We start from the raw sequence: 144,179 nt of genomic DNA, 5'->3' as shown, positions 1-144,179 counted from the left end.
TCCAGAAAACATTGACTGCTGTTCTAATTGCGTCATTGATACTTTGACATTGACTTAAAACTCTGCAGCAAGGCTGGGCATGACATGCATCTGGAATCCCTGCACAGGATCCCAAGTTTGAAATATAGCTTGTAATACATAGAACTTGCCCCAGAGAGACAATAAACTCCATCACACCAGATCACCTGGGCCCTTATATACGCTTTTTTCTTTTCTTATCGTTCTAATGAGGTATTTTCATATCTACAGAAGAAATACAAGTAATTTGTTGTCAGCTTATGCTATTCCAAATTTTTAAGAATTTCATACTAGTAATGAAAAAATTTCCCAGTATTTGCAAATCTTTGTAATTTCCAGGCTAACTACATCAATTCTTTTATATGAGATAATTTATATAAAATTTTACATTATCCTCACACCTTTTATATGGTGCCTTCTTTTATATGGAAATAATACATCCTTAAGTAACTATTTCAAGTGGCTGCAGGGAAGAGATTTGGGGACACTGTTTATTGAAACGGCCTCACTCAGTACTCAGCCTGTGTGTGTAAGCCATGAGGCCTCAGCCTCCCAGGTGCAGATCACACCCGCACCTGACTTGAGGAGTATTTTCAGGGAATTCCTTTTAACACTGTGGTCATGGTGCAGAGAAACACTGAGTATGTAATCATTGGCTTGTTGTGAGCTGAGGCTTCATACACCATCATTGTTAGTAACTAGCTGGTGCCACATCAGGGTCCTGAGCTTTGAATATCAGGTAGCTTTGAAAATCATTGGATATGCATTTGCCATCTTTTTTTGACCATTTCAGGGGACATTGTTTGAACTAATTTCTTCAGACAGCCCTGTGCCTCACACCTTCATGACTTACCTGTCATTATTTAAATTTAAAAAGTGTGTGTGCGTGTGTTTTTTCATGTGTATATGTGTGCATGTATGTGTGTGTGTGCATGTGTGCTTCTGTGCATGTATGTGTATATGGGTGTATCTGTGTGTGCCTGTGTGAGTGTGTATGTACATGTGTATGTGTACATGTATATGAGTGTGTATGTGTATGTTTTTGTGTGAGTATATGTATATATGGGTGAATGTGTGTGGGGGTGTGTACAGTGACTTTTCTGAAAGACACTTGTAGAAAAAATTTTCTAGTTTTCAGTTTCCCCTTTTCTTCATTGCATTTGATCTTATTTTTTTCTTTTCCAAATTACGGCTTTATAATTAACCAAGGACTTGAAAATTTACAAATGCAAAAGGGCACAATAGGATGAATTTGACATTTAAGAGTGTCTGTCTGTCGGTAGGCATGGCATCATTACGCTACAGGCATTCTCTGAAGCTAACCGGAAGCTCTGGCTGGAGGCCATGGATGGAAAAGAGCCGGTAAGAGCGACATCATCTCTAACTTGTGTTTTACTCTGAAGCTCACAGAGCACCTCTGCGTGTGCCTTCTCTGTGTATATAGCGTAGCTGGGAACGTTAAAGTGACGAGTCAGATGGCAGTCGCCCGTCCTGCTCTCCTGTGTCAGCTCAGCCACAGGCATGCAATCCCACTTGTCATTTGTTTTCCGGGAGATTTCCAAGACTGATGTACAACCCTAAAATTACTTTAAAATATTTATAATCATTAATTTGGCTGCATATCTTGCATCATTTTATTGAGTTACTATTAAGATTATGTGTGGAGTCATCCTCTGGTCCAGGCCATTTTAAAGTACAACGGCTTAACAAAACTGTGGGGGGAGACATCCGCTTTGGTTCACATCCTGTTTGTAATAGTCATTTTGATGTCTGTGTTGTAATTTACTCACAGACGCCAGGGGCGAAAGAGAGAGGTCATTAGTTGCTCTTTGCTTTCTTACTGACCACTGTTCCTGGGTCTGTTGAGTGACAGCACACAGAATAAACAGGAGGTGCTGTCACATCACTAGAGAAGGTTCCATTCATGGCAGAGAACACAAGAACAGATCAAGCTAAATGCCTGAGCAATGGTGCCAGGGTAGTGTGCTCTGAGACCATCCCTTTAACCCTGTTCCAGTCCACAATCAGATGAGCCCAGACACTGTGAGTAGAATTTAGAGGATCATGTGAGCACACAAGGATGTGATTTTAAGTCCATCAAATTAAATAATGAGAAGATCTGGCTCTCTGTTTATTATTTTCCATTTCTACTCTATTGTATTTTACAATGTCAGTCAATCAAAAATCAAGAATGTCAATCAGAGGTAGATTTTTAAAAATAGTTAAACTTTTCACCAATGGTTAAGAAGTCTTGACTGGGCTGGAGAGGTGGCTCAGAGGTTAAGAACACTGGCTGTTCTTCCAGAGGTCCTGAGTTCAATTCCCAGCAATCACATGGTGGCTCACAACCATCTGTAATGAGATCTGGTGCCCTCTTCTGGAGTGCAGGAAAAATAAATTATAAAAAAAAAAGTCTTGACCTAGAGCAGATGCAGGAATGGGTTGTTATCTCAGCAATGTGGTCAAGACCGTGCCCATGGAAACCAAAACCCATACAGCTCCTGTGAGGAAGGAGCAAAGTCAGATGAATTCCACTGTGAGAGACACTTCCAGAGGAAGGTGCCTTAAGCACAAATCAGAAAAGAGAGTGAAATACATAAGTCAGATGGTGAAAGGCAAACTTAGCCCAGGCTGGACCATTAATAATGGAACCATATTAGGGGGTTGGTGGATCAGCTAGACAGATGGCTGTACCCTGGAAATAGTTGCTGGACCTCGAGCCCTCATCCATGGTTTTGTTTCAATGTAAGCATCACCTTGCCAATGTTCTGTATGGACCATTAACTGCAGTAACTAACTGACATCCTTTGTTTTCTAGATTTACACGCTGCCTGCCATAATTAGCAAGAAAGAAGAAAGTAAGTTCTTTTTCTCCTTTTTCATTAAAGGTTTTACATGAACACTTCTTAGATTTTGACTTAACTATGATTTTTAAAGGGACAGAAACTTAATCAGAAATAAGCTTTTCTACATTCTGACTTGCCTGCAGAGTAAGCCACAAATAAAACCAGTTACATTTCCTAGGAGAGAAATGAGAAAGCCACAGAAAGATCATGTGGAATCTGAACCTTCTGACCCTTACTGGTGCCTTCCCCCTTGGCTTGGTCCTTCCTCAGACACAACCAGAGGGAAACCTCTTAACTCCTGATTCCATGGGAATCGTGGAAACAAAACAGTAAGAACTAGAGTGGCCCTACACAAGGCTGCAGCAGAGGTGTTCAGAGCACATGCCGTAAAGTGGAGAGTGAGGCTGTGGTGTGCTCATGGGTCCAGCAGACCTTCTGTAGCCTGGGCAAGGAGTCCCTTGCTTTGCAGTCATACTCGATTCAACACTCCCTCCATGCTATAAATGAAGCTGTGTAATTCATTAGAAAAGGAAAGTTAGATCATTCTTAAGACAAAGCTCCACGTGAAAAACAAAACGCCAGAAACCCCACAAAGAACTGGTCCAGGATACTGAACCTGTAAATACTGTTGTGGTTATATGACACACTGTATTCTTCTTGAGATGATAAGATGCTGTTGATTAATTCATTTTAAGGTTAAGGGTAGTAGCTGTCATCCATATAAAACAGATGCTGTCCAGTTGAAATGAGAACGAAACTCTTCCTCAAACAGGTCCATTGGGACAGAACCTCACTCATAGTTCTTCGTAACCTTGCCATCTGTACATATTTTTCAGGAAAACAGGTTCTATTTCTCGATACACTGCCCTGTCTCAACATCTTCATCTTTGTCTTTAATAAAGAAAAGTTCAATTCATGGGTCGTGGGTTTTCTCTGATGCTGCCTTGAGCCATGTCTCTACTCAGATGACATAGTTTCTGTGGTGGCTTTCTAGCAGGCCCTTCTCCCCTGGATCTAGATGGAGTAGCAATTCTGAAAACAGAGGTATTTAGTTCATATCCTCCTGTCTAGTCTGTTCTGTATTATTCTATTTTATTCCTATTTATATCTATTTATTCCTGGGATAGATAAAAGGGGTCCATTTCAATAGATGTTTCTACTAGCTACAGTCACATCTTAGCTGTGTGGGTTATATAATCTTAAGGTTTCTGAACAGCTTTAACATTTGACCATTGTCTGGGTGATTTTTTCCATGTATGCCTTGGGATGTAATCTTCCTAGTGTGAAACACCTTTCTTTCATACTCTAAATAGTTGCCCTCTGTGAACAATATTCCTCTTGAGCTTTGCATTGCATGAGTAATTTATCACTAGAACTCCCCAGGTGTCTAAGTAAATTGGTCCATCCTTACATCCTCCCATGAGAACAGAACTATGTTTGATCAAGGGTCAAAGTTTTATTGACAAATACTAGGTAGCCTGCATCTCAACTTGATGCACCTGGTATGTAAAAGCCCTTTTGTTCTGAGTTCCTTGTTAAAGGGGGAATCCTTTAGAACTAGGGATATCACTTGGGCTATGGGAGAAAGGAGAGTCTAAGCTTAATTTGCATGAGAAACGTAGCTTTGTACCTAACACCTTCCTGGCCTTGGTAGTTGTCTCAGTATGGATATTTACCTTATTTCAGGAAATTAACAGGTAGTCTGAATGCTTATCTATCTGAAGTCTGTCCTTGGATATTTGAGAAGTATCTCAGATAAATGTTTTGTCCAGAGATGGCCCTGGCCAGATACTTGCTAATGGAGAAATTACATTACAGAGCTAATTACAAAAAGGCAGACTTCTGAGTCTAATGCTAAAAAAGTAACAAAGGTCTGAAAAAAAGAGGTCTTGATTGTGTGACTGTTGTCAACACAGTTGGGGGATGTTATCCCAATACCCCAATAGCATAGGGGAAATTGTGCCCAATGAGTGATCAACCACAATGTTAGAAGTTCTTGAGAAAAGCATCAAATGGGAAAGCTACAGCAGCTTACAAGAGATTCACTGCAGGAAACAGCTAATACATTCAAAAGCCAGTGTCCCCTGGAAGAGTTCTTGTCTCTTCCAGATACTTTTGCCATTGTCAGCTGAATTCCTACTTCATACATCTGCAGCTCACAGCAAGGGGAAGGGGCAACTCTTCATCCTTCAGGAAGATGAGAAAGGTCCTGAGGGCATCCTGAGTACCAACAAATGTGCTCCCATCTTTTTCCCCTCTGAAAACTCTTATGGTATGATGTTGGATATCTGTATCTTTTTAATCAGAAATGCCAGATTAGAAATATAAATGGATGAGGAAAGACAAGCATTGCTTTGTCCTAGAAGCCCTGAGGAGGTACAGGTTACATCGGGAAGGGTCTGGGGTGTTTTGAAACAGGAGGAAGTTGAAAGAACAAGGACTTTTGCTTTGTTAGCTGCAGAAGGCTGTTCTTTTCCCCATTGCTGTTGGAATATCTGTTAAGATTAATAGCTTTTGTACTGCTAAACAGCCAAATGGAAACTTCAGTTGGATTTCAATAAAAGCTTTAGCCCTGAACACTTTCCAACAGGGAGAAAATGCTTACACTTAACTTTTGATTGAATAAATTAGCTTTATTAAGTTAGTCTGTTTTCAGGCCAAATAACATTAGTACTACAGGGTTTCAATGTCTGGGAATTTGGTGACAGTTTGATTATGAGTACTCTTCTGGTCTTCTCTAAAACAGGGAAAAGTAGGTGTGGGGCACAGGGTGGGTCTTGGGGAGAGTTCACAGATTGTGGGAGAAGTGGGAGTGAGGCACAGGGAGGTCTCAGGGGAGAAGCCACCAAAGAGGGTGCTCACTCAGATATGGTGGAGAAGCGGGAGGAAACATTTGGTTGCTCATCTTGGTTGCCTGTTCTGAAGAAGACATAGCATCCCTCTAGAACTCCATGTTTCTACCATGTAGGATGAGTTCCCTTTCTTTCTATCCTACACCAAGAATACTTTGTCTTTCACTGAAGGAGAGTTAGGAGAAACACTCACTATCTGTGTGTCTAAGTGTAGATACCCACGTGCACAGCGTGCAGGTCAGAATGCAACCTTGGTGTTGTCTCACTTTCTGCTTTAATAGAGAGAAGGCCTCCTGTTTGTAGCCAAGCACACCAGGCTACGGGGCTTCCAGGGGATCTCCTTTCTGTGGCTCCCATCTTTCTGTTTAGTGCTAGGGTTACAGGTGCATGCTACCAAGTCTAACCCCGTGTAGGTTCCAGGGGCCCAAACTTCAAGCTTGTATGGCAGTGCTTTGCTTGCTGCTGAATCTCCAGCTCATACACACCCTTTTTAATGGTATCATTTGACTTATTAATAAACCTTTCCACAGCCGTCTCTTGTGAAATTAAGGAGTAAATGGTTTTTATTTTTCAGCTATTAAAATCAACAACACTGCTTTAGTTGAATTTTTCTTGGCATGAAGGAAAGCAATATAATAACCCTCTCACAGCTTTAGAAAATAGCTCATTTTTTTATCACATGAATTTCTTAAAAATTGACGCTTCCTGGCTGTCAATGTAACTATATCTTACATCAAGTCAACTGGAGGCAAACTGTGTAAACCATACCACAGCGAGAATGCTGGGCACTCTAGTGGAGGCATTGTTGTACAGAACTGTGTGAAAATTAACTGACAAGAGCTGGTTCTAACAGGACTTATTTTTCTCTTTAAGGATACTAATTTTGTTCAGTTGAATATATTTCTTGAGTCTGTGTTGCCACAGCAAAAATTGCTTAAATTACACATAATTAAATAAGCCCTGGACAGGTCTCGGTGTGATGAAACTGATACTCGGATCTCAGAGGCTTGCTGCAGCAAAGGATCTTGCTGGTTTATAGTACATGTCCACACAGGTCCTCCATGGTTTGCTTCTACTCTGAAACTCAAGTTCACAGAGTAGCCTCCTTTTGTACCATGCTGATCTTATGCCAGTGACAAGAGAAAACGGCAAACCTTGATCTTGATCTGCTGGGAAGTAACATAGGATCATTTCCATTCCATCTCATTGATCACATGACCATAACCAATCTTCAAGATGCTAAAACATTCTGTCTTCCTTTGTGAAGAACAGGGCAGTAAATATATGTGAAGAGCAGTCACAGTGTACACAGTCTGTTCAGCTCAGTGACACATTGCATTTGATCATTGTGATTTACTAAAGTATAATAAACCCATAGGGACATTTCTTAAAGTCCAATTTATCTTTTCAGCAACCTCCTAGATTCATGAGGCTTTATCACTGTATGCTCGAGCTATGTCTGTTTAAAGAAACAAATCATTGCTCTGGCCCCAAATTGTTTTTTTATTAAGTAATATGATATGCCTTTTTGAAAAATAGCACTACTGGTTGATAGTCCTTCAAGCAATCGTTGCTTCAGACATACCCAAAGAATAAAGAGGACTTGGTCCATGAAGGTTTACGTTATACTCCAGTCAATGACAGGCGTGAGCACAGAGCCAACACCACACAGCACCTACTCCATTTCAAACACTACGTGTAACTTTCCAAATCACTTTAACTCATTCTTTAGTAGTCCTATAAGGAAGAGATTGCTATACTTAGTTTTTAAAAGAGAAAACAACGAGATAAAACCATGCCAAGTAACAAACATTTTCATCTCTTTTTCTATTTTCATATACGTGTGATGTATGGGCAACTGAGTGTTTTTGAGTGTGAATGCTCGTGCACTTTTGTGCCAATGGTGGGGCCTAAGGCTGATGTCTGGAAGCATCCTCCATTGCTCTTCCACATTATTCACTGAATCGGGGTCTCTTGGTCAAATCTAGAGCTCACCGGTATGGTTAGTCTCACTAGCCAGCTTAGTCTGGGGATCCTATGTGTCAGTCATCTGAGGTTGCAATTACAGGTGGGCCACAAGGTCTATCCAGTATTTTTTCTTTTTTCTTTTGCCTTCTGTTGATCTGAACTACAGTTGTTATGCTTACATGGCAAACACTGTAACTGCTGAGTCATCTCCCCAACTCCTAGTAACATAAGTTTTATGTGGAAGAGTAAGCACCACCTTCTTCATCTGCTTAGAAACTGGTTTCCTTGACCTGTCTTCTGTTTTCTGTCCATAACACTGACTTAAGAGGTGGGTGCTTGTTGCTCTTTTGTTCACATCTCCCTGGGCTCTCTTGTTTCTGTTTTGTCTTGTTGTTGCTGCTTGTTTCTGCTCTAACACAGTCTCACTATGTAACCCAAGATGTCCTTCAACTTCACATCCTCCACCCTCAGCCTCTTCAGTGCTGGGATGACAGGTGTGTCTACTGAGTGCCACATCTCACATTTTATAGGTAGAGAGTCTCATTCATAAAAGTCAGTGGACATGCTCCAGGTCATACTGCATCATACCAGAGCTTAGAGGAACCTACGGTTTTTCCTGGCTTCAATCAATGCTGGGTATCATCTCAGCTCCATGGAACCAGCTCTTTGAGGCAAAGTGCACATAGTCAAACATGATGAACAAATTCCTGGTTGTTTTCTCCACACCCTGAACTGATTAATAATCATGCATTAACCCGTGGGGAGAAAGCCAAGAGCAGGAGCCATGGAATAGTTCAGGAGCCAGAGATTGGCCTTGTAAACTTTTGCTCTACATGAGGCACCTGCTCTCAGTGTATTAGAATAGACCAGAGCATTGTTTCCAGCTATCTCAGTCTGTCTTTGAGAGATAGCCTGCCTATTGTTTATTTTACTCCAAATGAATATGTAAAAAATAATTCTGTTTTACATGATACCTTTCTCTTTTTTCTGTGTGTTAGAGGACAGTCTTATGGAAAATACTTGAAGATACTTTCTGCTTCTCACTCAGTTTTATTGACAAGCTGAACAATGTACTCAACTACTTAACCTTTAAAAATAACCATCATTTTAGAATTGGAAGGTTTTTAATTTTGTTGGTCTGAATTATTCTCATCCATTAGTATTTTGGCATATTGAAAAAATGCATACCTACCACATGATAGAAATTATTACAATGTAAAGACTTCTCAAGTGTTTCCTCTGGGTGTTACGTAGCTTTTTAAAATGTTTTCCTTTATATAATTAATCTAATTTGATTTTAACCCCACAGCTTAAAAACTAAAGCAAATTTACTTATTACATTATTGATTGAGTAGGTGCTTGGGTGGCTGTATGTTGGTGGCCATGTGCACCATAGCACTGGCGTGGAGATCAGTGGACAACCTGGAAGAGTTGACTCTGTTTCTTCCTTGTGTGTCTCAGGGGATCAAGTTCAAGTCAAGATGCTCAGCAGCAGCCTTTACACACTGAACCACCTCACCAGCCCTAAGACTAATTTAAAGAAAGTTTAGCAAAGAATGAAAATCATGTTATTTTCTACTCCAGGACCAGAAATGGGGGAGCTGCTAGCACATGGACTGAGTGTGTTTGAGTTATTCTGAACGCCAAGCATGTACTTAAAAGAACACTGGTTAAAGCAGAGCACTAGACATCACAGCAAAGAGGAGTGGAGTTTTCAGTGACCTGATGAATTATGTTAAGAGGCTCAGGATGTTGTCGTGGTCACATGGGAAAGAATGACTGCATGAAAGGCCTTACTATCACTTTCCACTCACCATAAGAATTATCCAGGGTCTATTTACAGTGTAGAGTGCTCTGTGCTCCCTAGCACACAGCTTGATGAAGTGAGTGTGAGTGTGAGTCTCCCTGCTGTATTACGGCATTTGATGAATGCAGTGGTAGAATCCATGAAGGCACAGAGCAGAGCCAGCTGAAGGGGGAAGGCGAGTTGCACATCAGATCTTAATTAGGCTGTCTCTCACTTGCAGTGTACTTAAATGAAGCAGGGTTCAACTTCGTGAGAAAATGCATTCAAGCTGTGGAAACAAGAGGTGAGTGTGCAGACGGTGCATGATTACTCCCATAAGTCTCACTCCTGCACTCCGAACATTTCACTTAAAAAGGAAAGTGAGCGTTGGGCCATGAACACAAAAACAGTTTTGAGTATGATATAAATTTAAACTATGTGGATATAAATTTAAACTATGTGAATATATAGCTAGGTATAATTTCAACTGGTTATATACTCTTTCTTTTCAAAGATTTATATATATGTGTGTGTGTGTGTGTGTGTGTGTGTGTGTGTGTCTATATGTATGTATGTGTACTGTGTGCATGCTTGGTGCCTGAAGGGGCAAGAAGAGGACATCAAATTCCCTGAAACTGAAGTTACAGATGGGTATGAGCCATTCTGTGAGTGCTGGGAACTGAACCTGGTTCCTGTAAGAACAGCTAATGCTCTTAACTGAGCCTTTTCTCCAACCCCTATACTATTTTTTTATGGCTTTTTCAAATATGTTCCCTTGTTTGCTTCTTTCTGAAAGTCATAATACTATTTATCACTTCAAGTTCTTTCTTTTTTTATTTAAGAAAATGGTTTTATTCCTTTCACATGCCAACCACAGATCCCCCTCTCATCCCTCCTCCCGCTCCCCACAGCCTGCTCCCACAACCCCCATCCCCTCCTCTGAAAGGGTAAGGTCTCCTATGGGAGTCAGCAAAGCCTGATTCATGTTCTTTCAAACACTAGAGGGGAGATCTTAGGAAGACTGTATCCGTCTTCTATCAGCCTTACACTCTTTTCCTTTGTGATTTGAATAGCTGTTCCATTCTTAGCATCCTTGAGCTTTCCCGTGGGAATGAGTCGTGACCTGTTGAGACTACCTCCACACGTAGAGGCTGCATACTTTCTCTTTCTGAGACTCTCGCTTAAAGCAAAAGTCCTGTTGTGCTTCAGAGTTCTTTGAACTTCCATTCAGAATTTTCCTATACTTGCGGGTTTTAAGGAGTGAAGCAGAATCCTTGGATTCTCTCAATCTGCTTCTCTGCCTTTGAAATGAAGATGCAGATGACATGGCACCACTGAATGCAAAGGACTCTGACTCAGAAGAAACAGAAATACTGTCTCCTATCTTTGATGCACTTTTATATTCAAAGAGTAGTAAGTAGGCAGGGTGGCTTAGGCCTTTGAAGATCTCAAAGGACTTTTAAACCGCTGTTTAGTGCCTGCTCTGAGAACTCTTTAGTGGGTGGGTGTTTCCAGGGTAGGATGGCTAAGATTCCCTGGCAAAACTGGGTAAGTAGCTGTCAAGTTCTGCATGGACACGTGCCTGGGATTTTTAGATATGTGCTTGAGAAGTCCCTTCAGCCATATTCACTTGTGATTTCCTCCCTCAGGTATCACCATTTTAGGCCTGTACCGAATAGGAGGTGTGAACTCCAAGGTCCAAAAACTTATGAACACCACATTTTGTAAGTTTTAGATTAAACAAGGGTGCCGTTGATTTGGGATATTTGTACAAGTAACCTAACATACAGGTTTCCGAGACATAGACAATTTGTTGTTGTCTTTGTTAATTTTTATATCATATTGAAAGTTAAGTTTTAAAGTTTGTTTTGGGATATAGGGGTACTGCCACCTAAACACAAGACCTTGGATGTAAGAGCCCACATCTTCCCACTCTGCTAAACCATTAGTCCCTTTGTTCAGTCTTCAGTGTTGAGCTGTAACAGATGAGGTGGCATGTTTGTGAGGTTGGGCCCTTTCAAGTGCCTTTTGTTAGCTAGTGTAACAGGAATATGCATGGGTGTATAGATGCCCTCTACAGTTCTAGACTGTTTCCTGGCTTGGAATTCCAGCTCCACCACTTAAAAGTTTTCTATGATCTTGGAGTTTGCTTAGCTTCTCTGTATCTCTGCCTCCTCCATTTTAATCTCAGGGTGATAGTGCTTCCTCAGATATGTAAATGCTGGCCCATGCCAAGCACTTAGAAGCATGGCCCTGTCCTTCCAGCCGTTAGCAAGAAATTGATTTGAGAGACAGCAATGCTACCTTTCTTACCTTTGAGAGCGAGAAATAGAGTGAGCTTCCAACCAGATCACAAAGGCAGCTTTCCTAAAGTGAACTTTAATGGAGCCCTAAGATGCAAATGGCCCTCCCTTTGACCTGCTTGACTTGGCATGCATTCTCATCGCGGCATAGGTAATACTTTGAACTATAGTTTAAACATTTCAAATTTTATTCTTTCCAGCTCCCAAGTCCCCTCCTGATATGGACATTGATATTGAGCTGTGGGACAATAAGACTATAACGAGTGGGCTGAAAAACTACCTCAGGTGAGGAAGTTTTAGTACTGGGGATTCTGGCCATGACTGCTCTCTTCTTCCTGGGAATTATCTGCCTGTTGCATGAAATCCGTATACATGGGGTTCACTCCTCAGTCACAGCCTTTACCTACAGGAAGCAACACTGGTGACAGGTACACATTCTGGAACTCATACATGCTTTTTCCAATATTAAATTTAAAAGCTGCAATTTTATGAATCCTGAGTTAGTCTTTTTGTTTCCTTATATATGTGGGGCTTTGTGTATGTTTTTAAATATATTGAAATGTTTTTTTGAAGTTATGACACCCATTTTTTTTTGTTTGTTTGTTTGTTTTTGGGATCATGTATCCCCGACAGTCCTTCGACTCACAACTTTGCTGAGAATGGCCATGAACTTCTGATCCACCTGTCTCTACCTTATGAGTGCTAGTACTGCATGTGTGCACTATCATTACTGGGTTATGTGGTGATAGCGACCCATGCAGGGTGTTGTCTGTGCTAGACAAGTGCTCTACTGTTGTGGGATATTTTGATCATATCTGACACTTCGAGACTGCCAGTAAAGTTTATTTTGAATCAGAGGGTGGAGCAAGCTAGTAGTAGGGTGGGGCTTAGGAAGATTCTTGGCCCTTTTGGATTGGGGAAGGAGAGAGAGAGAGGAGGTCCCTGCTCACTTCTCCACTGCTTCTCTGATCAGTCAGGTCCTTAGCTGATATTTGGCTCCTGAGTTTTCTTTTCTTTTCTTTTTTTGATAAAGAATAATTAAATAAACACTTCCTCTGGTACCCAGTGTGGGCCGCCATTTGCAACAAGCTTTCTCATTGGACTCTCTTTGGATTGCCAGCCCACAAATAATGACACAGAGATTTCTTATTAATTGTGAAAGCTTGGTCTTAGCTTAGGCTTGTTCTCAACTAACTCTTATAACTTAAATTAATCTGCTTCTATTAATCTACATTCTACCATGTGGCTTTTTTAATAAACCTCTTCTCCATTTCTGTACATCTGACTTATTCCAAGTCTGCTGGGAAAATCCTTGCCTCTCTTCTCAGAGTTCTCTCTCTCTCTCTCTCTCTCTCTCTCTCTCTCTCTCTCTCTCTCTCTCTCTCTCTTCTCCCTAGCTATTGGCCATTCAGCTCTTTATTAAACCAATCACAGTGACATATCTTCACACAATGTAAACAAATATTCTGCAATACTCTACCAACTGAGCTACATCCTCAATGTAGCATCCCTTTTCACACAGTTGTGGCAAGAGTGCTCAAGAACAGTGGATCTGTCCAGATCCCCCTTCCAGGACCTGTCATACTACCTAACGAACCAATTATTTTGTTAGTCATTGCTTCACCTTTAGTTGGCAAAAAACGATCACTGTTTTAAAAGAAGACCTGGAAATGTAGAGTGACAGAAAATTCGATAGTTCTAGACATTCTCTGCTTCTCTGTTGTAGGTGCCTTGCAGAGCCCCTGATGACTTACAAATTGCACAAGGATTTCATCATTGCTGTCAGTAAGTGTGCTTGCACCAAAAGCATAGGATTGATGCAGTTTTAGCATCTGTTACTTACACATGAAAGTTTAAATCTCCTCGACATTATTTCACATGTTGCTTAAAAATTTTGCCAATATATTTAATAGCTTGCACTATCGTTTGTAAGCCAATAAAACTTACAAATGAAACTAAATATTTTGTCCTTTAATAAGACAAACTCTGACCACTATCTCTATCCCCCCAAAACCCATTGTTATTGAGGTGACAGTCTGATGTGATTATAAAAAGCTGTGAGGATTTTTGATTTGAGTGACTAAACATATTTTGTATGACAGAAAACTTAAAAAAATTCATTTATGTGTATATGCCTTATTGAATTTATGTGTACCATGTGCATGCCTTTGAAGTCCAGAGGGCATTGAATCCTTTGGAACTGGAGTTACAGGCAGTTGTGAACTTTCTGATGTGGGTGCTGGTAACTAAAGCCAGGCCCTCTGCAAGAGCAGTAAGTGCCATTAACCAGTGAACCATCTTTCCAGCCCCATGACAGCAACTGTCATAAACATGTCACCAGTGTATATGGCAAGTTATGTCAGTGTTCACACTTGCATACTCTATTCCTAAACCTGGAAAACCATCAAATAGTATGAGCAAATTCTTCTGTTACTTTCCTGACCCCTGAGGTTTCTTGTTATGATCACAGATTCACATCGTTTATTTATGTCATTGGCTGCCTTAATGTTAGTTAGTGGATTTAGTTGGAAAATTGGACATTGGGGGCTGGAATACTATAATAATGTGACCTGCGAAGTTAGTAATATATACTTTACAGCTATTGGAACCAGAGTGCCAGCTTGGTGTCTGATCCATCAACATAATGTGTACTATAGTGACCTACACATGTAACAACCAGTCGGCATTTCATTGTTGGAAGTGTGTAAGATATGACTATAATTAAAGAGTATTAGTCATTCTTCACAGTCCAAGAAACAAACAAACAAAACCAGCTGCCTTCATTTATTTCCAGACATTGAAATGCCCCAGAAGTGTTGTCTGCCAGAGAAAGTGTCAGGTAACATGGGTGACCTGGTTTTAAGTTCACATGGCTGACCACAGACTAACACCACACCTTTCTAAGTTTTTTCTGGAAATCTCTCTGTTCAACATGGTCTTCATATGAGCCCATCTTTGCAAGGTGAATAGGGTGCAAGGAACATTAGCTCATTTTGTTGATGAGCCAGTCAGGACCTAGACTGGCTAGGTAAATGGCCTGTCCAAGACACTAGGGTACGGTAAGAGCCAGGACTATAAGTGAAGTGGTTTGTTGTTGCTATTCAACAAACCTTAATTTTGGACTCTTAATCCAGAGATTTGGCTTTGTATGGAGTGGCATTTGAGCCACTGTCTAAAACTGGGATGACAGAAGCTCTTGGTAGGAGGTTTTCTTTACTTCCATCTTTGGAAATCGTTATTGTGTATGGTCTCAGGGAAGGATTTACTCAGTGTTAAGTTGGTTTTTGAATGGATATAACTAGTGTCAAGTTTCTTTTAACCAGTTTCAGTAAAAAGTGAAACATTACTGGAACCCTAGGAGACAGTAGAGAATTCACCGGAAGAGAGGATTCGGCTGCATCAAGGAACTGAGAAACTGCACGATGATACTTTTCTCTTCATATTTTTTGTATTTGGTTATTGGGTTGGATGGTCGGGTTGGTAAATGGGGTTTTGTTGTTTTTGAGACAGGGCTAATACTGTAGCAACCTGACCTAGTAGCCCATTCTGGCCTTGAACTTGTGGCCATTTTCCTGCTTCTAGCTCTTAAAGGCTAAGATTACAGGTGCCACTCTGCCTCGCTTGATAAGGGGTCTCTGTCTGTTTATTGTATTTATAGCCCATTCTTTTTCCCTATCCAATCAAATTTTCTTAAGTATCTTTGCTAACCCTGGCCCTTGTCCTAAATAATCTTATCTTCACATATACAGCAGGTCGATCCGAGTCTTGGCATCTCAGAACTATCCCGGAGCTGGGTTACATCTCCACACATGTGTGTCTAGGTGACATGGCAATGTAGCATAAAGAGGTTACAAAAGGCCTTGAAATGCTGGGCTTTTGTGCCCAAACTTGTTACTGACAATGGGGGATGTCAGCTCCTTCTGAAGTGTTACAGGCGGGTTGCACCCAAGCCTTAGTCTGGACTTGCAGAGGTGATGTCTCCAATTTCAGATTTCTAAATGTCACCGTGAGTTCACTATCTTCTGTTTGCATAATGCCAATGCTTCAGAAAGGTCACACTGAATTTTTCCTTGACTGTGAACTGAGGAGAAGAATGCTGGTTCCCTCTGGTCACACAGGGTTAGGGCTCTAGCATGTTCCTCTGTAGGAATGTGAATTATACTGATTAACACACTGGGCAGTCTACACCAATGTCTACAACTCACATTTTCAATGTATGAATGTGTACACATGTGTACACATGTGCACCACATTCCTGAAGGTCCTATCTTGTCTCTGTTTGCAAAACTCAAGCAGGCAATGACTTAGGCCAGAGCAATATAGTCCAGTGATGAGGAACAAGTTGCAAAACCACCCAGTTTTGTTTCTCTACTTCCTAACCTAAAGCCATGGACAAGCTCAATCAACATTTCTTAGCCTAAAAGATATGGTTAATAAGTTGTTATTATTATGAAGCAGCACTGTAAGGCATGAATGGTAGGATTACATATGATGTTCACATGATTAATGTTTACATTATGTTTGAATACAATTATATCTGTAACCATTTTTACATAACAGAGTCAGATGACCAAAACTACAGAGTGGAGGCCGTCCATGCACTGGTGCACAAATTGCCGGAGAAAAACAGAGAGATGCTGGACATCTTGATAAAACACTTACTCAAGTAATTCTGTGACTCATCTTGTTCGTTTAGTGACTTTCCAGTCCTGTTAAGATAAGCTCATTCATGTCTTTAAAGTAGGCGATGGTGTTATGTGCTTGCTCTTGTAATCCTTGAGTGAGCATTAGAAAATGGTGTGCAGTTTGATTTTAAGATATGTATTTGTCTATGTGTCATATATTTCCAATATGCAGAAAATTGCATCCTCCATGACTGTTAAACTAGTGATAAAAACTTGGAAATGTCTGAAGGAGTGTATGGTGTTTTATAGTATTTCTAGGTCTTTTAAGTGTGTTACAGTGGTAAGTTTGAAGACTAGTACTAGATGCTACTAAGGTCAACAAGTTTCCTCAGATCACCTGACACTGCAGGTTCCACAATTTTCTCAAAGATTTTCTTCTGACTTTGGTGTTAGTTCATACATGTATTTTAAATTTCATATAGATCAATAGATAAGTAGGTAGGTAGGTAAGTGGTTTGATGGGCAAATAGATGATACATGCATACATACATACATACATACATACATATATACATAGACAGATACATAGATAGATAGATAGATAGATAGATAGATAGATAGATAGATAGATAGATAGATAGATAGATAGATAGAAAACTTTTTATTTGTGTGGTAGGGGTGACTGACTTACTGTAGTGATGCAGTTCAGTATATAGAGCTGGTGTAACTCAGCAGTAGAGTAGGGACCCCACATTTGCTTGTTTTAGCCTCCTGAGTGTCTGGGATAATGGGGTTTGTACCACTAGGCCTGGGTTCTTCTGAGTTCAATCCCTAGAATTTCCAAGTAAAGTGGAATTGTGTATGAAGCTGATTAAGAACTGGCCCAGAGTAATTTCTTTGGCTCCAAACATAGTGTCAGCTCACTTACTCTTTAATTGTCTGTTCTACAAGAAGTCCAGTACAGAAATACCAAACAGTTAAATATTTTTCTATGAACATTGCATCTAATTCAGGAAAAATAAACAGAAAACCAAGATTAATTTCCCTCACTAATTTAGTGCTTATAGTTATTAGCTTCATTTTTCCAGTGTTAGCATCTTATGTTCCTTCTTTAAATATTAAAAATATGTATTTTCATTATGGGGGATGGTGTGCGCATGCCACAATACACCTGTGGGGTCAGAGGACAACTTTTAGGAATCCATTCCCTCCATCCACCTTGGGGCCCAGGGATTAAACTCAGGTCAAGATTGCCGAGCAGAAACTTTTTGCCCTCTAAGCCATCCCTCCAGGCCCCTATTAAATCTTTAGTTGACATTGATAGACACAGCACATTATGTCTCATGATTATTCAATGTGTATTTATACATAATATATAATGATTATGTGAAGGTAATTATTTCCATCCCCTTAAGGACCTGTTTGGGGCCCAGGGAGAAGAGAAGAGGGAGGTTCAACACGAGATGTCAAAGTACAGTAGGAGACGGGGGAAAAGTCTAGTTGTACCACACAGCAATGTGACCAGCACTGGGTATTAATTGACTCTTTATCTTATAAATAATTGTCTTCCTATTTGATACAGTTTCTACTTATACCCATTAGGAATAGGCAATGCTGACCAGGGAAGCAGGCCTCCAGTGGCATATGTAGCTTACAGTTGTTGTTTTTAAACACACCATGTTTGATAGAAAAGAATGTTTCCTAGCTATTTGAAGTTTATATTAAGAGTTTATGTTCTTTATTTTCAGAGTATCATTACACAGCCAACAAAATCTCATGACCATCTCGAATCTCGGCGTTATATTTGGCCCAACCCTGATGAGAGCACAGGAGGAAACCGTGGCCGCCATGATGAACATCAAGTTTCAGAACATAGTGGTTGAAATCCTGATCGAACACTATGAAAAGGTGGCTGAGATCTCCATACACTGCCAACTTTAATTTAAGGACACTTATACTGTCTGTGAGCTTTACTTCGTGATCTGAGGTTCCTGAAAACTGCCCGTCTTGTCAGTTTCGTAAATTACTTCTCTATGGGGACTTTGATTCTCACTGTTACCTGTTCATTCTGTGTTTCAAGTCTGGTGAGTAGCCTGACTCTCCTCCAACCGTGCCTTGCTGAAGTTTCCTTCTTTCGTGGATTGTACTCAGCTTACTGCTGGGATTCAGAAGACACTGCAACATTATTTGTGTTTAAATGTGATTTAGCCTCTTCTCTTTATCCCTCTGTAATTAGACTCTTATTTGTTTAGTAACTCCAATCTTCCAAATAAAAGAAAAAAAGTGAGGTCAGATATGGTAGTACACACCTATAATCTCAGCCTTTGAGAATCAGAATCATGAAATTGAATTTGAAGCTCACTTGGGCCTCAAGTGTCTCAAAATGAGGGTAGGGGATAGTTACAAAGTAGAGTCTTGAATCATGAGGTTCTCCTAAAAGAAGTTTTCCTTAAAATTTTAAGCTCTTGGAGTAACTATGGAAATGGGAAGTTGTGAGAGTTGAGTTAGCCCATTATGCCTGATCTGGTTCTTCTGGGAGAATGACCCCATATTTCTCCCCAAAGTCCTTTCCTGGTGACCACTCAATGATGTCCTCAGTCACTGCATAAAGTTGCAAGCTCACAGTCCCATACTATGTAGACATATCTGAAGACTACTCATTCCACTTCCTCCAGCTAACCCCACCTCCTGGACAGCCCAGAGTCTCAGCATCTCAGGACAATCCCCTGCATTGCAAAGAGCTACTCTCTTGGAAGCCATAAACTTGCCCTTGGGTTACAATTTCCTGAAATGAAAGCAAAAAGGGAACACGGCAATAGGAAGAAACCGTTTCTTGGTGTAGACACTTGCTCATGGTTGACAGGTTTCTTAAGTTCTCAGACCTCACCTTCACCATAAGCTGTGGGGAACAACAAAGATGAAAACCCAGAGAAGCGGTTTTATTCAGTAGATGCAAAAGAAAGCACAGGGTAACTGTTGTATCAAGCATCTCCTATACTCCTAAGATTCTTTTCATAGCTGTTGAAGCTTCTGTCATATGGACACACAGGATGGCTTCACTCTTTAGTGACCTCGATCGATTTTTCTTCTCTGTAGATTTTTCATACCGCTCCAGACCCAAACATTCCTCTTCCTCAGCCTCAGTCTCGGTCTGGATCCCGAAGGACTCGCGCCATCTGTCTGTCCACAGGCTCTCGGAAGCCCAGAGGGAGGTACACGCCTTGCCTGGCAGAGCCCGATAGTAAGTGTGCCCCATTGTGGGGAGAGCCTGTCCTTCGGTTTATCCTGACCTCGCTTCTTTGGTAATTAGGAATAGGCAGATGTTCTTGGGTGCTTTTCCCCCACACGCCTCTTCTAGCACTGAAGCAGTCCCTGACAGCCTCATGGCAAGCAAATTCATTATTGCCACAAAGGGAAAAAGAAGTGGTTTGCTCTTCTCTTTTTCTGATGTGGTGATTAAGGATGCCGGGTGCTACTTGGGGCAGGTTTTGTTCTGTTGTTGGAGTGGCAGATAAGGAAGCTGGAGGATACCACACTGAAAAGACATTTTCTAGCTTTCTCTCACATTGTGTTCTTAAAGAATCAGCTCTTGGATGTCAGAGTGCCCCAAAGAGAGGAAAGAAATAAAAAGAGAACCAACAGTACACATGAAATCATGACCTCCTTATTCTGAGCCAAGCTCAAGCCAGGGTGGTTGACCATAGCTTGAGCCCACAACAAACGTGAAGCTGTAGTTGTTCTCACTTATGTGTTTTCCACCAGGCCCCGGTGGTTTCCCATGGTCCATATTTAATAGAAAATGGTCTAGTAAATTTTGACTTAGGTATATTTTCAAGATTTAATGCAGTTTCTCTGACTTTTGATGCGTTTGCTTTTAGAGACATTAAAAACTAAACCCAGTTAGGCAGCCATGTTTTTGTTGTTTGATTTTTTTTTTCTTCCCTGCTAGGGCTTAAACCCAGGGTCTTGTGCAGGCTAGACACGCACTCCCCTTGAGTTACACCCTAGTCCAACAGCCGGTTTCTTGTGTTACTATGTTCATAGTAGGAAAAATGAAGAAAAAAAAAAACCCTTCTTTCAAAAGCTGTCAGCAGCTTGTAATTTGCTGCTGAAATTCAAGTGCCTTTGAACAGACCTGGAGCCTGTGACTCAGAGCCAACTGTGATCAGAAAAATAAAAGAAGGCAAAAATATATCTCTAATAGAAACATGTCTCTTCCACTGATATATATATGTGTGTGTGTGTGTGTGTGTGTGTGTGTGTGTTTATTATCATGAAGGAAGCCTATTTCTCTTACTTCTGAGTCTTGTGTCACAGACAATTTTTGTCCAGCTTCAAGTCGGTCCACAAATGCTCCATAAGAGTGGTTAGTTCACAGGGCTGTGTAAAAATCATCCTAGAGGATGTGGAAAATCGCATTTACCACCATCAAAGGCGAACTTTAAAGCCCTCCCCTAGTACTGAAGATAATCCACCCTGCCAGGTCAAGGCCCACTGTGTCGGTGGGGCTGGTGGGTCGGTGGCTGTGAAAGGCACGGTGACTGAGGGCAGGAGGGCTCTGGTCATCTGTTTGGTGTTGCTGGCCCACTGCCTCTGTTGCTCTTTCTGTCTCCTCTCAGGTGATTCTTACAGCAGCAGCCCAGACAGCACACCCATGGGCAGCATAGAGTCGCTTTCTTCCCATTCCTCTGAACAAAACAGCACCACGAAGTCGACTTCCTGCCAGCTCAGGGAGAAGTCGGGTGGTATTCCCTGGATCGCGTCTCCATCATCTTCCAATGGACAGAAAAGTCTGGGTCTCTGGACAACTAGTCCAGAGTCAAGTTCTCGAGAAGATGCAACCAAAACAGATGTGGAGTCAGATTGCCAGAGTGTGGCCTCAGTCACCAGCCCAGGGGACGTTTCTCCCCCGATAGACCTCGTCAAGAAAGGACCCTACGGGCTCTCAGGACTGAAGAGAGCCTCTGCTTCCTCTCTCAGATCCATCTCTGCAGCTGAAGGTGAGCAGGCCTGGAGCCCTGGAGATAGCATTGCCCCAGTGTTCCTGGCTGGTCATTCAGGGTGACTGATCAGGGACAAGGTTAATGGAGGAGAACAGTGAAGCTTGTCTACTTTGTAGTTGAGCTTGCATTTAGAAACTTCAGAGTGCTATGACATTTTCCCCCTGAATCTTTCCATCATTGTGGGGTGATATCTTGTAATTGCTGTAGATTTTGATCTTCCTAAGTGATAGACCACTGTACCCAAAAACCTTTCTGTACCTTTCCATTTCTTGGAGGAAAATGCTGCCTTTTGTTATGCACTGTACTGTTTTTGTTATTATTTTGACTAATAGCACCCTGCATGTTTTCTTGGGCTTTCTTTTTAGGAAACAAGAGCTACAGTGGATCCATTCAAAGCTTAACTTCTGTAGGTTCCAAAGAGTCACCCAAAGCCACACCAAACCCAGAGCTACCTCCGAAAATGTGCAGGAGGCTAAGGCTGGACACTGCCTCCAGCAATGGCTACCAGCGACCGGGCTCAGTGTGAGTTAGAAGGAGTTTGTATTCACTGTGTCTCCTAAAGGTGCAGAGGGGTCGAGTCTGTCCTAAAAGAATTTGGGAGTCCTGTAGTTAAATGGTTCGTCTAGAGAGCTGGTTCCTTTAGCTTGTAGGACTCTGTCCACTTCAGTAAAGAATGTGAGAGTTGCTGTAGGCTCCAGCTGTCATCAACCTCATGAGTTCTCATGGGTTATTGCTTTAAAGGCTATCCCACAACCAGAGCTGTGGCTTAATGTAACATGTGAAAATAGATAGAGAATACAGTGGTTATGGCCTTTGGAGCTAGGAACCTTCCATTACAGCTACACATCCAGCTTTGAGCTCCCTCAGTAGGGTTGCTCCCTGCACGTGAGGGTTTTCTCCCCTCCATCTTGTGCTTCTCTGAGATCTCACTGATGGCAACAAGGTTAGAGACAAACAGGATCACAAAAGGCAATGGGAAGAGAGTCCTTCTCATCAAAACAATGACCAGAAGTCAAAAGCTTGTAGAACATAGCTATATAAATAGGTGCAGAGGGGTGAAGGGGAGTCTGAAGAAAGAAGGGATGAAGATCCAGACCGGAAGTGCCTCATCCTCGGCTTTCACGGTCCTGGCAGTTGCTAGCATTTTCCATTGTCTGTGAGCTCTCACTAGACATCTTCCCTTGCGTAGTCTCTGATAAAGGTCTGCAGTCTCATTTCAAGTTCAGCAGTATGAGCAAACCCCTCTTTAGAGACCAGAACAGATGTCTGGAAAATGTAAGAGTCCTGGGTTCCCTAACCTCCAGATTCTCTGTGCCATACCCATCTGTCATATATGAGGGTGTTTCTGCCATTTTCATTATTTGTTGAAAGTTTAGTAAGGTATCTTACTTACTAAGTCCACGTCCACAGGAAGGGGATCCCAAATCCTTCCGCCCATTACTCTCCCTCTACATCTTTAGTTGCAGAGTGTGTCTTTTTTTGTATGTCTGTCTGCTTCGTGTTCAGCTAAAGCCAATACAAGAAATTAAAGTTTAGATGGACACTCAGAGGAGATGAGAGGCTATCCTCGTGTCTTTCAGGAGACAGAAGATTTTCTGTCTTCTGCTCGTCGTCGTCGTTGTTGTTGTTGTTTTTGGTGGGGAGGCCCTCAGAATTGTCTGTTGGGACTGTATGAAGAGTTCTAACTAGAGATTGGGACCAGTGAGATGGCTCAGTGGATAAAGGTGATTGCCACCAAGTCTGAGGACCTGAGTTCCATCCCAGGACGCACATGGTAGGAGGAGAGAGCCAGCTCACAAAAGTTGTCCTGTGATTTCCCAATGCACACAAAAAATTAATTAATTAATAATTTAATTACTTAATTATAATCACTTAAAAATATGTCATTTTGAAACCAAGTTAGATGCTCATTCATATAATTTAATTTTTTTCGGTGAAATTAAGAAATAATATGATGATCAAGGACACTTCACGGCAGCTGCTCCCATTCTGTAGCTAGTAGCTTCCCGTTCTCGCCACCATCCAACACACACACACACACTGGGACTGAAGCAAGATGCAAACCAGGAAGTTCATTTAGGAGACGTATTTTCATAGTTTTTTTTCATTGTTGCTTCATAGCAAAGGCAGCACAGGAAATAATCTTAGCTCCCTGTGCTATTAGAACAAACAACAGTTCCTCCTCCATCATGTTGATGGATTCTTTGATTCTCCCCTGGTACTCCACAGGAGCCAATAACATGCTTCCTGCTGGGAGCCGTGTGGGGAGAGAATGTTCTCCCTGCTGTGACCTCTGTTTTCTGAGGTAAAAAGGAAAAGGACGGTAAGAGCCCCAGGAAGCAAACTCTAGGTTTATTACAGTCGCAGGCTCTATGAGCTGCAGGCTGCAGCACAACTCGTTCACATTAAAGCAAAAAGCAGCTCTACTCTAGCTCCAATTTGGGTGGCGGTTCCTAACTGTGTTGTCTTATTTGCACGATAATCCTGTATATCCCATTGAGCAGAATGGCTTTTCTGATTGACTTCATTTAAAAATATTAAAGAATTCTGATTCTTAAGATACTGTTTTTAAAATGTACTCAGTGCATTTAAAACTGTCTTTCAGAGTGGCGGCAAAGGCCCAACTATTTGAAAATGCTGGGTCACTTAAGCCGGTCTCTTCAGGACGGTAAGTTCTCAAGATTTAACAGTGAATAAATGGAATAGCAGGGATAGCATTGCACTGTGTTGATGTAATGTAGTTTGTGGCAGCCTCTACCTCAGCTTTTCAGAAAATGAAATAAGCCAGTGTCCAGTGACTTAGCCAGGAAGAACACATCTGCAAATAACATCGTATCAGATTGTTACCATGGTGCCTTTCTTCTAAAATGCTTGCAAAAGAATTGTAGTTGGAGCTGTAATTCAGTTGGTGGAGTGCTTGCCTGGTATACACAAGGCCCTGGTTTGATTCCCAGCCCCACATAAGCTGGATGTGGTAGTATACACCTATAGTCATAGCATGCAGGAAGTGACATCATGAGGATCAGAAGATGAGGATCATCCTTGGCTACATGACAAGTTTGAGGCCAGCCTCGGATACATGAGACCCTGCCCCTCCCCTCCAAAAGAATAAGGATTCAAAACAAATTTCCTAAGAGTGGAAGTCACTATAATTAGTTGTCTCTTTGTACACTTCTGATAATAGTCATTTTGGGGGTAATTGTCAATAATATATTCTTGACTTTTAAAAGTTATTGCTTCTCTGGAAGAATCTTCTAGAAAATACTGCACAGTACAGTGCAGGATTGCAAAGCTAACTAGCCCAGGAGCCTCTGTTCTGTGTGGACAGGACTTGGCTCTGTTTCCAGCCTTCCAGGTCTGCTCCTTGCTGCTTCCTTCTCAAGCACCTGTCTCCTCCTCCTGTGCCCATGCTGTTAATCTGCAGTGGACTTTGGGTTTTAATCTGAATAACTGAATTGCATGAAAACGACTTGTTTCCCAAGGTTTTCTTTTTAGAGGAGGTATTCAGTACAAGCACATAAGTGAGATCGCTTGCAGAGCAAATCTGCCTCACTCCTCATCCCTGCAGCTGTGCTGGAGCTTTTTTGAGCTTCCACAACTGGATAACTAAGTCTATGAAGCAAAGGAATCATGGGTAGTTTATTGCTGTATATTTCTTCTGAAAGTTACTCAACCAAAGGTTTTTGCTGTCTTTTTTTGGTTATTTTGTTGTTATATCTCTTGTTTTCTGTCATTTTTACAAAAGCATGTGAACTTTCCCAACAAGTCTGTCTTAAGCCCTTACCAACCTCAGGATATCATCAGAGCTGTTAGGGTTAAGGCTCAGGCTCTTGCAAATCATCCCATGAAGCTTTAATGAGATAAATCAGGCCTATCCACCTGTCCTAGGTAGGCTAATTAAAGAGACAGGAAATGGTAAAAAGGAGAGAGAGGAAATTTGTTTAATGTGGCCACATTTGGGGAAAGGAACAAATAAAGAGGTCTGGTGACATCCCCCAACCAGTCCATCTTTGGGGTCCTGACAAAAGTTTTTGTTTAAAGAGATATGTAATGAAGCAGTCTCAAAGAGTGCTCTGGCCTGTCATCACTGTCTTTCTTAAATGATGGTCTGATAAGTTATCGTAACTGTGTAGAATCCATTCCAAGAAGAGAAGGTCCCCCTTTGGGAATACCAGGCTTTTGCTTTTCCATCTCCCAATATAAGACTCCTGGAGGAATTCTAGTTCCTTGGGGACCATTGTTTCAATAGTCTGATAACCAAAGGGCGGAACACAGTGTTCCTTTTAGAATCCCTTCTGCCAGATGATTGTAGGCACAAACTAGTTAGTAGGGGTAACGGTGACCTTCAAACCCTTAAATTTTGTTCAAAGTCTCAAATTAGATAGTTTGCATGGTTGTTTTTTGTTTGTCTGTTCTGACTTCCGGTGAGGAATCACACTGCTGTCTCGGGAGGATAATTGCTGCACTGCTTACACCCGGAGCACTTGTACACACCAGTCCAGATCTCTGCACCTGCTTTCTTCCCGAGAAGGCACAGGGGTTTTGTGTGTGCCACAGCGAACTTCATTTCTTTGAGATTGCTGTTGCTTTTGGGTATTACTGTAAGAGCCTTGCATACCTGTCTATCCAGCTGTGGTTCTCAACCTGTGGGTCATGACCCCTTTGGAGGCTCAAATAACCCTTTCACCTAAAGATGATCACCTAAGAGCATCCTGCATATTAGATACTTACATTATGATTCATAACAGTAGCAAAATTACAGTTTAAAGTAGCAATGAAATAATTTTATGGTTGGGATCCCTACAACATGAGGAACTGTTAAAGGGTCGCAGCATTAGGAAGGTTGAGAAGCACTGTATGGTCAAATTGCTCCACTAGATGGAGCCCTTCTATTGTGAAGTGCTAAGTAGTCATCTGTAGAGTAAAAACTCAACAAGCCTCCCTCTCTATCCATAAAAGATTGGTTCTAAGACTTTCTTTCCACTGTACAAAATTCATAGTTGTTCACCCTCTCATATGCCATGCACAGCATTTACATAGTAGCTACTTATATCTGCCTTGAAGTAGTCATCACTAGAACATTTAAACTACTTAGTGTATAAGGCTATGTAAACAGATATTATGTCCATGTTGCTTTGGGAGTGCTGACAAAAAAAGATCTGTATGTGTTCAGGACAGATGCATTTTTTCCCTGCACACTTCAGTGTGATTGTTGAATATGTATTTGAGGAGGAGCCTAAAGATATGGAAGCTGGCTAGAACTATAATTACAAAGATAACCCCAGGAGACTTAGCAACACAAAATGTTAGTGAAGTGAGGGGGCTATCCTATGGTAAAGACACACTTAGATGTTTAACAAACAGCCTATGCATTTTAATAACTTTGGACATTTTAAAGCTGAAATCAACTTCTCATAGGCTTCAGCAGAGACTTCCAGGTTCCCTTTGTCAACCAGTTCAGGCACCCATGGATAGCATCCTTAATTATCACTGAATGCTATACACTATGGAATATACATCACCGTCAGGGTCAGATGGGCCCTCATTCAAACTTTTGGGCCACCATTTGTAATGCCCCATAATTATGCATTTCAGAAGTCCATGTTCCCTATCTAAAATGAAGGTCATAATTCTGCACTTACCACACTGGCTATGAATATAAACAATAATGTTTTTGAAATATCTGGCAGGTGCTTTCTACCTCAATAATAACTATTATTGTTGTGATTATAATTGAAATTATTAATTATAATCTTATGAGATATTCAAGCTTCTAATGAATATGTTTTTAAATGTGAAACACATCAAGCTCCTCTGATGCCCTTTTGTACTGTTGGATGGAACTGAATTACACATGAGGGCCTTTTCCTGGCCTCCCACATACCTGTTTGGTGTTCCTTCTAAGGCATTCACAGAGACCCCTATTATAGACATTGAAGGATGATAGAATGAGTAGAGGCAGGCGATGTCTAACCATCATTTTAGTGGATAGCCTTGAGCCAAACAAAAGCCTCACCTCAAAGAACCACATGGGCTCTGGCTGCCACTGTGCAGATGGTGGTAATCAGTGAAGTATGCACACAGATTGTTCAAGTGGCTTTTCAGAGACTGAAGAAGGGACGGGATAATCGGCCATTCTGAGTGCAAGACTCAGCAAGGCAGAAACTTGTCAGCAGGACTTTTCAGGGCTGTGGTCAGGATGGACGCATGCTTGGAGAGGGCAAGTAAGAGGTGGGCAGAGAAGGATGCCAAGTGTCTGAGGATAAGCATCGGGAAAATTGTAGTTTAGTTTCTCAATTCTGCTTATATTTATAAAAGGAGACAGGAAAGTTGTAGACTTAGAGTTCAAGGAGCCTGGGGGACAGGTGAGACTATCGGAAATGGGTGCTGGGAGAAGAGAGCATAGAGTTCTCTGTAGTAGAGAAATTTACAGACATCAGTGGTTCTGCACAGGTGAAGGGGAAGGTGCCTGGCAGCAGAACTTACGGAGTGAGGAAAAGAAAGGGCAACAGTGGCCTTGAGGAGATGCTTTCACTTCTGAACCAGGCAAAGAACATTGAAGAATGGTCAGGAGAAAGCCTGGCCTGCAGTCATTGAAGCTGTGAGGAATGGCAAGGTGGCTAGGATGCCATGAGGTTTCTGATTGGGGTGGAATTGCCCTCTGCTTGCTCTGTAGATAATAAGATGGCAGGTAACCAGAACAGGAAGCTGGAGGTTGTAGGGTGCCAGGGAAGCCATCAAATCAATAGAAACAGAAATGACACTGTCTTGGACTCTTCTCCTAGAAGAGATGGTCGATGGAGTCAGAAAGTTGCAAGTCTTTAGAACACGAGAGGAGACTGGCCTGGTGACTTCCTTCCTGGTCATTGGATGATGCAGCTTTAGTGTCAACTGCACTGTTTCTAGATCAGAACTCACAAAAAAGCCCCCAATTCTGGCTGCTCTTAGGACACCAGAGCCTCTAGCTGCATGGAGCATGTGGTGCTGAGTGTAGGTTTGCTGTTGTTGTCTTTAAGGGGTGACATAAATACCTTTCTGGGTTGCAAAGCCTCCATCTGTGTCCTTTACCATGCAGACAATGAGGTGACACTTGATGGCTATTCATGGGTAACCTCAGCTGCTATTCCAACATCACACCTACTCAATATATTTACCGTGTCTTTTGGGTCTGAGTTAACCTGAAAATTAAAGTGTGTGTGTGTGTGTGTGTGTGTGTGTGTGTGTGTGTCTGTCGCGGGGGGCGGGGGGCACACACACAAAAGCAGCCTGTTCAGCAGCTTTCTAACAAATTGCAGCATATTTAAAGTGAGTCTATGCTATTCATTTGGAGTTGTATTGTCTCTTCGAGGTGTGTTAGAAACACAAGAAGGGTTTCTAATCGGTCAGTGAAGCACAGGCTCTGGTCTGGTTACAATAGGACCACACACAGTTTGTGAAGAACACACTCATGTAGACCTATTTGCATACATCTTTATATTACGTTCTAATTAACATTAACTAAGAGTAGTTTTAACTGTATTTGAATTGAATGCTGTTTTTATAAACTGTCTTGATCTTTCAGCCAAGCCAAAGCCATGTACTCCTGCAAAGCAGAACATAGCCATGAACTGTCCTTCCCCCAGGGGGCGATCTTTTCCAACGGTGAGTACTCCTGTCATTTACTGAAGTGACTTGGGAGCACTGAGTTAGGACAGCATCAGATTCCAAACCCCGATTCTTAGGTCTTCTAGATCTCAGCCTTTCTTGTGGGAGCATTTACTCACTTGTGTTCAAAGAGAAAGAAACAAGGCAGACATGGTAGTGCACTCCTGATGTTGGGGCAGGGGGATTGCTAGCTAGACGACAGCCAGAGCTACATAATGACTCTTACAAGGCTAGTCTGACAAGTACACTTTGTTTACAAAAATAATAGAGGAGGGGGGTGGTGTTTTAGACAAATATAGTTTATCTAATTGATTATGTGAGTACAAAGAACCTTCCAACTTTAGAGGGGCTATATCTCAATAACCGGAGTGAATAGATTCTAAGGTGATCATTAGTTTACAGGAATTATTTGAAGATAGTGTCACGTGAGTAACATTTATTTGTTTCTTCCCTTGACCAGTACACCCATCAGTGGAGCCAGGGTGGCTGAAGGCGACTTATGAAGGCAGAACAGGACTAGTCCCTGAAAACTATGTTGTCTTCCTCTAATAGTATTAGTGGATGGCAGTATCTTCATGGTATCCATGGTAACACATAATAAGTGCTATGATTTTATCTGACACAGATATGGGGACCAGCCACTAAATGAAAACCATCTGTTTGTCTCAAGTTCTTCACCAGCAGACTATGTAGCTCCCACTGATGGAAAGAGAACCACAAATATTTACATCACAGCCATTCCTTTTGGCTGTTTTCTTACTTTTAAAATAATCTTGCTTTTTTATTTTTTGATAAGAAGTGATTTTTGACAGAGTCTGTTCTCTAGAGCTGCAGAATCCCAGATACTGAGCTCAGTTCTACACACTGCAAATTTGGAAGTCAGAAACCTGCGGTACCCATGCTGACGTCTGTTGTTCTGCATTGTCTGGTAGTTTCTGGAGAACCTCGAAATCATTATTTTAAAAGTATAATTTAAATTGTACACTTATTATTTTTGTTTCTTAAAAATATACTGTTTTTATGTGTGGTTGTTTTGCTGGTCCTAAACATTTCAAGAAAATCAGTTGTTGTTTTATCATAACTTTATTTTTATTTGTTTCCTAAGATGTTAGTATTTGAAAGCAATAATGTATGTGAGTCTATAAAGAAAGCTGAGTTAAGTCAAACACTGATTCCACCATAAGCAATCTACCCAGATGGCTTCTGTGGGTTCGGAGGAAAAATCTACCAAGTGTGTCTGTAAAGCCTGAGACTAAATAGTTTTGTGGCAGGCTAGATTTGACTTGTGAACCACAGATGAACAACTCCTCCTTTAGAAGTCATGGAAACCTATCTTGGGACTTTTACAAATTTTCCCATTAAAACACACGGGCTAATAAATCCCTTGTGCACATTTTCTGCTCCCTAAGCAGCATTGTGACAGTACAGGGAGAATCATGGGCAACTGTGAAGGTAAAGTGTGGCATACAACCTGCAATGCTGAGTGTGGCGTACAGCCATCACCTGCAATGCTGAGTGTGGTGTACAGCCATCACCTGCAATGCTGAGTGTGGTGTACAGCTGTCACCTGCAATGCTGAGTGTGGCGTACAGCCGTCCTCACCTGCAATGCTCAGTGTGGCGTACAGCCGTCGTCACCTGCAATGCTGAGTGTGGTGTACAGCCATTGTCACCTGCAATGCTGAGTGTGGCATACAGCCGTCACCTGCAATGCTGCAGTCTTCAGGTATTTTAATGATGGGGAAGTTTTGGCCTCTGAGATGGTCTTATACAAATGATAAGGACATTGTTTGGAAATTTGAATTGGGAAGCTGTGCCTTCTAAACCTTGTTTAATTGAAACAGAAAACAAACACCAAAGGACTAGATTCTTAGGCCACAGAGTTTGAATATTTTAAGATTTATTTATTTATATGATATTTTGTTCACAGGTATGTATGTAGTACATATGTCTTTTACCCATGAAGATCAGAAAAGGGAGTCAGAGAGCTTTGAACTGGAGTTACAAATGGTTCTGAGTTACTACGTGGGTGCTGGGACTCGAATGCTGGTCCTCTGGAAGAGCAGCGGTGCTCTTAACCACTGAGCCATCTCTCCAGCCCCAAGCCACACAGTTTGAAAGCTTCATTAGCAGGAATGAAATGTACAAAGGTTTTCTTTCTCTGAATTCCACTGAATTACAGAACTCATAGAAGAAAGAGGTGTTTACTCTCCAGTTATAGGTCATCAACAAAAGGTTACATATCAGCCATTTCTTCTATCATAATCTATTTCAACAATTCCAACATATAATTTCTATGAGTGTCTACAATAGGAAAAAGCCTTTATTCTCCATAGTCTAAAAAGTTGTCTCCCCAGACCCACTGCACTTGGCCTTGGTATTTAACAGATTCCTTCAGAGTTTTCACTAGTTCCTAGACACTCCAGTGTTTAAAGGTGTGTGTAGCTATGTTTATATGCCACAGCCTATAATCTCAATCCATTCTACATTGCATCAGTATTTCTAGAGATAATAGGCTGAACATATACACAGCACTGTGCCTCAGGACATTTATGCTGTTAAATGAAATAAAATAATGAATTAGAATGAACCAGTAACAGTAGACAGACAGATCCATCCAGAAATAGCATCAATGAACTAAAGGCAGTGAATGGAAAACAGCTCATAAAGATTATGGTGTGATGGGAAACTCTGAAGGAAGTTTGGATCTTCCTCTTTCCTCCCAGCATTGTTCCCTGTGCACTGCAGTGAGGTATTGTGAATTCCTTGGTAGGTGGGTGCCTGGTGGCTTAGTACACCAGGGTCGTTGCTGTCACTGACGACCTTTCCTGGGACAGAAGGTAGCCTTCATAACATCCTAGCAGCCTGGTCTACACCCCCTTGTCATCACCCATTTGCATCATGCTAGACCACGATCCATGAAGGGAAGCTGATTTGCTTTCAAAGACCAACTTGACAGCAAAGATCCAGTGTCTTCCTCTGCTGCTGCTGTGCAAACAAATCTCAACTTTCATTTTATTTTAACAGACCAGAACATTCCCACCTCCCTTGCCTGTAAGCTAAACCTATGATGCTCACTGAGGGCTTAGAGCTTTTTCTATGTAGGATGTGGGTATGAAATCAGCTCTCTTTTCTAATGGTGAGATTTACTCTGTGTCATTATTTGTTGAGGTTCCTTCCCTAAAACAAGACACAAACATGCTGGTTCATGTTGCACTTGTGCTTGAAGTTTTAATCTTTTAGATTTTTTTCTTTCTGTTAATTACCTGTGTAAGGAAATCGTGACAATATATTGGAAAGAGGTTAGAGCCGCTTTCCCCATGAAGTAAGTATCCTACAAATGAAGCATTCAGGAGCACTGCAAAGACAAAGACGTATGCTCTGAAGCCACAGAAGGTTGCTGTGTGGGAGAGCATTGCCAGTCAAGGAAGAGTCATGCCCAAAACTGGGATGCCATTGAAGCAGTGAAGAGCGTTACCTGTTCAGAGACAGTGGAACATGTTAGAACGGTCATATCCTCACTCTGAACCCTACACGAAACAACATGCACCCAGATAACTGCTTACAGTGTGAGGGTGGCGTTGAGGGTCTGATATAATCACCGTGGGTGATTTGTGCATTTGGAACACTGATGTATTTAACAGGTGACTCTTGGGCTAAACCATCGTTCCACTAAGTTTAGTTCACACACATTAGTCATTCAACTGAACGATTTCCTGATGTATTGTGTGTCAGTATCTGAAAAGTAAAATAATCTTTCTATTTGTACAGTGTCTGTGCAGTGTGAAGAAGCGTAATCTCCGTGTGTATTGGTTTGCTTTGCTTTGCTACAGGCATGAATGAAATATTCACCAGTAGCCCCTTTGATGACTGACTCCTCCAGGGAGAGTGGATTAAAGAAAGGACATAAAAATATACTTTATATTTCTCATAATCCCAAACTATCCAGGCCCCAAATAATGAAGATAAAAATACGTAAAACCTCCTCCATTTTCTCTTCAGTAGTTAACCTTACATGTTATGGCTGCCTACTGAACACCTGCTATGTTGGGAATAAACAAAATCTCTCTGTGCTTCTGTGACTATTCCCTGCTGCTGACCTTGTTCCTAACCACTGGCCTCACATATTTGTGTTGCACAGAGGCTAAGTTAGAAAAGCCATCAGGCGTCAACTCAGAGAACTTTAATCTGTAGTGCAGTCTGAGCACACTTTATCTACAATTCTTGGGACCCAAGTCTTTTAGATTTTGGATTATTATATATAAATGAGACATCTTATATTCTTGGAGATATTCTAAAATATGCAGTGATTATGGGAATGGGACCCAGGTCAAATCGGGAGACTTATTTCTGTTTCATATATTTTCTATACATAGTCTTAAAGTCATTTCAAGCAATATTTTTAATTCATGTACTGAAATTTCCAGTTGTAGCATCATGCAAGTGTTTGGGGTTTGGGGTTTTATGATCAGAACTCCTTGCCTTTGTACCAAGCTTGTAATGAGGGAGCCTTAGCAGCTAGAGTTCCATATGATTCACTATCCAGTGTGTTGACTAACACCAGGAGCATGCAACCTTAGGAACAGAATCTGTCCTTTAATTTACAACACATTAGTCACTTGTTGCTCTTACCATGACCTCATATCACCGGGTAAGACATGGAAATCATCTCTCAGTAAAAACAACAACAGGCTTGACTCCTGTTCAAAAATTACATTCCTGGTGACCATAGATGTTCCCCTAAGGGTTGAAATTTTACTTCTTTTGTTTTACTTTTGCTTTTCAAAATCAAAACACTTTTTAAAAATGAGATTAGTCTGTTTGAGCAGTCTACTCCAGCCGTCTGCTCTCTTTGATTCAGAGTTAATAACAGGTACTTATCAACTTGCTAAACACATTTAATGTGTTCATCCATTGTTATCATTACCTTCCCACTTCAAGTGGCAATACCTTTGGGAGAAGAGATTTATGAATGACACAGAAGATCAAGTCATTGAGTGATACTTAAAAAATGAATGGTAAGAGAGCCACACCCATCTTTTTATGAAACCATAAGTAGGAATGCTGACAGTACTCACTGGAAGATGCTTGGCAAGGAACTAACCTATATTTGTTCCATCAGTGTTTGTAAACTTCCCTATAGACTAGGGGACCAGCAGAGTATGACTTCATTCCTCATGACATGACATGACTCATGACAGATAGGCCACAATTTAGGATGGGTATTTCTTGGGGTTATAGGGAGAGGTAGAATCTTGGTGCTTACTGGACTGACAGTCAAGGAATCATTCGTAATGATTTGTGATGTTCTTGTGGAGGTCTACTTGAGGAAGTGAAGTGTGGGAGGGAGTTGGAGCTGAAGGTCCCTGGACAACCTCAGTTAGATGGTGGTGTTCTTGCCTTCACACCATTGGCCATCTCTCATGAGTACTTCCCATAGTTTGCTCTTCCATGGTTGACATGGAAGCCATGCCTGAACCCACTCACCTCTGATGGAGTTTCTGTGTGCCCCAGTATGTCCTCTTCCACCTACATTTTAAGGAAATGACTTGTACTCCGATGGGTCTGAGAGCACTGCCTGTTCATACTCTGTGCTTAAACTCCACAGTTCCAGCACACACTGCAGGATGGAGGAGTTTCAAGAGTCCTTGAACTCTGAGATGAAACCTTTATGAGTAGTCTGACAGAGAAGACACCCGAGGCTTTCATTGAAAATCTATTTATGTACTGTTCAAGTCTATTTAAAAGTCAGATATTTAGGTACTAAACCAGGAGTTTCTTTGCAGCCATTAACATGCAGAATTAAATAATAAATGTTGTGAAAACTAGTCAATAAATTATGCTGAATTTTTTTTTTGCTTATTTTATAGTATTTCTGTATTTATCGGCACTCAGTATTTCTAGACATGCATACATATGTGAACATGTAAATACCTTCATGTCATTCCTAATCCAACTTGCCACAATAGCTTTGCTGCATGTTTATACTGTGTCTCAAATGACTTTAAAAATAAACCATATAAGCACATTTCAACTTAGTCTTTGCACTTGAAGACCCACTCCATTGAAGAGTAGCTTTCTTGACTCCATGTTGAGGAAAACCAAGGTTTCCAGTCAGTTCTGTCAACTATCATTTTTTATTTAGTTAAGTGGCAAATCGTAGGAGTGCTTGGTGACCTTCTCTTGATAAGTAGGACAAGAGATTAGGAAAATATTTCTCATGATCTCAATAATGCATATATCTTAGAAGAGAGCAGAAATGGACCACAGAAGAAATGTTAACTATAACAGCTTGACTCGGAAGTTTGTTTAAGATACTTTGTGTTCACAAGCATTCACCAGGGCACTATGGAGGAAGTATCGTTGTGTAAGCATCCTTTGGGGTTGGAGAAATTTCTTGAGTTTTAGAGTGCATAATGATCTTCCAAAGAACTAAGTTCAGATCCCAAAATCCATGTCTTATAGAGGAGTAGCAAAGCATTAGACAAATGACCATCTTAGACCTTCCAGTTCAGCCCAGGGTCACATGAATTGAACTAAGCTGAATGAAGGGCCCTAGACAACTCACTTGTATATCTATCTTCTCAACCAAGCCATGCCAAGTTTGTGGCAAAGTCACAAAATAATTATTGTAAGCCACCAAAATTTAGTGTGGTTTGTTATGGAGCAATACAAATGAAAGTGGTCGTTGTGGGGCCAGGGCCTTAGAATTCCTTAAGCTCAGGCTGGGGAGATAGTTTGATGGGGAGATGGTTGTGCAAACATGAGACCCTCAGTTGAAATACCCAGGATGCACATAAAACTGGGTGCAATAGTCCAAGTGCTCTTATGAGATGGGAGGAAAAGAGAAGAATCACTGGAAGTTCATGGGCTAGCTAGCCTGGTGGTGTAATGGTGAACACTAAAGAGAATTTGCCTCAAACAAGACTGAAAGCAAGGAACTGAGGACCAGAGTTGTGTATCACATGCATACCTGCACTCACACACCCAAATCTTGAATGTGTAAATACCACACACACACACACACACACACACACACACACACACAGTACATACACAGATACACAGAAACACATATATACATCATGCACATACAAAAGATCATTTAAGATAAATTCCTTAATCTCTTCTGCTCTCTGGCTGCGTATAGTAGTGACTGATGCTTGTCTTCTCACATTCTCATTGTTTTCTTTTTCTCTTCAAGTTCTTAGTAGAAGATACAAAAGCTGAAAATAAAGTTTATATTTCCTAGCCTCTTTTGGTGCCTGACCACGTTGGTGGGGAAAAATACATGCAACATCCTTGTTAAGGACAGGAGACCTCATTCTCCAACTTGCTGCTGAGACAAGGAACAATTTTGTGTCACAAAAGTTTGTACAGTTCAGATTGGGGAAACAACAAAATAGGACTGTGCATCTTTGCATGATTCCACAGAGGAGAATGGCATGTATAAACTTTTGACATTGCAACATGATACCATTGTTTACGGAGTTTGTGCTTGAGACACTCACAATGGGGCTACAAAAAAAGAACACCCCCAAATGTCATAATATCTATATTTTATATCCTTGGGCACATGTGGTCTATTGGCTTGTTACATGAAAGAGAAAGATGTATGCTAAATCTATTTTGCTTAGAATCTGTTCTCTAATATATGTATTTGAATTGTTATGTCAACTATTATGTTAGAGTTTCTACGGTCTCATCATCAGGCATCAGTAATGAATAAGGGAAGTTGCACATGTATCATCCCACAGGCTGCTCTGATGGGGAACTGCCATGAGTGAAACTTGGAAGGAGATATGACCAGCTGCTTAGTTTGAGGAGTTAATTATGAGCAAGTATGGTCCCACAGGTGATAAGAAGCTGTGTAGTGCTGCAGGGTGTTTATGTGGCAGGATTGAGGAATACGTCTGTATCTTGTGTCCTTCTTGACTGGGCATGGCCTTCTTTACTGCAAACCCTTTCCTGTGGTTCCATTGAAGGATTTCATGCCTGGATTACATATAACCATTACCTATTTTGAGTTCACCAGGCTATGAGTGCCATATAACCACATCCAATGAGCATAGGAAGGAACGCTATATGAGTTAATTACTCACTATCTGGGCCCCGCTTCCTCTAATTAATCCTAGAACATCTATAGGTCTGTTTGAAAGCCATATCTCTTGCCTTCCTTACAATGTGGGCGTTGTTGGATACTGTTTCCACCAAAGGGACCCAAGCAAAAATTCTAAATGGCACATTTCCAGGGAAAATTTGGGTTTTAGTAGGGGCTACCCTTCTTCCTCTTGTGGTCCTTCTGCTCATCCTGCCTAGAAAACAGATGAGAGGCTGAAGATGGAGCACCCAATTTGTAGCCCTAAAATTAATGCAAGAAAGGTCATACACAGAACCCAGGCTAGTTACAAATTGCTTATTTTATGAGGAAAGACAAAATAACTCAGGTAAATACTGCAGCAGTGTTTATGTTCAGCTTGAAAATACCTTGCTTCCCTGTCAATCTATTAAATCATTCCACACAATCAGAAAAAAGAACTACATGCAACACAATTTCTGAGAACCACTTCGTTTCACCCATTTTAGGAAGAGCTAGAATTCTGATACAGGAGAGTCTGTATTTGTGAGTTATGACTCATCTATGTAACGCATTTTAGACCTTCACTTAGCTTGTGCTTCCCCTCAGAGAGGTTGAAACCATCAACGTCATGTCACAATTGTGTTTTGTTTATAGTAAGGACATTTATGCATAATGAATGAGACCATAAGCCTTTTGTTTGTTTGTTTGTTTGTTTGTTTGATTAGTTTTTCGAGACAGAGTTTCCCTATGTAGCTTTGGAGCCTGTCCTGAATCTTGCTCTGTAGACCGGGCTGGCCTCGAACTCACAGAGATCCACCAAGTTTCTGCCTCCCAAGTGCTGGGATTAAAGGCATGAGCCACTGCTGCCTGGGTATAAGTCTTTTTAAAGTGTTACTCATTGAAGCGAATGCCCATGGCATCACTATTGCCCTAGATAAAGTATGATCTACATGGTAAATGACCTCTAGGGCTAGTTTTAGACACCCACTTTCAGGAGGGCATCTGTTTCAGGTGGGCAAGGTGGACTTGTGGACAGAAAGGCAAAGGAAGATGTTGGGGCTAGGAAAGCTGGGTTTGGGGGGCAGTGGGAATGACGGAGAAAGAGGAGGGCACTTAGGGGCAGCCTCGTGTCAGATGAGGACCATTTAGGACCAGTGTGCCGTGACATGTTGAAAACAGTTGCAGAGGGAGTCTTCCCTCCCAGCTCCCATGGGCACTGCTGCGAATTCCCATGCTGGCCCTGAGAGTGAGACCAGCCCAGTGTGTGGGGGGGGGGGGCGGTTCTTAGCTGCATAGGAGGATTTGGCTCAAAACTGCATTTCACAGTATGAATTAAAAAGACCCGTGTTTCCAGGAGCATGGGGAACCTCACATGAGACTCTCACGTTCCTGCTGAGTGTGAGGAAGTAAGAGTTTCAAACACTTGGTTTCAAAGCCCCCTTGTCCCGGTGGAGGAAGGTGACACTTGTTTAAAACCTTGTTGTACTGCTAGTAAATTTCAGCATACAAAAAATTGGTTCTGTTTTCACAGTAAGCAGCCTGACTGGTAGCTAGTGTCTCAATAGGTCAGAGCGCAATATTCTCATTTCCAAACTGACCTACTCTAAGAGGGAAGAAGCAAGTCTAATCCAGAAGGAAAATGTAGATCTGCTTGTGGGAGAATGGGCCAGGAGGCAGACTGGGGCCATATCTCTCTTCTTAAGCCCATGCATGTTCCTTTTGATAGGCATAAAGTCTGCCAGTGCCTCATTTTCCACCTGGAGAGTGCAGGGGTTACAGATGCCTGCTTTTCCTCAGGACTGCTTTCTTGCATGAGTTAATGCTTGTAGGATGGTCAACACAGGAGCAGGAAGCTTGTCAGATGTTAGAAGTCAAGCTGGCCTTGATGAGTGGCATACCCTGTGATCCAGCACTAAGGAGGGAGGCAGAGGGCATAGGATCAATTGCCACATGTTCACAGGATTGAGGCCAGCCTGGGCTACACAGTGGGACTGTCTCCAGAAAAATGTTGGCCATCAATGAAAAGATAAGGAGTTATTAATAGTTCAGCTATAGTTGAAAAAAAGAGAGAAAGCATGCTAAGTTAAAATCTTATTCTCACAGTATGGGATTCCCTTGATGTTATTTAAAAACTATTTCTGGTACATTAGTTATCTAAGCCTTGACTTTCATCATTAATTTTATTGTTCTTATTTCTCTTTATCTTAAATTTAGGGATTTGGGCTAGTTTCATGTATCTTCTTTGTAGTTGCGTGGTCACATGGGAATTATCACATGTTAAAGTTGTATTTTATGGAGCAGATGTAACAAACACTGGATTTAGGTCCTTCAGAAACACTTCCTTCTTCCTGAAGCTGGCTTGGCTGCATAAAGGGAGATGGAAGGAGGCAGTAGTGTGTAGATATCAATACACACTGAACTTATGGAACTTCCAAAGAATAAAAACATACTGCTAATAAAAATGTGGCAGAGGAGAGGGTAGTGAGGAGATTAACCAAAACTAAGGCTTCATGAAAAAAAGCCTTAAGGAAAGCCAATAGACTTGAAAAAAAGGAAACTAGCTTGCATGTGTGGCAGTGTCCTTCCTAGAAGACATGAGTTATGAAATTAAAATCACAGTGTAAGGCATGGGATGCCTCCTTTATGAGTTATTGGTCATGGTGACCTCATAGGTCCCCAAAACAACTCAGGATATTGCCACTGCCCTTGGTGAGCAAACATGGCTCCTTGGTAAAACTCTATTGGTAAAGACACTTCACACTTTGGCTGAAGGACATAGAGAAATCAATCTCAAACTGACTGAGAAAGTTCTGCCTGGCTAGCTAGTGTTGGAAGGTATTAGCCAGGGTACTCAAGCAGAAAAGCCATGGTGGGTTCTTATCCAGTGCTGGCCCCTGTGTGATGCAACACTACCCTAGCAGGCAAGAAGTCCCCCTGGTGCAGGAGTGGGGTGACTGTTATGGGGTAACTAACCATTGTCTGATTAGATCTGAGGCCTCCACTGTATGGAACGCCATGCCTGGTATGGTATTTCTGGACAAAGAGCCCAAAGCTGAGGTCATAGGCCCCTGGGTAGAACCTGCTACTGTTATTTTGCTGAGTGAGCATACTGTCAAACTGCCTTCTAAATATTTAGAGCCTATACGTAAAAATACCAATCCATGATTGGACGCTTAGAAGCTTTAACTCCATCGCCTGTCCTGCTGGTAGTGGGAAGATGAGAGCTGAAGAATAAGTTAGTTGATTGTGTCTCCCTGATAAGGTTTTCATGAAACTCCCAGAAGGATGTTATTCTGAGAGCTTCTGGCTAGTGAACACATGCACTTTTTGAGAGGATGATGCAACCCAAGCCAATGGGGAGGCGTCACTCCTGAACTTGGGATACTTGAGCCTCACCCAAATGTACATCATAACCTAGCCTTTCATCTTGATGCTTTATTTTATGTCAGTCTGGAGAACATAGATGTTTCCCTGTGTTTGGTTAGCTTTAGAGCAAATTAACTCTGCTTGAAGGGAGGGTCTTGGGATCTTCTGATTTGTAGGAAAGTTGTCCGAAGTTCTGAGTAACCTGGAGCCTCACTGTGCACAGCTGGCCCCTGAGGAGACAGCAGTCTTCTGTGAAGGAACTGTAACCTGTAAGGTCTGAACAACTGCATGTAGGTAGTGTTAGAACTGACTTGGATTACAGGACAGCTCGTTTATATCTACAGTGAACTGGAAAGCTGACTGTGGAAGAGAATCTTCCACAGTTTTGTTAGAGAAGCAAAGTGACGAGCATAGCTCTACTAGAAAAGCACCTTGCTCATCCCTCATAACCTGTAAGTCAGTGCCTGTCCCCAGCTCATCCTTGTTCCACTGCCCTTACCAGAGTGACAGACACTTTGGAATCTGAGGATCTCTGTGATGTGGGCAATAGAGATGATTCTCAGTGTTGGTCTCTCTAAAAAGTTTATGGGAACAGTGGAACACAATGTCATCCAGACATTAATGAGATAGGATTTTCTTTTTCTGCTTGAAAACATGTCTGCAGATGATAAACTACATGGACCACGGGATATTTGGGTCTTGTGCCACTCTCACGTCCTGTGGGTCTCTGGTCATGTGACATTTGAAGTCTGCCTGAACAGTGTGCCGAGAGGTAAGGAACCATACAAAGGAACAGAGTGTTTATGAACAAGGTATTTCAAGCACAACACAGATTTGGGTAAGAAATGTCCATTTGGATGAAGCTTCAGAATGTGGTGAAATGGTGAATTTGGCATTCAGAAATGAACAGTCTTTAGAAGAGATATTAGAGGAAACAAACCAGCATTTGTAATTATGATTGAAATTTATTACATGACTATTTCATCATATTTTTCTCATGCCATTCAAAAGTTCATCTAGAACAACACTAATTTAAAGACTAAATTAAAACATAAGACTTCAAATTAATACAGAAGACTTTATCCATTTGAAATATGTATTTTGATTTTTCTTTTAGATAGGGTGTTATGTAGCCCAGGCTACCTTGAGCTTCCTAGGCAGTTGAGGCTGGCCTTACTCCTGATTTTTCTGCCTCTATCTCCCAAGTGCTTGGATCACAGGTGTGCATATTTTGAAATAACTACTTTATTACATTTGGCAGGCACACTGTTAAATGTTCAGTTGAAATTATTTCACAATTATTTTTAATCAACAAAGCTTCTGCATTTCTGTTTGAGTTTGTCCTTGAAGCATGGTATAAAGCCATTTACCTATTATTTCAAACAATTAATGAGATGGAAATTTCTAAATACAGGTGGGAAGAATTAAAGTGCACATTAATATTTTGAATTATAATGCCAAAATCAGTTTTAAGAACATGTAATAGAAAATGTTACCTACTTTTCAGAGCTAAGGTCTTATTAATGAAGATGGATAGAGAAAATAGAAAGACAAAAGACAAAATTGTTTTTCCCCAGATTAAACAAATGTTTTATCTAAAAAAATAGTTCAAATTTACAGAAAACAAAATTAAGAAAAATTGAAGACTATGAAAACTACATTGTGTTGGAAAACATCACAAATCAAAGTGTCAATATTTTAAGTGTTTTATGTTTTATAACAGTGAAGAAAACTATTATAAAATTGTTTGGAGGAATTATTGTTCAATACCATAAACTACTTGAAATTGTTGGTATATGTATAGGGAATTAGGAATAAATTAAATGTTTCTAGAGTTTTCCAGTAAGTAGAATTATTCAGGTTCTAACTACACAAGTTTAAACAGGAATTTACAGCACAAAATTAAATAAAATTATTAAAATTTACATTAAGTTATTATTGTGTAGATAATAATTTACACAATTATTTCAACAAAAGCATCAGGCATAAAGAATTGAAAGGAAGTAAAATTAGTCCAGTGGTTAGCAAAAACAAAATATTTTGGAATATATATCATACCACCCCATTTTTCATATAGACAATATCATGCTGTACAATATTTCAAATAGAAAAAAATAAAAATGAAGATCAGAGAAATTCAAGATTTCTGCTGGCAACTGACTCATACCAATAAAATAGGGTCTTAGTGTAGAACTCTTATGTTTCCAGACTCTTGCCTCCATATACATGTTAGCCACGTGCTAACACTATCTACACTATTCTCTAGACTGACGGTGTTCAGGAGCTCATGCACTCACACATTCAAAGGTAAGCACTCACATTCAGAAGGATTCCAAAGTAAGCCCTTGTTCAGTAGAAATTACTCGGGATATGAACATGATGGAGAAATAATTCTCCCTGATACAGGCAACTGAATTCAAAGCAAACTTTTTTTTTTTTTTTTTCAGACAGGGTTTCTTTGTGTGTAGCTTTGTGCCTTCCCTGGAATTCACTCTGTAGCCCAGGCTGGCCTCGAACTCACAGAGATCCACCTGGCTCTGCCTCCCGAGTGCTGGGATTAAAGGCGTGTGCCACCACTGCCCGGCCCAAAGCAAACTTTATAAAATGTAAAAATGATGCTAAGTATAATAAGCCCCTGAATGAAAGTCCACCATGAATTTCGCTGTAACTACATACAGCATAACTGGAACCATTAGACAAGAATCTAACAAATTCATCCCAGCTTAACCTTACCTTCCCAAGCTAGCTTCCTCCTTACAAACATGTGTTGCTCAGAAATAATTCTACTAACATACTGCTGCAAATTGCTTGTATATGAACATTAAGTATAATATAAAATTCATAAAATTTACCAAAAAAGGGGGAAACATCTTAAATAATAATGAATGTGATTCTCTATTTTGAAAGTGGGAGATAAAAGTTTCATGGGGGTGTGCATTTTCAGTTTTCTCCCTAAAAATGGCATCACATTTTCCAAAACATAGATCCTCACAGATCTGCTGTTTCAGAACACAAATTTACAGAAACATCATCCTCTTAAACCACACAGGAGAGGAGAGGTTGAAGGCCCACAGGAGGCTCCCCATCCATCCTCCATCGTGCAGTGCAAATGGCTTCTCTCATGCATTTCTTTGCCAAATCAATAATCTAATATTTTTGAAGTCTGGATATTTCACATTTTCCAATAAACATCTGTATCCATAAGCTTTGGTCTTTGGGTTCTTAAAAATCATACATTTGGTGATCCAAGATTTATTAATTTCTGAACATATTCTTATAGTATATGAAATCATGTGATAACTTGATTTTTAACACTCATTTGGAAATTATTAGGGGAAAAAGGGTATGTTCATATGGGATGTTCTAGAGTGTGAAGGGGTTTTATTGGTGATTTCCCTTGTAAATACACAGCTTCCTGCTGACATATCACCACCGTGTGTTAAGCGATAATAAGACTCGGAACTTAGGTCAGATTACTGAAATCCAGCAGTGACATACCTGTCTTCTAGAACTCTGAGCAGAATGCTGCTTTTGATTTACTGACCTGCATAGACTGCTGGCCAGATGACTCACAAGTACCTACATACTGGCACACTAGTGTCCTTAGTTTTTATTTCTATGCCATATTCAGGCTCTTTAAAGGTCTTGTAGTTTTAAAGGAAATTCTTGACAATAATTGTTCTTCCCTAAATCAATACAACAAACGCCTGCTTCAAAGTTTGGGTTGTGTCCAGGTTAAATGTTACCACTTATCTGTCTTACACAGAAACTGTTGTTACGGAACGGCCAGTGTGCAGAAAGATGGAAAAGATGAACATTCACACCGCATTTCACTGAGTACGAAGTACTTCAGTGTTAGCATTACTCCCTGATTTTGCCATGTTATAACCAGACAGGATCTCATCCTGCAACCCTGATTAGCCTCAACCAGGCCGGCCTCAAAGTAACACAGATCTACCTGCCTCTGCCTCCCAAGCACTGCAATTGAAGGCATTACAAAACCTGGTTTGGAAGGAAATTTTTTTTTGCAGTCACACAGGATTTTGTCTTGATTAATGGCATTTAAGATTATAATAATTATAGAATGCAACCTGGTTTAAAAGCCCATAAGAACTAAAAACAATGATGAAAGTAAACAATTGTTTTTTTGATGAGAAGAAATCAGAATACACAAAGCAAATAAAGAACTACACTACCCACATCACAATATACCTTTGATCAACAATAGCCATGGTTAATTGATTGATTAACAGTTGTTAATGCTGGACTTATTTTTTTCTGCTTTAAATGTATTTCATTCATATATGACTCACATTTATTAGAAAAAATTTAATGTTCAGGGTGTTTATCATATTACACAAGAAATACACAAAAGAATACTTCTCACAATAAAGATCTGAGTTTGTGATTCTCACAAGTAATTTTTGACATACAAATGATACCAAAATCCTTTAATGACAACAAAATAAAGTTTTGGATTTATAATTTAATCTTAGCTACTTAACAAGCAGATTTTCTATTATTTTTTATTAAGTACATTCAAGAAACTCAAATTCCTCCCCTGTGTTCATATCTCCTTTAAAAACACTTATTTAATGTGTTGGGGGACTAGATGTGTAAATGTGAGCTTATCTGGTTGTCCTCCAAGGTGCCCCATTTGGTGTTATTTCAAACATAGGAATCAAAAAGTATGGCTATTAATGGTTTTGTTGGATTATGTCAGGTTTAACTAACAGTGAGAAAAGATGATGCAGGCTGGGTGATCTAGGTGTCCTGTCACAGCACATTCATATGCAAATAACACAAGCCAGCATGAGAGGCTTTGCTTTCTGTGGTGTTCCTATTTAAGCATTACAAATTGCAAACTACTCACACACGATGGATTTCTGCACTTTACAAAATAACTCTCCTTAGGTCAGATCACTTTTAGAATGGGATTTGACCACTTCTGATCAAGTAAAGTAACATCATGCTATGTAGATAAAACATTGTTTAAAAAGCAGACGATTTGATCTTGCATACCAGTAGTAGAGAGAAAGTGATGCATACATGCAGGCTTAGGAAGTGACTCCAGAGAGAGGCGTACTCTGGCAGCAGGGACTGAAATCTTGCCTGTACATTCACTGGGACTTACTGCAGTTTCTTTTTTAAAATCTGAGACCGAGTATCATTCTGAAGCCCTGGATAATTTATGCTAGAATTTATGCTGTAGTCTTAGCTGGCCTCCCATTTGCAGCAATCCTTCTGCCTCTGCTTACCAAGTGTTGGGATTGGAAGCATGAGTCAGCAGCACACCAGCAGCACATTTTCCTTTTACATATTAAATAGTTAACTTAAAATAAAAATTACTTTATCCATAATGGTAATCAAGTATTTACAAAATAATTACAGCATATCACTTCATAGGTAAATAGGAAGTTTCTCAACATCATTAAAAAATTTAACTGGTAATATATTAATTAATTAATTAATATGAAAATATAATGCTCAGCCAGGAATAAATGAAATAAATGTTTTATGCTGTAAGAACAGTTTTGTGATCAAATAACCAAATGGAACATTCTACTTTTTCTAACCTATTACTTGATGTAAATTAAACAAATACATTTATTAGTTTGTAATATCTGACATCCAATTAAGTAGAAATCTAGTAAGAAATTTACCCTTCCATCTTTTTGTCTTCAAATCCCAGCATGGCTCACACGCACTGCAGGCACTTAGTTTATTTATTGACTACCATTTATTTGCAGCTAAATTATATTAATTTAATGAAACCAATGCAGAATAATAGTCTTAACAATTAGATTATACCTTTCCCTTTAATGTTTAGTACACAATTTCTTATGAAAATTAAATTGGTAGAACAACAATCATATTTTGGCCACTGTAATCAATATATATATTATTTTGTCTCACTAGATACTTGATATGAGCTGTTTTGTATTATCTTTATGGTCAAAACAACTAGTTGGCTTCAATTTAATTGTCTTGAGAACCAATCCTTGCTTTATTAAAATGCATAGATTATCAAAAATACATACCATATTAATATCCTACCTTATGTCACATGGTCTAATGGAAGCTGAAATACTGGCTAGCAGTAAAATGAAGAGATGTCTTGACTATGCATATGTACCTGGTATGTAATTAGAGTGAGGTTGGAGGTGATTCACTGATAAAGAGCTTATTCTTTATCATTACATGGCATTACACTGGAATCATTTAAATTCCCAATGTTGTTTTTAAGAAACAACTCATTTTAAACCTGATCCTGTTTAACATATGACCCCATTCAAGGTGGGTTAAGTAACTCAACTTTCTTGTGTGAGTCATGAAACATTTCCTCTGAAATCTACCCTTAGTGGAAAAGCTGAGATGTAATTTTTAATAACAGGTTGGAAATAAGTACATGATGGTGATGGTGCTGCTTGCTCAGTTTTAACATTCATCACCAAGCCATTTCCAGGGAAACAGTGCCAGGGGTTCACAGATGGGAAGACAATTTTACCATCCTAGCAGCCCCCCCCCAATTTCCAATATATTTAAAAATATTTTCTTTCCTACTCAGAAATTAGAAGCCACATTTGTATAATTTTACTTAAGGACATGAGACTAAATATCTAAATGTGCTGAATATTATTATAAGGGATCTACTATTTACTTAAAACAAACTAGTAACAAAAAGATCAGAGAAGGGCATGGGCATGACAGAGCACTGATGACTTCCTCTTCCCGGGCTGCCGTAAACATTATTTTTACCAACAAATAACAGAGTATATTTCTCTGAAATTTTCAACAACTTCAGCTTAAACTGTGAAATTAAGCATTCAAAGTAGTGAAATTATTCCAGGGGAAGCATAGAACATTAGATTAAAAACACTGTGTGTGATGGGTGTTATCCACAGCCACCCCCTTTTCACAGCTTCATATGTCCCACCACCCATGGAAGGAAAGCTGACGGGCATTGCAGATGAAGGGCATTTCACCCTTTCAACATATGCTTATATGTGTGTTGGGCCTTCTCAAGACACACTGGAGGAGAAATGCTTAAAGAAAGTCAGTGTTCATCTTCTGACTTCTTGGGTTGGTCTTTGATTGGACCAGAGCAAGGCAAATCTGGAAAGCAGGGCTTTCTTAGAGAAAAATTGTCCCCTAAGTGTTGAGCATGTAGACCTTGAGTTGTACTTGCACACCTTTAAACCCACACTCAGGAGGCAGAGACAGGTGGATCTCTGCAATTTCTGGGCCAGCCTTGTCTACATAGTAAGTTCCAAGACAGCCAGGGCTACATAGTGAGACCCTGTCCCAAAATCAAACAAAGTCAAGCTTGGTCACAGGTATCTCTGAAGAGATATGACAAGAATCCACCTCAGATCCAGAATCCTGCAACTGACAGGAAGAGAAAAAGAAGCAGCCACAGATACGGCAGGGATATCAGATTTCTACACTTGGGGACTGACTGATCTTGAAGAAGACAGTGTGGGCCACAGATAATCTAGACCAGGCAGGAGGAGGCTGTGAATGTGGTGGCTAGAGTTCAGTCAAGCTTTAAAAGCTGTAATGTCTCAGAGAAGCCTATATTCTGCCAGCAGGGTGAGGTCACAGCAGGTAGTGAGAGGACAAAGTGACCTTATAGAAGAGTCCAGGCAAGGAAACTAGTTCATGTAGGAGAAATCTGCTGAGCCAGCACAGATTAGAAAGTATCATGTCAGCAGTCAACATGCTCTGCAGTACGGAGCAGAGACCTGATGATTTCAAAAGCCATGGTTATCTACAGGAGATGACACCTTTGCATTTGTGACCAGGCTTGGCAATTGCCAGAAAGTGAAGAAAAGTCAGAAGAGTGGCCAGGAGGCCCCAGTTCCCACAGTCACCATGCACATAGAAAGCTTCTTCCCCTCCTCGCTGCTCTCTCATTAGTGGGAATAAAGAGGAAGGGGAACTGAGTAAGGTAAACAGACAGTGCTCTGTTAAACTAAAAGAGACAACTAAAGCTTAAACTGCCAAGTTACTTTCCGGGCTATTACCCATCTGCTTCCTTGGATGGATCATGAGGCGAGACCCCGAACAGGTAGCTAACCTTTTTATTCCTGTCCCATACAGCCACACTACTGGATAGTGGCATCTGAAGGAGTCATCGGACATGTTTGTTTTGTATATGTTTGTAGCTCAGTGTCTCTACTTCTCATTGCTGAGCTTGGAGCTATTTTGGCTTTCTTTCTCTCAGCTCCTAGAATGGGGCTTTGAGGTTGTAGATACTCAAAATGGTGGGGATGTTGGAGGAGAGGTACAGCTTCTTAGGGTACTTATTTGGATTCTAGCAGTTGGTAAAACTGACGTTTCTTAGTTTTTATTTTTTTCCTCAATGAGGAATTTCAGTTTCAACACAGAAGCCAAACAATTAGGCATCTGGCCTCCTGTTGAGAAGTTTATCTGGTGTGTTCATCTACTTTCGTCATTCGTCAGTGCCTCTCTGTTATGTCTTATAAAGCCTTCTGGAAAATTAAAGAGGTCATAATCACCCCCAGCTCTTCATGTTTATGACCCATCATTTCACAGAATATTGTAACTTCCTACAAAACATGCCTCCATGATGAGCCTTCTGTAAGCCCGCCATCTTTACTGCAGGAGGGAATCTCTAGTGCAATCACACAGGGGTGCTGTTTTCTTCCCACACAGAGTCCTGTCTTGTGTGATAAGATGGCACACATGGCCACAGATGTTTGGGACTTGGTTTCTGTTCTGAGTCTCATCATCAACTTTGGCTCCATGCTCTCTGTCAGCATCACGTGCGTGTGCTTTTCCTGTTGCTTGTCCCCTACTGTTAACAAGTTTGGAGTCTGCTTCCCTCCTTCTTGCCTGCATGCTAGGCTAATTTCTCAACTACTTCACATACAAAGTTTTAAAGGATATTTGGGCCCACCTGGAGTCAGCTGTTCTAGGAGTTTCCTGTGTGTTTTCCATCCTTTTGTTCACGGTGGTACCCAGCTATCAAAGCATCTGTCTTTTCTCTCCACCCAACTGTACCTCAGAGAAGAGGGAACTAGTCATGGCGAGGGTCTAGCAGGGTGATGGCCCTACTCTCTAGAGTTCCTCATCGCTTGCAGTTGAGAATGAGTGATGCGTAAAGCACCACTTTTCAACGTCACCACCATCATCACTATCACCAGCAGCATCATGTTGTTGCTGTGTTCAGAACAAGTTTTTCCTATACTGACAGAGACAGCACAATTGGTCGTGGTGCACTGATGTAAATGTTATAGAAAGCGGGAAGTTCCCGAGTGAAAAGTGGTGCTTTGATTAACTTTGGGAGTTGAAATAGATAATTTGCTTCTAGCCATTTTGTTTTCTGTTTTAAGTGGAATGTTATGATCTTAGAAAACTCAACTAGTTGATATCTAAATAGATGGATTGGTAACTTTCCCCCTAAACGATGTAGCCTCAAATTAGAACAGTGAGAGACTCTTTAAACACGACCAAAACTCTGACAATATTTACATTTCATGTTTGGATAATGACTGGTAATTCTTCGAACATTTCCCATACAGTTATCACAGCACATCATCTTTTGGAGTTTGCATCATCCTGCCATGAATGTTGCTCAAGAATCAAGGGGACAATATCTGCTTTTATGTCAGTGAACTTTCCAACTGATCTGACAAGCCACACCCCCTTCTAAGCCCTTGCCTGTTCCCTCTGTCTGTTTCAAAGTACCAATTTAGAAAAAAAATTAAAAAATTGTTGTTCTTTTGAAATATTTTAAAAATAGAGGCCTGACTACTCTGATTTTTCCTGGGAATATGACACCCCAGAAGAGTTAAGATTTACAGAATATTTGGGTCTAAAGGAGATACAATACTGATTAAAATGATGACTATAGAAGGCAGCCCATGGAGCTCTCTCTATCACTGCTTGCCATCTGAAATTCTGGGCAAAGTTTCTGCCCCATGTAGAAGGAGCAGGGTGCACCTCTGACTGCTATGTGGTTCATTGCTGTTAATTCACATACACTCTTCTTTCTGTCTCCCTTATCAGTTGTACAGGTCTAGGAGGAAGAAAAGCTAATGCTCTATAATGGTCCTTGACCTCAAGTCTCTAGTTACCAACCTAGCACAGGAAGGCTATGATAGAAGTTCATTGGCTGTTTTCCTATTTAAAAAAGCTAAAATCTGAGTTTACCAAATTAAGTCCATGTTTTAAAAAGTCCAATCACACTTAATGTATTGCTGCATGACTCAGCAGCTCTAGTTGCTATGTATTGGAATAAGACAGAAAGAAAACAGAGCTTTAATAGAAACACAGTTTGAAGAATAGACACTTTAAAAATCAAAGCTTTCCTAGGGCAAGGAGGATCGCAAAAGTTACCTTCAATGACAAAACACTTCAAACCACTGCTGGTTAAAATAGCTAATAAGAAAAACTCAAAAGAAAAATAACCATCATAGACAAAGATGTGCTAAGCTTCATATGTACCTCGCAAGAGAAAATCATATTAAAATGGGTCTAATTTAAAATACTGTTTGGAAAGTTGGCTACAGTTGGGGTTGATGAACAATTTCAAAAGACAATTAAAAAGTAAGCTACAATGTATTCCTGAAGACTATAATGCCGCTTACATATTTTACTTACATCTGTCTAAATATGGGCCGTGACACCAATGCCACCCCCAGAGAGTTAATCGTGTGGTTCAGCTTCCTGGAAGTACTGAGCAGAGTGGCCCCCATAGCTGCCCTCTTCATGTTTCTCTGAAAGTGCCCTGTCAGTTAAAAGCTTTCAACCAGCTCAGAAGTAATGTGTTCTCCATTTCACCACGGGTCGGAAGAAGGCAAACAACCTGTGTTTAACAATAAGGTCAGCGTGACACAGGCAACCAGAGCCAGTAAATCGAAAATGAGGTTGACATTCTGGGACTCATCCAGCAGTCCTGCAAAGGTTTTACAGACTTCCCAGCTGCGTGGAGCTTGGATGAGCCTGGGTGCATCCTCCAGCCATGGCCAGAGCTCTGCTTTGGAATGCTGTCAACATTAAGGGGGAGCAGTCCTGTTTGCCTCCCTTTGAAGCAGCCAGGCTGTTACTGTTGTTTAACTCATCATGAGTGCCCCATAAATGCTTAAATTCTTCCAGGGAAGAGAGGATACGCAATGAAAAAAAAACCACTCCTTGCCTTTTATTTTAAAAATTAAGACGAATTCTAACTGTGTGGCCAGGCTGATCTAGATTGTGCAAGCCTGTCTCAGCCTACGCAGTCCTGGGGTTCCAGGAAGGCATTGACACACAGCATTTAACATTAGTTTTGAAGATCTAACTTTGGAGATAGATAGCCCAGGAACCTGGTGGTCTGCAGGGCTTTCCCCCTGAGTCTAACCTGATTCTGATTGTTTAGGTCTTGTTCATCTTGGATTCACATCATGATGTGGAGTGTAATCCATACTGAACTGTGTATTTCATTCTGTGGGTGGATCTTTGGTCTAGGGCTTTCTACTTATTTTTATTTTAATGGTCAGGGTGTGTGAAGCAATGTTACACTAAAGAAGTGGCAGGTTGAAGGTAGAGGCAGACATTGTACTTGGTGCCCAACCTCAAGTAAAGACAACAGCAGCGTCACAGAACACTGGTGATCTGCTAATGAAAATTATGTCATGATCTAGTCTAGTGCAAGTGAGCAACTTGGGAGTTTACACACCTTTTCTAGAGTATTTACCTTTGAATTACTTTTGGAATTTATAGATGAAGATGTTTATTACATCCAAGAGGCTGATCATAGAAAAGAGAAAGCTGCACCTTCGTGGAGTCTTCCCCTCGTCCAACACACTTAGTCCTTAGGGGAGCGGTTGCTGAATTATGGAGTAAAACAAAAACAAAAACAAACCAAAACCAAGCTATCTTCAATTGTGAAAACATAGTTTCTAGTCTTGAGTGCTTCTTATATATGAGGCTATGGGGTTTTAAAGACATTTGAAGGATTCATATTTCAGCCTAAAATCTGATTGATAAGGGCAAACAGAGATGGGGCAAAGTGCCACAGTGTTCATAGCGTCAATGGAAGGTGTAGCAGTTTTCAAAGGAATGGAAGCTCTCAGATCAAGCAGTCAGGGAGATCTGGTATCATCACCAAATAGCAATGCTGTTTGGGAAGTTGATTTCAGCATGAGTTTTAGATCCTATTGTCAGATGTTATAGATGGAATTCCAGACTAAGTTTTTGGAAGAGCTATATTCTGCTTAAGCTGTTTGGATTTTAAAGAGTTATTGGAAAATGTAAAAAATTAGTACTTTACTATTATTAGATATTATAAGCAAAAGGTGATATGTTCTTTAGATTTCTTTCTCTCTTCCTTCCTTCTTTCCTTCCTATCTTCCTTCTTTCCTTTCTCTTTTAGTTTTTTTCAAGACAGGGTTTCTCTGTGTAGCCCTGGCTATCCTGCAACTCACTTTCTAGACCAAGCTGGCCACAAACTCACAGAGATGCACCTGCTACTGCCTCCCAAGTGCCAAGGCTAAAGGCGTGTACCATCACCACATAGCTACTCTTTAGATTTCTTATGAAACAGGCCCTAAACTCAAAAAGCTATATTCTTCTCAGGAAAAGAAATAAAGTAAATACATCTCAAATTAAGTCAAATATTTCACAGTAAACAGCAGAAGAAAAGCAAGTAGATATTCCAGATTCCTTTTTTCACTAGCTTATAGAACTGATTAGTTTGACAAAATTATAGCCAAAACTATGGCATAATGAAAATGCATTTATGGCAATTGACATTTCTGACCGCTTGTATGGATGGATGCAGATATATATCGTGTGCCTATTAATCGCAAAGGAGTTGGGTTAGGTTTAATGACATAGCTCTAGCTTACACTCAGGTAGCCAGCAAACGACCAAGAAGTGGGCATAGTCCCAAATTAGCCCTTTATGTACATCGTTAAGTCCGTCACAGTAGTTGGGGATAAATTAGAAGTTACAAGTTGATGCACCATGGCTATTTAAAAAATATTTTATTTCATACCTGTACAGGAGTAAAAGTTAAGGATAAGGGTGAAAAAACACAGTGGAAAAGCATCACCTAACTAAAGGTGCCATGTTTTTAAACACTGGAAACAAAATAGTTCCACAAAACAGTTAATACTGGCCATAATCATCTTTTGAGACACAGATGGTTTTTCTAACTTTTGTAAAGGAAATCTATTATTAAATAAAAAATCTGCTTCAGTGACATTCAAGTATTTCATGATATAGAGCCTGTGTTCTTATGCTTTAATTTTACTCTAGAGCAACCCACAGAACATGACCTGAAGAGCGGAGATAAAGGTTACGATGACTAGATAGGAATGGAGGAAAAGACTCAGCGATGAGGTAACTCCCATTCGGTCATGTCATGTTCTTCTGGGAATGTTTTTCTTTCTAAGCTTAGCCTTAAATAGTAAATCCTGGTGTTTAGACATCTAAACTATGGATGGAGATCAAAATCAAGAATATCAAATGTTTTTAGGCAGTTGCAAAAGAGGGCCATAATAAACTCCATCCCTGAAGATACTTTATTTACCCTTAGTTGAAATGAAATTAGAAAATTTTCATTATCTTAAAAATTAGACTGTGCTAGTAGACAATGGTAACTACTATCAAATTAGTCCAAATTCAAAGGATAAAGGGTTTATTTGCATCCAGTGTTCCAGGGGCCATTACTTGAGTAAAAGAACTCATGACATTAGTCTTGGCTACATTTAATTAATCAATCTTTCCCAGTCCATACAACTGACACAGAAGAAAATTTTCCCTAAGTATTCTAAAAATTATTTTTATTGTGATTATATTTGTGGGGAAATGGTATTGAAAGCTTTTTCAATAAACAAATGTACATACCAATTTAAAGCAAATGAATTGATGACAGTTGCCTAGATTATATAGTTATTATTTTAAAATTCTATCCTTTTCTAGAACTTATCTTATTTAAATTGTACATAAATAATGTCTTGCACATATCAAACCTTAAGAGTGAAGTTTATATATCCCACAAATATCTAATGGCCCTCTACTCACAGACACTAGATTTACATTACTCCTGGGCTATACCTTTCTTGAGTTACATACAGTTTTTCTTAAGCTCCATGTTCTATTAAATCTTGTTAACATATTTTCTTATGTTAATAGTAGGTACTCAAAAATAGTTGTTGAATAAAATCAGAAATAAGGGGACAATTTTACATCAAGATTTGCAATATAAAACAATAAGAGTACTTAACTACTTGTAGATTCCTTTATAGGGAAGGAAATAATATTCTATTCATTCTGTTGTAAAGTTCAGAACAGGAAACAGACCATTGTTCTGAATCCATATGAAATGTACTCCCATGTCGTAGCTAACAAAGGGCAAGATGTCACAGGATAGGGAAAAAGCAGCTTAGAAATGAAGAGAAGTGAACTTGCAGGTAAAGTGAGCAACAAAGCCAAGAGAAGTGTCTCCATGTAACACAGGAGAGCCACAGCAAGAGGACAAATATGACCGTCATCTCTCTGTCAAGAAACATGGGATTTTTCCTCAGCACAGCCCACAGGCCTATGGGCCATCAGAGCAGGGCCGCAGCATATTATTGTAATTTAGACAGCCACAGGGAAACCTAGGGGCGATCTAATCACTGTGTGGCAGACTGAGGAAGACTTTACAGAAACATTGCAGGTATGGAAGATTGACACATGCCTGGGTCTAGAGTAAGAGTGGAGGAATTCTGGCAGAAAAGGTGATGTCACGTAGAGACTGGCATGGCAGGAATGTAACAGCAGCGTAGGAAACTGACAGATTAAAGGGTAAGTGTTAAGGATGTAGCTCAAGATTTTTTCTTAATAAATGTGAGGGTTTTTTTTCAAAGCCCACTTGGAAATTCTGATGTGTAGATGAGTGATGGATGAATGGAAGTCCCTGAACAGAAATAGCAGAACCAGATCCTTTAGCCTGAAAAGTGACGTGAGCGTGTGTGTGTGTGTGTGTGTGTGTGTGTGTGTGTGTGTGTGTGTAGATTATGAAGAGCCAGTCAAAAGTGTAGAGTATTTCAGACGCATGGCAGGAGAAGGTACGTAGACTAGAAAGGAAGAGCATCTCTTTACTAATGCTGATGGCTGGAGTACCTGGGTAAAGCTCTGTTGGGCTACTCTACCTAAGGTACCACACAGCAGGTAAGCCAGTATGATTTCCTCATGCATGAAATGAACGAAGCCAAGAGTCCTGATTGGTCCCTTATTTTAATCCCTCTTCTAAATGTGCTAAAGAACTTATTGTTTATGGATACACCACAGTCAGTTCTTTTTTTAATTTAGAGAATTTATTGTTAATTTAGAGAAATTATTGTATACTATACATATATGTATATATTACATGTATAATATGACTGGAATTGATGTCAATGATTTGATAAAAGCAAACAGTAACTGACTTTTATTGAATTCACCAGTGGTGTAAACTTGGTATGTATACACATGTGAGACCTTTATTAAATTATCAGATCTCCAGTAACTCATTGCAGTAAAGAACTGTTGTCTGTCTTTCAAGTGAATATTTTAAGTAGAAATGATAAAGTGAGTTGTGTGTTTGATCATCACTGTACCTGGTTGTGTTATTTTCAGCAAGTATCTAGGATTTCTTGAAGCAACTCACTTAGAATTGGGTTGTAGGCACTCAAAACTTTCCACCTGAGATTTGTCTGTTTCTAGAGCATGTGTTTCAGATTCAGAGGCACTAAAAATATTTTCCACCTGAGAGTCACTACCCATATTTCCCTAAAAAACCCACTATCCCCAAGAAGGGAATGCATTTACCCCTCCCTTCCTGCCTGCTTCCCCCCCCCCCACTCACTTTTGTCCCCTTCCCTCCCAGTCTTCATTGATAAAATGCTAATAAGTGACAGAGATGGGCAAAGGAAGCATTTGCCGGGAAACATGCTGTCACACTAGCAAGGACACGGGACTACCAAGGGTGACTGCCAACAACAGGGATTCCAATGAGAGAACAGACCTGATTTCTGACATACACAGGACCGTGTCTGAAGGCATCTTCTCCCTCAGACCCACCCTCAACAGTGTCACACAACTGTGTTGCTGTTTATTTACTCTGTCACAAGTCTGCTTCCAACCACAGTTTGCCTAGATTCAAAATATCAACCCATTTCAGCTCCCTTTCTGTTTTCCTGTTTTGTTTTGTTGTTTTTTCCTTTCTTTCTTTCCTTCCTTCCTTCCTTTCTTTTCCTTTCTTCCTTTTTTCTTTCTTTCTTCATTAAAAACTCTTGAAAATCTGCTTTAGGTTATGAATCTTCTCACAAAATAGTTACATTTTTGGCTGCCATTTTAAAGGTCCAGTTTTGGAAAACCAAAACAACTATCTAAAAGTAGCATGTATGGTTTATTGTTAAAGGTAGGGATGTTTTCCCCCTATAGGGGAGATTTGTTAGATGTTAGATGCAAAGGTTAAAAAAATTTTCATCCGAAAAGTATGAAATAATATAGATGAGATATAGTTTACTTATACAATCAATTTAGTCCTTTTTAAACTATGTAAACTCTCAAAGAAAATATGGGTACATAAAACACTTTAGAAACTCCACTTAGACATTACAAAGGAAAATCAGAATCTCCCAAGTTTTCTCATAATTTACACAGTGTGATATGTATACATGTAAGGCTTTCAGAAGAACATTATAAAGACTCAAGACCTGACCATCCTAACCAAGACAAAAAATACATACCACAAAACTTAATTTTTGCAAAGAAAACAAAGCAAAGACATCACTTTTTATGAAAGAGAAGAGGCTTCACCATGCCCGCCAAGATCTTGGGCAACTGTGCAGCAATAACTTCAGACATCATTTCTGGAAATTCCACAGCTAGTGTCCGAGACTGGATGAATGTGTTCAAGCAGTATAGGTGGAGCTGTTTCACAAGCTGTTGGTTTAACAAGTGGGTAGGTAATGTGAGAAAAACAATAAACCCACACTGTTCAAACATGATAACTTATTTTTTTAATACTGGAAAAACCTGTCCAGTTGTTTGTTCTTGCAAATACTCAAATAACTCTCTCTGCTCTCTGGGAAAATATGAAAAATGTTTTATACTCATGACGGAGCATGCTGGTAATATGATATTTCATGAATTTATTTCTGTCTTCTGTGTATGAATGTCTGCATTTATGTATGTGCACTACTAGCATGTAGTACTCATCATAGTCAGCAGATGGCATCAGATCCATTGGAACTGGAATTACATGTGGTTGTGAGCCGCCATGTGGGTGCTAAGAATTGAACCCGAGCCTGGGCCTTCTACAAGGAGCAAGGGCTCTTCACTACGGAGTCATCTCAGACCCAAATGTGTAATATTTAAAAGTAATGAAAATTAGCGACATTCCAGTGTTCCAAAGTGAACATTTTGATTTAATTTTCAACCTTTTTTTCTTTTTAGGCCTGTATGCACACATACACATAATATTGCAAATACATGAACGTATACATTTTCAAAATGCAATAGTTTCATAAATCCCATTTGTTAATTAGACTTTTTCACACAACAATTTACCGATTCTATTTCAGTAACTCAACATAAATCATAAAACTCAGGGCCTCAGGTATGTGACCTAAGAACTGTATCACTGAGTAATATAGCCAGCTTCTCTTTAATATTTACTTTTTATTTTGAGACAGGGTCTTGCTAAATGGCCCAGACTACTGTAATCGTTCACTGTAGATCAGAGAATTCTGTGAGTTTGTGAGCTTTCTGAATTGGCCTCTTAAATATCAGGGAGTGCAGGCCTATATCAACAGGATCAACTTCTATCTTAATGAAATATGTAATTTACACAATTTAAGTCTCATAGTACTGTAAGACAGATCACAAAGGAAACAGCAGAAGCAAAATCCAGAAGTTCCCCAGGAAGCATTTTCCTACTGTTATATTCAGTTTTTGACTAAGTGAGTATCCTACATTTTTACTAGAAAGATTGGTATTGTTTCCTGGTGAGCAGCATTTCCTTTCTTTCACCATTTTCATTTTGTGGTATCTAATTACCTTGTATCTTATTTCTTTTACTTTTTTCTCCATTTGGCACAAAGTCATAATCAATTTCCCTGACAGGATGGTGAAAACCACCTGAACATAATTGTACACATTAGCAACTTCCTAGCTCCATTTTCACCCTGGAATTGGTGTGCTGGAGTCTAATGCTGTCTTACTGGTCACAAATAAGAACAGAGCAATAAGCAGAGACTTATTGTTCCTCCCAGTCATTATGCTGGGGCATCACCATGCATACCTCCTGGTTTGAATCCTCTTCACCTACAGCTTTATGATCAATAGGAGCACATCCCAATGTAGTTCCCAGGGAAGGTTATATTTGAGATGTCCTCTGCAAGACTGAATGAGTGTGAAAGAAATTGGTGGTGGCATTGCAATTGTTTGGCTGTTTGGTGATTTTCCTCTCCTTGGGATTCTGAAGACACTGCTCAGCCATTGTCCTAAATCCAATGTCACTCAGAATGCTGGCAGTTTGCATATAAGTTATTTCTTTTATCACTGGTATGCTTAGGATATTCTTCTCATTCTTGGTATAATGAGCTATTATAGTGCACCTTGGATGAATTATGCAGTACCCATATTGTAGTCCCTTACATTTAGAAAATTCACATCTTTAGCAAAGAGAAGGGACCCAAGGCTGGAGGACTGCTACCAGAATGAAGGTCAGTATGGGCTACATGGCAACTCCATGGCTCAAAAATTGAGAAAGAAAAGTAAGAAAAAGAGAACTCATATCATTCCATTTGAGTAACTTTTCTGATAATTCCCCTGCCTTTGTTTTCCTATATTCTTTCTTCTGCAAATTCCTATTAACTTGAATTTGAGAATGAAATCTGATTTATCATGTGTTAGGTTTTAATATTTTCTACTGAGAATGTCCTTTGTATTTCATGATTTCTGTTGTTTTTTTTTACTTTTGTTGAATTTCAATGCCTTCAACTCTGCACTAAATTGTCCCAAAGTTTTATTTATTTATTTATTTATTTATTTACTTATTTACTTATTTACTTATTTTTTATTGTTTGCTAAATGTTCCTTTTTGAAGGCTCTTGTTTCTTTCTTTGACATAGTACCATTGTGTTTCCTTGAGGCTCTGTGAATTTTTCTCCTGTCTCCTGTACTGGTGCTTTATCCTTCAAGTTTCTTTTTTCCTAGACTTATTCTGTTCTCTGCTTTTTATTGTCATGATTTAATTCAAGTAGCTTATCATGGTCACAAAGTGTTCATAATTCAGGCTCACAAGTTGACCTGCTGAGTAGGTAGCTTTTCTAGGCCTTTGACTCTCATTTTCATGGGGTTTCTTATGCAACAGCAATAAAAGCTAGTATCCAAGATGTCTCAGTTAACACACACACACACACACACACACACACACACACACACGTACACATATGTTAAGTTTTATCAGTCTAACTCCGCGGTGTTGGGCATTTGTGGGCTGCTTATCATAGCAGAGTATAGAAACAATAACCCAGAAAGAATTTAAATAATTTAATTTATGATTTCTTTATGCCTTTGAATGGAATCTTGGAAAGCGTGAAGCTCTTACCTGATTGCCATCAGCAAGAGTATTTACAAATACACACAGAATGACATAACAGCGTTATTTTCTATACTAATATTATGAAGCAAAAACTTATTTTAGAAACTATTCCGAAAAATATATGATAATTTGTCTTGGCCATTAAATTATCCTTAAGTGATATATACACTTTGAGAAGTCAACATGGAACACAACGGCGTGTGTGATGTAGTCTTTTAAAACCCAACTACAAATAAGAGTTTGGGGAAACCATACTGTGAAGACTAATACCAGTCATCAACTTGACAAGATCTAGAATGATCCAGAAGACAAGCTTTTGGACACATTTATTAAGAGGGATTGTCTAGATTATATTAGTTTCTAGGCATGCTGTGAAAGAATATGTTGACGGCACCATACCCCAAGCTTGGGTCCTGGACTATCTAAAAGGAAAAATGCTATCTGAGACTCAGAATTTATCATTTCTTTTTTTTTTAAGTAATTAGAGAAATTCACAGCATTCTTACCAATAATCTGGAAAACAAAGTACTTACATCATGCAAACTGTCAAGAAGCTTCGTAAGTTGATAGAAGCGCTGTGAACTGGGGACAACCCCTTTCTGCCTTAAGCCTATTGCCTTGATCAATTCCCGGATATAGCTTGACCTCATCTCTTCAAACTGGCTTTGGCTCCTCAGTCCTTCCAGAGGAACTGTACAAAAAATAACAAGAAGTGGTAGCTATGTTAAAAAGCGGACACTAACAAACCAGGAAGTGGTGAGGCACACCTTTAATCCCAGCACTCAGGAGGCAGAGGTATGTGGATCTCCAGGTTCAAGGCCAGCCTGACCTGCAGAGCCAGGGCTACACAGAGAAACCCTGTCTCAAAAAAAAAACAAAAAACAAAAAACAAAAAACAAGATACTAACAATGTATGAATTTCTGAGTTAGATAACTAATGTATCATTTATATATTTTTTAACTTATACACACACACACACACACACACACACACACGTCATTTTAAGTAGGAAAACAATAGTGCAATTGGTAAAATCCACACACAGAAATCTTTTAATTGTGGAATAATATATGAACAACTTATGTTTCAGACTTGTATCTATGAATTATGCATTCAATGTAGCATTTGCTCAAAAGAGCTGTTGGTGTTATTATACAGTCTTGCATCAGATATGTGGTTTTGTTTGACTTATGGTTCAATTATGGGTCTTCTTAATTTAAATTTTTTTCTTTTAAACAATTTTTTGAATTTCTTTATATAGTTTTGTCTTCTTCATGTAAATCTCAAGTATTTCTTATTACAATTGATCTTGGAAACTTATCTTTTTGTTGGAATTTTAACATTGCTTCATTTTCTACTGCTTTTCTGCTGATGTGGGAAAAGCTGATCATATTTGAGTATTTACTTTGTATTCTCTGACTTAACTATTTATTTTGTATTTGACTCAGTCACTTGGTTTTCTTGGTGTATTTCTTTTTTTTTTTTTTTTTTTTTTTTTTTTTTTTTTTTTTGGTTTTTTCGAGACAGGGTTTCTCTGTGTAGCTTTGCGCCTTTCCTGGAACTCACTTGGTAGCCCAGGCTGGCCTCGAACTCACAGAGATCCACCTGGCTCTGCCTCCCGAGTGCTGGGATTAAAGGCGTGCGCCACCACCGCCCGGCTGATGTATTTCTAATAGTATTTCTAGTCTCGTCTTTCCTGGAGTCATAGCTGTTAGCTGCCATTCCTTTCCTTCCTTCCTGACAGCGGCTCATGTAGCCCAGACTGCACTCAGACTCACTGTGTAGCTTCAAATGACCTTGAATTCTTTTTTTTTGTTTTTTTTTTTTGTTTGTTTGTTTTTTTTTTTTTGGTTTTTCGAGACAGGGTTTCTCTGCATAGCTTTGCGCCTTTCCTGGAGCTCACTTGGTAGCCCAGGCTGGCCTCGAACTCACAGAGATTCGCCTGCCTCTGCCTCCCGAGTGCTGGGATTAAAGGTGTGCGCCACCACCGCCCGGCGACCTTGAATTCTTGATACTCCTGCCTTTGCTTTCCACATGTTAGGATTATGACATGAGTCAGCATGCTCAGCTCTTCTAGCTATCATTTATCAATCAATCAATTGTACTGTTCAACATTTTCCTAACAATAGTAATGCATAATAGTGAAGGTAGATATTCATGTTTGATTACTTACTTTAAAGAGAATTAACTTCTTCCCATATGTTCACTAATAATTTAGGTAGTTTCCTCTGGTCTGCCTTTGTGTATTTGTGTGCTGGGACTGAGCTGAGCATCATCTGTTACTAACTACTGAGCTACACACACAGTTATAGCTCCTTTCCTTCTAAATCTTCCATGGATCTTACAAGTGTTGGCTCTCACATTTCACTCCACTTTCCACCCTCTGTCCTGTCTGCTTCCAGAGCTCACAGCTTTCTCCTTCACCTCTTCTTTCATTGCAATCCTGCACATGAACCTTCTGTGTCAGGCAAACTTGTTCTGGAGCCATGTTTGAATGCCAAGAGGAAAACACAGACTCTCCTCAGTTTACAGTACTACACATTTGTGATCTTTACTCTGCATTATTTCTGTAAAGAAGTGCATTCATATTAAAGAGAACTGCACACACCTACCCAAGGTCTTTAAAACCCACCACTGCTCCCATTCCTCAGTGTTGGCCGCTTTCTACTGCACTCGGATAAGGATACAAACCAAAGAGAGGATAAAACAGTAACCCTTCAGCTTTCAGCTTTGAGCCGTTCAGATCCTGAGTATACAGGGGGTCCTCAAGAGTAATTTTTGCAATAGTTAATGAACATTTAATTCTTGTATACACATCTATACAGATATGGGACATGCATGCCTACAGTCTTCTCCTCAGTTACTCCAGAATATAGTCATTTCAAATCCATGTACTTCTCTTTAAGTTTCTAAACTAATCCCCGTAGCTAACTCACCCTGATATGTGAATATGAAATTATTTTTCTTGGTTAAACCCCTTTACTAGGAAATTTGTTAGAGAATGTGTGCAGTCTGCTACCTATTCCTAGAGAGTTTTGTTTTAATTTTTCATGGCACACAGAAAATTAAATTGATAACAATCAACTTATCAAACTTTCTCATTTCATTTTTTTAATTTCTCTCTCTCTCTCTGTGTGTGTGTGTGTGTGTGTGTGTGTGTGTGTGTGTGTGTGTGTGTGTGTGTGAAGGTATATCTACAACTGCGTATGAGTGCTTGCATAGACCAGAAGAGGGTATTAGATTCCGTGTCCCTGGAGACACAGGTGGCTGTGAGCCATCCTACAGTGATGCTGGAATCAAGCTATGGGCCTCTGCAGAAGCACAAGCACTCTTAACCGCTGAACCACCTCTCTAGACCCATATGTCTCTCTCTCTCTCTCTTTCTCTGTGTGTGTGTGTGTGTTGCACAGTGAATCCTTCTGTGTATGTGTGTTAGGTTTAATAATGGGAAACATAGCTTGTGTTCACGTCATATTAGTTAGCTTGTAAAGCTAAATTAAGTAAATAAATTTATAATTCTATTTCATGGAAAATAAAGAAATTGGCTAGGCTATTTTAGTCTTGTGTGACAGAGAAATATAAAGAAATGTCAAATTGCTTTCTTAAGGTCAATGACAATATATTGGAGATTACTTCTTCACAGTTATGATCTAAGTTTTATACCTGGTATATATGATCATTTTTTTTGACACTTACTCTGTGAGTTCAAAAGTGAAGTACTAAGTACACTTGTGTACTCACTTGTATTAAGAAGTAGCAAGACTTTCATACAGAGGAATTCCTCATGGGTCACTTGAAGCTTGACGAACTCCTGTGGGATTTGCCACATGGTAAGGCACAGTGAGTAGAAGGATGACTCCTTCATCCTCTGTCTTGCAGCACACACAGCACATAAAAGAGAACCAGCACAAAATAAAAACCACAGCCAGTCACCCAGGCAGTAATAGAACTTGTCAGTGAACAAGATTTTGGTAATTGTCTTTCCTATTGTTGAATTTGCTGATATATTTAATAAGCAGACAATATTTGGAATTTTAAATGTTTCTAAACTTTTTCATGGAGTGGCACTAAATTTTTAAGGCAAAGAAAATTTAAATATAAAAATGACATTAAATACACATTGATCAAAGTTAATATTGTTTCTTGCTTTTATCATCACACTTTAAACACCTAAATCGAGTAAAAGCAATGTTGTAGGAATTGAGCATTTGGAGCCAGGAAATGCTTCATTACTGAATAATATGTGTATGTATAAATATAATTTTGTGCACAGTTAATGGGTTGCTTCAGTTTATGAAAATTTACAACACTGTGACTTTTTCTAGGGAATATGTGTGGTGACACTAAAACAAATGGAAGAATGGTATTGAACACTAAATAATTGAAAAGGTTAATATAAATTCTGAAGATGGAGGCCCCTTGTTTGAGGCATTCTTTCAACCATGTGCTATTTTGTGATGTCAACTTTGGTCAACGCAGCTAAAGGAATAGTGGGATGAAGACAAGATACCCACACTGAAGGATTAAGGTTAATCCTGGCCCCTCACGTCTGTGCCAGGTTATCCAGTTCTCCTGAGCCCCAGTTTCTTGAACTGGAAAGATGAAGGATGCTGAGTCCTTGCCTAAGTCAAGGGACTATGAGTTAAAGAAGAATGAATGGAGCATGAAGATTGACAGCTGTGAAGACATTAGACAAGTGTCAGTTATTAACTTAGATGCTCACAACTTGACATTCACTATTAGAACAGTGTAGACAACACCATGGACAAAGTCTTACCATCAGAAGACTACATGCAGAAAACTACTTAGATATAATAAATCACACTAAAATATTTATAAAAGATTTTATGCTTAATTTCTTAAAGTAAACCAGTACTGTCAAACAAAAATATTTCTGATATATTTCATAATCTCCACAAGTACAAAAATCTGAAAACTTAATTTGATATGATAAATGTTTAATTTTATATTGAGATGCTCATTAAGTTTTCAAAAAAATTAAAAATATTAATTTGAGATAAAAATACATTTCTAGACAGGAAAGAAGGGCTCTAAATATCAAATTAGTGATACAAAGGATTTAACTAAATTTTTCAAACAAATAAACATAGATTAAAAACTTTCTAAAAGGACTCCAAACTCTCAGAAAATAATGGCAAGGATTAGCAAATTGGATTGCATGAAATTAAGTTGCTTCTGTACAGGAAGGAAAAAAATTAAGTAAAGAGAAAGCCTAAAGGATAGGAGAAAATCTTTGTGAACTACATGTTTGACATAGGATTAATATCTAGACTATGCAAAGATCATAAACTAAAAATAAAGAAATCAAATAAACCAATCAATAAATGAGCTACTGAAATGAACAGACAGTTCCCAAAAGATGGAGGACAAATGGCCAATAAACATATGAAAAATGTTCAACCTTATGAGTCACCTAGAAAAAGTTAATTAAAGCTATAGTGAGATTCCATCTTACCACAGTCAGAACAGCAGTTAGAAAAACAACCCATGCTGTTGAGGATGTTGGCAGAAGGGAGCTCTTATACACTGCTGCTGGGAATATAAACCAGTCTAGCCACTATGGAAATCAGTATAGAAGGTCCTGAAAACACTAAAAGTAGATCTACCTACGACCCAGCTAAAAAAAATACTTCTCAATATTCACCCAAAGGCCACCAAGTCAACACATTGTAAAGACCCTCCCCTCCCATCAATGGTTATTATTGCATGATTCACAGTAGCCAGGCTATATATGGATAAAGAAATCACGCTGATGTGTGTGTGTGTGTGTGTGTGTGTGTGTGTGTGTGTGTGTGTGTTTCATATATACTTCATATCTATAATGGAATTTTATTCAGCTATGAAGGACAAAACTATGTTGTTTTTAGATATATAGATACAACTAGACATCATATTAAGCACATTAAGTTAGACTCTGTAACATAAATACATTTTCTCTCATTTGTGGATTCTAGATTATACACACACATATATATGTATGTATATATTGTGTCATGTATGTATATATGACACAATGACACCAAAGTAGAAGAAAACTGTCCAGAGAAATAAAGAGGGCTGGCAGGGGTGGGGTGGGGGTGGGTAGAGATGGAGGGCAATGTTAAAAGTAGATACTTATTGAAAAAGTTTTTATGAACCCCAGCACTACACACAGTGGATTTGGATGAGTAAGTGGTGGTGGAGTCAGTTATGACGGCCTCTCCTGCCAAGCCTGCCAACCTGAGCTCAACCCCCAAGATTTCCTCAGGCTGTCCTCTGACTTCCATGCTGTGCTGTATGTGTGCCCACCCACACTCATAATACACAAAATAAATAAACAAATAAACATGTAAAATATACACTCATATATATATATATATTTACATGAATAAAGAAAGGCAACTTTATTAAGAGAGGTAATTCTCAGAAACTATTTCTGGAAAATTTTGTTGTTTATGGCACTAAACATAGGATCATCTTTTGGAATGTAGTTTTTCAAATCATGCTGTGGACATCCCTGTACTAATAACAAAAGCCACAAAGTCACAACTTACTCATTTAGGATTAGATCAGGTGCAAAATATAGCATCTGCCCGCTAACATGCTTGTAGGACCTCCAGCCCAGGCCAAACACCATCAGACTCATCCAGGAGTACTGAATCAGGGTTATCTGGTCATCAATGTGCAAGTTCCGGAAACCTACAAACATTTTGAACAAAAACAATCACAGAAATCATGTGAACAATGTAAAAAAATCTGTAGGAAATTGAAGCAAGATACGGACATGTTTCCCTAAAAGTCAGGAAATACTCATAAATAACACAGCCTAAAAAGAGGCAAAGAGGGAGCCAGTTCATACATCATGAATATTCGCCACTGTGATTTAATGCTAGTGGAAATGGCTAACTGAATTAATCATCCATTCTGGATTTAGGCAACACCCATATACTGAGATCCATTTTCATGCTATATACTATGTTAAAATGATGGAAGTCAATGCTGGGATCCACACATGGGTGAAAACATGTGGCACTTGTCTTTCAGTGTCTTCTTGACATGATATCCTGTACTCATGAACCCACAACAGCTGTGGTGCCTGCATAAGACCTGTCCAAGATCATGCCTGTACGCAGTCCAACCTGGAGAGGGGGGACTCAGAAGCTCCATCCCTTGCTGAGGACCTATAGACAACTGATGGCTTTTCAGGGAAGGAAAATCAGTTTCCATTAAGGATGTGGCCCCTGGTAGGTCAACCAGACTCCAGTGAATGGCCTCATACCAATGAGTATATGAAACAATTTAGGATAAAAGTACCAAATTTTGGACATGTCTGAGAGACCTCAAGAATATTGATTGCAGTTGCATATATGGACTTGAAGCCTGTGGTACATCAGGGAGAGAATATGAATGTTAATGTCACTGTAACTTATAATAGCTGAATAACAAAGCTGGATTTAATATTTTTGCTTAAGATTAAGTAAAAATAAATGTTTTAATGTGAGCATCAAACCCTTTCCATGAGCTCTTTGAAAACCACTTATTTTCCTTAAAACTCCACAGACATCCATTTACAAATGACCTAACTTACAAATAAAACCAGAGTAACACTTAATCCGTTAGCTATTGAAGGAGAGGGCATTTCTTTCTCGCTTAGATACTCAGGTTCTCTGCACATGCTCCTGATGGCCCCATCATCATGGGAATAATTAAGGTAGACACGGGTTCTTTGCACATGCTCCTGATGGCCCCATCATCATGGGGATAGTTGAGGGATGGCACTTGTCTTAGCGTTCCTTAGCCTCCCTAGAGATGAAAACATGAGGGTGTCCCCTAACCAGCGGTATCCCAGCAACCTCCTGCTTCTTTGAGGCACATTCTTCAGTGTCTGCTCATTCTCCATCTCATTCTGTTCTGTCTCTGTTTGACTATTGAGTCCTTCTGTTTGGAGTGTGGTAACAGTAAATGCTACTACCAGGGAAAATGGATAAGACCCCTGCTGCTCTCAGCATCATGTTCAGTGTGGTCCGTGAAGCAAATGCTACCAGGATATTGAATCTGAATCAGCAACGACAAGGTGTGGTTATTTACTGTGAGTGTGGCAGAGGGTACTGATGGGTCCGAGGGATGCATCTGTGACACTGGACCATTGTCCCATCACAGATGTCTCAGCTTGGGCCGTATTCTGAACCTGCCCTTCACCTCAGTTGAGTGGATGCCTGGTGCCCCTGGAGGTTGTGTTCCCTCTTTCCTGATTTGAGATCCAAGAGTTTTTAGTTTTTTCTTTCTTTCCTCTCTCTCTCTCTCTCTCTCTCTCTCTCTCTCTCTCTCTCTCTCTCTCTCTCTCATCTTTTTCTCTCTGATTAGAATCCTTTGTTTTCCTGTGTTATGATGGTGTTGGCATCCACGAATCTAATTTACTTTGGGGCAGAAAGACCCAGCCAAGAAAAAATGTGGCATACTATTTTCACAATTTCTTATCTTCATAAGCCTCATCTACTTCTTCAAGTTCATACATAGCTATATGGTATGTCTATCAGAAAAAGTATGAATTTTAACACATAGTGTAAGTGTTAAAGTATACTTAGTATACTTTACTAAAATGTAATTATAGTATAAATTTAACACATAGCACATAAGTATTGCTTGTCACTGATTATTCAGCAAAATGGCTAATTGATAAAATTCAGAATCAATTGATAAGAGATGTGAATTTTATTTATTTATTTATTGTTTACCATGAAGACTCAAAGGAGGCACATTTAGAGCTGTGTGTTGGTATGACTTCAAAGGCCCTGCAGAAAGGCTTAAGCTCCACTGCTGACTCTAGCATTGACTGAATGCTACACTGAACAACTTAGGCCATAAGGATAAAGATGCTAATTCAACCAGTTGCTAAAGATTCAGATAACTGTGCATTTTGTTGAGGAATATGCAAATATTTATTAACCCATCAATGGATCTGGCAATAGACTGCTCATTGGATTAATAACTATAAGAAAGCAACTAATCAATTTTAAAAGAAATTTCCAATTTAAATGAACCATACATGGTATTGTGCTCTCGTAATCTCAACACTGAGGAGCTGAAGGCAGGAGGATAAAGAGTGCAAGTTTATCCTTGGCTACAGATTAAGTTTTAGGACAGCACTGGCTGTGTGAGAACCTGTGTCAAAATAATATATATACATATAAAATTCCCTAAAACAAAATAAGACCAAAATTATAAGCCAGAAAGCATTTCCTGCATGTTACAGAAAACATAAATATAATTAAAATGTAAATATTGTGAATGGCAATAAATTCAGAAGACAAACTAGGCATCACTGCCTGGGAAGACAGCTCACTCAGCAGACCACGTATCACAGGAGCATGGGGACCTAAGCTTTTATTCCCAGCACTCATATAAAAAAGCCAGGTTTGCTGTGTTGCCTAATCCCAAAGCCAAGGGAAGCAGAGACAACTGAATCCTTAGAGCTCTCTGGTAGCCAGCCAGACAAAACAGCTGGCACCAAGCTCAGTAAGATCCTGTCCTAAAAAAAGAAGGTGAAGAATGTCTGGGAAAGACACTCAGGGTCCATCTCTGGCCTCCCCACATACACGCACTTGCTTCTATGTGTACACATATCTACATGAACAGATGTATACAAATTACATATATACATACAATTAAGCATTCTTGATGAAGTGTATATTTGAAATATTTTCAGAATATTAATTCCATATATATTATTTTATTTATCAAATTGTGTCATATACATATATGGATTTCATTATATATATAAATAAATGGACTTATAGAAAGTGAGGCTCAAGTAATTACACATATAAAAATATTAATAGAATGTTCATTATGATCTCTACTAATTCCTCATTATTCTCTATAATATTCCTGTTCAGTTATAACCTTTCAAATGTATTTTAAAATATCTAAATATTTGACATAACTATGCTAGAGTTTTTAATTTAAGCCTTTGTTTTATATTAATCTCTCACTGCTTTTAAAACTTTTACCAAGTTATACATATGTGATTCTTTTTTTCTTTCTGGAAATGCCATTCTGTTCTGTTTCTATTCACTTTATGCTTGTTCTCGTGTCTTTTTTGTTTCACCCTTGCATTCTAAGCTTATCAATGTCTTGAAATAAAGGAGCACTTTTACTTTCTTGTAGTATAAAATGCAACTTTTATTGAAATATTTCAAAACTTACTCAGTTACTAACATTCATACCAAAACATATATTTCCATCTAACAGAATAGAATTCAGAAAATAACCTACGTCCCTCCATCTTTTGGAGGTGTATCTGTGGAAAAAGTCCAATGTTAAATTGACTTGAACATGGCTGACTCAGAAGTCCGAAGTTTCCCCCCATTAACTGTGATACATTCCATCATTTTATACAGAAACAAAGCCAGGAACAGAGATCAAATTCCCGTGGCGATACTGATTTGAGAGATTTAGTACATTTGAGATGATAATTAAACTGGAAAAGCTTCTCATAGGGAAGTGATAGATGAGGGCTAATTGTGCTTAACAAGTAGTGTAAGAAAAGGTCCTTTTCTTTAAGTGTCTTGACCTAATAGCCTTGAAAAAATGGCCGTGGATTGTCCAATTCTCAATATTTAGGGGGAAAAAAGGCTAAGTAGAGGACAAGAGACAGCATGTGAGACTTGCTGTGCCTTCCACCGTTCTATAAAAATGTACAAGTTGTACTTCTGTAACAAAAAAGTGTCCCGTAGTTGACACAGTGAACCTCAACCAAGGCAGAGCATCACCCATCTCAGGACCTTGGGGCACAACATGGAAATGTCAACATGTTTGTTCATTTTCAGATCACAGCAAGGCATAGCCAATGCATCACCAACACATTCAATGACTAATTGTGACCAAGAACTTCAGCTTTCATGGAAGATAACTTAGTTCTTTATTATAAATTCCACACCTTAGATTTCTACATCTTTTTATTTGTCCTTTTTGGGACAAGGTATTACTTGTAGCAGAGGTTGGTCTTGAACCTAAGTCCCTTCGCCGCCTCTACCTCTTCCCAAGAATTGGGATTCAGTCTGGGAAGATGCAGGAAAGAGTAGATTAGAGTGTGGATGCTTAAGGGGAGTTAGAAGCCAACAGAAGATGTGAGTGCAGGAAAGAGCCTCAGGGACAGAAGACAACTTGGGGTGAGAACAAGAAGAAGTGAGCAAAGAGCCTTTCGCAAATGTACCTTAGACTTGGGGTGAAGGGGAGTTAAGAGGAGTGTTGCCACTTCGGGAACTGCGCTACAGAAGGACCGTGGGTTTTAAGGTACAGAATTTAGATTTTATTTTGAAATGGAAAGGGGAAAACATGATTGGTTCCAATTATTTTACAAAGATGATTCTTGGGTTAGAGTAGAGGACTGTTTGAGAGCTGAAATATAGGTAAAGACAGAAAGGTTGATGACCAAACTAAGCTGCATCAGTAGCCATGGAAGTAACATTATAACAAGCCATGTACTGAATAAGAGGTGTTGATACATCTGACAACCAACTGGAGAGGGGCTGAAAGGAGCAAAGACAGTTCTGAAGGGCTATTTGGGGTGTCATTTCAGGAGACAGAAAAATGGCTTTGGCACATGAACTATAAAGTCACGTTGACTTGAGAGGTCATCTGCGTGGAGCCGTGTTACGAGGATTTGGAATGCTTGACTGAAGGGGCTAGGCTGATGCCAATATCCAAGTATCATTGAAGTGGAGTGGGATCATCAAGGCTACAAATGTGCTTATTCAAAACGTGAAGCATGAGAAGCCAGTGGATAGAGGACAGAGCTCAGGACAGGGGAAATGTACAGTGTGGGTGCAAGGACAACTGTACAATGACTAAATGTTGGTAGGAGAAACCAAGTGCCTGGAAGGAAGAATTTCACTGGGAAGTGGTTACTCTGCCAATAGCCCCACAGGCATTGAAGTGTGTCATGGGATGAGACCAGTAATGCAACTTTTAACAATTTTAAAAAGTCAACATTGGTAATTTCAATGAAATAAATTAGGGAACAAATTTTGAAAGCCTTCATAGAAGCTTTGATCAGATCAAACTTTTCTTCTAGCAGGCCACTTTCATTCCTCTCATCATTTTTTTGGAAGGCAATAATTTGAAATATTCATTCATTCAAGGAAGAAAGAAAAAAACTTTGTCACACTGCCACTGACTCAGGCAGAGTAAGAAAATGATGGAAATATTGTCCCTGTCTTCAGGTCCTTAATGTCAAGAAGTCTGGTTCATTGAGGCCACAAAGTTATGTACACAAATGGGCAAACAGTAGGAGTGTCAAAGCACAGTCTTGGACAGATATCTCACTGAGTAAGGGGAAATGACAAGGAAATGTTTGCCCTGCACTTTTCTATTGTTTTCATTCTTCTACAGTTTATTGACAGAGAAGGTGAACTTGAGTTTTGAATGAGTACTTATTAATTTAATTTTGTCTTACTATGACTTTCAAGACCCTACTTGATCAGTCTATGATTTTTTATCTGTGCTGTTATTCTCCACTACTAGTAACCAAATAAATTTATTGCTATTGGTTTCTGAATAATTTGGTGGTGAAATTCTCACAAGGCCAGCATTTACTGAAGCAGTATCTAATAGTTCATCTACACGGATGCATTTTCTCAGTAACTACTAAAAATCTTTCATTGCTCTCTTGTGGGGTAACTGAAAAATGCAACTTTGGATGTTATTTAAGAACACCCACATTTGAAAGATGGGTAACCACCATCTCCTGTTCATTACTAACCAAGTTTCATTCACAGTTTTCCTTTCCTATATCCTCAGGCACAGACTCTTCCAAAGTGCTTTCTCTTTCCACAGTTAAGTCTCCTTTCTCATTCCTTTAGAAGTCAATGCTGAAGGGATTCATCTGTCTCTATTGTCTTTATTTCTGTGTCCTGTGGTATTGCTAGGCATCCTAGATCTCTCTGTGTGTTAAAAGTTTTTTAACAGAAGAAAGGCGTAGTGTTAATTTTTAAATTTTGTCAATGACATAACACTTCATGCTTTAACCAGGACTACAGTGCTCACTGAAGAGCAGATACGTTCCCACATAAAATCATTCACAAACAGAAGCTAAATGTCAAATGGAGTGTAAATATTACACCTTTAGGCTATAGCATCTTACAAGTTCCCATTCAATTAAGAAAACTCCCGGAAACATTATTAGAGAGAAGTAAAATTAGCTGCAATTATGATAGCACATCAACGAGAGTGCAAAGAAGAGAGGAAACCTGTCTGGGAAATAAAGAAAAGCACAGCACCTGCAGAGTCATACCTAGAGCACCATTGACTCGCTCTGAACATATGTTTTTAATTTGACTTTGACGTATACTTTATTGATTCAAAAGAATGAGTGTTTCTGTCAACAGGCTTTCCAATAGCATATGTACAGGGATAAATGCACCTGCATCTTCACTGTGAATATGTAAATCCACAATCTGGCTCATTGTTAAGGCTCCTTTAACAAATGTCCATTTTCCACACAACTAATGATATCATTACAAACGAGTAACTGATTATAATAAATTTCTCTTCTGTGCAAAACTGGTGCCCACATCAAAAGTGTGCTACATCTAGTGCATTCACGCTGTGAGCCTGCCGTCTGGCTTTCTTCCCAGCAGCACTACTTAATTGCTAGGATCTGCACTCAGCAGGTATGTGGTAGGCATTCCCCGAGTCACTGAATACGAACTTTGTGTGACTAATCTTGTATAGAGTCAGCTGACATGCAGTTCAGAGGATCTAATAACACTAGCCATGGCCTCTCAACTACTGACTTGCCTGGGTTTAGAAGCAGGTAGGAGCCTAAACCCTGGCCTGTCTGTAAGGAGAGAGAAGATTTACCATCCATGCCTGGGATTCAGAGTGGACATTAAGGCAAGAGCACACTGAACAGCAGTGTTCATCTCTCTCTCACCACTGGGGGCACAATGAGACCACTGCCTTACCCTCCGACCACCATGCCTTCCCTCTGTGATGGACTGTGCCCTCTTGTGAGCCAAAATAAGCCTTTGCTTCCTTAAGTTACTAGTTAGTGTTTTACAGCAATGCGAAAGGCAACAAGAACAACACCGGATTCATGTCCCTTTCAGCTCTTCTCAGAGGAAAGTTAGGTAGCAGTTCATTGACCATCTCTGCACCCTTCCATAGTATTCCCTTTAAATGCACCATTTGCAAGTGTGGTTTAAAGAGAGCAGTCAACACAATTTTTGATCATCTCAATGTTGCCCTTGTGTATCATTAACAGAGACAGAGGGACTCGTAAAGGTTTGGCCATTGTTTTGATTTGCCACATATAAATTATATTCTGCAGAAAAAGTTGACACCAAATTCAATACACAAATTTCTTCTCATTGTTTTTAAAGTTTGTGTGGAGGTCAAAATATCTTGATATATAAACACTTTTACTTAAACACAGCTTTTATATAAAGTGAATAAATGTTCTTTAGAATTGCTTTCTTTTCTAAATCTACACTAAATTTCTTAAACAATAAAGAGTCTCTAAAAAAGCACACAAACAAAACAGTGACCCATAGCAATGGCAGCCAAGGGATCAGCATCTCCAATAATGGAAAAGGGGAAAACTAAAACCACAGCTGAACTCCCATTTAAAAACAATTTTTTTTTTTACCAACACTATTATGACATTTGCTTAGTAAAGATCTATCACTTCACAGTAAGTTTTAAATATTCAAAACCTTCTTTGGTGAAAAAAGTTGGCTGTCCAAGGCCTGTTAGCTGCAATAAAGCAAATGAAAACCTGGGCATTCTGACCCATCTGTAGAATTACTTCATCTCCATGAGAATAGCAAGTTTTATTAACTTTTCTCAATACGCATCTTTTTGAAGGTCTAACAAAAAGGAATATGTTTTCTGTTTCACAGAACCTTGGATGTTCAATAACAATTCATCTATTATATTTCAAACCTTTCAGGTAGAGTAACAGCTAAGAAATGTGTTCAGGCAAATTGGAAAGGAATTCTTTGAAAAAAATTAATTGAATTTCTTACAGGACAAAGAGGACATAATGTGTTTAATTCTTGACCATGTGTCAGAAAAAAGAACCATACAAGGATGCTACTGGTGTGAGCAGCATGTGATTTTTGAAAGACGTATTCTGCTTCTAATCATGAGGTTAAGGCCCACACTAACAATTGTTAATCTCTGCTTGGTTCTGCCATCTAAGATCCAACCAAGTGAGAGATTGACCCTCATAATTACCCCAGCCATTGGCTGCAAAGAGCTGAGCTAAGGGACACATTCTGCTGACAAAGTGAGCAAAATGCTTCCATGCAAACACATAAGTTCTCACTACAGCTGGGCCAGATCCCCCTGCTTTGGGTGTGATGAGAGAAAACAGTGACTGAAATTCATTTGTCTTTGCAAATACCTTCTTAACTTCAGGAATTTTGTGTTCTTCATTGACTTTAGAAGTTACAGGTGCTCGGAGTGCTATTGTGACTTGTCACATGAGTAGGCACGTTTGACTTTATCTTGAACAGACTCAAAACTTCAGTTAGGTTTCAGAATGAAGTCAACATTGTAAGGAGATGACTAACACGTCTTTTTCTGAAATGCTCTGTGTGTGGTTTAACACATACACCATGCCGTTCCTTAGCTGAGTCCTGTAGTTAGTTGTCCACCCTCAACATGCCCTCTACTTCATTTGTATTCCAATGTCTATATGAATCTTGCATGTGTGCAGGTGTTGTTGGGGATTGATTCCAGGACTTATATATGCTAAGCTAGTGTTCTACCAACTGAACCAAGCACACATGTGAGACTCTAACAAGAACTGCTAAACATATGGTGCTATTTACATGATGGTTGACTTACTGTACAGACTGTTTTAACATTCAGCTAGTGCCACAAACATAATACCTTTAATATATGTTACTACATACAAATTACCTGGCAGTGACTTAGACCATTTGACTACTGAGAGCAGCTGCCTCTCGCCTAGTTGGTTGAGACTGGTCAGCAAAGAGCTGGAAGTGTCGGGTTTTGTGTTGTCATGCCCTGCGTAGATCACATCAGGCTCAATGCTCAGGAGCAGGTTGATGAGTGGGGGAACCAGCTGGATTTCTTGATTTGGTGAAAAGGTGATTCTCTGGCCTAGGGTCTGGCTCTCATTAGGAAGGCCCGCTGACTGAGGGAGAGCAACGCCATCAAGGGCTCTCATAACTCGGACTTTATTGAACTTCTTAAACTTCCGACCTACAGAGAGGACAAAAGGGAGAGAACTTGGCGTAAACACAGGAATTCATCATCCTAGCAGTGTATTGTTTTCTTTAAGCCTTATAGTCACTGTGCGTACATTTTATCATGTATCTGAAAGTGAAACAAAGCCAGGCAGGCATGGTGACACAGACCTGTAATTCTAGTTCTTGAGAGGTGGAAGCAGGTGGATCAAGAGGACTTCAAAGCATCCTTCCTAAACTACACAGTGAGTTCAAAATCAACCTGGACTACATAAGACCTTGTCTCAATGAAAGAAAGAGAGAGAGAGGGAGAGGAAGAGAGAGAGAGGGGGAGGCAGAGGGAGAGGGGTGAATGGGAGGTGGGGGATCTTAGGCATAAGATTTGAGTTAAATAAAATCTGTACTCTCTGGGTTATCAGAGTATGTGTAGTCACATCAGGACCAAGCAGAAGTTATCAAGCTCTGAGTGAGAAGATTTATGGGATGGCAAGCAGCATTTTGGACACTAAAATCAGGATTGGTCAATTGTGTAACAGGATTGCCTTCCAAAGATCATGGCCCATGCTATGTTCACACAAACAGGGTTTACCACAATTGTGAGTCTTCTTTTGGATTTTTTTCTTTTAAGAATCTGTTATAATTCATGCACATCATGTAAACCCCACATCTTTCATACAATTTTGGTAGATTCATACATTTCTTGAAATCAACCCATGTACTGCTATAAGATCTAAACAAACAAAATTAATACTATTGTGATAGTTTGAATGCAATTGGCTCCCATAATCCCAAAGGGAGTGGCACTATTAGGAGGTGTGGCCTTGTTGAAGGGACTGTTTCACTGTGGGAGCAGGCTTTGAGATCTGTTTTGCTCAAGCTTTGCTCAGTGGGACAGACAGATAACTTCCTGTTGCTTGCAAGATGTAGAACTCTCAGCTACTTCTCCAGCACCATGTCTCCCTGTATGCTGCCATGTCCCACCATGACAATAATGTACTGAACCTCTGAACCTTAAACAAGCCACCCCAACGCAATGTTTTCTTTATGAGAGTTGCCGTGGTCATGGTGTCTCTTCACCGCAATAGCAACCTAACTAAGACAATTATCTTCCCTAAATTAAGGGAAGACAAAATTTTCACCCTGTGATCTGTGCTTGCAGAGCATATGTATTTCTAGTCAATTCATAGAATTTCTATTTTGGTGAATTATTTTATGTTCAGAAGAAAAATCACGATGGCAAGGAAGCAGAGTTTGCTTTTGAGAACATATTGATCTGTTGGCAGCCATACCATCCTGAAGGGACCCATACTCAGCTGATCTCAGAAGCTAAGCAGGGTCAGCCCTGCTTAACACTTGGATGGGAGAACAGATTAATGGGCACCTGGATGCTTACGTCGGCTGCTGCTTTTCAGATGCATGGGGAGTGAATCAGAGAAAGTCTTTGTGACTGAGTACAGGCTGGATTTCAGGCCCAACCTCCTAGGTCAGGCATAGCTTTTCACTATGAAGGGGATGTGTGTTGTGTGACTGAGTATAATGGTCCAGTTTTGTCCACCTGTGGCCAGTAGGCCACATGTGTTCAGGACAGCTATCACTGCATGTTGTGTGATATTTGGATTGTGTTTTGCTTGAAGTCAGACAGCAGAGATAGCCACTAGTTAAACATAGAGGTTTGGAGTTATAGATTACATAGAGAAGGACAGGAAGTGGTATAAGAGGGCTAAGACAGGATCTAGGCCCTTTTGGTCAGAGGAACAGAAGAATCACTGGTGGCTGCTCCCCTGTTCTCTTTCAGGTTTTTATCCCAATATCTGACTACTGGATTTGATTGAGAAGATTAATTAGATTTACATATCATCTGGCATCGAATTTTGGAGAACAAATTCACGAAATAGCCACTTTCCCATGGCTTTGCAACCATCAGCACCCACTGGAGCTGCACCCAGGAATTGCACCCAGTGGAATCACGGCACTGCCAGCTAGCTTTCCCTTTCTTCCCCAAGCCCACTGATTGAGTATGGGATTTTCCTGTTGCAGCCTCTCTGCAGCAATCTCCACAGGCACTTGGGCTCCAAATGCTACTGGAGTTAGCTCCTTACCACTGGCCAGCTCTGCCTTCAGACAGTTCCTACCACATGTGCTTCTTCTGCATGATCCCTTGTGTATGTTTTTCAGACAGTGGGCTCTCCCTCCCTGTGGGTTGTGGGCTTCCCCTGGACCACCTCCTTGCGCTGCACCCACACTAGGTGGCTGCCTTGACACGCACTTGGGCTTCTATTATTGTTGCAACCACCACACATTCTCAGCTCACAGCTACACACTAGCAGCTGCAGCTGTCCTCAGCAAGGCTGTGTGCCACCTCTGTTCTCTAATCAGATGTGCTACAAAGCGGCAGCCAGCTTTACACTTCACCAGCAACAGCAGCAGCAGCAGCAGATTTGGTGATACAGTTGGGAATTCTTAAAGGGGGGAATTAGTTAAAAAAAAAGAGAGAGTTCTTTATTAAAAATGAAAAACACTATTACCATGAAGGGAGTTAGGTCTGTATGATTGCATAATGGATGGTTTTAAAAGGGAACAATTAAATAAATGGATAATTAACTTAGTTGTGCTTCACATAATGTTAATTATAAGTATGATTGGTTTGATAATTCTTGTTTTATCCCTAAAAATGTTGGTTGATATGAGTGCCCAGATATAGACTTTAGGAAAAGTTACTAGAGCTGGGTGGTGGTGGTGGCGGCGGCGGCGGCGGCGGCGGTGGCGGCGGCGCACGCCTTTCATCTCAGCACTCAGGAGGCAGAGCTAGGCATATCTCTGTGAGTTTGATACCAGCCTGGTCTATGGAACAAGATCCAGGACAGGTACCAAAACTACACAGAGAAATCATGTCTCAAAAAAGAAAGAAAGAAAGAAAGAAAGAAAGAAAGAAAGAAAGAAAGAAAGAAAGAAAGAAAGAAAGAAAGAAAGAAAGAAAGAAAGAAAATTAAAGAAAAAGTTACTAGAGAAAACATTACCATTTTGACTGGTGTTACAAGCCTTAGAAAAACATACTAAAACAGGTAATAGAGATATTCAGTCAAAGACAGAGTAATTTAAAGGAGAACTAACCTCACCATTACATTGTAAAATTAGAGAGGAACACCCCAAGGTTATCAAACAACCAATCTTAATTTATCCAGTCACCTTATGGGAACAAGTGACACGTGACAAGTATTCCCAAGGTTATATAAGAGCTGATTGGATTCCTGTGGAAATACTAGATTTGAGGACATTCACTTTTTGTCATGGTTGACTAGAAAAACTTGGTTACAGCAGTATTGGAACCTGGTCCTCAATTACAGTGGATGATCTGGTAGAAAGATGAGGCTAGGATTATGGAACAATGAAATAGGGCTAGAGGTATTAAAATTTCCCAAAACCAACTTCTTGATGAGGGTGATTATTCGGATGTACAAAGACAGTCTATATATGATGACCACACCCTGGCTTTACCATGCAGCAGCTTTGAATGCTTGGGACAGAACTGAAGAAGCCAGAAAGAAAACTGAGTCATTTACCAAAGTTATACAGGGCCCAAAAGAAACATTCACTGATTTCTTTTTTACAAAGATTGATTTTAGTTGTAAATAGAATGAAACCAAATTCAGAAGCTAGACAAATCATAACTGAATCTTTTGCTTTTGAAAATGCTAATCCACAATGCAAAAGGGTAATTGGGCCTTTAAAGGCAAGGTCAGCACCCATAGATACAGTCAATATTGAATCTCATAGCCATGATGATGTGTGGTTAGGAGAGGTGATTTCCAGAGGCTTGAAGAAAAATCAAGATGTCAGGTATTTTAATTGTGGCAAACAAGGTCACCTAAAAGGGATTTTAGACAGGGCATTCCTAGAAACAATGTTTCTTCTAATCCAAACAAAAGGCCCTTGCCTTCTGGAGAATGCAGAAGGTGAGACAAAGGCTGACAATGGACCAATGAATGTAGATCAACAAGGGACAGACAGCGTAACCCTGTGCCATTGGGAAATGCCTTGAGGGTGGCGCATGCAGGGCCCCATGTCAAATTTGGATCAGTCATTCTCTGTCACCATGGGGGAAATTCCTCCCCAGAGCAATAATGCCTATTGTAAAAACAACAACAACAACAAAAAATATACTGCTCTGGATGATAGAACAACTTTAGAAGATAAAACAAAAATTTCAGAAGAAACCATAAAGCATGTATTTTGACAAACTTCTATAAATGATCAAAGACCAAAGCTAAAAATATGAATAAATGGCTTTGTTTTTGAAGGTCTTGTAGACACATGTGTAGATGTAACAATAATTGCTCCAGAATCTTGGCATCCAAATTGACCTCTTCAGGAGGTAAATGTTCAGCTTTTAGGGATTTGAACTTTATCTCAGGTAAAACAAAACACAAGATGGGTCAAATGTATAGAACCAGAAGGACAGAGGAAAATAAAAGCTATATATGGATAGTATAGCAATGAATTTATGGGGATATGATTTGTTACAGCAATGGAAATCCCAGATCAATATTCCTCCAATCTCAGAAACAAAACATAAACTAACACATGTTTCTGGGGAAAATATTAAAAGGTATTGTAGATGTAACCAGTCATCTTATTAAATAAGAAACACAGAACCAATGCAAAGAAGAAAGCCAAGAGGTCAGAGCTAAGAGCTAAAACCTTACCCTTCCTCCTGCGGTGGTCCTACCTCTCCGAACCAGAGCTGATTCCTGTGTGTCTGTCTTTTTATCGTGTTTCTGTTCTGCCTTCTCATTGGTTGTAAACCCAACCACATGACCGCCTCGTCATGGCCTGTCTGTATAGACCTCCAAGTTTTCTATTGATTGGTATTGAGATTAAAGGAAGGTGTATCCAAAACTGGCTGTATCCCTGAACACACAGAGACTTACCTAGCTCTGCCTAACAAGTGCTGGGATTACAAGCGTACGCCACCACTGCCATGCTTTCCTATGGCTTGCTAATAGCTCTGACCCCCGGGCTACTTCATTTATTAACATACAAATAACATTTGAATACAAATAAAATATCACCATAAGGTATTATTAAGAACAGTCACCCACCTGAATGAAAACAGGGCACAACAGCTGTTGATCTTTCAAAGGTACCTTTAAAATGGTTTACTGACCAACCTGTCTAGGTGGAACAATGGCTTTTGACATTGTAAAAATTACAGGCCTTTGAACAGCTGGGACAGATGCTGGGGATGCTGTGAATGTGTTGCTCTGATTGATTGATAAATAAAATGCTGATTGACCAGTAGCCAGGCAGGAAGTATAGTGTAGGCAGGATAAGGAAAGAAGAGAATTCTGAGAGGTGGAAGGCTGAGTCAGGAAATGCTGCCAGCTGCCACCACCATGAGAAGCAAGATGTAAGGTACTAGTAAGCCACAAGCCATGTGGCAACTTATAGATTAATTGAAATGGGTTAATTTAAGACATAAGAACTAGATAGCAAGAAGCCTGAGGCATTAGGCCAAACAGTTTAAATAATATAATAATTAATATAATTATAATACAATAAGCATCTGTGTGTTTATTTGGGTCTGAGTAGGACTGGAGAAAACTCCAGCTACAGATGGGAGCAGCTAAATGCTCACTATATTGAAGAATTAACTAGTCCATGAAATTCTCCTATAACTGTTCTTAAAAAGAAATCTGGAAAATGGTAACAGATCTAAGAGCTATTAATAAGGTAATTAATCCAATGGGCTCTCTACAGCCTTGAGTTTCCCTGCCTTCTCTATTACCTAAAAAATGGTCTATTATAGTTATTGATTTAAAAGACTGCTTCCTTACTAATCCTTTACAAGAAAAGGATAGAGAAGAATTTGCCTTCACACTGCCTACTTATAATAATTCTCAGCTTGTTAAGAGATATCAATGGAAGGTTCTCCCACAAGGGATGTTAAATAGCCCTACCCTGTGCTAATATTTTATATAACAGCCATTGGAAATGATTCAGGTACAGTTTTCTTAATCTATAATTTATCAATATATGGATGATATTTTACTAGCTGATTCAAATGTAGATACTTTAGAGAAAATGTTTGAAGAAGTAAAGAAAATTTTGCATTGTTGGGGATTACTAATTGCATATGAAAAACACAAAGAGGAGATTCTATTAATTACTTAGGATATAAAATATGTTTGTAAAAAATTTAACCCCAAAAGGTACAAATCTGGAGAGATCAATTATAGACTCATAATGACTTTCAAAAATTGCTGGGAGACATTAACTGGCTATGGTCCACAATTAGATTAACAGCCATCTTGTTTGTCTTTCAAAGTATTTAATTGTGCTTTACAATACAATAACACAAAAAATGTAGAGAGAAACATGACAGAAACCCCCCTTAAACTTTAGTCTCCTCACTATGACAACCAGTCTGTTTCCCATGGCAATCCTCAGTCCCTTACATTTTACTACAATTCATTTTACCATTCTTTCTCCTTTTTCACACACCTTTTTTAATATTTTCATCAGTATTTGATTACATTGTGAAATACAGGTTTCTTTTTGAAAACCAGAGCAAACATTTTACACACTGACCAGATTTAGAAAAGAAAAATATTCCCAAATAAAAGACTCTAACTTCCTGACATGTTGATTATTTATAAAATATAACTGGAATCAATATAGAAAATATTCACAGTTATGCTCATGGTTCCATCTTTTCATGAATGAAAGAGTGATCCAATGTTGAACTGGGTCACTCAGCTGTCCTTATTAACAGATCAATTTTTAAAATATTAATATTTGTATTTTAGAGATGAGGTTTATTGAAGTCTAGCATTTTGCCAACTTTATGAGGTTAATATAGACCTCAGCAAATGTGTCAACCAAAAGCTATTTCCACTTATTCTTTTACTTTCTGGTGAAATATTGAGTGGTGCCATGTGCTAGGTTCTGGTCAGAATATGAGTTCACAGCATAACACAGAACCTGCTTTAATTGGTCTTTTATTTTGAAGGTAAAAGACAGAGAGTGCCTTTAAACAAAGAGACAACTCATGCTAAACAGTGGCCATACTACAATAAAATAGATGTAGCACAATGCCCAGTGAGTTAAGGGAATACGGCAACAGTAGCTAATACACTCAGGGAAAGAATTTGTGCTTGACCCTCCTGAGGACCTTCTAATTGCCTTCATTTTGAAATCTTCAGACTGATGACTCTTTAGGAACAAATCAAGCAATGCATCTAAAGGAGGACTTTTAACACCAGGAGAATTATTTTTAAGATTTACAAAAAATGTTCAGTGTTATTAAGAGATATTTTCTTAAAGAGTGAAATTGTTATAATCTTCCTAACTCTATAATCTACCTCTCACCATGAGTGTCAGCGTGTTCTTCCAAAACTGCTTAGAAAAGATACAACAGCCCTTCCTTCATCTGCAATTATGGCATTATATCATAATAAAAAGTGAACTTTGGGTTGGCCATATCTGCTATGAATCCTGCCATTTTACAAAATTGTGATTACTAGGGTCAATTATTTTACCTATCTAATTCTAAGATACTCATTTTAAAATTAGTGTATATATTTGACACAGGATACAGTAAAATTTTGCATCTTAGATTGCTCATACACAATGACAGTCATTTTAATTACTTTTCTCCTTTATCCATTGTTGTGTGTGTGTGTGTGTGTGTGTGTGTGTGTGTGTGTACAGGTGTGTGTAAAGGTGTGTGTGTGTACAGGTGTGTGTAAAGGTGTGTGTGTGTGTATGTGTGTGTGCAAGTATGTGTACAGGCATATGGAAGCCCAAGGTTGACATGGAGAATCAGCCTCAGTTGCTCTTCTAGCCTGTTCACTCAAGCAGGGTCTCTCAGTTGAACCCAGAGCTTGATGATATATGACAAGTCTCATCAGCCAACTTGAGACTGGAATTACAGCAGGGTTGCTTCATATTCACAGCATGCACATGGATCCTGGATGTCTGAACTCCGGTCCTCACACTTATGGAGCAAGCAGTTTAACTCATGGGCCATGTCTGTAGCCCTTAGTTATTTTTGATACTTGGAGGGAAAGAAATGAGAGATGAAGGAAAATTCCTTGTGTTTATATTTCATTTCTTTGTTCATGTATTTCCTCCAACACTCACATGTACTGTAGCATCTAGTGTCTTAGGTGAGTTGTGTTCAATTAGAAGAGGCACCTTTACCTTACCTACATTATTCAATACATGGCACCTAAGTTTCAAGAATTTGAAGAGAAACAAATAAAAAAAAACTACAAATGAGAATAAGGCAAAATGAGGTGGCAGAGCAAACAATGGGACCATTGGGAATTTAAGAACACAGCTGGAAAAACTCCATGAGAAATAGTCAGTGTAAGAAACGATGTCAGCAACATGGAATTTAGATGAGAATACTTACCAAATTAGGTTTTTGCAGGACTAAGACTAATGTGGATGGAGGAAAGATGATGGATATAGAAGCAGACAAGTACAACACCCAGATACTGACCAGGAACCATGAGGGGAAGGAACAAGGGAGCTTGCCTTTAAGGCAAGAGCTTCTACAGAGACTCGAGTTTTCCGATAGAAATTGTTTATCATTGCTCAAGAAAAACAGGACCAGGCAGAGCTACAACTTGACAAAGTTATTCCCTCAACTTCAAGCATTAAGAAAAATATATTTGACAAGAAACAGCAGCTCATCAACAAAAGAGAACTATAGATTCCTGAGGTTTTAGTCACCAGGATTCACACCTACAAGGCAATGTGTGGATCTAGGGGACAGAGAAAAGGCAATGCTACACATTTCCTCTTTCCAGAAAAGGTCAATGAAGATTTGGGAAGTTGAAGAAGGAACACACACAGCCAGTACTTGATCCTCACCTCCTACTTTTTGCCCCTTCCTCAGCAACACAGATTCCTATCCTTTTTCTTTAGTAGGTCAAATTTGTGAACACTTTTTGTAACTTCAGCATGCTCCTAGAGTCGTAGACTCTATTCTGAGCAGTTCATCAAGTCACTTCTAAAATCAAAACATGTATGGTACTGTCCTCTAAGGGTAAACAGAATCTTCAACTGACAGACAGGTTTTACTCATTTACATGATTTTTCTACTATTTAAAAAGATACATACTATCTTTAAGATTATGCTTCTGTGTGTAAATATTATTTGAGGATATAAATATATGTAATATACTGTCCAACAGCTACTAAATTAATACCTATATTAGTGTGTATCTAAACTCTTGGAAACTTCAGATAGTCATCAGGAGGTTTCAAATAAAGGCCATCTCCATGCACTGATTGGGCCTGGAAATGAAGCAGTTCTTTCTCTCTCCACTTGGTGTGTGGTGAAGGAAAGTCTCTCTCAAGTTCATAATCACAAGCCTCCCTCACGGAGCTCTGGGGCTTGTTATTATCCTTCTTCTAAGATGTAAGAAACCAAGGGCAAAAGTAAATGTTAAAGGCTGTCTTTCACTGACGTAATCTCCAGGTGTCTGGAATAGCTAAATGTAAATTATCTGCAAGAGATACACCTTCAGCTAGGGCCACCCACACAAGACTAACTTCTACTGAATGTGAGCCTATGGTCCAAAATTTAAAAGGTACTGTAAGTGAGAAACAGCAAAAAACAGTCAACAGTCAACCCTAACTTTGGCTCACTTTAGTGTATGAGACTTGATTGCTAGCTTTTTCAGGAATGCTAATGGGCTAAATATTAAAAGTCTTGAGTGACCAATGGAAACCAGATGGAATATTGACACCACCACCAGTGAAAAAAATGTAAGAAAGTAGGATGTATTTGCTTTTTAAGGCAAGAAATGGATTGGGTTTGCCAACATGCTATAGTACTGTTAAATAGATACTTTGGGATCAAAATTATTGTTTGCAATATAATTAAAAACACAGGAACACAAAAGCTGCTCTCAAAGAAGAAGACAATTTTCTGAAGGAAGCAAGTACAAATCTGATATAAAGGAAACACAAAGTCTGTGGAGCTAGCTTGATGTATGTATCTCCAGGCAGGCATGGTGGCCGTTACAATCCTAAGATTTAGGAGGCAGAGACTATGATTCCTAGGGCAAGCTGGCTAGCTAGTCCTGCTTGAATTAGGAAGCTTCGGGTTCATAAGAGATCTCAACTGAATAAATTAAGTGGAAAGTGATTGAGAAAGTCACCAGGCATCAACTTTGGGCCTCCACACACACATATGAAAACATGTATGCACATATTATACACACAGGCACACATCCATTTGTTTAAATCCTCATTAAGATAGAAAAACAAAAAATAAAACAAACAAAAACCAAAGCACACAACCCATAGAAGAACGATGAACTAGAATACAGAACTGACTGAAGTATACAAACACTAGCAATGGTACGGATAATAACAAAATGGACAAGGAAGGATGGAGGTTAGATGATACAGCTAAGTGTTCCCTGAATGAGGTAACAAATCAGGAAGTGATGGTAGAGGAGTGCTGTTTGATGTGGTCCCCACACTACTCAGCTGTGAGTAAACTGAACAAGAATGAAGGATCGATACCGCTCTGAGATGAGTCCGTTTGCCTTGTGTACCTGCATGCCCTCCAGTTTGCTGCTGTTTCTCTTCATCCCTGCAGGAAACATTTCATCTTGAAAGTATGGTGTGAGATCTTCACACGAGGCACTTGATGCCGTTGTAGGATGTGAAACACCAGCATGATGTCAGAAGCTAAAATGTAGCCTGATGAGATCCCTAAGCTTCTGGGAAAAGGACGGGGCATTAAGGATAGGTAAGGATCCTTTGACCTCATGAATGTCAAAATGCACATGACTCCAGTTTGGAAGACTTTTTAGGTGTCTTCTCAGTACTTGCAAGGAATTACAGAAGAATGTTTTTGTGATGGTTGTGAGTTCAGATTTGCAGAGCACCATGACCACTGTGCAAGGCCAGGACCGCTGCCCCACTAAGCTGTAGCAACAACTGGTGCCCTGATATCACCTGATCCCTCACTTTCATGTCAGCATCCACCAATGAACTAGAGTCCCACCAGTGTGTTTGCACATACACTTAAAAGGAAACGCTGATGTCAACATAACAATTTCTAGTCCCAACAGTGTGTCTGCACATACACTTCAAAGGAGACACTGATGTCGACACAACCATTTGTCCAACTCTACAAGCGTTGACTTTAAAAAGTCTATATTACTCAATGCTACATGAAAAATTGAAACTTGAATCCCTGAATCTGTACTCAAGCTGGACCTGGAGAACAGAAGGTTCTGGTAGATACCACAAGCAATTTTAGACAGCAGTGAAAAAAAAGTAGCTCTGAAATGAGGAGAATGTTAAGCACAAATGCAAGACTGAAATGCTCAGGGGGTTTCTGGCTCACATGTGTGGGAGGGTGTGTAGCAGGCACACCTAGACAGTGATCTGAGGGCAACACAAGGCTGCAGAATTCAGGGAGGTGGATGGAGAGCCAGATCAGGGGTGTGGGCTCCTGATAGGCTGGCTCAAAGCTTAGAAAAGACTGTTCGTGAGGGGAAAACTGGGCAAAGGCCAGAGAAAAACGAGGTAGCCACCATCCACAGCCATTCTTGTTTTAAGAGGGGGACATGGCTTCAGTTGTTGTTTTTATAATAATAAAAGGTCAGAACAGGCCTCTAAACTTCTGAGCTGAACTCAGATTTGGGGGATTCTCCAGGAAAAGTGTGGTGGTGAAGTCTAGGGGAAATGCCAAAGACAATGATAAAACTTTTGCTATACAACTCATCCTCTTCAGTGCAGGACATCATCCTCTACATGAAGAGAAGTGAGACTCCCTTACTTGGAGAGGTGAGGGCAGTGTCCAGCAACTGTTTCCTCACACAGCTTTCAAAAACCTGAGTATATGACTCTCTACAAAAAAACAAAACAAAACAAAAACATAGCTATAGAAATATTCCAATAAACATTACTTATTCATTTAATTAGTAATGTAGTCATCTAATTACTCCATGTAAAAATTTCTTTATTTTTGAAAGAGCTAGTTACTTTTGTAGCTTCTTAGCATTCTTTCCACAAATGTAAAAGAACTGTATTCATTTCTAAGTGTGTGTGTGCACACACACACAGAGTGAGAGAGAGAGAGAGAGAGAGAGAGAGAGAGAGAGAGAGAGAGAGAGAGAGAGAGATCATTATGCAGAAATATTTTCTAAAGAAGTTAGACACATGAAACCCTACTGAGAAGATATATCACCATCCTTAAGGCTGGAACTATCTTTCTACTCAGTAATGCACAGCAGTGAACTAAATGTAAAAGTTCACTGTGACCTGTGCAAAGCCAGAGAAGTGATTCATAAAAACAAGACTCACAGGCACTGGAAAAACCAAGAGCTTCATCATCATTCTCAGGATGAGAACAGTAACTGGGATGAGAACAGTAACTGGGGCAAACAGGAACAAACAGCCCATTAGCAGAATCTATGTCTTGACACGTCAAAACCATATTTCTTCTGACATTCTCCCATAGGATTTTATTAAATCCTAGACAAAGTTTTCCTCTCATATGTCACCTTTATTCAAAAGGTTTGTATATGAAATGGGAAACTTTGGGAAGGAGGAACAAATGTAACTGAAGAAAGAGAGAGGGAAGAAGGGAGGAGAGGAAGGAAGGAAGGAAGAGGAGGGCTCAACTCCTTTTTCAGCAGTGTGTGAGTCATGATTACTTCCACAGTATCCTCCTCTTAATGTGAAGGAAGCCAGCTCTGAACTACCCAGATAGATGTCAATCAAAAGTGAACACATCTTCTATAGCCACAAGCATAGCCCTCTCTGTGCCAGAAACTGGAATTGAATTTAAGCTCTTCTGACACTGAGTCTAGTCCTTTGCAGTAATGACCTTCTTCCTGGGTGACATGAGTTGGATTATTTGTTCTGCAGATTCCTGTCAATGACTCTTAGAAAGGTTCTGCTATGTTTGAATCCCAGGAGACCCAAGTGACTGACCACTTCTTTCTGATAAACTTCTGTGTGGATCCACTATTGAAATAATTAGGTAGGCCATTGTTGTATTTTTGTTCCTCATACTGTCCTTGGGCTACCACTAGATTTCAATGAATTTTTCTAATAGCCCTGAAATATACTAATTTTTTTAATCCCCAAATTATCTCTCTAAAAATGCTCTATGTCTGGTACTGGGAACCTAACTAAGTACTCAGTGTTAGTAAAATCATGGTTATTGGAAGAGAATCTACAGCCACTGATTTACTAAACCAGCATAATTCCTAATGGCAATCTATAAACATTTGTCTTTATCCCCACAGTTAGGTGTAGTCTTTACCCCTCACCAAGGAAACTTCTCTTCGCAACAGACAGAGAGCATTACAGAAATTGGCAACAAACCAAAATGCAGAGTTGTGGAGCCCAGTCTCAATGGGAACATCTACAAAATACTCCCACACCTCAGGCTCTAGGAGCTTTGCAGAAGAGCAGGCAGAAAGGCTGTAAGAGCCAGAGGATCAGGGAGTTTGCTGTGAGATTGTGTATCCTAGTAACATCAGATGCTACACCCATAAAGTCCCACCAACATGACTGACCAAACATCAGCTGAACCAAAATGACATCACTGAACATGACAAACGAGCTGGGGGAAAGCCCACAAGGCTTCCTCCACACACAAAGAACTACAGACAACTGAAGGAAGCTGGGAGTAGGAGAGCTGGTCTTTCCCAGGAAAGAGCACACCAATTGGTCTGGTGCCAAATGGTCGGTCATTCCTGAAAATATACATACAAGTAACACTATTTGGACTCAACAGGTTATATTTAGGAATATATATGTATATACAAAAACATGTATGCATGCGATAACAATTAATGAAAAGAGAGACCATGAATTTGAAGGACAGTAGGGAAGGGGCTTTGGGAGAGGGAAGGGAGAGACTTTAAGTGTTATACTTAAAACACAAACTCAAAAACATACCAACAAACCAAAATGCTGTATTGTTAGTCTTTATGACCCATCCACACTATGAAACTCAATTATTTTGAAGACAACATGTTATTTTGAAAGATAAACTAAGTCGAAACAACTTCTATCAGTTTGGAACATTGTTGGAAACATCTGTGTTTTTTTTAAGAGGAAAAATAGTATATATTTAATTGTTTCTAGTGGTAATGACTCATGCACAGAATAAGCAGTGGAGACTACTTAGAAAAACATACTTTAAATATGACCTTAAAGGATTAATTCCTGTCTTTAATCTACAAATCCTTATTTAATTGAGTTTATGCATTAGATAGTATGTAACAAAGCTCTTACTATTATATCCACATCCCCAGGAGACTAGATGTTTGTTTTGGCTACTTTGCATATTACATTAGGAAAATGGAGAACCAACCTGCATGCTGGCTAATCCATGAAGTTCTCATTTCATCCTTTGTCACATTTTAAACATTAATATTTTCCCTTCATTCTCAAAAGGCCATTGCACAGAGAAGTAGTTCACTGACAGAGGCATGCTCTACAAAGAGGTTAACTTCTCTATGATTTCAGAAGCTCGGGGACACAGGGTCACAATAAGAAACAAGAGTCAGGGACAGACAAACAGAAGCACCGACAAGGAAGCTTGGCCAACAGACTACTAGTTCAATGTGTTCCTCTAATCTGTGACTACTTTGGTATGTAACCATGGCATGGAATCCTTCCTTTCCCCATGTTCTGGTCTCTGAAGAAATCTTCCACTGACATTCCATTTCCTTTTGCTCTCTCTCTCTCTCTCTCTCTCTCTCTCTCTCTCTCTCTCTCTCTCTCTCTCTCTCTCTCTCGTGTGTGTGTGTGTGTGTGTGTGTGTGTGTGTGTGTGCTAGACGCTATCCACTCTGTTGAATGTTACCTCTGAACTTATGCTAAAATGTAAGTCAGAATTCATGAGTAGTGCAGAGAAAGTGTGCAGGAAGAAGCAAACCACATGCACACAGATGGAGTGACCCAGAGCACAGGCTTCAGAAGGGTGGTGGACATTATTGAGGAAGAGAGAAAGAGTACTTCAGGGATGGAAGATGGGCTGAGTGTGAAAAAGGGACTTGTTCACAGGCAGACCAAGGGTGGTTGGCTTGAAAAGATCACTTCTATACTGTTTGATGACTGGAGTTCAAACTCAAGACTCCTGTTGTTCCAACGCACTTTCAGGCTTCACTTCTTCCCATTCCACTGACTTACATCTAGAAAAATCCTTGTCAAGCTGTACAACATTGTACTTCCTCAGATATACACAGTTTACTTTATATACACCATCCTCCTTTTCCTCTCATAAAGCTCACATTCCAGAGCTCTTGGAAACTTTCGCCCTATCTCTCAGAATTCACTTTCTCCTTATCCTTCTTAGTATAATACTGTGTGGCATGCGGGTCAAGTGTGCTGCCTTCCTGTGGAGGTAGGAGAGTTGGGAGTAGAGAAAGCTCTGGAAAGATCAGCATGTGAAGGAGACTAGTTTGTAGAGGAAGTCCATGCTTACCTGGGCTCCACTGACTAGAGGAGCTCTGAAGGGTGAGAGGCACCACAGTAGTGGCTCACAGCAGGCCCAGGTGGATCTTGCTCCTTTCTCTCCCCACTTTTAGCCCTCCTGAAACCAGGCCACAGGAACGATATGGTACACTCCTGGCTCCTCTATATCTTCCCCTGGTGAACTCTGCCCCATGTTCTATAGACTCAGACCCACACCTTTTACAATTCGGTCATCTTAGTAGAGATTAGACTATTCTGTGAGTAGAACAGCAAGGGCAGCTCTAAGTAGGGTGTGTAACACACTACACAAACCACACTGGCCTAATCCATTCTTCCCCTGGAGGAGTAAAACCACTTCTGCTACATACGCTGTTTGGGGCAGTACATTGAATGTACATTTAAGCCATTCGGAATGTATTCACTCTGTTTTAGGAAAGTTATCACTACCAAACTCATTGTTTCAGGAAACAGCTAAGTCAAATGAAGATGTGGACCGCTGTAAGGCTCAGGGACAAGCTGTCCCCCTGACACTCATGCATATATCTACCTGCTCAGCAGTGTTCACAGAGCCTTTGTCCTCTGGTATGTGTGTCACTGACCTCAGTGCACAGTGCAAGCCCCAGGAGGACCAGAGTTTGTGAGGCAGTGTCTGTTACAGCCCCAGGGTGTTCCCAGTAGGCTGGCCTGGCTGGCCATCACACTCCAGTGATGTGCTGATCTTCACCACCCCAGAACTGGAATCACCCTGCCCAACCTTTCTAAAAAGGTGAGTTCTGGAAATCAAGCTCAAGGTCCCCCTGCTTGCAAGACAAGCATTGCATACAGTGAGAAATGTTATTTTCTGCTGTTATCAAAAAAGAGGAAAAAATAGGAGTGAAGGGTAGGCAGAAAGAAAGAAAATTAGGAAGGAAGAGAAAGGAAGAGAGGCGAGAAAAGAAATCAGAAGATGGAAGAATCTAAGCTAAAACAGTGATAATGCAGAATTATGAAAATATAGTGGTAATTCTGGAGGTGTTAGGGTATGGCTTGAATAATGGAGTAAACTGACAAGATGTATGTATAGAGAGGGCATTGAAAGACTATACAAGCTTGGATGACAGGGCAGAGCTCAAGAACATGATGAGAGAGCATGAGACTCTCTAGGTTGACCTTACATCATCAGACATACTCTGAATACTCTGCCTGAACTCTATTTCTAACCTGTGGTCAAAGGGAAGAATCCTTTAAAGGAATTTAAGGGAGAATCCCAGATTAAAGTTCCTGATGGATGGGTCAACCAAGCTCCAGTGGCTGACCCCCACCCCATACCCATTAGTATGTGGGCAGTGACAACTGGACTCTGTGAATTATCATTTTAAAGGGGGGGAAAGAGGAAGAGACAGAGAGAGAGACAAAGACACAGAGAGAGATAGAGACAGAGAGAGAGAGACAGAGACACAGACAGACAGAGAGAAAGTTGGGTAAGGTAGTTCTAGGAGGAGTTGGGGGAGGAATAGGGGTTAAGTATCAAAATCCATTATGAAATTGTCAAAGAATTGATAACAATGTTATAATCCTGATGGAAGTGGATCATGGAATTAGAGGCCATGGTGTTCTCTAAGGCAACCATGCTGTAGAAAAAAAAAAAAAAAAACAGCAATGGAGCCAGGGAGTGGCCACAGCATCTCCAAGTCCATTTTGCAGCTCCAACAGCAAGAAGTGTGACTTGTGAGAAAGTCCTGGCTTTCTAAAATGTGGGAGGACACCAAGACTGTTAAGGACAAAGCTAAAAGGAAAGAGGAGGAAATTGAGGTGCAGGACTTGAGAAGTATTGAAAATGGGTGACTGGTGTAGTCACTGCCTTCTGAGCACCTCCCCAACCAGGCATTGTATGGACACATTTGAGACTTGGGCGTACACTTGGGGGAAAATAGTCTTTAGTCATAAAACCATAAAATACTAGGAATGTTGCAGCTCAGTGAATTATTGAAGCTTGGCAAAGTGGCCAGAATGTTGAATGGGTGTTAATTTTACCCAAGAACATTGGCAAAATTTTTAGGGAGGAAATAACACTTGGGTGAGGTTTTAAATTTGAAGAATATTGGTCTAAAAATAACATTTCCCAAAGGCAGAAATGTGGAACATTGAGGGAATACAAGCAAGCTTGCTCTAGGCGGCTCTGGGAAGAAGGAAGCCCTTCATCTCAACACGTAATATATATCTCCTGTGCTTCTGACAGGTCTTCTCCACACACAAGACTGATGCCTAGACATTCGTGTGTAGGCTACGACTCTCCCCTCCCAGTGCAATGACACTGAGTCTGTCAACCACACTCCACGGCAGGCCCTGTGCACAGGAGGAGTCGGCCAGCACACACTGGATCCCATGGCATTTTAGTCTTAAGAGAGAGAGGAAGGGAGAAAGAGGTAGAAGCTGTGTGGTAGGGAGGTGAGGGGAAACCTGGGAAGTGTTATGGAGGGAATGAATATGACCAAAATATATGAAATTCTCAAAGAATAAACACAACTGTTATTTTAAGGTCTGACTCTGGTATGTTTGTGTGTATGTGTATAAGAGCATGTGTATGTTTAAGAGTGTTCACGCATTCTTGTGCATGTGGTTGTGGAGGCCAGAGGACAACCATGAGTGTCATTCCTCTATTTTCTCTTGTGAAGACAAAGTCTGCTCACAGCCCTGGAGTTTGTAAAGTAGGCTAGACTGGCTAGCCACCAAACCTCAGTGAAATTTTGGTCTTTATCTCCCTAGAACTTGGGTCATAAGTTAGTATTTCCATACACAGTCCTGTAAAAAAGGTGGATTTTGGAGATCAAACTCAAGTACTCATGCTTGCAAGACAAGCATTTTACTATCTGTCTAACTCATGACTTTAATATATTTCATTAAGTGTGTTTGTGTGTGTGTGTGTGCATGTATGCACATGCATGAAGGAGCACACACACACACAGGCTGCACATATACCATGCTGCACATATGGAGGACAGACTAGAAATTTGGGAAGTTGGTTTTCCCCTCCCACCGCATGGGCTCTGGAGTTTGAACTTGAGTCATTAGGCTTGGTGGCAATACCTTTACCTACTCAGTCATCTGCCAGGTCCAACTTTAGTGCATTTACTACTATATTATTAAAAGCCATAAGAGCCTAAAAACAAAAATACAGTAGGGAGTTACTACAACGTGTCCATGAAATGGATTCTTTATGCATGGTGGTAAACTTGGTTAGTTAGTCATTGCTTAATTTGCATCTCACAAACTTTCACAGTCAAGTTCTGAGCTCAAAGAGACCTCTGGACTCTCATTCTATAGTTAAAAAGCTTAATGGCCCCCAAAGGATTGGTGGATTATTTAACATCACATAAGTAGTAAGTGGCAGAGCCTAGACTCCAACCCATACTGCCTACAGACAGGTCCAGGCCCTATCATAAAGTCTACTGATACACAGCAGAGACAGAGGGGTTCCTCTCCCAACAGAACTCAGCATGCTCAAAGTCTCCAGAGTTAACAGGATTGTATTGTTGGTTGTTTCAAACTGGAGTATGAATGCTCATCATCAATAAACAAGAAAAAATAAAAATAAAGATGAATAAAAAAAGGGATTCTTCTGACTCCATGTTATAAGACACTATACTATTGATGAAAACATCAACATTACCTCCAAGGACCATGCCAGCCTGACAGCACTTTCTTAGGCGACATGCTGGGCAGTTTTTTCTGCGGATTTTATCAACAATGCAGTCATTTCTTCCAGCACATAAATAGTTATGTTGCCCTAAAAAATGAAAAAGTACAAGTTACTCACAAGTGGTAAAGACTCCAAGTCAAAGGGTAGACACAGGGCATCAAGTTAATGCCCCCACAGCCAGCCTCTTGCTGGCCACCATTGCATCCTGGAAATGGGACAGACCTCACCTGTGGCTTCAGGGCCTCAATGAGGTGATGGTAAGTGCTATAAACATTCAAACAACTGTTTACACCTAAATAAGGAAGCTGTGATTATCATATTGAATGCAATTTTTATGTCAAGACAGGCAGAGCTGGGTAGTCCAGCATTTAAATTCAAGTGGAAAGGGGTGTTTCTGATAGTTGAACACACTGACATAAAGTTACAACATTAAGGGGTTGACATAGCCCATGTCACCCGTCATCTGTCACTCCAGTGGGCACCCATAGAAGATTGGAATGGATACACAAATGGTCTAAATTGTTTCATAATATCTGGAAGCTCAGTCCATTCTAAATTATGATCATCTTTGGAAATAAATGCTGGGCCATTAGAACCACGAAGTGGACACAACATAACCTAAGGTGGTTACAAGTTAGTATCTATGCAATTTGTTTGGCTAAAGGAACAGCACAGTCATGCAGTCCCAACAAGAGTTGCCTAAAAACAGTGCATGGAACCCAGACATGGCCTCTGTGGTACAATGCTTGCCTATAACTTCCAGCCATTAAGAATGTAAGGGACCTCATCACCTGGTGTATGTTCAGGTTTAAAAAAAAAAGCCAAGAATAAGTGGACTGGCATTGTCCCAATTTTATTATGGAAATCTATATAGCCTTGAACTTTGGGGGTGACAACCCAGTAAAATGTCTGTTGCCTCTACTTTTCTACCAATAATCTTTCCCAGCTTATATTTTGGTTTTAAGATAGTACCATGCTCAGGCCTATTTGCTTGTTCCTTATTTTGGTGGCTCAGGTTGTACATCATTGCTTCCCCTTTGTCCAATGTAACATAGACTCTGCAAGTCTATAACTAGGCAATCTATTAAATTACTGGGCTGTCTACCCACACATATCCAACAGGAGTTAACAGGATGTATGTCACAAAGATAAAACCCCAATACAAGATGCCACCTAGCTCCCAACTGATGTTCATGGCATCTGCCTTTATTGAAACCTGGGGAAGAAATATATAACACATGTTATTTCTTTCTCTTGGGGAAATTTATCATCTATTTCTGAATTGGAAAAGAAGGGAGAAAATAAAAACATATTATATTATACCTTTTCTTTGTATGTGTTATTTTGTGTGTATGTGTAGATATGAGTGTGTGTGTGTGTGTGTGTGTGTGTGTGTGTGCGTGCGTGTGCACACATGTGTTCATGCATGTGTGCATGTTCCTACATGTGTACACACGGTCTGCATGTGTGTGTGCAGGTGTGTGCATGTGAGGGCTAGAAGTCAACCTCTCTAGTGTCATTCCTCAGGAGCTGTCCCCCTCGTTTTTGAGGAATCATCTCTCACTGGGACCTGGGGCTGTGTTGGCTGGCCAGAGAGCTCTTGGAATGCACCTATCTCTGCCTCTCCAGCGCTGAGATGAGAGGCACACCCACCCGTGCATGGCTGGGCCTTCATGCTTATGGAGCAGCACCTTTCAGCTGAGCTTTCCACAGACACCTCTTTTCTTTTAAATTATTTATATGCTTTTATATTCTCCAGAGTCTCATAGTCTCATATGTTAATTATCCCTGTCTTACCAGTGAAGCTCTCATGCCTCTGAGACTGCCTCCCTTCCTCTGACTCATCTTTCAAGGCTCTACTTATCCTTTCCCATCTGGTCTAGCCTGGCTAATCCAAGAGAACATTAGACGCTTTTCTGTGTACCAAGTGCTCATTTCATAAAATCCACATGCCTGTTTTGCCCAGTGGAAGCTGACCATAGGGTGGCTGTCCACAAACTGACAGCAAGGTCCCATTGCTGAAGACAACACCTATATTGAACATGATGTTCAGCTGGTGCCTACACAGAGCCTCCACCACTATGTTCCAGCCTCTTTGGCATCGGAAGGTATTCTGCATGCTATCAGAAGAGTAACATAAACTCCAAGGGAACCACAGACCCCTTTTCTACGAGGGTTTATATGCTGGGGCAATGGTGGCACAAAGCTTATGGGAGAACGGATCAGGGACTGATCTGACTACAGGCCCACTCTACCAAATGTAGTCCATACCCAACACTGCTTGGGTGACCAAGAACCTGAGACTAGATAGCCCAGGAACTTAGGGAGAAACCAAATAATACTGGTCTAAAACCAGAAAAAAAATGTAGTGATAAAATGACTCCTATGATACTCTGCTGTACCCATCGATCAGTTCAGCCATCATCAGAGAAGCCCCCTCCTGCAGCAGATGGAAACAAACATAGAGACCCACAGTCAGGCATTACACAGAGAATGAGAGGCCTAGGAACACTCAGCCCTAAAGGGGATGTCTCCATCAAATCCTGCCCCCCAGAAACCCAGGGATGAGGAGAGCCAGAGGGAAGGAGAACACCAAGAAAACAAGGCTCTAAATAACAGAGATGGAAGCTGCATGCACAGGGCCTGCCCAAGTCTGCACCAGGTCCTCTGCATAGATATTGTGACTTCTGATTTAGTGTTCTGCTCGAATGGTTGAATGGGAGGACCGAGTCTCTTTATTTGAGACAGAGTCTCTGACTGACCTAGAACTTTTCAGTGAGTTTCCACAGGTCTGTCTGTCATTCCCTCTCACCCACTCCTCACCCATCTTGCCAACCTTGGGGTAGAGTGGGTCACTCTGACCAAAGCTCTGTGTGTGCTCTGGGGATTGAACTCAGGCCTTCCTGTTTGCAGGGCAAGGGCTTTTCAGAGCCCAACAATCCTCGCATTGTTATCACCTGCAGAAAGACAGATTTTCATCATCCCCAAAGAACTATGTTTAATGATTTGCAGACGAGGTATTGCTAAATACCTGTATTTATATATTGTTTCTAACTGCTCTCTACATTTAACTTCCTGGTATTTCTACTATTTTAAAAGTTCTTATTATGAAAAAAATGAAGATTAAAATGTGACTGGGTAACTTTATTGCCTAGTGACTTGCAATATTTTAGTTATGTTACATGGCCCCATTTTAACTGAAATGAAACTTTTGTATTGTAAACTAGAAGAAGAATTTCCTATAAATTAAGAAATCTGTATTGTGTTGCCTATTTTTGAAGAATTTTTTTCTTTTTTCTTTTTTCTTTTTCTTTTTCTTTTTGATCAGGAGTATATGAGTATGGAGGGAAGGATGCCCACATGAGAACAAGTACCCTCGGAAGCCATGTGTGCCAGATCTCCGGAGCTGGAGTCACAGGCAGCTGTGAGCCGCCTGACAAGGGTTCTGGGAACCAGACTTGGGTCCTTCGTAAAAGCAGCCCATGGGCGCAAACACTGGCCATCTCTCTAGCCTTTGCGTTGTTTTGTAATAAGAGCATAGTGACCACATTTCATTTGTATGTATTTTTTGGAAATAAGAGGGAAATATACAAAAAGAATCTGTGTAAGTGTGGTGCGTCTCAGGAACTATGAACAGGAAGTGGAGGCTGAGGCAGTGTGAACTGGTACACATGGATAAATGCCTCCAGCCACAGACACAGTAGTCCTGGATAAAACACTATAGAGACATGTTTCATTACAGTTGTGGCTACTTTTCAAAATGAATCAAATTCTGTAACCCAGAAGTGAAGACAGAAAATAAGACATAGACAATCTCAAATGGTACAAACAGAGCTAAGGACTGGAGTTTCAACACACGGGGGAGTGTCACTGGGTGTATCAAGCACACCCAGGGCAGACCCCGAGCCTAGGAGCAGTCGGCCAACACAAAGTGAACTCCATGGATCTTTTGTGGGATTTTATTTCATTTGGGTTTTTATCCTTTTTTTTGTCTTACTGTATATTTTGCTTGTTTATTTTGGTGTGTGTGTGTGTGTGTGTGTGTGTGTGTGTGTGTGTGTGTGTGTATGTGTGTGTGTGTGTGCAAGATCTAGGAAAAGCAAGAGAGAGGTAGAGAAAGGAAGGAAAAGGAAGAAAGGGAAGGAGGGTAGGAGGGAAGAACATAAAGTTGAGTGGGTAGGGAAGATGGGAATCTGAGAAGAATTGGGGGAGGGAAAAACATGATTAAATATGTATTGTATGAATAAATGTTTTAGAGGAAAACCAAAAAAAAAAAAAAAAAACCAAAAACATGAGTGAGAGGTTAAGACATGACCTGGGTAGGCTTAAAGGAAAGCACTGAAAAGGGAATTCTGTTTAAAGAGGCTTGTTGTAGAATATTGTTTTAAGGCATGTTACTTTTGTTTATGCTACATTTGTTTAACTCTGTGAAGCTGTGTTACTGTGCCTGTCTAAAACACCTGATGGTCTAATAAAGAGCTGAACAGCCAATAGCAAGGCAGGAGAGAGATAGGTGGGGCTGGCAGGCAGAGAGAATTTATAAGAGGAGAAATCTGGGAAGTGGAGAAAAGAGAAAAGAAGGAGTGAGAGGAGGAGGAGCCAGCCACCCGCTACACAGCCAGCCATGGAGTAAGAGTAAGATTTACAGAAGTAAGAGAATGGGATAATTTAACAAAACCTGGCTAGAAACTAAGCCAAGCAAAGATCAAGCATTCATAATTAAGAATAAGCCTCCATGTGTGATTTATCTGGGAGCTGAGTGGTGGGCCCCCAGAAGAGCAAAAAAGCAAAAACAAACAACAGAGGCTGACTACCTTAGCCATGAAAACAGGGTTAGGAAACACAGCAGAGCAAAGACAGTGAAGTCACAGACACATCCAAACTTGGGACGAGAAGACAAATTGTCTATGACTAAAACCAAGGCAAACAAAATAAAGCCTTGGTTACAATGAGAGGTGGGTCTGCAAGTAGTGAGTATCTGGAAGCATGCCTCTGAAGGCTGTGCTTATTTTTCTGGCCCTTCCTTTTTTAGTTTGTGTGAGGTGGAGGGCTTACTCCTCTATGTGTTTCTGCTTCCACAAATTTATTCCCAACTTGGGCCAAATTTCCATGTACTGAGCCCTCCAAAACTGTGAGCCAAAGCGAGCTCTTCTTCCTTTAAGTCATTCTGGCAGTTATTAGGTCACAAGTGTGCAAAACAGTAACAATACAGTGTTTATCTTAATGTAACTAGAAATGCAGATATTTACCAATAATTTCTAACTAAGAATATTTTGTAGAATTTAAAAGATGTATGCAATCTTAAGAGAAACCTGATCAGTTAGAGGCAATATTCTCAACCCTCTTCAAGACATTCTACAATGGATGAACATAACTTTAACTGATCCACTTAGGTAGGTGCTTATGGGGCAGACCCCTGACACCATGCCAAGCATCCTACAATGGACAGACAATTCCTCACAATGAAGAATTATGTGGTCCCCAAATATCTGTAGGATAGCATTGTGAAATCATGGTATACATTCATGACCCCCTCACTTTTTCAAAAGATATTTTCTAGGTCTGCCCAGTGTGGGCTGCAACAGATACTAGGAGTCAGAATATGGAGGGCTAGTCTTTTCATCCAAAATAGCCTGCATCCCTTTGAATAATTGCTGATGACATAGTGGACATAGTGGACAGGGAATGGCAGAGAATTTGACTTTATGGGAGGTTGAGAAGAATGTGTCAAAGTCATGTTGATGTTATGCCCTAGAATTGGTTTTTGCACTCAAAAACTCATGCAAAAGTTTAATACCATTGAGAGATAACAAGAGGTGGGAGCAGGTAGGATGGGTGATTAGAGCTTTTTTCATAAGACTGAGTTAACTTGTGAGTGTCGTTGATGCCTTAGGAGAATAGTGAGTTCATGGGTTACTGCCATTGTTTGTTTCTGCTGTTTTGGGGGGCCCACCACACAGCTCCTAAATAAATAACACATGGAGGCTTATTCTTAATTATGAATACTCAGCCTTAGCTTGGCTTACTTCTTGCCAACTTTCCTTAATTTTAAATTATCCCATCTACCTTTTGCTTCTGGGCTTTTCCCATTCTCTATTTCTGTACACCTTTCTTTCTTACTCTGCTGCTGGTTGTGTATCTGGGTGGCTGACCCCTGGGGTCCTCCTCCTTCTCTTGCTCCTTCCTCCCCTTCCCCCCAGTTTTTCCTTCTATTTATCCTCCCTGCCTGCCAGGCCCACTGATTTCTATCTCCTGCCTCACTATTGGCCATTCAGCTCTTTATTGGATCATCAGGTGTTTTAGACAGGCAGGAAACACAGTTTCACAGAGTTAAACAAATGCAGCACAAACAAAAGTAATGCACTGAAAATAATATTCTGTAACAGGTTACCTCAGGAGAGGGTCTGCTATAACATCCAGTGTTCTGGGTCTCAGTTTAGCTCCTTGTCTCAACATGTATCCTTTACTACCTCAGGACTCAGGAACCAAGAAGGAATTAGGTGCATCCCCTCAATTTGGACCAGAACCATGAGCTAGAAATAGATCTCTTTCCCTTGTAAGTCATCCAGCCTGTGTATTGTGTTGTTAGCAACAGAACATGAAATAAGACACTGGCTAAAGATAACTTACATAAATTCAAGTGATTAAAGCACATTGACTAAATAAACATCATAATAATGTAAAAAGAAACAAGTGAAAGAAAGACATGAAACTCACTGGAAAGCTCTAGAAGTTTCTGGAACACACACACACACTGATAGCCTTGAAAATTGATAATTAAATTTTTAAAATTGCTGAGCTCAGTATTTCTATTATAAGTTGTATTTTAAAAATAGCAAATTTTCTTTTGGAAGAAAGAAAGATGAGAATGATTTGTAGGAGATAAAATCAGAAAGGATAATAAAAGTAGAAAACCATCTGTGTGCAGTCTCTAAAGAAATAACCTCCACTTGTGATGCCTAAAAAGTCCTCAGAACACTCAGCCATCTTACAGCTGTGTGTCTTTGTGGGGCCACCTCTTCACAGGCTTCAACCAAACCAGCAGATCAATGTGGATGCAGACAAGAGACTCCAGCTATCTTCTGTGAAGGCCAATATTAAAATTACTTATAAACTTGTAAAAAAAATGCCGTTCTTCTTTTGGTTTATAAGTATATCTTAATTTCATTTAAAAATATATATGTATTTGTGAGGTGCCAGAAGCACAAGGGTACTGGGATCTAAACTGTCCTGTGATTGAGTAGCAGGTCTTTTAAGCACTGAGCCATCTCTCCAACCCCTGTAATATCAGTTTTAGTTTCTACTATGGTCAACATTTCTGGGCATAATCCATATATACACAAGATCTTTGGGGGTCTCAGTAATTTTAGAATTCCTAGGACACCCAGAGTCCCGTTGTTCTTCTAAATATGATTTTTATATAGTTGTTAAACTTCTGCTATTCGAATTCCAATTTCTCCCACCTATTAAGTCTGTGGCTTTGAATAGCTCATTTAATCTCCTGTGCTTTCATTTTCTTATCAGAAAAATAGCAGTGCAGTGTACAATGATGTAAATAAAACCTGCAACACCCTAGCAGACACAGCCCAAATGTTCATTAGTAGTTTTGATGGTCCAATAAGTGAATGCTTATTTACTATCTACTATGTGCCTGTATAACTCTATTTGAAAATATGCCAGAAGTTTATTTTCTATAACCACTGAAAGCTTTTTACTGGATTTGGTTTTCGTTGTCTGCTATGGATATCACTCTGTATGCTGTGAATGTGTTGTTCTGATTTGGTTGATAAATAAAATGCTGTTTGGCCAGTAACCAGGCAGGAAGTATAGTATAGGTAGGACAAGCAGAGAAGAGAATTCTGGGAACAGGAAGGCTGAGTCAGGAGTCACCAGTCAGACATAGAGGAAGCAAGATGTGAAAGTACCAGTGGCAACTTACAGATGAATAGAAATGGGTTAATTTAAGATATAAGAACTAGATAGCAAGAAGCCTGCCACGGCCATGCAGTTTATAAGTAATATAAGTCTCTATGTGTTTACTTGGGTCTGAGTGGTTGCAGGAGCTGGGTGGACACAAGAAAACTTTGGCTACAAATGGTGCCAAATGGCTCAAGTTTCCACCTAAAACCTGAAAATACTTAGTAAGCAATTCTAAATGGAGCCAAAAACAGATTCCTGCGTCACGTCTCATGCAGGCAGCGAGATACCACAACAGGCGGGCTTAAGCTACAGTTTGGCAGGTTCGTGGGGTGTGGGCTTGACCAAGGGCATGGCTACAGATTCCCATCACAGTACACAGAGGTGTCTCCAAGCTGCACAGTGTGGTGCCTGGTGGATTTAGCCTTTGCTAATACAGACAAAAAAAAAATAGGTTTTTGGGCTATACACTGCTGGATGGAGGCACAGACCCACTGCTTCCAAGAGTTGGTGGTACACATGACTCCAGACCCAGAGCTGGTGGTAAGCCACGTTGGGAAGCTGAGGTGGGCAGAAATGCTGCAATTTAAAGCAATAGATTCACAATAAGGCAGATTCAGATGGAACAAGACTTTAAAAGGTTTACATTATGTGTAAAAATGTATGTAGGCTTGGAAGAGAGAGGAATGAATATAGACAGTAATATAAAGAAATAGTTTTAAAAAATAAAGTTTTTAAAGAGACAATAATGGTAGTAGGTAATATCCACATAAAGATGGATATTACACAGAGAATCTGGATTGTGTTGTCTTTGATATTTTTAACTGCAGAAAGACATTTAATTATAAAGGTTGCTCAGTTAAACCAATATGCATATTTTAAAGGTATTTTGACTTCAAAATGTGGATCTAAGGATACATTGCTTTGGAAAGGAGGCTCTGTTGTGTTTCCACAGGAAACAAGAGGCTATGGATTTGTTCCAGATTAAGATACATCAGGTTTGACCAGCCAAGACCCCCTGAGAGGCCCGGATTATCCAACATCCAGAACAGTTTCAAAGCAACTGGCTCAGACAAATCAGCATCACAGACTACTCCAGTCAGGACTTGACCATAATTCTTAGTTTTCTCAGGATCCCCATTAGATTGACAGCACCCTCATCCAGCAGGAAGTAGTATGAGAAGCTACACCCAAATTCCCAAAATATTGTTTATGAATGTTTATTTTTATTTAAAGTAGGTTGATTATAAATGCAATATCTTTCTAAAGAAGAAAAGGAATAGTGTAGATATAATAGAATGAAAGGGTAGATTAATGAACTTACTTTTAAAGAGCAACAACTTGTTTAGAAATGTTTTACATTGCTATGAATTTTAGTTTATTGATACAAGTTTAAACTTAATTTTGTTATACTGTATATATATTTCTACTCTCATTGGAGGTATTTTGTTTATGTAACTCACTTAGATTGTAATGGATAATTTAAAAATACAGGTTAATAATTAGTCTCATATGATAGTCAAACTTATAGTCAAGTTTTCTAGGTATACATAGATATAATTCAATTTGGTAGGTAATCTTCAAACACTTAAAGACCTACAGAATATGGCATTTAAAATGTTTTTAAAATTTAGACTTTCTGGACAGTGAGACACATCTGCTCCTGGCAGCACTGATTTACTTCAGAGAGGAAGATGGGCATCCAAGACACTCAATATGGAGTTTATCTTCTTCTTCTTGGCAAAAATAGCCATGTGGGCAAGAAACTGTTCTTGCCTGGACAGCTTGATTGACTGGAAATGCAGGATCCATAGGAAGGTGACAACTGAACTTTGCTTGGCAAAATGGTCCTTCAGGTTCCTGTTTCACAGAGGAAACTGCTAGACATTCTCCAGGACACAGAGAGAAGTAACTGAGAGACTATATAGTCCTGTGGGCTGAAGACAGATACCCCAACTTTACAGGGGAACTTTGGATGACTGTCCAGGCTGCCAGATATCTCTGTCTATTCTTGTAAGACTCCCAAAAGTTGCTCTTGTCCTTCTCTTGTTTCTCAGGTAATATTATATCCTTCTGAGGTCTTTGATGTAGTTGAAGACTAGATAGTTATAATTTCCTTAATTATCATAAAAGATAAGTTAGATATAAAAACCTTAGACTCACAAACACAGGATAGATAGGATATCTTCTTTAATTTTGCCAAATACAAATAAACTATATATTATAAATAGACTAGATATTGTAACTATAATTCTTGCTTGATAATTGTTTTGTTATATGTAATCTTTGTTAAAGTTAAAACCTGTTTTTTTGAAAAAAAAAAAAGAAAAGGGAAAGTACTATGGATATCACTCTGTATACTGTGAATGTGTTGCTCTGATGTGGTTGATAAATAAAATGCTGATTGGCCAGTAACCAGGCAGGAAGTATAGTATAGGTGGGACAAGCAGAGAAGAGAATTCTGGGAACTGGAAGGCTGAGTCAGGAGTCACCAGCCAGACACAGAGGAAGCAAGATGTGAAAGTACTGGTAAGCCACAAGCCACATGGCAACTTACAGATGAATAGAAATGGGTTAATTTAAGATATAATATTAGATAGCAAGAAGCTTGCCATGGCCATATAGTTTATAAGTAATATAAGTCTCTGTGTGTTTACTTGAGTCTGAGTGGCTGCAGGAGCTGAGTGAACACAGGAAAACTTTAGCTACAATTGTCTTCTTCAGATACTTATTATTTAATGGGTTAAATATTGACTTTCTGTTCACTAGATTCATTATCAAACTACAGAGTGAGAATATCACATTCATTACAGTCAAATAGATTTCCACTGAAATTCAGCTCAATCAGTATCTACCCTGTAAGATGATTTGTTCAGGCTATTTTCCATATGTAGAGTTGAAGATAAATCCTATATGTAGCCTCTGAATTGAGGCGATAGATGAGAGAGAGGCTACCACAATGACTGATATGTGGCATAAGCAATAATTTATGAGATAATTTCCAGCAGTTCATTATTTTCTCACCATTCTGAAATAACACCTTCACTATGAGGTCTGTGCAATTGGGGTCACCTTCTGCTCTTTCCAGCTTCCAGTACAGATTTTAATTTCATGGCTGAGGTTTGGGCTTTACTGTTGTATTTCTCTTATCTAAGTTCATCTTTTAACCTCATCTAGTTCTTTTTTTTCTTCTGATATTAATTCTTGTTTCTCAGATGCTGTTCTCATTTATAGCAATCTGAAGGTTATTTTTCACAGTTTCCTTCTCTTTCTAGCATTTAATGCATGTTAAGTGTGCCTTTCTAAGATCTAAAGGGCTGATTACTGGAAAGAGTGTTAAAATATATAACCTACTAGGCTGCCACGGAGAAGAACATGGAATGAGAGACCAGAGGTCGCCAAAACCTGACACGTTTTAGTTCATGCATTTGAGCTGAGTGAGGAGGAAATGCTAGGAAGAGGAGCTGGAGAAGGAAGAGCGAGCTAACTGTGAAGATGACGAGACTCACCCCATTTGCTCAAGGAAGCCTGTGAGGCTGTCAGAGAGAACAACAGCAAAACGTGAAAATGAGACTACCTGCATGGGCATGCGATGGGGTTGTGGAGAGGAATGGTATGTTCTGACTTCTGTTTAAGTAGCATCACTGGCATCTAAGATGGGAACAGAACCTGGAAGCAAGGATAGCGATGAGACCATTTCAAGCTGTCACAGTGAACCCTAAGTGTTATCATGGGGGATTGCAGCAAAGTGCTCAGTTGGGTGGTCAGAACAAATGAGGCTTTGGACACATGCTGCGGGTGAGACCAAGTTACTTGCTAACACATCCTAGCATTCCACATTTTGTTTATCAGTTAGCCTTCTCTGTGAGGAAACCGAAGGGGAGGCAAGGGGAGGGGAGGGTCAGGAATTGGAGGGGAAGGGAGAGTCTCCCAAACAACGTGGAGAATAAATGAATTGCATACAGGGAAAGATCCTTATTTAAGATACCAGTTTTTAATATCTCCTCCCATTTAGTCAAATTTTCCTTTTAATTATTCAGTTGTCTAATCTGTACCTTCCTTGATGTCAATGAGTTCATTATAAATGCTGATGAACACTAGACACTAGCAGATGGGCAACATGTAACATAATAGGAGAGAAGGCTCCTGTCTCAGCTCTACCATTTCCATACTGTTTGCCTAGGAAACTTCCTGGCATGAAGAAAGTAATTACTAAACCACTATTGTAAAATTTGCTCATAACCTAATTAGGCAGATTAACAATCTAGAACATCTGTTTACAAGTGTTTAAGCATGTAATCATGGGCACTTGGCCTTCACAGTGCCTCTATCTTGGGGAATCATACCCAGGTACTTTTGCTTTCAAAACCTTCTTTATAGAACAAAGATGGCTCCCAATGGGGACTTACTTTCTTTTTTTCTATCAAAAATATTATGTTTATCTCCAAGCCATATTGTGTGGGTTGTTGACCCACATCTGCCATTCTACTGGGAAGGTTGTCATCATAGAAAAGGTCAGCATCATAGATATCCTTCTACCAAGGACAACACAAAGCTTGTCTCTAAGTTTAAAAACTACTATTAAGTATCATGAAGAGAAGATATGACTGTGTGTGGTGAGACAGTCTTCAGCATCTTACACTCAACATTCTACTCTTTCCTCTGCACCTTTTGTTTAAAATTAATCAGAGTGGCTCCTGTAAGGCCTGGCCTATGTGTTGCAATGAGTAACTTCTCTGAGGGAAGCAGTCAATGCAATTCCATATCGCGTGACCTTAACTTGAAATCTCTTCTTGCATCGCTTCAGCAACTCACTTCTGGTTTTGCAGTCATTCCACAAGATATTCCTTATGGTATGGGAAGCAATGATGATTGAAACGACATCTTGTCTGGACCTGTCAGCTTTATTAATCCATCAAATATCCCCATATATTTCTTTATGGAAATAACAATTGGTTGTGGAACAATAAAGAACACAGAAAGTCTATGTATGTTTTCCTGAAGACGATATGATTATATTGTATAATGTGCCTCCAGAAAAATGGTGAGTAATGAAAATATATCAAGGAAAGAGCAGCAATTGAGATGAAATGAATTTAAAACAAACTTAATAGTATGTTAAAATTTGTGCACATGGAAATTTGCTTCTTTAGTCCATAGAAGTTAGAGTGAAAGAAAGGGAAGAAAGAAAGAAAGAAAGAAAGAAAGAAAGAAAGAAAGAAAGAAAGAAAGAAAGAAAGAAAGAAAGAAAGAAAGAAAGAAAGAAGTGCTGTGGGATAATGCTTTTGTATACTGGTTTAATAAAATGCTAATTGGCCAGTAGCCAGGCAGGAAGTATAGGCAGAATAAGCAGACAAGGAGAATTCTGGGAAGAGGAAGGCTGAGTCAGGAGATGTCAGCCCACCATCTAGGGAGCAGCATGTAATGGCACACAGGTAAAGCCATAGAACATGTGGTGACGTATAGATTAAAAGGAATGGGCTGAGTTTAAGTGTAGGAGCTAGTCAGTGGTAGGCCTGAGCTAATGGCCAAGCAGTTATAATTAATATAAGCTTCTGTGTGTTTACTTGGGTCTGAGCAGCTGCAGACTGGGTATGACCCAGGAAATCTTCTAACTACAAATGGAGCCAAAACATGGCAAGAGTTTCCACCTAAAACCTGAGAAAGCTTTAAAAAAAACAGACAAACAAACAAGACTGCAGGCTGCAGCTGGCCTGAGAGAGACAACTAGGAAGCTGTTTTTAGCTCTGTTTTAGAATCTTTTTTTGTTTGTTTGTCCATATGGAGTTTATCTTCTTCTTGGCAAAAATAGCCATTTAGACAAGAAACTGTTCTTGCCTGGACTGCTGATAAAATGTTGTATGAACTGGACATGCAGGACCCATAGGAAGGTGACCACTGAACTTTGCAAGACAAGATGGTCCTTCAGGTTCCTGCTTCACAGAAGAAACTGCCAGACATTCTACAGGACACAGAGAAAAGAGACTGAGAGATTCTAGGCCTGTGGGCTGAAGAACGGATGCCCCAATGGTGCAGAAGAACTTTGGGTAACTGTCTAGGCAGCTAGTTGTCTCTGTCATTCTAGATTTTTGGAAGTTGCTTACAATGCTCTTCCTGTTTACTGAAGTAATATTATATCCTTCTGGGGTCTTTGATGTAGTTGAAGACTTGAGAGTTATAATTATAATTTTCTCTGGCTATGATAAAAGATAAATTAGATATGAAACTTTAGACTTACAAATATAGGATAGATAGAATATTTTCTTTAATTTTACAAAATACAAATAGACTAGATATTGTAACTGTAATTCTTGCTTGATAGATGTAATTTTACTATGTTAAAGTTAAAACTTTCCTTTTTAATTAAACAGAAAAGGGAAAATGCTGTGGAATAATGCTTTTGTACACTGTTTTAATAAAATGCTGATTGGCCAGTAGCCAGGCAGGAAGAACAGGCAGGATAAGCAGACAAAGAGAATTCTGGGAAGAGGAAGACTAAGTCAGGAGATGCCAGTCTAGAGAGCAGCATGTAATGGCACACAGGTAAAGCCACAGAATATGTGGTGACATATAGATTAAAAGAAATGGGTTGAGTTTAAGTGTAAGAGCTAGTCAGTAGTAATCCTGAGCTAATGGCCAAGCAGTTATAATTAAAATAAGCCTCTGTGCTTTTACTTGGGTTTGAATGGCTGCAGACTGGGCAGGACACAGGAAAACTTCTAACTACAAAGAAAGAGAGAGAGAGAGAGAGAGAGAGAGAGAGAGAGAGAGAGAGAGAGAGAAAGAAAGAAAGAAAGAAAGAAAGAAAGAAAGAAAGAAAGAAAGAAAGAAAGAAAGAAAGAAAGAAAGAAAGAAAGAAAGAAAGGGAAGGAAGACAGACTATGGGCTTTATAAGAATCATCATATTATAAAATAACTATATTATCATTACTCAATGAGGTAGCCAAACAGAAATGATTAAATGCAGGACTTTACTTCTTATTTTATACTTTAACATAGAACAGGTCACTGAAAAGGACAAACTTCCCAAAGAGAACTTAAATGGAGCATGCATCCTATATTTAATTGCATGGACATATTCAGCAACAGTGGATATTGCATTCATCTCCCTCCTATAAGTTGTTAAGTAGATATGGAACAAGTACAGACTGTATGACTTCTTTTGGAAAATAGGGCCTCGTTTTGTAGATTAGGATGGCTTTAAACTCATGGTTTTTCTGCTTCAGTCTCCCTAAGGCTGGGATTGCAGGAGTACACTATTACTTTCCTATGTGACTTTCTAATATTTTAAATTATGACAAGGTTTAAAAACCAAAAGAAATGACCCATGTGTCCATTTTAAAATCTGGTTAATTAAGATCCTTGGAGACACTGTTTTGCTGACAAAAGAGGCAGTTATATGTCTCAGACATGGTTTTCTGGCATCAGTGTTGATGCCCTACTAGACTGGGGGGGATTCCGATGCTAAATCTTGACAAATAATATCCTCTCATCTGTTATCAGATGTCAAAGATGTTCTCAGAGTGTAAGACCTGCCCAGGATTTGCTCTGGTACCACTAAGCACTTGACTGAGACCTAAGGATTTCCTGTCACAGAAGATTTCGTGTGTGTGTGTGTGTGTGTGTGTGTGTGTGTGTGTGTGTGTGTGTGTGGGCTTAGAATCATTTGCTTAAATAAACTTTGGAGTAGAATCATAAATCAAATAAACAGCACAATGCAGAGCTGCTCTGAGCAGAGAAAGGATTAGGACTAAGTTAAGGAACACAGCTCTAAACTCAATCTCCAGGGGGAGGCCATGTTGACTTCTGAAGCTGTAATTAATATTTGTTCAAATGCAAAGTAATCTGGAGATATCAGAGAAGTAGGATTTAAAAGACAGAGACAGAAATTAGAGTCAGACTTAATGGAAAGTGGTAATTCTTTGTGTATTTCTTGATAAAATTCAGATCTAATATAGTACTTCTACCTCATTAGATTCACAAAGGAGTTACATGTGTAACACTGGTGCCCAGGCAGGGTCTGTGTAACATCTGATGCTGCAGTGAAACATCCTGCACCCCCTGGACTCCTGCAGTGTAGTGTTGTCTCTTACAGCTCCAGGATATCCCATACCAGAGCATTCTCATGTTCCTTCCACATAACAATGTGTGTGTATACACATGTGTATGCATGTGTGTATGAGTGTATGCACATGTATATGCATGTGTATGTGAATGTATTTGTGTGCATATGTATATATGGACATGTGTACATGCTTCTGTGTAAATATGTGTGTCTTTGTAGAAGTGAGGATTCATGTGTATATCCATACATATGTATGTGCTTGTGTTTATGCATGTTTATGTATACGTGCTCATGTTCATGCAGACATGCATGGCATGTATGTATATGTTTGGGAAACCAGATTTGGTGGTTTTTGCATTTGACTCTTCCTACTTTTGTGGTGGTTGGAGGCAGGGATTATATACATATTCTTCTCTGTAGTCCCAGTACAACCCATCTCTAAATGTAGCAAAAATAGATAACTGTGAAATGAAAAAATGAGCAATGAAATAGTGTTGGCAGTGGGAGGATTTAGCATGTTAGGAGCCTCACTAAAGGACTTAAATTTTGGAGAATGGAGCAGGAGTTCACCAAGTACAAGAAATGTTCACCTCAGCAGTACCTGGGGAGGAGTTTCATGTTATGAAGCATTAGAGAGAGCTTAAAAGACCAAGTTAGAATTATACTCATACACTCACACATGCACCCACACACACACACATGCACACTTACATATTGTACACTGCTGTGGGCTGTTCTGTATGTCCTGTGGGAGCTCGTTCTTGGGTTCCTCGTGGCTTTACCCAGCAGGTCCACATAGAGGATGATTAGGACCACGGACCTGAGTGCAGGTGTTTGAGATGGTCTGCACTTGGCTGTGCTGGGGGATGGTCTGTATGGCAAATGTGTTGCTCTGATTGGTCAGTAAATAAACCTGATTGGTCGTGGCTAGGCAGGAAGTATAGGCGGGACTAACAGAGAGGAGAAATAAAAGAACAGGAAGGCAGAAGGAGTCACTGCCTGCAGCAGCCGCCAGGACAAGAAAGATGTAAAGTACCGGTAAGCCACAAGCCACATGGCAAGGTATAATTTAGAGAAATGAACTAATATAAGATATAAGAACAGTTAGCAAGAAGCCTGCCACGGCCATACAGTTTGTAAACAAAATAAGTCTCTGGGTTTACTTCGTTGGGTCTGAGTGGGACTGGCCGGTGAGAGAGATTTGTCCTGACTGTGGGCCAGGCAGGAAAACTCAAGCTACAGTACACATATGCACCTCAACTCATACACATGTATGAATACACACAGGTATACACACAAGCATGCATAAACACCCATTCATATATGTGCACACACAAGTACTCACTTACATAAGCATGTGTACTCAAATGCCATGCATAAATGAGTGAAAACACACATGCATGCACGTATACGGGCATGCACACACATTGTGGTGGCTTCAACATGAATGGCCCCCATAGGTTCATATGTTTGAATGCTTAGTCATCAGAGTACCAGTACTGTGAGAAGTGTGGCCTTGGAGTAAGTGTGTCACTGGGGACAGCTTTGGGGTTTCAAATGCTCAAGCCAGGCCCAGTGTCTCCCTCTTCCTGCTGCCTTTGGATTTGGATGTAGAATTCTCAGCTGCATGTCTGCCTGTGTATCACCATGCTCCCCACCATGAGGATGATAGACAAAACCTCTGAAACTGTAAGCAAGCCCAGATTAAATGCTTTCCTTTATAAGAGTTGCCATGGTCATTGTGTCTTGCCAAGCAAGAGAACATGACCAATACACACCTACATACCTATACATGCACAAACACAAGCACATACACATGTATGTATACACACATGAACCTCCACTCCCACACAGGCACACACGTTCATACAGAAGCATGTACACATCCATATATATACATGCACACACATGTATACATACATTTACAAATGCATGTGCACACACACCACTACATGAAAAAAGCAATATGGATAATGATACCAATGACAGAAACATTATAGCATGATACTATTTATGTTTTAACATTTTTCCAATATTATATACACATGTTTAAAAACACTGAGGTAGAAACAGAAGAATCACAGCGATGGGAGAAGATTAACAGTGCTGATCATGAGGACTTAAGCTTTATCAATAATGTTTTAATCTTTTTAAAAAGCACATTGCACTGTTGTGTTCTTTGGGCAGTTAGTAGGAAATTCAGGGTCCCAGCAGAAGCACAGCTGCCATGGTTAGTATGAATGTCTGACAGCGGCGCTTTCCTGTACAGTGCTGTTAATGGTGTACAGGTGCCAAAGGGCTGTTAAGAATGGTCAAATCCTGTAGAAGAGACCTGGAGTTCTACTCTAATTCAGAACTGAGCAGCAGGATGGCAGACAACAGTGTGTGGTGAGTGTGCAGACCATAGGGCACTGGTGAGTGCCTACCATTTGCCAGTAAGCCACAGAGTCAGACCGCATCCTCTGTGGGCAAACTAGCTTTAGTATGGGGGAGGGTGGGAAGGTGGGCGTGGGCTGGTGAAGGTAGTGGGGCCGTGATAGCAAAGCTTTCATAACTTCTTTCTCTTCAACAAAGACTGAGCTCGCCTCTTGCTGTCAGTAAAGAAGTTGTTCCTAAACTTTGCATCGCTGAAGCTCACCCACACAGTGAGATGTGCTGTCTTCCCCTCCCTCGGGAACATTGGCCTGCAATACCTCGGTGTCCAGCGGCCCTCAGTGCCTGACAGCTCTGACCTTATCAAACCCTTGTGCTGACTGCGGGGGACCTGAGCTCCCTTCCCTGAATCACGGCCTCCATGTAGTCTTCCTTGTGTCCTCCCTATGTAAACGTGGTTAATGCTTCCTGGCTGTAGTGGGTAGCACGCAAATAAGAATTTAACTGGTTATTCTTGAATTTCTTTTACAATAAACCAAATTTATAATCTTAAAAAAAAAAGAATGGTCAAACCTAGCTTCTCTGGAGCTGTGGGTTGTAGTCTGGTTATCTTTTGCTTTACATCTAGTATCCACTTATGAGTGGGTACATACCATGTTTGTCTTTCTGAGTCTAGGTTACCTCACTTAGAATGATATTTTCTAGTTCCATCCATTGTCTGCAAATTTCATGATGTTGTTGTTATTTACAGCTCAGCAGTATTCCATTGTGTAAATATATCACATTTTATTTATCCATTCTTCGGTTGAGGGGTGTCTAGGTTGTTTCCAGGTTCTGGCTATTATGAATAATGCTGCAAGGAGGAACCTAACTGTCATGATAGAGCCTTCATCCAGTAACTGATGGAAGCAGATGCAGAGATCCACAACCAAGCACCAGGATGAGCTTCAGGAGTCCAATTGAAGTGTGGGAAGAGTGATTATATGAGCAAGGAAGGTCAAGATCATGATGGGGAAATCTACAGAGACAACTGAATCAAGCTAGTGGGAACTCATGAACTTTAGACCCACAGTGGTGGAACCTGCACAGGACCAGACTAGAGCCTCTGCAGACGGGAGACAGTTGTGTAGCCAGGTCTGTTTGAGGGGCCCCTGGCAGTGGGATCAGGATCTATCCCTGGTGCATGAGCTGACTTTCTGGAGCCCATTACCTATGGTTGGACACCTTGCTCACCCTTGATGCAGGGAGGAGGGGCTTGGTCCTGCCTCAACTGAATGTACCAGGCTTAGCTGTCCCTGCATGGGAGGCCTTACCTTGTTGGAGGAGTGGAAGGGGATGGTTGGGGGGGGCGATGCGGGGAGCAGAAGGAGGGATGAGAGGGGGATCTGTGGTTGGTATGTAAAATGAGTAAAAAAGAATGGTCAAACGTGCTACACATGCCATCTTTCTACCTCCTCCTTACTTCAGTGCCATGGCTCTAACCATGATCATTTGTCTTCAGTGTTAGAATGACCTCCTGCTTGAGAAGAAATTGGGTGTAGAGTTTGGAAATGAAGTCCGATGAATTACGGCACATTTATTTTTAGGGTAATGGGGAAACTTCCAGAGTCAACTCTTTTTGAGAGCACATTAAACCAAATATGATGATTGGTGGATTATTAGCAAAAGAGCCCGATTGCTAATTACATAAATTATAGTCGGGGAGATTGTAGGGTGACTTTGTGGACTACAGAAGATAAAGCATTGCTGAACTTTAAAGACAGAAGATACAGCTTATGCAGTTGTTAGTAAACACACTTCTATCATTTCTCTTTATGAAACTCTATCAAGAAAAAAGTCGATTCTAAGTCAGTCTTATTTACACAATCAATTATTTTCACCAGTTGAAAGAAACATTTTCTTAATACAACAATTGCACTTATGTCCTGTTTCCATTGTGGCCTATCCATGACAGTTCTTCTCTAATTGAACAGTTTTCCAAATGCCCTTATTTCTGACAAGGGGTCAGTGTTTCAGGAAGTCAGACACTGCATGAATAAATCACTATATGTGTAATCAGTTATGAGCATGTATTCGTGGCATGTCCTTTTCTGAATGTCACTGCTCAAGCAGTGGCCAGCTGTATGCATTCTGCCTTAGTAATCTCCCACCAGTACCTAGCATAGGGCCTTGGCATGACAGGAACTCAGTAAGTTAGTGTATGAGCTAATGTACTTCAGGTAACTAATTCATGAATAATTAATACCTAAATTAAAATATTATACTATTATAAAACAATTACAAATGCTATGTAGTCTTGAGTGTTATAAATAATACATTTCAATTATATTATAGTATTTACTCAATCCTACCACATTGAATGTCTATACTATTGATGTTATCATATAGTAAAACATCAAATAATGAGAATGTAGCATAATTACTTATGATGACCAGTTCATACTGCAAAATATTTATTTACTGAATACCTAGTATTTTTCTGGCCACTGTGCACACAGAGTAAGCCAATAAGAAATGCTTCCTTCCCTGACAAGACCAGGTTGCTGGCCTGCACTAGCAGAATTGGTGGGTGTTCTTCTTCTGCATCTCTTTGATAGATGTTGTCTGATTCCTGCCTGTTTCCTGGTTCATGCTGACCCCGTCAGAGTCTTGGTAAAGGAGTGCAATCGTCTTTTCACCCAACTGGATTCTCTTAGCTTAGAGAAGCCGTTTCCCCTCACTCCTCCATCTCCTGAGTGTTTCCCCCTCTCCTCTTTCTTCCATGTAAAATCAGTTGTCCTAGGGACTGTCTCCCATTCTTAATGTGGGTGAGGAACCAATCAGAACACTCTCTCTGCACCTGGGGTGCCTTTTCTTCAGGGCTCTTCACCAAATGTGAGGCTAATGGGATGTACATCTTTCTATCACACATTTCGGTTTGCCCTGGCTTTATATTTTTAATATTCTTGTTTTAATATTCTTGTTTAGCTTTCTAGACGTTGCCTCACTTGACAAACATGTCTATGTTTCCTCTTATGAGAAAGGAAGCGCTGTGGTTGAGGGCTGAGACCTGGAGCACACCATCTGGGTTTGGATCCTGACTTTACCACTTCCTAACTGTCATGAAGGCAGCTTGATTCCCTCCTGAGTAAGGAGGGAGTAACAGCTTGACTCTGTGTGGGGATGAAGCTAGTCCAGTAGAGCCTATGACACTTAGTCACCAGAATGCAAGAAGCACTTTGCAATGCCAGAGTTGCTATTCACATCCTCGGTTCAGTTAACTGACCTGCCCTTCCCCTTCCGGTCCTGCTGCCTTATACACAGCCTTGAACTAACTCACAGTCCAGCTCTGTTGCGATTTCTACCAGCCCCTAAAGTCTTGGTTATCTCTCATTTCCAGAAACTTCTACCTTCCATCTACTCACTTGGATTTGCTCACTGATTCCCAGTTCACCCAAATGCTACTTAACTCTCTGTCTTCCCCGAGTGTATGCAGAGCTCTCCTCAGGGCTTAGAAACTTCTTTGCCATTTAGCCAACTGATGTCCACATGTTCCCTGAAGCCTCCCTTTATTATTCTAGAACCTACAAATCCCAGCTCACAGGCAAGCAAGACGGCTCAGTATTTAAAGGGCTGGGCGTGCAAGCCTGACTGTAAGTTTGATCTTCAGAACCCATGTAAAAGTAGGAGCAGAGAACTGACTTCACAAGTGGTCCTCTGATACACACACAAAGTTGAAAAAGAAACAGAAAAGATCACAGTTCTCAAGCCCCTCCCCACTGCTCCCACAGGAAACCATATAAATCTGCTAAACTTCGTGAGTATTTATCCGGATGCTTAATGAGAACCTTTATTGCAATGTCTTATTTTTTTAATATGGACCCTTCAGCTACATTATAAACTTCTTAACGGTGAAACCACCACCAAAGGGACCCTTTGAATAACATATGTATAAATTCATTTAATCTGCATCTTAAAAATTATCTGTCCTTATTCTGTGTTCAAGACAGAGGGAAATGAAGTCATAGAAGAGAACCTTTAGCATAAATCTAAATATAGAAAGCACATAATAATTGCTACATGCATGGGTTACCCACAGAGTATTACAACTTTGCTCTAACTTCATGAATGATTTATAAATATCTACTTTTGCTGAATAAGGTGCTTCATTTTTGCTACTTCATTAGAAAATAGCGTCGTCTGAAAGGAAACGGGCATACTGCTGCAGGCAATGACAGTTAGGTGGTCCTCATTCTGTGCATGTACTTGGGGGAGAGACTTCTGCAAAGCAAAAGCACGTGTTGTGGATACTGTCTAACTTAAAGCATTCATGTATATCCACACTGAGAATAACCTAATAAAAGAGTGTGTCTTTGAGACTCGCTTATCCATAAAACAGGAATAGGCTAGAATAATTGGCCTTTGGAGGATCCAAAAAGGGCTGCTCGATTATAAATTCATGCTACTCTAAGGATACTATAGAATACAGGGAATGCTAACATGGAAGAAACTCAAGGCTCCACCTACAAGTCTGGAAGGTAAGGTGCTCTTGCTCACCCCAGATGTGCTGTTGTGTGGTGCCACAGAGGGTCCTTGAAGCTGAATGCATTCAATATCATTTAAATAATTTATGTATTTTCATGCAGAGACCCTCCGGAAGCTCCTAAGTTACTAATGCTCCAATTCCTCCTTCCCCCACTAATGCTCGTAAGTGGGGGCGCTGTTAAAACTCAGACCCCCTCCCCCAGGAAGCAGAGGGACCACACAGGAGGCCAGACAGCCTTGGCCCACGCGTAACAGCACTGTGTCAGCTTGTTAGAAAATACATTTATCTCCTGCATCAAAATGTGACACGATCATTAAATGTATTCTTACCTTCAAAGGCAAACATGTTTGACTTGGCGTTTACTGAGGTGGAAGAAATTTTAAAATGTTTCTATGGAAGGTAACTAAAAGGTTCTTTTAAAATGTGCAAGTTTTACTTAAAGGAGATACTCCTGGGAAAACTGTTACTGTGACGTCAGGTTGTGTCCATTTATTCCAAGCAATTATGTCCTGATATACACATAAGGCTATGCTAAACAAAAAACAAACCAAACTTTTGTTTAGAATTATTATGCACATATTGTATCAATATGTATTTACAGAAAAGACAGAGAATTTGCAATTGTATCATATGTTCTCCTATGTGTATATATATGTCATGTATTTGTAACCATACTCTGAACATGTAATATAACTTTCATTACTATAATTTTTCTTTTGGTAAAAAACCTGGTGTTTTGTCTATGCAGTAGATACATATGAACATGTCACTAGAGTAAAATGATGTATTGAAAAGAAGGGAATCGCTGAATGTCAGCACAGTCCTCAATGTCAGGACTGGGATGTCCTGTTGGAAGTATGAGTCATAGAGTATGAAGTCATAATAGCCAAACACATTCACTCTTGGGTATTGTAGGCAACACATAGTGTTAAAATGGCATCGCATTTTAAGGTGTAGAGAAATGTCACCATTCTTAGAAATAAGGAATAATTAACATGTATAGAGTATTGGGCACCCTCGTGACAATGACCTGGAGGAAGAATGAGGAAGAAGCTTCCTACCTTCCATCGCCCTCTTGAAGAAGACCTTGCAGCTGCCACAGGTGAGCACTCCATAGTGACAGCCAGATGCTTCGTCCCCACAGATTAAACAGATCTTCTGAGGTAAGGAATCAAAGCCATACTGTGGGCTCTGGCTGGCTTCTGAATCTGGCCTTGAAATGCAAAACAGGCTCCATTTAGTTTTAGGGTCACTGCCGTCTGGTAAAGAAAGCTTTCTTAAACCAGCATTGATGACACCAAAGATTTTTTTTTTACATAGAGCCAAATTATTTATTTATGGCTTTGGCTTATGTTTCAGTTTTTTGATAAAAGTCTCCTACAGCCAAGTTGGCTTTAAACTTGCTACATACCAGAAACTTGTCTTGAACTCATGAACTTTCAGCCTCCAGCTTCTAAGTGCTGGGAACAGAGGCATTTGCCACCATTTCCAGTTTATGAGGTTCTGGAAATAGAGCTCTGGTCTTAGTATATGATAGATAAGCAACCTTTCTAGGAACTGGGCCACATCCTCAGTTTCCCAGGAAAACACACACACACACACACACACACACACACACACACACACACACACACACATACACACACACACACACACACACACACACACACACATTTCAAAGTCAGGTGAACTAAACTTGCTACTTCATATCATAAACTACCTATAATGGATTCGTTGAACATGCAAATTATTAGCCATTCATTAATAGTAATAAAAGAAGAGCCAGTGTGTCCTTTCACGTTCAAAACAGCTAGAAACTCTCATTTGAAAAGAGCTCCTCATACAGAAGTGATTTTGCCTTTGGCAGATGAAATATGACATCCTTCCTGAGTGCTGGGTCATAACAAGCACGGCTGAACCTTGGGAGTTTAACTGGACTCAGCAGTGGTTCCGTTTTGAGAACACAGCCCTGCAAGGATTGATTGCTCCAACATATAAATATAGATGTTATTTTAAGGTATTTGTTAACACACTATTTTGCCTAGTCACAGCATGAGAGACTATAAACCGAGCATTCTTTTCTTTTTAGTTTCATTACTCCAGTATGTGAAGTTAAATGCTTTTGAAAACACATATGAGAAAAATAGGGGTGTCTGAAGCAGTAGGAGGATGCTGTATTCTGGCTGCACTGCCCTTGAGTTTAAACCCACCCGGCAAACACCTCCCTCATACAGTTTACTTCACTCTTGAGATTTCTAGGAAAATTGGGCCAGAGGCCTGGCCAGATCCTTGGGTGTTTCTGCTTTCAGTTCTGAAGTCACATTTAGGCCCCACCCCTCCCAGAGGAACTGTGTCTTTGCACCTCAACCTCTCCAGCACACGCACCCTGGGTCCCTGTCCTTCTTACCAAGTATTTATTGAATTCAATGAAGCCCCCAACCCACTAGACGACATCCCGGCACCCTTATCCTCGGGACAATCAAAGGTCCTAGAGTGACACCACACAAGTTTTGGACCAGAATGGTCCTGCTTCCGAAGTTTTCTGACAGTGTTTGGGGATGGTGGTGGTGGAGGGTCCTCAACAAAGCTATCTGCACCTCTTCTATGTCCCCTGAAAACGTAAGAAGAAGAAGGGAGCACCGGAGAGAGGGGTCTCCAAGGCCTAGCCCTCCCTCAGCCACCCTGCTACCTTGAGCTGCTGGAGGGGTGGAGCAGGGCAGGGCCTGAGGCAGGTGCTCACCTCAGGTAGTTGAGATAGGGCTGGTAGACCTGGGGCAGGCCGTCCTTGAGCACTGCGGCCTGGTAGCCCAGCTGCGGGAGCCCGTTGAAGCCGAGCGGCGGGTAGATGGCGGGGGCTGCCGAGGCGGCAGGGGCGGCGGGCAGGCCGTCCCTCGGGAGCAGGCAAGAACCGGAGGCCGAGGGCTTGCAGGACAGCGGCGGGAACGGGCCTTGCGTGGGCGGCGCGCCCTCCGCTTTGTACAGGATGCACTCCAGCGCCGACCCCGAAGAGGACGCGGGCGACACTGCGGAGCTGCCCGGGCCGCCGGCCACCGCCGCCTCGCCGGGCCTGGAGGAGGGAGCTCGCGGCGGCGCCGGCGCCAGCGGGAAATCTGGAAAGGTGGCGGCGCTGCCTCCGGCCACCAGGTAAGGGCGCGGCGAGCGCGCAGCTGCCTCGGCGCCTTCCTCCTCCTCCTTGATCTTCAAGCCTGGCGGCTGGAAATCGCCGTAGAGAGGGAACGCGTCCTCTTTGGGGTCGCCGTCCTGCGGGTAGGTGCAGTCTGGGAAGTCGCCGCAGGGCACCGGCGGGGATGGCGAGCCTCGAGGCGGGGCAAACGAGCCCTGGGCTGAGGCCCCGCCGTCGTAGCTGTCCCCCTCCAGCAGCTGCCGGGTGCGGGCGGCCAGGAGCGCGTGGTTGAGAGGCAGGATGGGCACGTGGATGAAATCCACCACTGTGGTGGGCAGTGGGGAGCGCCCGGGCGCCACCGGAGCGTCTTGCTCCAAGGAGACCCTGGGAGCAGAAAATCGGGAGTCTTCCTTGGGAACCAGGGTGACGCCTCCTGGGGCCGCCGCGGGCGCGCTGGCTGCAACTCCTCCTCCTCCGCTGCTGGTGCCTTCCAGTGTTCGAGGTTTGCTCTTCAGAAGCGGACCCGCGGAGCCCTCAGTGTCTAGGCCACCGTTCTCCTCCACCTCCACCACAGATGGTTGTGGAGACGGCTTCACCCCTGCCCCGGGCCAATGGGCACTCCCTGAGGTCGGGAGCAGCAGCTGCCGGGGTGGTGACAGCCCCTTGGGCAGCACCTTCTGCCCTGCTCCTGTCCCGGAGCTGTCGCCAGCCTTGCTCTCTACCCGACTCATGAGCGGGGACAACAACTTGGTAGCAGGGACACTGCGGGGGTCTTCTGGAAGCTCTGATCCGAAAAGACACCAAGATGTGATGGCCTCGCAGGCTGGAGGGTTGCCGTGGCTCTGCTCGGTCCCCGAGGGCGCCAGCAGCGTGTCTAAGACACTGTCTAAGAGTCTGCTGTCCTTCTCCGGGGCTCTGGGATTGCTGCCTCCTGCCCCACGAGTGGCTTCAGCTCCAGAGAAGGCTCCCTCCACGTCCGACAGCGACTGCTGGTTCTGTGCCTTTTCTCCCGGGAGCTCCGGACCCTGGCAGGACCGAGGGAAGAGCAGCCTGTCTTGCAGGGAGATGGATATAGGCGAGCCTACAGACGATGTGTCCGACGGCTGGCTTCTCTGGAAGGGACAGGGGTCCAAGCGTCCAAGCAAGGGGGACCCGACGTGGGTGGGGGAGGGCGCGGCTCCCGACGCGTGGGGTGCCCGCGGATCCTTTGCCTGCAGCTCAGTCATGACGACCTGAGCTCCCCTTTTCTCCTCCCCTGTCTCCAGGGAGGAGGGAAAAAGGAAGGAGGAGGGGGTGCTGGTGATATAGGGGCAGAAGGAGGGGGAAGTGGGTGTTGAATCGCAGGACCCGTGGGATCTCCACCTCCCGGTCGGGAGGGGCGGTGCTGGTCAGCTCCCGTCCTTACCCTCCACCCAGACTCAAAGGAAGGGTGGCAGAGGGTGGCAGTCGCGCTGTCCCGGCGGTGGGTGAGAGTAGGAAGAAGTAGCTAGAGTAACTGGAGGAGTTCGTCAAAAGACTTTTCTGTGTTTGTCCGGGTGCTCACGCGTCCCGCGCTGGAGTGTCCGGTGCTGTGAAAAGGCTCCGGCTACCCACGGACCTGTTCCTTGGTAGAAACCCCGGCATCTAGGAAGTCTGCATCACAGTCCTCGCTAACACCCTGGGCTGGCTGCAGCCCATTCCAAGTCATTTTCCTGCAGCGGCAGCTTCTAACGCTCCCTGGGTTCTCTCCAGTCTCAGCAGGCGCTGATTTCAGGTTTCTTAAGCCCGAGGGAAGCAAGTTCTCTTTGGGCTTGCAGAATCCTCACTTTCGCAAATACTGCGAAGCCTAACTGATAGTGACAGTCTAGACTAGCTCCATAGCTTTCTAGCAAGCCTCGCGCTCTAGGAAGGCCCGCCCAAAGCCCCTCCCTAGCCAATCACCAGCTAGATCCCAAACGCCGGAGTTGGCATTCCTGCCACCCACTAGTCTGAGTTCCACTGGGAACATCAAGTGTTCTAGGAAGAAACCTCCTAAGCATATCAGATTTTATGCTATCAATTAAGTATGCTGGGCCCAGTGGGTAGAAAAAAAAATCCTATCAAAAGCAAAATTGTAAGGATTTCAGGATTTGAAATTTGTAAAGATTCTATTTATCTTTTAAAATAAACATATAGAAGATGATCCCAAATATGTTAACTTTTACTAATGTGTATGTCTCTGAGTGTACGCCACATTGTGCTCAGAGGCCAGAAGAGAGGGTGGGGGCCCTCCGAGGCAGAGTTGCAGGTGGTTGTGAGGGGTCTGATGTGGGTGCTGAGAGCCAAACAAGAACCCTCCGAAAGAGCAGCGAGTGCTCTCGTGTGTGTGTGTGTGTGTGTGTGTGTGTGTGTGTGTGTGTGTGTGTGTGTGTGTGTGTGTATTACTGGTTGCCTGTCTAACCTACTCCTAAATTAGGAAACACATTCAGATTATTTTTGTGATAAGTGGGTCACACTCTTTTTGAGGGCCACCTACGTGACTTAGCAGTTGAGGCGCAGAAGGCCGTTGGTAACACATCTCTACCTGTGTGGGGAGTTTGGATGTTGAGTGTCATAACTGGCTTGTCCTATGGAACCTCTGCATTTTCACAAGGTTCCCTTCAGCCCTAACTAAATACCCTGCATCAGATCTGAAGATCTCCAGTGGGGAGGCTAAACAGTATTTTCTCCTCTCAATGTTTCTACTCTTAAAATAATTTTCCCTGAGCTTTAAAAATAAATCACTATTAAATTCATGAGAACACTGTGGAGGAGAGTGACTTATGTGATATATTTCATACACAGTCATAATACACATACATAATAATTTACATGCTCAACCCAAGATTGGTGGACATCCTGACACGGTCTTATATGCCTTATTCAAAACTGAGCTAGTCATTTGAAAAATTCCCTTGAGTGTGTCCAGGTCCTAGTTATGCTGATGCCTTGCAGTTATTCTCACCCAGGTCTAGAAGATACGTGCAAGACACCAAAACTTCAGGGCAGGTGGGGCTGCTGGAGGCAGGGAGCCTGAAGGCCTGAATCACCAGGGAGGTACTACATATGAGAAGTGAATCTCTGTTGCACTGAACCACTGGGTTTGGGCGTTGACTCTTCCAGCAATGAGTTATCGCTGACTAATTCAGATGTGAGAGAATTGGGGAGGTAGAAGAGAATTCAAGGAAGGAGTTATTGTATGTCCTTAAGGCATCAAATGGTAAAATGGAGTGTGGGAACTGCAGGGGGCATCAGGGCAGCACGTGGAATAAGTGTGGGAAGGAAGAAATGAGGCTGGCAGGTGGGCCCTACATGTGCATATGTATGTGTGTGTGTGTGTGTGTGTGTGTGTGTGTGTGTGTGTACGTATGTAGGTATTTATATATAATGTGTATGGGGAGCCTTGACTACAGACTAAGTGAGACACAGAACTTCTGCCTCAAAGGTGTACTCATGCTCTTTAAAATCCCTTCATCATTTTTCATCTCTGCCTTGGGGTGTCACTGCCCACCCCGCTAACTAGTGATCTGCCTCTGTGTGTTAGGGCTTCTAAAGAGCTCTGCCTGGTTTACTGTTGTATTAAATTATTCTCCATCTTAGATATCAGTGCTTTTAAGATTTTTATTAATAGGCCTTACTTTTTGGAATATTTGTATATTTATTGAAAATCTAGCAGAGAATAAAGAGTGTGCAGCCTCCGATAAAGAATGCATGTGGCCGTTAGTGAACAGCTGACTAGTGCCCAGGGCGTAGGCAGTTTTCCTTTAATCTCCATTTTCTTTCCCAAGATCCCACCAGGACACCTTGTTTCTTTGTTGTAGCAGCTTCCCGGGCTCCTCTGGGCTATGATGGCTTCTCTTCTCTTGTACTTCATGACCTTGGTAGTCCTGAGAACTCTTCTAGGATGACATTCTCTAGGTAGTCAAGGCTCATGGGTTTGGCAAAGAAAGTCAGTGTTGGAAGTGCTGTTTTCACTACCTTGAGTCAGGTTCACAGTGAACAGGACTTGAAAGCTTTATGTGTAATTCTGCATGGGGAGCACCCTTTACCCTCATTGCTACTTTATTCTGTCTTTGGTATGTACCACTATGGATACATTTTGTTCCTCAAGTTTCTTCAGCTTTGTGGACTGGGGCTCCTTCAGCTACCCTTTTGTCAGTTGATGTATTTCACTCTTATGTGTGGTCAAGATGGGTGGGCACGGAGCAGAGTGCTCTGAACACTTTTTGGCTTTCTGGTATTACAAGCTTCTCCAGACATGTTTTCCATACTATCTATACCTTCCTAAAATAAGCCATTTCTATGGAAGTTCACCTATTTATTTGAAAAATATATGGTATTATAAACAAAGACTTTTATTCTAGCTTATATAATGTGATCTACATTAGATTTTTATCTCTTCTTAGACTTTTTTGTATAATACTTTGATTTTCAACTCTATTATAGCATTATCAATAATTTGCTCTCTGTTGCTAGGTAGAAATCCAATGATTGACTATACTATGGTGTATTTGCATATGCACCTGGTGATAAACAGTTGTATGATTTATAAGTTTTGCTAGAAATTGCCTAACAAATGTGTATACAAGTCTTGTATACATATCTTAGATAAATGTTTAGAAATAAAATGGCTAGAACTATTCATATGTTCTGTGGTCTGCTTCTGATCTCCACAGAAGTCATACACTGACTCTGTATTGCCAGCGTAAAAATCCTTTGAGGTGAGGCTGTTGGGAGAGCAATATGCTGTGGCCAGCTGCCTAGTCCCTCTTACCCCATGGGGACACAGTGAGAAGTACCGTCTGTGAACCAGAAAGATTATTACCAGAAATTGGGTCTGCCACTTTGATGATACCCTGATTAGTGTTATAAATTCCTGTTGCATCTCAGCTACACAGTGAGTGCACAGTGTTTTGTGATAGCAGACCCAAGGACCAACATAATAGGTGTACACAGAACTGTCAACTCACCTCCCACAGTGGCTGTGCCATTTCCCATTCTCCTTAGGGTGCTAGAATTCTAATTACAATGTAACCTGAAAAACAGCTGGTGAATATTTGTAATTCCAAAAAATATAAGAAGTGTGTGATGAGATCTGAGTGGGGTTCTGGTTTTTCATTCCCTGTGTTTGTTTTCTGGGTATCTTCTTCCACATATCTCTGGGTCTGATCACATTGTTTATTGTCTTTTAAAAAATTATCTGCTTACAATGCTGAGACTAAGTGACAGATTTCCAGCATGGAATGGGGAGGGCCTCCTAAGACTCAGTCCTAGCTAGGGCCTGTTAGCAGTTGGCAGCTGCCGGGTAAAGGCCAGTCATTTGGGGTGGGTGTATGTCCATTTATAGGTTGCTCATGATCCCGTGGGTGGCCTCACACTCACATACTTTTGGGCAGCACCAACTGAACTCACTGCATATAAACCCGAAGAAAAGACCATGACGGGAAGAGGGGAGTTTGTTGGAGGTAACCAGGGAGAGTAAGAGGGGTTTGAGAGGAAAGCTGGGATGAGTATAGATATGATCAAGTACATTGTATACATGTACAGACTTGTCATAGGAGAAATAATATATTATTGAAGAAACATCTGCTAATATAATTTTTAGTCCTTTGATGTGTATGAGACTGGGAAATACTACCTCCAAGCACATTCATGTTTAAACTCTCCTAACAGTGTCTATTGGACATTTCCTTGTTTCTAGTTGTGGTAGGAGGGCCCAGCTCACTCTAGGAGGTACCATCCTTAGGCAGGTGAGCCTGGCCTGTGTAAGAAATGTAGGTGAGCACAAGCTCAGCACAAGCCAGTAAGCAGCATTGGTCTGTGGTTTCTGATTCAGTCCCTGCCTTGGTTAGGCTCAGTGATGGAGTACAACCCTTAGATGTACCAGCTCTTGGGTCAGTGTGTACGACAGCAACAGAGGAGCACACTAGGACTGTCATTTAGAGGTGGGTCTTCTCGTAGGTATTTTTATGTGTCTTGTGAATTGAGGTCACTCCATGATTCTGTCATTTTCTGTGGACTCCTAACACACCAGGTTTTCTGCAAGGCTTTGCTACCAGCTTTGCTTTTAACGGCATTTGTGTAAACTTTGGAGGTACTTTCTCTGTCTTCTGCCTTTCTTGAAAATTAATTTTCATTGTTATTTCATCCTTTTATTCTCTTCCACATGATCTTTTGAACTAGTGGCATGATTCATAGCCAATCTGAAACTAGCATCTTGATGGGAGTTATAACATCATTACAGCCTTTCTTTTCCTTGTTATATGGCTAGTTATTTAAATGTGTTAAGCCAGGCTTTACTTAATGCCCAAGTAGATTAGTTAATGTCTGTTAAGATGCTATAGGAGCATACCATTGAAAGGTTGAAATTGGTATTTGTCTCTCTCTCATACAAAGAGAGAGAGAGAGAGAGAGAGAGAGAGAGAGAGAGAGAGAGAGAGAGAGAGAGAGAGAGATCTGCAATCCAGGAAGCAAAGTCTCCTAATAACCCAGCCCTAGGACCATGACCCTGGACTTGTAACCTCTAAAAACTGTGAGAGACACAAGAACTGTGGGGAAATCATCTGCTTAGAGGTATTTTGCTATAATAACCCAAACAGTGCTCACTCTAGATTATAATCTGCTAATAATAATGAAATTAACAATGATCCAAGTCCATGTCTTCCTATAAGAGAAGTCGAAGGATTCATTTTGAGTTTATAGGGAGTTTCCAGAAGCAAAAATATAAACCTCCTCTTCAGCTATACTCTTATATCCTTGCATTGAGTAGATTTACAAATATTTGTTTCCATATAGCAATAAAACAGCTCCATCATGCATATGGTTATTTAGCATTTGTAGCAAATTGCCATGGACAGAAATCCTGTGTACCCCAAAAATCTATCTGTTGAAATATCCTCATCAACATGATGTCAACTGGAGGTTGAACTTGTGGGGACAGAGTTTTGTGAGTGGGTTGACTGTCCTTGTAAGAGACCCAGGAGATCTCATTCCTCCTGGCCCGTGCATAAATAGCTCGGTGGTACCATCTATGAACACAGACCCTCAACATGAAATTTCACTGTCTTGTTCTTGTACTTGCTTCCATAACCACAACAAATGAATTTCTGTGGTTTACATACACCTCTGTCTAGAGTACTTTATTATATAGTGGCCTGGACACACTGAGATACTCTCCCTATTTATGCTGTTACAAATGTCATCATAGTCACAGAGCCCTGTGCTATTGAGGTCTGGGCTGCAAAAAGAAGGAGGAGGAGGAGGAGGAGGAGGAGGAGGAGGAGGAGGAGGAGGAGGAGGAGGAGGAGGGCAGGGAGAAAGAGGAGGAAGAGGAAGTGGGAAGAGGAAGGAGAGAGACCAATAGAACTAGGAAGAGGTTAACAATGGTTTTCTCCACTGTTTCTGAATGTTAGGAGTCAGTTTACTCTTCTGATCCTTAATCCATCACTAGAAGGCTTTTCCTAAATGTGTCTGTTTCTATGTGAATTTACCATCTGAAGATAAAGCAAGAACTTTTATCCAAACACAGAGCAAATAGAGTATGGGCCTCCTCAACTGTATTATCACACATGTAGATCTATTTAGATACGTGTGTGTACATATACATATTTCAAAGAAAGTCTCTAAATAGTGTGCTTTCTGGACTTATGCCAGCGGTTTAAATTACAGGTGTTTAGGAGGCAATCATGTCAAATGAAGCAAAGAAACCATTTAAAACAAAGGCTGAATTTTTCACTAAATTTGGTGTTCACAGATGCTTTGTGATTTTGGTAATGCTGACTACATCAAATAAGGTGACCTGGCTTGAACACCACCAGGTGGAGAGCTGAAAGCAAGATGAGAATGCATGGAAACATGCCCTCCACTCTCTGTGTCTCCCTTGCAAGTATCTAACTTTGCACCCTTGTTTGTCGCTCTGGGTTCTTCCACAGCAGGAAAGACACATACGCAAAGGTCCTGTTCTAGACAATCAGAACAGAAGACAGAGCCAAACACCCAATGGGCACCAAACATCCAATCCACAGGGCAAGAAGGAGGATCAATGGGTCACCAGGGGTTTTTGAGGAGAGAAGATACTAATAACTGGAAGGTTTGATGTTATTGTTCTTGCAAAAAGAGAGGCACTTGAAAATATGTAAAAGAAAGAGGTCCATGGAGATGAGATATTGGAAATATAAGAGGAAGGAAAATTAAACCCTGGCAGATACGGCAACAATATGTTACAACCAATTCAGTGTAAGCTGAATATCAGTTTACACTCTTAGGTTTTTACACACTCAGCCTTGTAAAACTCACTTAGGTTTTATAATCTCAAGATTATCCTCCTCCCAAGACAGTAAGAAGCCACAGTTTCCTTCTGATTGTAGCATGTAATTATCATGAGCAGTGTTTTGTATTCTTTTGGCATTCTTATTTTTCTCTCCCACCTACCTGACATCTAGCAAAGCTGTCAGCACAGCTTAGTTTTGCTTAGTATAAGCATGTGTTGACTCTGAGTAATTTTTCCCTTGCCTCCTTTACTTCCCCTTGAAGGTCCCCCTCTCTACTTTTGGTTGCAACTCCATCTTCATCTCACACCATCCAGGATTTTTGCATGGCAGGACCCTGCTTTCACTTGTTCATTCTCAAAGTTTCAAGTGGAACTTTTACTCAAGTGCCGGATACCCCGTCACTCTGCTGGGATGCACACACCGTAATCCCTTCATTTCTGCTTTCTGACTGGCCTCACTTGAAAATCAACACATTATTTTCTTGCTTTGGCTGCCATGCTCCTCAGGCAGCCCTGGAGATGGAAATGTTGGCAGAGAACTCCATGATAGGGCTCACTAGAAATAGAAAGCATCTGGGGCTAGAACAGATTCCCATTTCCTGTTGAAGTCAGCTATGTGTACCATCTAGCATGGTATATTAACTTATTCTTTCCTGTACCAAGTACAATCTCACTAGGCATCTGTTTTCTTCTACTATTAAATTTTGAAATAAAAATGAATCATTGCCAAAGCAAAGGAAGAAGAATGGTGTGGTGCTAACCTCATCCCTCAGACAGCCTGTGTGTTTAACTGCACAATGTCTTATTTATGTAGAAGGGCTTTCACCTGGATGAGAATATCAATGTGATCAAGTGACCAGGAAAAATAGCCTGTCATTTGAATGGTGCACAACATGTTCTAGGAATGGCAAGATGGCTTATCAGGTAAGGGTACCTGCTACCAAGCTTGCAGCTTAAGTTCAGTCCTTGGGGGCCACTTGGTGGATAAAGAGAACTGACTCATGCAAACTGCCCTGTGACCTCTACTCATGTTCCATCACACACACACACACACACACACACACACACACACACAGAAATATTATGATAGGATAAAATGGTAGATTATTGAATCTACTTTTAAAGAGCAACAACTTGTTTGAAATGTTTTACATTGCTATGGATTTTAGTTTATTGATACAAATTTAAAGTTAATTTTGTTATACTATATATTTTTTCACTCTTGTTTAAGGTATTATACTTATGCAACTCATTTAAAATCATAATGTATAATTAAGAAATACAGATTAATAATTAGTCATCTATGATAATCAAACTTATAGTCATATTAGTTAAGTTTTCTAGGTATACATAGATATAATTCAATTAAATAGATAATCTTCAAACACTTCAAAGATCTACAGAATATGGCATTTGAAATGTTTTAAGAACTTTTCTGGACATTGAGGCAACACCAATCTACTTCAGAGAAGATGATAGGCATTGACGAAACTCTATATAGAGTTTGCTTTCTTTATGGCAAAAGTTAGCCATTTGGGCAACTGCTCTTGCCTGGACTGCTTGACAGTGTGTTGTATAAACTGGACATGCAGGACCCATGGGAAAACAACCACTGAATTTTGCCAAAACAAGGCAAAATGGTCCTGCGAGTTCCTGCTTCACAGAGGAGACTGACAGACTTTCTACAGGATACAGGGAAAAGTGACTGAGAGACTCTAGGCCTGTAGGCTGAAAATGGATGCCTCAACATTGCAGAGGAACTTGGGACTATCCAGGCAGCCAGATTTCTCTGTATTTTCTAGAACTTTGGAAGTTGCTTGCAATGCACTTCCTGTTTACTTAGGTAATAACCTTCTGAGATCTTTGATGGAGTTGAAGACTATATAGTTATAATTATAGCTTTCCTTAGTTATTATAAAAGATAAATTAGATATAAAATTTTAGACTCACAAAAATAGGATGGATGGTAGAATATTTTTTAATTTTGCCAAATATAGACTATATATTGTAACTGTAACTTTTGCTTGATATGTATGTTTTTATATGTAATTTTACCATGTTAAAGTTAAAATCTTTCTTTTTGTATGTATGTATGTTTTTTATATGTAATTATACCTTGTTAAAGTTAAAATCTTTCTTTTTGATTAGACAGAAAAGAGGAAGTGCTGTGGGATGTCTTTCTGTAAGCTGTGAGTATGTGTTGCTCTGATTGGTTGATAAATAAAGCTGCATTGGCATATGCCAAGGCAGAATAAAGTTAGATGGTACATTCAAATTGAAGACAAGACAAAGAAGGGTGGAGGCAGAGGAGATGCCAGCCCGCCACTGAAGGAGCAACAAGATGCTGGCAGACCAGCCACATGGTAACATATAAATCAATAGAAATGGGTTGAGTTAAGTTATAAGAGCTAACTAGCAAGAAGCCTGATCCATTGGCCATATAATTTGCAATTAATATTAAGCCTCTGAATGATTATTTTGTAAGTGGCTGTGGGACTGCATGGCTAGGCAGGACCAGAGAAACTTACAGCTACAGAAATAAATATATAAAAATGTAATCAAAGACACTCTATGTTAGTGTTTTCTGTTACCTCTGAATGGTTTGTGAGGATGACTAAAACTAGCAAAGTCTTGAAAGAAGAGGACAGTCATTAGCTTGACTTAGGATAAGAACAATCTTTTCTCATCCGAAGTCCATCTTTGTGTGAGGCGAACGTGATAACCACTACACTACGGAAACCAGGTCCGAAGTCCATCTTTGTAATGGTGAGGGTGAGGGAAGACGTTCTGCCCACATAGACAGAGCAGCAAGGTCAAGAAAGCTCACACATGCATCTGCACACAACTGTGTGATGAACACTTTAAATATCCCATACTGTACTTAACCTGCCTTCAGCATTTACTTCTGTGTGGTACATCAGGTTTGGGACAAGTTACAATGTGATGCTTTAAAACCATACATCTTTTTCTTCTATAAATTATGTATATATGTGTGTATTTCTGCTGATGCTCTTGCTTGATTTAGGGCCTTGTGCACACTACATAAGCACTTAAGCACTGATTCAGAACCTTAACAAGTACCATATTCTATCTTGATAACTGATTTCCCAATGGGTTAATAATTAACTGGCATCCAGAGACTTATATGTATTTCCACTTTAAATTTCAAAACAATATAAAAATATTTATGAACAATTTTAATTTTTATGTCAAATACATACAAGAGAGGAAATCTGGGCTGTAGTCAGAACTAAATTCAGAACTAATTAAAGATTTGAATATGAAAAAGGCAATAAATAGCCTTTCCTTCCTAATGCCATACCTCTTTTGTTAAGCACAGTTCCCGAGGATTTGGTTTTTCTTTTCTTCCTTCCATTTCCACAACAATCTGGTCCCTTTATTAACCAAAGAATCTCAAGACTTTGAGATAAATAATGAGAAGTATGTTATAGAAAACTCAAGGTGGAGCTTCAGAGTAAAGATATAGAGAGAAGCCAAACTGCCCTTACTTGGCTGACAGACTAGAAGACCCCTTTGACATGCAGTCACAAAAGGCAGACCTCTCTGGAAGCTGTTGGCAGAAACGAGACAGGGGAGGAGGATCGACTTCCATGGGCTCTGTATCAAAAGGGCCTTCAGGGCTTTGAGCCTTTTCTTCTGTGGCTTACTTCTACTAGTAGAAGTTGGCATATGTAGAGAGGAATTTGTAATAAGAAATGTGATGGTATTTTCCACCCATAAGGCTTGCTACTTTAACTAAATTAGATTTTCATAGTTATGGGTATTGTGAGGCAATTCACAGATTCCCATTTTTTAAAAATTAGCTAGTTTGTCCAAAAACTAGTAAATAATTAATTCAAAAAAATCTTTTTAAATAATGGATTGGGCATTGAAAGAAGGCATGATTAATCTAAACTGTAACATTGTGTTTCTACATATACAGTACTTATAATTTACTACTGATATGAGCACATTCTTTGCCTTCACTCAGGTAAAGGGAAGCACATGTACACTCATATGCATGGAAAATTAATAGATACAGGTTTTATAAAGAATTCTGCACGGTGTAGGAGAATCTGGAATACATTGACTTTAAAGTGATGATGACTCAGAGTTAATGAAAAGTATACAGTACAGTTCACGCAGGACTTCAGTACTAGAGTCCTCATAGTCACTCTGTCCTTATCTTGGGAAAATGTCCCTCTAAAAATGAATTGTGTCAAATTGGTCACTATTGTCTCTGCCTAAGCATTCCAATAGGCACCTTCATTCACCTTCAGTCAATTTCAATGGATTCATTTCCCATAAATACTCTTCCCCTGACTATTTCAAACTAACTTAAATATGACTCATTCTTTTTTTTATAATATTTTTATTTAAAAAAATCTTTCTTTCTGTTCCCCCTCTGTCCCTTCTCCCACTCCCCCCCATCACTATCTCACCCCCATACCCTCCTCAAAGAGGGTTAAGGGCTCTAAAAAGCCAGTTTATGGACCCAGAATAAGCACTGGTCCCATTGCCAGGGGACCCACAAACACATTAAGCCATGCAACTTTCACCCACATTCAGAGGGCCTAGTTCGGTCCCATGTAGGCTCCCAAGCTGTCAGTCCAGAGTCCATGAGCTCCCACTAGCTTAAGTCAGCTATCTCTGTGGTTTTTCCCATTATGATTCTGACCCCGCTTGCTCTTATAATCCTTCCTCCATTTCTTCAACTAAACTCCAGGATCTTGGTCAAGTGCTTGGCTGTGGGTCTCTGCATCTGCTTCCATCAGTCACTAGATGCAGGTTCTATGATGACAATTAGAGTAGACATCAATCTGAGTGCAGGGGAAGGTTAGTTCAAGAACCCTCTCCACCACTGCTATGAGTCTTAGCTGGGGACAGTCTTGTGAGTTCCTGGGGTTTTTCCCTAGCTGCAGATTTCTCCCCATCCCCTTACTAGTACACTCTGTCAAGATATCTCTTTCATTGCTCTGCCTCCCCATCTCTTCCCCAACTTGCCATCTCGAGCCCTCATGTTCCCACCTCCTATCCACTCCCCTCTATTCCTCCTTCCCAGTTTTCCCAGGAGATCTTAACCCTTTACCCTTCCTGGGATGATCCATGTGTATCCCTCTTAGTGTCCCCCTCTTTACCTACCTTCTCTGGGGTTGTGGATTGTAGCCCAGTTATCCTTTGCTTTGCATCTAATATTCACTTATGAGTGAGTACATAAAATGTTTGTCTTTCTGAGTCTGTGTTACCTCACTCAGGATGATTTTTTTTTCTAGTTCCATCCATTTGCCTACAAATTTCATGATGACATTGTTTTTTACCATTGCATAATACTCCATTATGTAAATGTACCACATTTTTTTTATCCATTCTTCAGTTGAAGGGCATCTAGGTTGCTTCCAGGTTCTGGCTATTATGAGTAATGCTACTTTGAACATTGTCAAGCAAATATCTTTGTGGTGTGTGAAGGGGAAAAATCAGTAGCCCTCTTGAACGTATATCTAGAGGTATATGATGATTTATAAATGAACCCAGAAGGACCAGCACTTTAGAGCTAACCAGAGTTTGAACTCATGTGAAAAGAGGACTGGAACAATAAATCTGAATGTATATATCCTGGACTTAGCAAAACAGGATATAGGAAGCAAAAAATTTATGTCTCTGTAGATACCCTGCATCCTGCTAGCTATTAGTAACCTCAAGCTTATAGTTCAGCCAATAACTTCAAAGTTATTCAATAACTACCTCACCCCTAGCCCCCTCATCCAATCTTGAGATATGCAACCCACTGCATGTAAACTTTTCCTATATAAACCCCTTAAAGTGAGTGCTCGGGGCTTCCTCCCTCACTTGCTGTAAAGAGATGTTGGACAAAGTCCCTGCCCAGGCTTGAATAAAGAAACCTATTGTTTTTGCATCAGAAGTTGGCTCCTTGGTGTTCTTGTTGGGGTGAACTCACAATGTGGGCATAATAGTGTGGTTGAGCATCTTTTGGGTATATGCCCAAGAGTGGTATTCCCGGATCTTGATTTCTAATTTTCTGAGAAACTGTCATACTGATTTCCAAAGTAGCTGTACAAATTTGCATTCCCACCAGCAGTGGAGGAGTGTTCCCCTTTCTCCACATCCTCTCCAACATGAGCTGTCATCAGTGTTTTTGATCTCAGCTACTCTGACAAGTGTAAGATGGTATCTCAGAGTTTTTTTTTTTTTTTTTTTTTTTTTTTTTTTTTTTTTTTTTTTTTTTGCATTTCCCTGATGGCTAAGGATGTTGAATATTTCCTTAAATGTTTTTCGGCCATTTGAGATTCTTCTGTTGAGAATTCTCTGTTTAGCTCTGTAGACCTTTTTAAAATTGGATTATTTGATATTTTGCTGTCTAGTTTCTTGAGTTCTTTATATATTTTGGAGATCAGCCCTCTTTCAGATGTGGGGTTGGTAAGTGTCTTTTCCCATTCTGTAGGCTGCCTTTTTGTCTTATTGACAGTGTCCTTCACCTTGCAGAAGCTTCTCAGTTTCAGGAGGTCCCATTTATTAATTATTGCTCTCAGTGTCTGTGCTACTAGTGTTATATTTAGGAAGTGGTCTCCTGTGCCAGTGTGCTCAAGGTTACTTCCTACATTCTCTTCTTTGAGGTCAGTATAACTGGATTTATGTCGAGGTCTCTGATCTGTTTAGACTTGAGTTTTGTGCATGGTGACAGATATGTATCTATTTACATTCTTCGACATGTAGATATCCAGTTATGCCAGCACCATTTGTTGAAGATCCTTTCTTTTTTCCCTTGTATAATTTTGGCTTCTTTGTCAGAAATCAGGTGTTCATAGATGTGTGGATTAATGTTAGGGTCTTCAATTTGACTCTATTGATCAATGTGTCTGTTTTTATGCCAATACCAAGCTGTTTTTATTATTATAGCTCTATAGTAGAGCTTGAAGTCTGGAAGCTGATTTGTTGTATAGGACTATTTTGGCTATCCTGAGTTTTTTGTTTTTCCATATGAAGTTGAGTGTTGTTCTTTCAAGGTCTGTGAAGTATTGCATTTGGATTTTGATGGGGATTCCATTGACTCTGTAGATTGCTTTCGGTAAGACTGCTGTTTTTACTATGTTGATCCTACCTATCCAAGAGCATTGGAGGTCTTTCCATTTTCTGATATCTTCTTCAATTTCTTTCTTCAAAGACTTAAAGTTCTCGTCATACAGGTTTAGTTAGAGTTACCTGAAGATATTTCATATTATTTATGGCTATTATAAAGGGTGATGTTTCTCTAATTTCTTTCTCAGCCCATTTATCATTTGTATATAGGAGGACTACTGATTTTGAGTTAATTTTGTATCTTGCCACATTACTGAAGGTGTTTATCAGCTGTAGGAGTTCCTTGGGGTCATTTATATATACTATCATATCATCTGCTAATAGTAAAAGTTTGGCTTCTTCCTTTCTAATTTGTATCCCCTTGATTTCCTTTTGTTGTCTTATTGCTCTAGCTAGAACTTTGAGTACTATATATTGAATAGGTATGGAGAGAGTGGACATCTTTGACTTGTTCTTGATTTTGGTGGAATGGCTTTGAGTTTCTCACCATTTAGTTTGATGTTGGCTGTTGGCTTGCTGTAAATTGTCTTTATTATGTTTAGGTATGTTCCTTGTATCCCTGTTCTCTCCAAGACCTTTATCATGAAGGGGTGTTGGATTTTGTCAAAAGTCTTTTCAGCATCTAATGAGATGATCATGTAGTTTTTTCTTTCAGTTTTTTTCTATGGATTACATTGACAGATTTTTATACATCAATGCATACAAAATCCTACATCTCTGGGATGAAGACTACTTGGATGAATTTTTTTATGTGTTCTTAGATTCAGTTTGCTAATATTTTATTGATAATTTTAGTATCCATGTTCATGAGAAAGATTCTCGTTACTCATTGCATCTTTGTGTGGTTTGGGTATCAGGGTAATTGTAGCCTTGTAAGAAGAGTTTGGCAATGTTCCTTATATTTCTATTATGTGAAATAATTTGAAGAGTATTGGTATTAGTTCTTCTTTGAAATTCTGGTAGAATTCTGCACTGAAACCATCTGGCTCTAGGCTTTTTTTGGTTGGGAGACTTTTGATGATTGATTCTATTTTCTTAGGGGTTATATATCTTTTTAAATTGATTATCCGATCTGGATTTAATTTTGGTATGTGGTACCTATCCAAAAAATTGTCCATTTCTTTTACATTTTTCAATTTTCAAAGTTTAACCTAACGATTCTCTGAATTTCCTTACTATCTGTTGTTATGCCCCCCTTTTGTTCCTGACTTTGTTAATTTGGATATTCTCTCTCTGCTTTTTGGTTAGTTTGGATAAGGGTTTGCTTATCTTCTTGATTTTATTAAAGAACTAATTCTTTGTTTCATTGATTCTTTGTATTGTTCTCTTTGTTTCTATTTTATTGATTTCAGCCCTCAGTTTGATTATTTCCTGTTGTCTACTCTTCCTGGGTGAGTTTGCTTCTTTTTGTTTTAGAGTTTTCAGGTGTGCTGCTAAGTCACGAGTCTGGGACTTCTCCAACTTCTTTATGTAAGCACTTAGTGCTATGAACTTTCCTCTTTGCACTGCTTTCACAGTGTCCCATAAGTTTGGGTATGTTGTGCATTCATTTTCATTGAATTCTAGGAAGTCTTTAATTTCTTTCTTTATTTCTTCCTTGACCCAGTGGTGATTCACTTGAACATTGTTCACTTTCCATAAGTTTGTAGGCTTTCTGCAGTTTGTGTTGTTGAATTCTAACTTTAAGCCATTGTGGTCCAATAAGATACAGCGGGTTATTTTATTTTTTTGTCAATTCCTGTTATTTTTTGGTGGTAGTGTGTGTGTGTGTTTCCCTTCTTTGAGATTTGCTAGTTGTAAGGTTATCTATTGCCTGTGTTTTGGTGGTTGCAGCTAACTTCCTTGGATTGGAGTCTTCCTTCTAGAACTTTCTATAGGGTTGGATTTGTGAATATATAATGTTTAAATCTGATTTTTCATGGAATATCTTGTTTTCCTCATCTACTGTGATTGAAAGCTTTGCTGGATATAGTAGTCTGGGCTGGCATTTGTGGTCTCTCAGGATCTGTATAATGTCTGTCCAGGACCTTTTCTGGCTTTCAGAGTTTCTATTGAGAAGTTGGGTGTAATTATGATAGGTCTGCCTTTATATGTTACTTGACTTTTTTCTTTTGTTGCTCTTAACATTCTTTCTTTATTCTGTACATTTAGTGTCTTGACTATTATGTGGTGAGGGGACTTATGGTGGTCCAGTCTATTTGGTGTTCTGTACACTTCTTGTACCTTCATAGGCATGTCTTTAGGTTGGGAAAGTTTTCTTCTGTAATTGTGTTGAATATATTTTCTGCACCTTTGAGCTGGAATTCTTCTCTTTATTCTATCCCTATTTTTCTTAGATTTGTTCTTTTCATGGTGTTCCAGATTTCTTGAATGTTTTATGTTAAAAATTTGCTGAATTTAACAATTTCTTTGACCAGTCAATCCATTTCCTCTATCGTATCTTCAATGCCTGAAGAGTCTCTCTTCTGTTTCTTGTATTCTGTTGGTTATACTTGCCTCTGTAGTTTTATTTACTCAGATTTTCCTTTTCCTGAATTCCCTCGGTTTGTGTTTTCTTTATTGATTCTATTTCAACTTTCAAGTCTTGAACTGTTTCCTTCATCTGTTTGATTGTTTTTTTTTCTTGTTTTTACTTTAAGAGATTTTTTGATTTCCTCCAATTTTTTGTTTGTCTTTTCCTCCATTTTTTTTTAAAGAATCTTTTATTTCTTCTTTGAGGGTCCCTATCATCCTAATAAAGTTGTTTTTAAGGAAATTTTCTTCTGGATCATCTGCTTTGGGGATGTTCAGGTCTTGCTGTTGTAGGATCACTAGGTTCTGGTGGTGCCATATTGCCCTTTATGTTGTTTAAAGTGCTCTTACACTGTGGTCTACCCATTTCTTCCTTTAATCCAAACAGGTGGAGCTCCAAGTCACTCTTCTTCCAATTGGTGCAGGTGGGGCCTGGTTGATCTTCTTCTCAATCAGTCCGGGAGGGGGCGTATGGTTCCAGTGGTCACAAGTGTGGCAGAAGATGGTTGGTTTGGTTTGGCAGGGGAAGAGGGCTGCTGCCCAGTCTCTGGGACTCCAATGGATGGGGGAGGGGCACAGAATGTGTCCCCAGGGCCTACAGGTGAGAGAACTGAGCTGACCAGTCCAGAGACCCAGGCCTTACCTGTTCCCAGTTGGTGCAGGGTGGGCATATGACTCCTGTGGTCACTGGTCAACTCATTCTTGTTTTAGAGATATGCTATTGATATAACCAACCGTCTTATTAAATAAGAAACACAGAAACAATGTAAAAGAGAAAGCTGAGAGGTCAGAGCTCAGAGTTAAAATCTCACCCTTCCTCCTGCTGTCCCAGCTTCGTAAAAAGAGACCTACTTCCTGTCGGTTTGTTTTTTTATAGTATGTTGTTCTGCCTTCTCATTGGTTGTAAACCCAAACACATGACTGCCTCGTCACTGTCTGAATGTACAGCCCCCTACGTCTTAAAGGCATATGTCTCCAATGCTGGCTATATCCCTGAACACACAGATATCTATGGGATTAAAGGTGTGTGCCACCACTGCCACACTCTTGCTATGGCTCTAATAGCTCTGACCCTGAACACACAGATATCTATGGGATTAAAGGTGTGTGCCACCACCGCCACACTCTTGCTATGGCTCTAATAGCTCTGACCCCCAGACAACTTTATTTATTAACATACAATCAAAATAATAATTCAGTACAATTAGATTACCACCACAATATGCTTTAGTTTTCTTTTTCCTAATGGATTCTGTTCTAGTTCTTAAATCCTTTTATTACACATGTGACCTTCAGACCATCAGGAAGATGCTATTGCTACAAACAAGTCACCAATTTCTAGGGCTTCTCAACTAAACTTCACTCTCACTGGAAGTCGATTAATGGTGGATAGTATCCCTCAGGGGCTTTCTGTACAGAGTCTCCTTGTACCTCGGGACTCAATCCTACAGGGCCTCTGGATTTAGCCTCCAGATGAGGAAAAGGGACACTTTTACATGGATCAGTCCTGTAAATAGGGCTTATCTTTTATGCTCACTTTACACCATGAAGAGTTTAGCTTCCTGGACATACTAAACTGTAGTGCAGGCTGGGAAAAGTGGTCTGGTTAAGTCTCTAAGAAAATTACTTTGTAAGTTTGATGGACATCTTGTAAATGCCCATGACACTATGCTTTACCTTTCTTCTTTTAAGAATGTTTTTTTGTTTCTTTTAATTTAACAGTGTATCAAATCAACAGATACTTAATGAATGGACACTACATGCTATGTCAAAGCCTGTGTCATGGGCAATTGTGAAGCATGGGTGAGTATTTCCTATCTGAGGTCTGTCTGACATCATGCTTCTGTGTCCCCTGTGGCCTTTGCTGTTGAATGTGCACCACAGATGGACTTTTAATTTCTTCTCCCCGTCCCTATCAAAGGACCCTCAAAGGACACTCCCTATAAAATCCTCCAGGCAGATCCTGATTGTCAGAGAGCCCCACCATCCACAACTGTTGTCGGGGAAGGCAGGTTCTGGAAAGATGAGTTTGGGTGAGATCACTTGATATCTGGATGTGAGGTCACCCCATTACTGATGGTGGGTAGAACATTTTCCTGGATGTGTGTGTGGCAGCGATCTACTAGTTAAGACTCCTGCTCATGGGAAGTCAGGCTTGTAAAAGGGAAAAAGAAGCTCTTTCTGCATTCCAAGCATCTGTAAAAAAAAAAAGAAAAAAGAAAGAAAAGGAAAGAAAAGAGGAATTACAAGAGCATTAAAATGAAATGACTCTTGTCAACCTCCTTCAACAGGTGGGTACTCTAGAAAAATAAGAAAAGACTAAGACCAATTTAAAGTCAGTTGAAATCCAGCTTTATAGCATAAAGAGGTCTTAATTGCTGGAAGAGGCAGGTCAAAGGAAGCTGAATCAGACATAGAACTTAACCTTGCCCCACATTTTGAAGAAGGAACTTCAAAGATTGATATGAAAGAATGTGACATATGCAATGTGTAGACATGAATTATGCCTATAGAAAGTTTCAATTCCCTAAGTTTCCATGAACCTCCAAGCTCAATGGATTGGGATCTAGGGGAGGTCTGGGTGCTGTCTCACTGTTGTATGCTTCATAGTGCATTTATATAAAATGTGATGTGCATTCTATATTGCCATGAGCAACACTGCACTTTCTCAGAAAGCTATTGCCCACTCACAGCACACAAAGCCACTGACTATGATGTGAGGAAGGTTTATGGAGACAGCATCACTGTGCCCATATGCAACTAAATCAGAACATTGTACAAAAGTGTCTTTCTTTCTTTCTTCTTCTTTTTTTAAAAAAATTATTTATTGTTTTATTTATTCATTTTATGTGGACTGGTGTTTTTGCTTGCATGTGTGTCTATGTGAGGGTGCAGATCCCCTGGAACAGGAGTTATAGACAGTTGTGAGCTTCCATGTGGGTGCTGGGAACTGAATCCAGGTCCCCTGGAAGAGCAGCCAGTGCTCTTAACTGCTGAGCCATCTCTCCAGTGTGTCCCCAAAGTGTCTTTCTAAGACATGCTGTAGTAGTCTTTACTACAAAAGCCATGCTGCAAACATGGTAGAAGCAGCAGATCCTGATGTGCAAGTATCACCAGAGGATTGCAAGAATTACAAAGATAAAAAACAAGGAAAGTTGATGCCTTCCAAGGAGCACCATTGATTAGACCTTAAAGTGGGAGAAAGTGGAGCAACTACGTTATAAAAATCAAAGCAATGATTCTAAGGGAACTTGATGAACTGCGTTGAGAAGACAACAATTTCAAATCAGCAAGATAATTCACACCACAACTAAGAAACTTGGCTGTGAGATAGAAATCATGGAAAACAGCCAAACAGAAGTCCTAAATGGAAGAACTCAACTGATAAGATTCAAAAACAAGGCCCAGGACCTTAAGTATGGAGCAAGAGTGGAAGAGAGAATTCCTAAACTTTAAAGTAACCTCTTAAAATAAGTCAGTTGCACAAAAAGCAAAGAAAAGGGACAATGAAGAAAACCTTCAATCTTATGTGATACATTAAGCAAATATTGGTATTACAGGTAGTCCAGAATAGGAAAAAAGGGCATACACAGTTATAAAATAGCTTAGTTAATGAAATATCCCCAAACTTCCCATCATATGAGAAAGATGTGGACCTTTAGATCTACCAGGCTCAGAAGACCTCAGGAGACTTGACTGAAAATAAAAATAGAGCTTGTGTAAGCCAAAAAGATACACCAAATCATCCAAAGTTTAAGACAGAGAAAGAGTTCTAAACACAGGAAAAATGCCAAACCATGCTTACAAAACTCCCCACTGAAGCCAAAGCATAATTTCCAAGAGATAACAGGATGGGATGGCCAGTGCCCCAAAGAGCAAGAATGGAGAAAATCTTGCTGAATTCAGCAAAACCTTCCTTCAGAAATAAAGCAGATGTACATTCTCCTCAAGATGAGCAGATTGAGGGATTCATTCTTGTTGGACCAGTCTTAAGATATTTGATGGAGCCCTGTATTCAGAAGCAAGAAGACATTACCCAGCACAAATGTGTACAGTGCCCCTAGAAAACAGACATGCAGAAGAAAAAAGGAAGCAAACATTAGCCCAGAATGCCACTAAACCACAGAGACAACCAAGAGAAGAGAGGAGTGAGGGCCCATAAAAAGCACAGATAGAAATTAGCAAATTACAGGATATAAAAAAATAACCTTGAACATAAACAGAATGCGCTAACCAAAAAGCGTAGGTTGCATGAATAAATGACATAAACCTCTCTCTCTCTTATCTCTCATCACACACAAAAATCAACTCAAAATGAGCCAAAGACCTACATATAAGATACAAAATCCTGAAGCTACTGGAAGAAGTTATATGCTTTAAGATCAATATAGGAAATAATTTTTAGCAAAGATTCATAAAGTATACATGGTACTATATCAGCCCATGAAGTTGCAATATAATTTAAGAAACAACCAATCAACAGTGTCAAGAGGCAGATAACTAAGTGGGAAAAGATGTACAAATTATGACACTTGACAAGGGATTAATATTTTTATTTAGTAATTTCTTAAAAATTATTTTTTTGACATAACCACAGACACCCAACAATGTGATTCTATATACTTGGTGATACACACACACACACACACACACACACACACACACACACACACACACGCATATATAAATGCAGTTCATGATGATTTCAGCATCCTGAGGCTTTGCTACACAGTCTATGTGGAGAAGTTCTCAAGAGTGACATCTTCCCCTAGTGCCATGGGGAAGAAGCTCTATAAAATGAGCAGAGCTTTATGGAATGCTTTACATCAATCCCACCTCAGAATATTTTTCCATC

At 40.3% G+C, this 144,179-nt stretch overlaps 2 protein-coding genes across 5 annotated transcripts in view; one reads left to right on the top strand and one right to left on the bottom strand.

Annotated features, from left to right (window-relative positions):
* The window catches only part of Arhgap42 (Rho GTPase activating protein 42), a 219,443-nt gene extending 186,608 nt beyond the window's left edge, over positions 1–32,835 (top strand). For 2 of the 3 annotated variants that reach the window (XM_006983781.4, XM_042280385.2), the window contains 14 exons: positions 1,302–1,380; positions 2,837–2,876; positions 9,712–9,774; positions 11,120–11,194; positions 11,974–12,058; positions 13,500–13,558; positions 16,334–16,439; positions 18,147–18,306; positions 19,495–19,639; positions 21,018–21,398; positions 21,767–21,923; positions 24,007–24,069; positions 28,963–29,042; positions 29,506–32,835. In XM_006983781.4, coding sequence (XP_006983843.1) covers positions 1,302–1,380; positions 2,837–2,876; positions 9,712–9,774; positions 11,120–11,194; positions 11,974–12,058; positions 13,500–13,558; positions 16,334–16,439; positions 18,147–18,306; positions 19,495–19,639; positions 21,018–21,398; positions 21,767–21,923; positions 24,007–24,069; positions 28,963–29,042; positions 29,506–29,594 — 1,582 coding nt within the window. In that variant the 3' untranslated portion in view covers positions 29,595–32,835. The remainder of the gene's footprint in view (positions 1–1,301; positions 1,381–2,836; positions 2,877–9,711; positions 9,775–11,119; positions 11,195–11,973; positions 12,059–13,499; positions 13,559–16,333; positions 16,440–18,146; positions 18,307–19,494; positions 19,640–21,017; positions 21,399–21,766; positions 21,924–24,006; positions 24,070–28,962; positions 29,043–29,505) is intronic. The other variant, XM_042280384.2, reaches the window with a different exon arrangement.
* An 8,600-nt stretch (positions 32,836–41,435) lies between these two features.
* Pgr (progesterone receptor) lies at positions 41,436–123,304 on the bottom strand. 2 transcript variants are annotated; one of them, XM_006983778.4, is made up of 8 exons: positions 121,069–123,302; positions 119,390–119,541; positions 95,419–95,535; positions 76,010–76,315; positions 66,634–66,778; positions 63,821–63,951; positions 60,612–60,769; positions 41,436–57,413 (listed from the first exon to the last, which is right to left on the bottom strand). In XM_006983778.4, exons 1-8 carry the CDS (start codon positions 122,676–122,678, stop codon positions 57,258–57,260), a joined length of 2,775 nt encoding a protein of 924 aa, XP_006983840.1. In that variant the 5' UTR covers positions 122,679–123,302; the 3' UTR covers positions 41,436–57,257. The 2 variants fall into 2 exon arrangements, with proteins under 2 accessions (XP_006983840.1, XP_076431757.1); XM_076575642.1 differs by lacking the exon at positions 95,419–95,535 and having other exon boundaries at positions 121,069–123,304.
* Between the last annotated feature and the right edge of the window lie 20,875 nt (positions 123,305–144,179).

Source organism: Peromyscus maniculatus, chromosome 7 (genome assembly GCF_049852395.1).
Source record: "Peromyscus maniculatus bairdii isolate BWxNUB_F1_BW_parent chromosome 7, HU_Pman_BW_mat_3.1, whole genome shotgun sequence".
Classification (NCBI taxonomy): Eukaryota; Metazoa; Chordata; class Mammalia; order Rodentia; family Cricetidae; genus Peromyscus; species Peromyscus maniculatus.
Note: the sequence above shows the minus strand (reverse complement) of the source record. Positions and strands in the feature narration are given on the sequence as shown.

Excerpts from the sequence above, each read along its gene's own strand:
- Pgr (XM_006983778.4), bottom strand. The coding sequence starts at position 122,678 with ATGACTGAGCTGCAGGCAAAGGATCCGCGGGCACCCCACGCGTCGGGA. Across the intron at positions 95,536-119,389 it reads CTTCAAGAGGGCGATGGAAG|GGCAACATAACTATTTATGT; the intron begins GTAGGAAGCTTC and ends TTCATTTTTTAG. Across the intron at positions 60,770-63,820 it reads CTTGCTACTTCTTAATACAA|TTCCTCTGGAAGGACTGAGG; the intron begins GTGAGTACACAA and ends TTTTTTGTACAG.